The sequence below is a fragment of the Hyla sarda genome, chromosome 4 (genome assembly GCF_029499605.1).
Source record: "Hyla sarda isolate aHylSar1 chromosome 4, aHylSar1.hap1, whole genome shotgun sequence".
Lineage (NCBI taxonomy): Eukaryota > Metazoa > Chordata > Amphibia > Anura > Hylidae > Hyla > Hyla sarda.
Window position 1 is genome coordinate 299,482,715 of NC_079192.1, and position 144,179 is coordinate 299,626,893.

General features: G+C 43.4%; 3 protein-coding genes across 6 annotated transcripts; 2 read left to right on the forward strand and 1 right to left on the reverse strand.

Moving 5' to 3' along the window:
* Positions 1-18,972: 18,972 nt before the first annotated feature.
* On the forward strand, positions 18,973-25,056 carry HIGD2A (HIG1 hypoxia inducible domain family member 2A). Its single transcript, XM_056574705.1, has 2 exons — positions 18,973-19,195; positions 23,833-25,056. Exons 1-2 carry the CDS (start codon positions 19,078-19,080, stop codon positions 24,000-24,002), a joined length of 288 nt encoding a protein of 95 aa, XP_056430680.1. The 5' UTR covers positions 18,973-19,077; the 3' UTR covers positions 24,003-25,056.
* A 13,554-nt stretch (positions 25,057-38,610) lies between these two features.
* Positions 38,611-76,337, reverse strand: CLTB (clathrin light chain B). 3 transcript variants are annotated; one of them, XM_056574700.1, is made up of 6 exons: positions 75,983-76,334; positions 52,381-52,430; positions 50,375-50,492; positions 46,206-46,317; positions 40,663-40,716; positions 38,611-39,175 (listed from the first exon to the last, which is right to left on the reverse strand). In XM_056574700.1, the coding sequence occupies exons 1-6, from the start codon at positions 76,164-76,166 to the stop codon at positions 39,004-39,006; spliced, it is 690 nt and encodes a 229-aa protein (XP_056430675.1). In that variant the 5' UTR covers positions 76,167-76,334; the 3' UTR covers positions 38,611-39,003. The 3 variants fall into 3 exon arrangements, with proteins under 3 accessions (XP_056430675.1, XP_056430676.1, XP_056430677.1); XM_056574701.1 differs by lacking the exon at positions 40,663-40,716 and having other exon boundaries at positions 75,983-76,337; XM_056574702.1 differs by lacking the exons at positions 52,381-52,430; positions 75,983-76,334 and adding an exon at positions 50,801-50,928.
* FAF2 (Fas associated factor family member 2) lies at positions 55,857-119,511 on the forward strand. 2 transcript variants are annotated; one of them, XM_056574696.1, is made up of 11 exons: positions 55,857-55,934; positions 108,919-108,987; positions 109,099-109,233; positions 109,312-109,388; positions 109,466-109,604; positions 111,046-111,131; positions 111,202-111,293; positions 111,785-111,962; positions 114,649-114,820; positions 118,136-118,279; positions 118,400-119,511. In XM_056574696.1, exons 1-11 carry the CDS (start codon positions 55,878-55,880, stop codon positions 118,580-118,582), a joined length of 1,332 nt encoding a protein of 443 aa, XP_056430671.1. In that variant the 5' UTR covers positions 55,857-55,877; the 3' UTR covers positions 118,583-119,511. The 2 variants fall into 2 exon arrangements, with proteins under 2 accessions (XP_056430671.1, XP_056430670.1); XM_056574695.1 differs by lacking the exon at positions 55,857-55,934 and adding an exon at positions 100,573-100,717 and having other exon boundaries at positions 118,400-119,510.
* The last annotated feature ends 24,668 nt before the right edge of the window (positions 119,512-144,179 follow it).

A 144,179-nucleotide genomic window follows, 5' to 3' on the forward strand; every position in this document is an offset into this window, starting at 1 on the left:
GGCTGTATATCCATATAGAACACAATATTAGGTAGGTGGTTAATGTTACAACTAACCAGTGTATATACAAATATAAAATATTTTATATAAAATAAAGGGAACGCTTAAACAACACAATGTAACACCAAGTCAATCACACTTCTGTGAAATCACACTGTCCACTCAGGAAGCAACACTGATTGACAATCAATTTCACATGCTATTGTGCAAATGGAACAGACAACAAGTGGAAATGATAGGCAATTAGCAAGACACCCAATAAAGGAGTGGTTCTGCAGGTGGTGAACACAGACCACTTCTCAGTTCCTATGCTTCCTGGCTGATGTTTTGGTCACTTTTTAATGCTGGCGGTGCTTTCACTCTAGTGGTAGCATGAGAAGGTAGAATAGCCTTACTGTCATTAGGTATCAAGATGAGATCTTCAGACCCCTTGTGAGACCATATGCTGGTGCGGTTGGCCCTGGGTTCCTCCTAATGCAAGACAATGCTAGACCTCATGTGGCTGGAGTGTGTCAGCAGTTCCTGCAAGAGGAAGACATTGATGCTATGGACTGGCCCGCCCGTTCCCCAGACCTGAATCCGCTTGAGCACATCTGGGACATCATGTTTTGCTCCTTCCACCAACGCCACGTTACAACACAGACTGTCCAGGAGTTGGCCGATGTTTTAGTCCAGGTCTGGGAGGACATCCCTTAGGAGACCATCCGCCACCTTTATCAGGAGCATACCCAGGCATTGTGGGGGGAGGCATGAGGAGGCCACACACACTACTGAGCCTCATTTTGACTTGTTTATGGACATTACATCAAAGTTGGATCAGCCTGTAGTGTGGTTTTCCACTTTGATTTTGAGTGTGACTCCATATCCAGACCTCCATGGGTTGATAAATTTGATTTCCATTGATATTTTTTGTGTGATTTTGTTGTCAGCACATTCAACTATGTAAAGACAAAAGTATTTCATACGGTTAGTTCATTCATTCAGATCTAGGATGTGCTATCTTAGTGTTCCCTTTATTTTTTTGAGCAGTGTACTAAGCATAATGGAAAAACATTAAGGGTTCTGGAAAATCACATTTTAAATATGTTTACAATTTGAATTAGAATGTCACTGGGTGCAGCGCTGAAGACCTTTTTGGATCAGATGCAAGTCTGGTAAGTTATTTTACCTTTTTCAGAGTATGACCTTTTATGGATTTGATCAAAGTACCTATGTACAGTTATGCAATAGGTCAGGTAAGGAAGTATGAGTACTATCTGCTATCTGCAACTGACAGCTATTGCCAAGTTAGGCTAGGTTTCCACACAGGTTTTTTTCCTGTTGTTTTTTGTAAAACTGCCACCGCAGTTTTTGAGCCAAAGTCAGATGTAGATCCATGAGGAGGGAGCAATATACGTCCTTCCTTTATATTTCCCATTCCATTTGAATACACAGCTGGCTTTGGCTCAGAACTGCAGTGGCAGTTTTTTTTTATTTTTTAAAACACCAGTAAAAAACCTGTGTGGAAACTTAGCCTTAAATAGATTCATGCAATACATATGCATTTCATTGATTTTTATAAGCAACAAATTGATTGCTTATACAACAATGTTTTTAAAAATATTTAAAAAAAAACAAAAATGTAAATCACTCCCTTTTGCCATTTTTTTTTTTTTTTAAATATCTGAAGGAATAAAAACCTTGAACATATTTGGCATCACTGCATGCAAAATTGACTGAACTATTAAAGTATGATGTAATCCCAATGGGTGAACATTGTAAACAAAAAATATACCCAGAGCCAGAATTGCTGATTTTTGGTCATAGCGCATATCAGCAAACATGGGATAAAAAGCAATCAAAAAGTCACAATGCACAGATTTATTTATATATATTTTTTAAAGTAGTAAAAATTTAAACTAATTTGCAAATTGAGTGGGCGAGGATCTTCTGGGGGACATATCTCAGGACCTACTGAACATACTTACGTAAGTGCCCACTTGTTGGACTCCTGTTCACACACATTATAACCCAGTGTATTGGGTTTAGTGTGGGTGAACAGGCTGACAGTTTTCCCTAAAATTTCGGTAAAAAAAAGTATGGGGAACTGCATTTCATTCTATTTATTAAAAATCTTTTCCTGTTATTTTTCCCCCTGTTTACCATTTCCAGCTAATTTCCATTTCCTAATAGTGAGTGTGGTTTAAAATTTGTTTACAATCCGAGTGACTTATTGAATTGTTCACCCTGTTTTTGGTGTCTTTTAATGCTGTGATTTTTCACTTTCAAAAAAGAGGCTAAATAAATGAAAACTGGCAAAATGTCACAATATGTATGAATGCATTTATGCATAAGTTGAAAAAAAGAATAGAAATTTACTATGAAAAGACTAAAAAAGAGGGAAACAGTACATGAGGCACAGTATCTATGATACTAACTTGATTTAATTAGCCTATGTTAAAGCAGCAACGTTTCAATTCTACAATAGAATTATTTTCAAGCAGAGTGATACACAGCGTAGGAGGGCCTTATATGTCCAGACAAGTGATTACAAAACTCACAGTGCAGAGGTGCCAATCTTCATCCAAATTACAATCTTCATATAAATATATCAAAAAAGTGTGCAAAACGTTACATCTCAAACATCAATACAATCCAATACATAGAATAGTGTCAGGTACTTTTTAAACCCAGATTTATCAAAGAATGTCTACGGTAGAGCTATTTTCCCATGTTTATTTGTGTGGGGGGTTTGACTAGCGTGCATTTTATTTATCAAGAAGGTGCAGCAGGATGATGAATTTTGCGCAGCTCTACTGTGGTGGGAAAAGCTCTACCACATACACTTTTTCTAGACGCTTGTGAGGGAAGTAGACACTTTCCTGGGTCCTGACTTTGGCAGGTTAGGTGTTTTACTTACTTTCACAGAGCTGCCTGGACATTTTTACTTGCATTTTAGATGCTACAAGCAAATTTGATAGCGGTGTCTAAGGGGTTAAAGCTGGGCATCACCGTGATCGGTGATGTCTGGCATTAGATATGGTTTGTGGTGGCAGATAGCGGTCAGGTCCAACCAGCTATGACCCGCGCTCAGCTCCTGAGCGCGTGTCATAGAAGGGGAGTGGGGCGCTGTCGTCCACAAGAGATTAAAGGGTGAATTGTGGAAGGTAGAAATTATTCTCACGCCTACTGGTAGGTGGTGTAGCTTTGCGCCTAAAAAAGTACCTTTGCGCACAAAATAGCGACTTTTGACAAAAGTTGCAAATGATAAATACGTGATCACTGCATGGTCAAAAAGAAAAAAAGTTCTACGGGTCGTCAAAAAGAGTGAAACTGTCTATATCAAAAGACACATTAAAAGTCTCAAAATATGCTGCTTTCGCCTGAACTGCTCCAAAACATAGACAAAAAAATGCTCTAAAAGCAATGATAAATCTCATCCATAGTGTACATAATAAAAAAGCGTGACTTAATAGAGTAATACTTGAAAATATCACTGATTCCATGTAATTGATAATAAAATCACTATGGACTTTACAAATTAAAAACTCAATGAAGAGTGGAAATACACATACCTGATCCAGGACCATTATACATGGTGCTGCTAGCGTGGACTAGATAAACTGCGCCTGCGTGAGCAAGCACCTCTTATGACTATACCTATCACATGTTAAGTTGCTTGGCAACGGAGGACGCCACCCACATACAGCGATCCAACAGACCCGCAGCTGAAATTGCGGCAGTCTCCGGATAGGAGCAAACAGACAGGATCCCAGCAGCGAACTTCAATATAAATAATACTTATGTATGGCATACCGGATAAGGGACAGCACCTAAGCCGACACAAAGGAAGCAGAACCAAATAAGGGAATACAGCAAAATCCCAATTAAACTAATACATAAAAATCTACTGGTAATAGTATAAAACGCAACCAAAGCACTTGATAATGTGAATATGACCCTATCATACGGGGTATTACCAGATACTCTTAGCTAGTGAATGGCACACACCCAAAGCCTATCAGAAAAAGGTTGCATACCACTATGGGTACCATTCATCCATGGGCAGTAATGGTCCAAATGCATATTCAGCCTTATCAATCAGCCTGAAACCCTAATTGTCTGGTTTTCCCCACAGTAACCAATCACAGCTCAGCTTTCTTATCTTAATAAGCTCTTGTAAAGTGAAGGTTGAGCTGTGAATGTTTGCTATGGGAAAAAACAGACAATTAGGGTTTTAGGCTGATTGATAAATCTGGGCCACTGTGTACAACTGAGAGAAACCAAAGTACCCACAGCAAGCACAAGACTCTGGAACATCCTGACCTCACATCCAGCACTCCCATATGAGAAAATTCTAAAACTACATAATGTAGCAAAGTGAATCTAAACATCAATTGAAAAATGAGCATTGAAGACTAAAACCTAATGCAACTCTTTTATCTTTACTTAAAGGAGTACTCCAGCACCAACTATTTCTCCTCTGTTGTGCCCGGGCTGAAAAAAAAGAAAAAAAGAAAATAAACTTTAACTCCCTTTCCTGCGTTCCCCCGGAGCTGATCGGTCCTCCAGTCCCATCTCCACCCTTCTTCCTGTGCACGGATCATCACATGGTGCTCAATCTATCACCAGCCGAGGTGGGACATCACTGCACCCGGTGATAGGCTTAGCACAGTGTGACGATCCGTGCACAGGAAGAAGGGTGGAGACGGGACTGGAGGACCGATCAGCTGTAGCAGAGCTCCGGGGGAATGTAGGAAGGTGAGTGAAAGTTTATATAAAAAAAAAAATTTCAGCCAGGGCACAACGGAGGAGGAATAGTCATCGCTAGAGTACTCCTTTAAGGTAGGCTCAAACATACAGTATGTCAAACAATTATGTGTCAAATGTATCCATAGACTTTAAAAATAGTAATAAAGATGTTCCCACTGTACAAAGATAGATTTTTATTATATCAATGTATGTGTTCTTTATCTGTTGTTCCACAGGAGCAGGTGGCTCTGGATGAAAATGGTGTTCTTACAAGCCAGATTCTCGCCATGAAACAGCTGCTGGTAAAAATAAACACATTACACCGTACATTTACGGTATATTATCATACTTTTCATACTGACATTCTAAAAAGAAATATTTTGATATGTCAAAGAGTGTTCAGACCAGTAGAACGAGTCAGGAGAAGTGTTTGCTTAGCTCTGTGTCAGGTGACCAGGATGGACTCATAATGTTAGTCTATGGGACCATCCGGCTCACATAGAAACAGAGCGGGGAGAGAAGTTTGCAGCAGCAGGCCAGTCGGGGTCTGAACATTCAGACCTCAATTGATAAATTGGAAAAAAATGTATATAATAGCTGGTACACTTCAGTTGTGATTATATGATTTATTAGCATTTGCTTCAGTTTTGGAGATCCAAATAGTATTTGCTAATGTGTCTTGTGTATGAATGTCAGTTTATAAATACTAAAATACTTGGGAATATAAACATGAATTATAATTCATTATAATAAATCATTCATTCTTTTTACAGACAAGTCATGTTCTCATGCCTATAAATGAAGCTGTATGTGCATTCGTGGTAAGTACTTTCCTTTCTCTACTTGTGCTATGAGTGACTGCGCTGATACTTTCACATGGCTGCTTGTACTGCAGTGCCACTTGTGTGTCTAAGTGAAAGCGAAACAAGAGACAAAGGGGAGAATTAAACAAACATTAACCTGGCGTAAAAAAAATGTCTGACTTTTACCGGGTATACATCACGATTGCCATTAGAAAAAGTAGGCAGAGCCTGGAGTAAATGGGGTATGCTCACGGCATCCTGCCAAATTTACAAAAAATACGCTATGTCAAAGCTTGTGTAGATTTCAAAGCTTGGTTCTGGAACAGCTACTAGCATGCCGGTATGCAAAACTAAGTAAAGTGTTTCTGTCATTTAAAACAACTTTCGACATATCGACCAGCTTAAATCTACTGTATATCGCTCTTTCAAAGACAACATAGCTATAAGACATTTGTACAATCATACCATATAAACAGCAAATATTTTCCGATATTCACGATTTTGGATGTTATCAGTATCGGCAATTACCTTGACCCGGACCGCTCCCCCCCACCCCCACCGCACCGAACCCCACCCCCCACCGCACAGCACCCCCCACCGCACCACCCCAGCCAGAGACCGCCGCCGCCACTGCCCCATTGCCTCCCCCCCATCCCCGGTTTTATAATTACCTGTTCCCGGGGCCCGGGGTCCACGCTACTTGTGGCTCCTGTGGCATCCTGAGCTGTCACTGGTTGGACTAAGGACTGGCAGGGTGAGAGAAGCGGGCAGCGGCGGTCTCTGGCCAGAGGATAGGCAGGGGGGGCAGCGGCGGTGGTTGGACTAGGGAGGACCCCACGACAGGCAGGGGGAGAGAAGCGGGCGGTGGCAGTCTCTGGGCCCGCAGAAGTAGCCGATAATTTATACCGGAATATCGGTATAAGTTATCGGCTATCGGCCTTAAAGTCCACAGATTATCGGTATCGGCCCTAAGAAATCAATATCGGTTGATCCGTATAACCCAGTAATATTACTAATAAAATGACTATGCAAGGGACAAATATTATTGTCAGACCGTGACCACATATTACCACCACATAGTGTCTGCAGCTGAATCCAGTGGCAGTGGATGGTACACATGTGGATTTTGCTGCAGACTTGCCATGCAAATCTGTGGTGGATCTGCAATGGCAATATATGCCATGTGAACCTGTTACTGTCTCATCTGCCCTTAGTACTAGGGATCGACCGATTATCGGTTTGGCCAATATTATCGTCCAATATTCACAATTTTCTAAGTTATCGGTATCGGCAATTACCTTGCTGATAATGCGGGCGCTTTAAATCAATGAACTGCAGCGGCTTTTGCGGGGCCAGAGACCGCCGCCACCACCCGCTTCTTTCCCCCTGCCTGTCTTGGGGTCCTGAGTTCAACCACCGCCGCTGCCCGATTGCCTCTCCCTGCCTATCCTCTAGCCAGAGACCGCCGCTGCCCCATTTCCTCCTCCATCCCCGGTTTTATAATTACCTGTTCCCGGGGTCTGCGCTACTTCTGGCTCCGGCGGCGCAATGACGAGTGACGTCCTCAACACGATGTCACCGTCAGTGGCCCGGCGCACAGTGACAGCTCAGGACGCCGCCAGAGCCAGAAGTAGCGTGGACCCTGGGAACAGGTAATTATAAAGCCAGGGATGGGGGAGGCAATGGGGCAGCAGCGGTGGTTGGACTCAGGACCCCAGGACAGGCAGGGGGAGAGAAGCGGGTGGCGGCAGTGGTCTCTGGCCCCGCAAAGCTGCTGCAGTTCATTGATTTAAAGCGCCCGCTTTAAAGGGGTTATCCAGGAAAAACCTTTTTTTTATATATATATATATCAACTGGTTCCAGACAGTTAAACAGTTTTGTAAATTAAAGGAGTAGTCCAGTGGTGAACCCAGTGGTGAACAACTTATCCCCTATCCTAAGGATAGAGGATAAGTTTGAGATCGCAGGGGGTCCGACCGCTGGGGCCCCTGCGATCTCCTGTACGGAGCCCCGACAGCCCACGGGGAGGGGGCGTGTCGACCTCCGCACGAAGTGGCGGCCAACACGCCCCCTCAATACAACTCTATGGCAGAGCCGAAGCGCTGCCTTTGGCAATCTCCAGCTCTGCCATAGAGATGTATTGAGGGGGCGTGTCGGCCGCCTACGTGTTGGCCTCCTACAGAGAGATCGCAGGGGGCCCCAGCGGTCGGACCCCCCCGCGATCTCAAACTTATCCCCTATCCTTAGGATAGGGAATAAGTTTTTCACCACTGGACTACCCCTTTAATTCTATTAAAAAATCTTAATCCTTTCAGTACTTATGAGCTGCTGAATTTGAGTTGTTCTTTTCTGTGTAAGTACTCTCTGATGACACGTGTCTCGGGAACTGCCCATTTTAGAAGCAAATCCCCATAGCAAACCTCTTCTACTCTGTGCAGTTCCAGAGACAAGCAGAGATGTCAGCAGAGAGCACTGTTGCCAGACAGAAAACAACAACTCAACTTCAGCAGCTGATAATTATTGAAAGGATTAAAATTTTTAATAGAAGTAATTTACAAATCTGTTTAACTTTCTGGAGCCAGTTGATATAAAAAAAGTTTTTTCTTGGAATACCCCTTTGAATCATTGATCTGCAGCGGCTTCTGCGGGGCCAGAAACAGTTTAGTAGGGTGCACACACACCCTCATTTTACCAAGGATATTTGGGGGGGGGGGGAGAATTAAAATGCATGGAATATCGGTATAAGTTATCGGCTATCGGCCTGAAAGTTCACAGGTTATTGGTATCGGCTCTAAAAAAATCTATATTGGTTGATCCCTACTTAGTACTCTACTTTGTGTATTTTGCACACTGGCACCACATACTGCACTTCAGAAATAATGCTGTCATAACTATAGTTATCCCACAAAAAGTGAAAGACTATACCCCTGAAAACATTAAAGGGGTACTCCGCCAAAAAACATCTTATCCCCTATCCAAAGGCATGGCACCCCAGTCGTCCGTGCACGGAGCGAACTCCGCTCTGTGCCGGATGACTGGTGACTACAGCCGCCTGCATTATCCCTGCACTGGGACACCTTAGGCAGCCTGTGGCTAAGAGAATGGCATTGTAGGAAGCCTATGGCTCCCAGCTCTGCCATAGGTTTCAACTGTATGTGAGGATGCAGTTACAATAGAAAGTAGAATGCCAATTCAAGGTATTAAAGTTGGGGTGCTGACATGGTAACCAACTTGGAAGCATTGGTTGGATGTAGTGTGGGTGGAGTCAGAACAAGAGCGCATAACTGACCACAACTATTTAGATGGGGCCTACCATACCATGTTGTCTACGGACTGTAGACTTAACGTTTATTGGAATATAGAATTACAAGTATTAGGTCAATAAAATCTTCTTTTCAAATTATCAAGTGTAATGGTAAAGGCTAATATTATAATACATTTTTACTTAGATTTATAGTGCCTGTTATTTGTAAATATGGGTTATCCATTTAATGTAGTTTTAATAATAATAATGTATTTATCTTTTTCAGGATTTAATTGAAAAATCTTCAGATTTTATTATACAGAGTAGTAAAGGGGAAGTTCAAGGACACAAACGAACTACTCGAGACCTTTTAAGTCTTGTAGGTGGACTAGGAGGGACTCTTGATGGCATAGGAGGACTGTTAAGCCTTCTTGGGTTAGTTGGTAAATTGGCAAAGGTACTTGAGCCTGTTATCGTACTGGTAGGGTCTTTATTAGATGGGCTAAGTGGAGTTACAGGAATTCTTGGTGGTGTAACAGGAGGATTGCTAGGAGGTGGTCAAAAACAGGGAGATTTGTTAGGAGGCTTACTTGGAGGAGTGGGAGGTACCCTGGGTGGACTGACAGGAGGACTTGGTGGACTTACAGGAGGTCTCACAGGTGGACTCTTAGGTGGGGGCAATGGAGGTTCCAATTTACTTGGAGGATTACTTGGACGTTAGAAAAGGTAAGATATGTACATGTATATGCATATTTACACGCATGCATCTTGCCTAATCTGCAGAGCCCATATGTATGTCCATGTGCAAATGTACTTTTGAATGGTACATGATGATTACATGTAACATGATACACCCAAGCAGATCAGAAATGTATGGTTATATATATTTATTACTACAATATATTTAAAATAGCATATATTGCAATTCTGCCATCTTAATTACACTTAGTTTACTGTTTTATGTATATAGCTCCAAAGCAGAACTATGTGTCTCAATGACAGCTAACTACAAATACCTCTGTGTAGTCTAATCCCATAGTCTTACTCCTTTTCATCTTTGCCCTTCTTCCTCCTAACATACAGTTAATTCGATAGCAAGAAGTATATGAAAGAGAGTTTGTAGTCTGTAACCATAGATACACATAGGTCTATATCATACCAAAACTGTTTTATTTTCTATTTGCAATAGAGCCATAATGATCCATTTCCTTGTATGTCCATTAACTACAAACTCTTTTGTTACACTATTTAGAAAAGTTGATAACATCATTTTTACAGCCTTTTTACCATTTCTGGAAACGCTCTGAGCTTGACAACCACCATGGCGACTGTTAGGGTATGTTCACACGGTAGGAAAACGTGCAGAATGTCCGCACATGTGACTAACCTGTGGGCTCTAGGACCGCTTGGAAATGCTTTCATAGGTGGAAATATATTTCCTTGCAGACTCCACAGAAATATTAGACTTGACTATTCTTTCTGTGGAAGTTGAATTTGAATTTCCACCCCATTCTGCCCTTTGAACAGTACCGCTGAATCCTATTGAAATCAATGGGACTCTGCGGAGGCGGAATGTCCATGTGGAATATTCCTTGGGGACATTCCACCAAATTCTTGCCCATGTGAACATCCCCTCATACCTTCAAAGATTTCTGTGATTCTTCACTATTACATGTTGTCAGTAAATACTACTGCAGAGCTATTGCTGCCATCGCTTCATTGCCATGTTTATATTTTCAATACAGGAAGAAAGCAAGATACATTGTGGATGAACATTTCCTTTACACGCTTACTGTTTCTATATGTAGCTTAGTGCATTTTTTTAGTGCTTTTGCAATAAAAGGCTCAATAAATAAAATCAGCACTTGACATTTTCATTATCTTTCTGAGAACCGTACAGTGAAATGAACCTATATTTTATGGGCAGACTGTGTCTGTGGCTTATCCACTAATAAGGTTTGTTTTATATTCTATTCATATTAAGCTGCTGTATAGTCGTATACTTCTGGAAACATACATATTTTGGGCATGTATGCAACTAATTATGTTCATTGCATCTGAAATAAAAACTATTAACCCCTTCATGAACTGGTGAATTTTGATTTCTGTCTCACGTTTATTTCCTCCTTACCTTCTAAGACCCATAACCTTTTATTTTTTAACTGACAATGTTGTTACAGGGCTTATTTATAGGGCTTATGTTTTGTGAGACAAGTTGTACTTTTCATTTGCACATTTTATTTTATCATATAATGCAGGGGTTCTCAACCGCTTGTACGCCACCGGTTGTGCGGGGGTACGCAATGCGCCGACAAATACCGGCCATGCATTGAGGCAGCTCTCACTAAAGTATCTGAGAATGGCTGCTGCTACTTTACGGGAGCTGCGTGGTTGCTGGGGAGATGTGTGATGTCACCTGACGTCGCACGGAGGTGCCGCACTGCGCAGGAGGACGTCACCCTTCTGTTACGGCGCCGAACGGGACTACGGGAACGGGACTCTGGGAGCAGTACCCGAACAAGCTGGGTAATGTAAAAAAAAAAGTAAAAAGTGTATGGGAGGGAGAGGGGGATGTAATATATATATATATATATATATATATATATATTTATATATATTAATTAGCCCAGGGGGATCAGAGAGGGGATGGGTGGAGGGGGAGAAATAATGGCACAAGGGCATTAAGATGGAGGGAGAGAGAGGGATAATGGCAAAAGGGGATCGGAGGGAGGGGGAATTATGGCACAGGAGGATCCCCTTGTGCCATTATTCCCCCCTCCCTCTGATCCCCTTTTGCAATTATCACTCCCCCCCCCTATCTTAATCCCCTTATGACATTATTTCCCTCTCTCTATCTCTCTGATCCCCTTTTGCCATTACCCCCCCCCCTCCATCTTAATCCCCTTTTGCCATAATTCCCCCTCCCTCTGATCCCCTTTTGCCATATCGGAGGAGGGGGAATAATGGCACAAGGGGATTAAGATGGAGGGCAGAATAATGGCAAAAGGGGATAAAGATGGAGAGGGGAATAATGGGACAAGGGGATTAAGATGGAGGGCAGAATAATGGCACAAGGGGATAAAGATGGAGGGGGGAATAATGGCACAAGGGGTTTAAGATGGAGATGGAATAATGGCACAAGGGGATGAAGATGGAGGGGGGAATAATAGCACAACGGGATCAGATGGAGGGGAGAATAATGGAGGGGGGAATAATGGCATAGGGGATTAAGATGGAGGGGAGAATAATGGCACAAGGGGATAAAGATGGAGGGCAGAATAATGGCACAAGGGGATAAAGATGGAGGGGGGAATAATGGCACAAGGGGATAAAGATGGAGGGGGGCATAATGGCACAAGGGGTTTAAGATGGAGATGGAATAATGGCACAAGGGGATGAAGATGGAGGGGGGAATAATAGCACAACGGGATCAGATGGAGGGGGGAATAATGGCACAAGGGGATTAAAATGGAGGGGATAATAATGGCACAAGGGGATTAAGATGGAGGGGGGGAATAATGGCATAGGGGATTAAGATGGAGGGGAGAATAATAGCACTAGGGGATAAAGATGGAGGGGGGAATAATGGCACAAGGGGATGAAGATGGAGAGGGGAATAATGGCACAACGGGATAAAGATGGAGGGGAGAATAATGGCACAAGGGGATGAAGATGGAGGGGGAATAATGGCACAATGGGATAAAGATGGAGGGGAGAATAATGGCACAAGTGGATGAAGATGGAGGGGAGAATAATGGCACAAGGGGATTAAGATGGAGGGGAGAATAATGGCACAAGGGGATTAAGATGGAGGGGAGAATAATGGCACAAGTGGATGAAGATGGAGGGGAGAATAATGGCACAAGGGGATTAAGATGGAGGGGAGAATAATGGCACAAGGGGATTAAGATGGAGGGGAGAATAATGGCACAAGGGGATTAAGATGGAGGGGGGGAATAATGGCACAATGGGATAAAGATGGAGGAGAGAATAATGGCACAAGGGGATGAAGATGGAGGGGAGAATAATGGCACAAGGGGATAAAGATAGAGGGGGGAATAATGGCACAAGGGGATTAAAATGGAGGGGGAACAATGGCACAAGGGGATTAAGATGGAGGGGAGAATAAGGGCACAAGGGGATTAAGATGGAGGGGAGAATAATGGCACAAGGGGATTAAGATGGAGGGGGCAATAATAGCACAAGGGGATTAAGATGGAGGGGGGAATAATAGCACAAGGGGCTTAAAATGGAGGGGAGAATAATAGCACAAGGGGATTAGGATGGAGGGGGAATAATAACACAAGGGGATAAAGATGTAGGGGAGAATAATGGCACAAGGGGATTAAGATGAAGGGGGGAGAATAATGGCACAAGGGGATTAAGATGAAGGGGGGAGAATAATGGCACAAGGGGATTAAGTATCGTATTAGTATAAAGGTAAGCACACGCCTTTTGTCCGCGGGTACCCCTCGTGTGTAAGTTCCGCGCAAATTTACACACGTGGGGTACCAGCGGACATACTTTCAGCCTTTGGGGGTACAGTCACCAAAAAGGTTGAGAACCACTGATATAATGTATTATGAAGCCAGAAAAAAAATTGTGGACATGCGCACTTTTGTGGAGCAATCTATTTTTTGGAGTATATAATACTGTAAAACTGGCATGCAAACTTTCTTCTATGGGTGAGTATGATTTCAATTATACCAAACTTGGATAATTTATGTTTTGTTTTATGATAAAAAATAAAATTAAACTTGAAAAAAACCTGTTCATTGCTGTGTTCTGACCCCTATAACTTTTTTTTTCCACCTATAGAGCTGTTTTAGGGTTAGTTTTTTGTAACAAGAGCTGTACTTTTTACCAGTACCACTGGTAAATACTGTAGTTCTGGCTTTTTGATCACTTTTAATTAAATTTTTTCTTGGATGTGATGTGAACAAAAATCAGCAACTTTGATATTTGGAATTTTTTTTTTGCATTTACGCCCTTGACTGTGCAGGATCAGGAATGTAATTATTTAATTAGATTGGACAATTTCACACACATGGTGATACCAAATATCTTTTGTTTTTTGTTATCTATTTTACAGTGTATTATTTGAAAATATTAACATTTTATTGGGGGGGTGTTCTATAAAAACTTTTTTTTTTACTCTTTTTTATATGATAGGCTAGGCATGCTGGGGTTGTATTTTTGCAACAGCTGGAGACACACTGTTTGGAAAACATTGGTCTAGTGCTATATCACAGCTCTGCTCATCACTTGAATGGATTAAACTGCAGTATAAGACACAGCCCCTGGGTGACTATGACAGTGTCTCTTCATTCTAATGATTATGGGTATAATAGATTTAAAATCCCAGGAATCCCCTCTACAGGGTTTTTTCTAAATAATATAAAATAAAGAAAAATACCTTCATGTGTCTGAATTGTTACTATTGATACCACCATAGATAAGTAGTAGTAGGGCTGGGCAGTATGACCAAATATGTGTATTACAGTATTTTTGTAACTTATGGCGGTTCAACGGTGTATTACGGTATTCCCCCCCCCCCCCAAAAAAAAAAAAAAATTAATTATCAGCCCAGCGCTGCGCTGTCCCCATTGGGGTAAATACTCACACATCACCCGCAAGCGCTGCCCTCCTTGTCCCCCTGTTTGTTGCGGGCCGCCAGCGCTGACACTCTATACTGTACGCTGTGTCCCTATGCCGGGGCTGCAGAAGGTAAACAAAATAAACTGTAATGCCCGTTCCTACGTAGGCCTTATGCTCTTCCTGGGGACGGGAACGTCGGAGAGCCGTCAGCCTATCACCGGCCGCAGCGATAATCCGTCTGGGCCGGTGATAGGCTGAGCCCACTGTCATGTGAGAAGCCAGCCGGCTTCTTACATGACAGTGGGCTCAACCTATCACCAGCCGAGGCAGAACATCGCTGCGGCCGGTGATAGGCTGACGGCTGTCCAACGTTCCCGTCCCTAGGAAGCAGGACCGGACCGACAGGGAAGGTGAGTTAAAGGTTATTTTATTTATCTTTTGCAGCCCGGGCATAGGGATACAGCGTACAGTATAGAGTGTCAGCGCTGGCGGCCCGCAACAAACAGGAGGGCGAGGAGGGCAACGCTTGATGGTGATATGTGAGTATTTACCCCGATGGGGACTGGGCTGATAATTAATTGGGGGGGTGGAGGGGTCAGAACAACGCTCGCGAGTCACATATGATTAGTTCCCCGATGTGAGGACAGCGCAGCGCTGGGCTGATAATTCATTAATTCTCGAGGGGGAGGGGCCAAACCAGTATTGCGGTATGGGGAAAAGTTCATATCGTGCAGGACAAAAATTTCGGTATTCGGTATGAATCGGTATACCACCCAGCCCTAAGTAGTAGTTATTTTTTATTTTTACTTTCCTATCCAGCTCTGTGCTGGACATTTATTTTAATGCTGCCAGGGCTGGCCAATAGGAAAAACTACAGCTCCCATAATCCCTTGCTTTTTTCTCATATATTGCTTTTATTTACAGCTGTCTTAATGATGCTGGTGATAAAGAAGGATAGATACATTTAGGTCTTTATATGGCTGGATCGGAGGATCATTTGTGCAACAATGAAACATTATCATTGTTGACCTAGATATGTGGCTGATAATCATGATTGTGGCATCTAAAATGTAATAAAACGAATCCTGGCTGCTCAGTTGGGTTGATCTGAACCACCGTGGTGTCTCGATCAGTGGAAAGGACGGCAGGAGGGCCCTTATCTGTCTCTTCACCGTTCGATCAGCGTTACAATGCTTCAGTCAGCCGTGGCAAGCTGGAGCAATGGAGTGCCGATAACACTGATCAATGCTGTTCTATGGAGCAGCATTGATCAGTATATGCAATCAGTCTCCTGTGGGAACTAAACAAATAGTCTAAAAATATTTATAATAAATGTGATTTAACCCCTTCCCTAATAAAAGTTTGAATCACCCCTCTTGTCTCATTAAAAAAAATGATGTAAACAAAAATAATCATAAACATATGTGGTATCCACTCAAGCGTTAATGTCCAAACTATAAAAATACTGTTACGCCGAGCGCTCCGGGTCCCCGCTCCTCCCCGGAGCGCTCGCTTCTCTCTCGCTACCGCAGCGCTCCGGGCAGCTCCACTGACCCGGTGCGCTGCGATACCGTCTCCAGCCGGGATGCGATTCGCGATGCGGGTGGCGCCCGCTCGCGATGCGCATCCCGGCTCCCGTACCTGACTCGCTCTCCGTCTGTCCTGTCCCGGCGCGCGCGGCCCCGCTCCCTAGGGCGCGCGCGCGCCGGGTCTCTGCGATTTAAAGGGCCACTGCGCCGCTGATTGGCGCAGTGGTTCCAATTAGTGTGTTCACCTGTGCACTCCCTATTTATACCTCACTTCCCCTTCACTCCCTCGCCGGATCTTGTTGCCATTGTGCCAGTGAAAGCGTTTCCTTGTGTGTTCCTAGCCTGTGTTCCAGACCTCCTGCCGTTGCCCCCGACTACGATCCTTGCTGCCTGCCCCGACCTTCTGCTACGTCCGACCTTGCTTCTGTCTACTCCCTTGTACCGCGCCTATCTTCAGCAGTCAGAGAGGTTGAGCCGTTGCTAGTGGATACGACCTGGTCACTACCGCCGCAGCAAGACCATCCCGCTTTGCGGCGGGCTCTGGTGAAAACCAGTAGTGACTTAGAACCGATCCACTAGCACGGTCCACGCCAATCCCTCTCTGGCACAGAGGATCCACTACCTGCCAGCCGGCATCGTGACAAATACAACATTTATTAAACAGTCAATGGCGTAAAAAATTGTGTATTTTTGTTCAATGAGAAAAAAAGTCCAATCAAAACACTAATTATACAGATAAAAAGATCACAGCGCAAAAAATGAGCCCTCACACATCCCGTATACGGAAAAATGAAAAACGTTATAGGGGTTGAAAGAGGACAATTTAAAACATACAAATTTTTGTACAAAAAATTATATTTTTTTAAAAGAAGTAAAACAAAAGCAAACCTAAATAATAAACGTATGCACCTACAGAATAAAGAGTCATGTCATTTTCACCGTACAGTGCACTGCGTAGAACGGAAGCCCCCAAAAAGTTACAAAATGGCTTTTAGTTTTTGTTATGTTTTTTCAATTTCAACCTTAAAAAATATATCTTTTTTTTGTTTCGCCATAGATTTTGTGGTGAAATGATTGAGTAAAATTGGTGTCGCAGAAAATAAGCCCCATATGGATCTGTAGGTGGAAAACTGAAAGTTGTGATTTTATAAGCCATGATTTCTATAAAAAGGAAATAATATTTTCTTATGGAGTATATTAGAAAGGTTAATGTTTTGCCAATATTACAACATATAAATGTGTTTGATTCTGACAGTGCCCATAAAAATACGTGTGTCGCTAAACACGCCATGATAAATCTCCCCCTGCTGACTTTATTTTAAAATGTATTGGAGAATGCCCGCAGTGGCGGGGAGCCGTGCAGTACTTGTGCGTTGGCAGCCGCAAGTACTGCACGGCTCCCCGCCACTGCAAGCGCGCACATGGAAATACAGTCAGGACCACCGCCCTGAATACTGTTTCTATTGACTCCACAGAGTTGCAATACTGTCTATGAGACCGCAACTGTATCGGCGGTCTCATATTATGATTTGCCCCTTCTTTCATGACATCTATTAGTGAAATTTGTCGGATGAGTGTACAAGTGCACAGAACTGTATATAGCCCCTGATGAGGTCACCGTCAGTTGACTGAAACGCGTTGGTCAGGGCATTGTACATATGACACCATATTGATCCAGGCTGTGATAATCACAGTGTGAATAGGGTCATTGTGTGGTGGATTCTAGACAGTTTGACTTGTATCTTAACTGTGTGTATCATTTACGTCTTTTTTTGGCACTGGGATCAGCACCAGCATCCCTGGCCAATTACCAGTATTTCTGCACTTACTATATATGTGTCTTAGCTGCATAACTATTAAAAGTTAAGTTTTAAAAGGGCACCGTCATGAACTTTTTTTTTCATATGTTGTAGTACATATGTACTACAACATATCTCTAATACATTTTCATTATTTTTTTTTATTATTATTAAAATGCTTTAATTAACGTTTGAAAACCGGCCACTAGGGTTCTCCCCCCTAGTGGCCGGCTGCAGGCTGACGTGACGTTAGGCCTGAATTCGGACTGATGCCGGCCGGGCATCGGTCCTAATTCATTCAGCCTGCGCTCGCTCCCTGCCTGTCAATCAGACAGGCAGGGAGCGAGCGCATTGGCTCCCTGGCCAGCTGGCCACTCCTCCTGCACATGACGCCGCGGCTTCTGCCCCTGCACGCTGGACTATCTGGCAGTATGTATGGATCTATTTTAGGGGAGAGCGGGGGTTGGGGGAGAGCGGGGTTGGGGGAGAGCGGGGTTCGGCATTTTAAACATGGGGGGGGGGGGATCGGGGAACAGATGGAGGGAACGGGGTAGCACCGCGCCCATGGCCCTAACTAATTGTTTTCTGCACAGGGTGCCTCCAGCTGTTTCAACACTACAACTCCCAGCTTGCCCTGACAGCCAATAGATGTCAGGGCAAGCTGGGAGTTGTAGTGGTGAAACAGCTGGGGGCACCCTGTGCAGAAAACAATTAGTTAGGGCCATGGGCGCGGCGCTACCCCGTTCCCTCCGTCGGTTCCCTGATCCCCCCCATGTTTATAGATGTTTATATAGATGAACTAAGGGCGGAAGTCGCCCTTCCCAGCAGGCATCAGTGACGTGGTGCCTGCTGGGCAATTCAGCCTGGTAGTGAGCACGCTTTCAGGCAGACAAAAAGTCATTTTTAACATAGTAAAAAAAAAAAAAATTAAAGCAGGGAGGGGGTTAGGAATAGATGGGTAATAGGCAGGGATGGAAAAAAATAAAAGGATGGTGGGAGCTACCCTTTAAGTCACTCCCCCTTTCCTTACATTAGTTATTTAATTGGGAGTATTCTCCATTTGTGTTGGTAGACACTGATAACCTCTACTAGTCACTATATTCATGGTCTGCTTAGGAAAGTAAAGGAATATACTTACAGCAGCCGCATCGCTCTATACTACCGCGAAACGACACTAGGTGGCGCAGCCATTCGCTTTCCAGGCAGGAGAGCTACACTTTGCCTTCCGACTTTCCGTAGAGCTCACGTGATACTCGGAGCCCATGTGATCGGAAGTGTCATTTTTGTCGCCGCTGTGATTGGGCGGCCTGCGGCAGTTTCCGATTGGTCGTTCAGTGGATGTTTGGGAGCGTGCCCTTGACTGTGAGTGAAACATGGCGCAGCCTCAGCCCCCGGTGATAGAAGGGTTCGTGCCCACTCCCTATATTGGGAAAGAAGAGTTCTCTACCAAGTTCGCCAGAAAAGTTCGGGAGAACCCTTTCGTGCCATTAGGTGAGTGGGGAGCAGATCTGATCTGGGGGACTCTTTCAATGGAATGTTCTCCCCCCTCCCTGTAAATGGACTGCTCCATTGTAATATTTATACACATCCATGCTGCTGGCATGTATCCGGATCCTGCCATCTAGATGGTAAGTTCTATAAAAACTCCATAGCAGAAATCTCCAACCAGTAGTTGAAAAACTACAACTCCCAGCATGGCCACAGCTAGGAAATAGCTGTACTACACATTCTTGCGGCCACGGTTGGCTGAATAATGTCAGAGGGCATGCTGGGAGTTGTAGTTTTGCAACCACATGTGGATCACCTGTATAGGGTACCTGCCAACTTTTTGAGTTGAGGCATCATATGGGGGGAGACTTATCAAGACTTGTGCAGTTTCCCATAGCAACCAATTAGCATACTAAAAGCCTCTAAAAAAATAAGCCTTCTGATTGGTCGCAATGGGCAACTTCTCCACTTTTCCTCTGCACAGGTTTTGATAAATCTCCCCCATGGAATGTATACAGAGGTATTCGAGGAACATTATCAAGGCCAAAAATAAACACTGACCCCCCCAAACCCATATAGCAGTGGTGTCCAACCTGCGGACCTCCAGATGTTGCAAAACTACAACTCCCAGCATGCCCGGACAGCCGTTGGCTGTCCGGGCATGTTGGGAATTGTAGTTTCGCAACATCTGGAGGTCCGCAGGTTGGACACCACTGCCATATAGTTATAAGGGTGCCTCCTGCTGTTGCAAAACTACAACACCCAGCATGCCCAGACAGCCAAAGGCCCCTGGTTGGGAAACAGTTCTCTGTTAGTGCAGACTCCCTAAATTATTATACACCCCAGACCAATTGGGTGTCAGCACCCCAACGATACCCCTGCGTGGGGGACCCTGGGATCAGACAGAGACTAACTGGAGCTGTGGGGGGACTGGGGCAAGGTATGGCTTATATAGTAAATTTGAGTAGCCGTATTAGTCCAGTGATGCAGATGCAAATCAAGAAATGTTGCAGTATCTTGTAATACCTTTTTTATTGGACTAACAGCATTGTACGGTCTCTGCAAAATGCTGTTAGTCCAATAAAAAAAGGTATTACAAGATACTGCAACATTCTTTTTGTCTTATGATTTGCATTTAATATATATATAAATATATATATACACACACACACATACAAAAGCTATGTATACTCCCTAAGGACCAGGCCAATTTTATTTTTGCGTTTTTCGTTTTTTCCTCCTCGCCTTCTAAATTCCATAACTCTTATATTTCCATCTACAGACCCATATAAGGGCTTGTTTTTTGCGTGACCAATTGTACTTTGTAATGAAACCTCTAATTTTACTATAAAATGTACGGCGAACCCAAAGAATTTTTTTTTTTTTTTTTAGGGAGGAAATTTAAATGAAAACCACAATTTTGCACACTTTGGAGGGTTTCGTTTTCACACTGTACACTTTACGGAAAAAATGACGTGTTCTTTATTCTGTGGGTCAATACGATTAAAATGATACCCATGGCTAGATACTTTGAGATTTTTGCACCGCTTAAATAAATCTCAAACTTTTTGTACAGAATCAGTAATAAAAAATCGCCCTATTTTGACCAACTATAACTTTAAAATTTTTCCGTATATGGGGTGGTATGAGGGCTCCCGTCATGTGATACCACATTTGCATATCTAAAACATTTATATAACTTTTTATAAAAAAAAAAAAAAAAAAGACTTTTTGAATAAAATGTGACAAAAAAGCATAATGCGTTTTAATTTTTTTGACTTTTTTTATGTTTATGCCGTTCACCGTACAAGATCATTAACATTATATTTTTATAGTTCTAACATTTAACCACGCGGTGATACCAAATATGTTTATTAAAAAAAAAAACAATTTTACGCTTTTTGGGGAAAAAGGGACATTTTTCGTTATTATTGGGTGAGGAGACCTCTGGCCGCCATTACAGATAATCGGATCCCCGCGGCAGCGCTGCGGACAATCCGATCATCTATTTTACCATGCGCATTGCCGCAAAAGCCGTGATCTGTATTGATCACGGCACCTGATGGGTTAATGGCGGACATAAGCACGATCGTGGATGTCCGCCATTACCGGCAGGTCCCCGGCTGCTGACAACAGCCGGGACCTGCATTGTATGATGCGAGCACAGCTCTGATGCTCGCGGTCATACACAGGAGGTAAATGTACTTCCTGGTGCGCAAAGTACCGCTGCACTTGGATGTATACTTACGTCCGTGGTCGTTAAGGTACATAAGTGAGTACACCCCTCACTTTTTTTGTAAATATTTTTATTTTCATGTGACAACAATAAAGAAATGACCCTCTGCTACAATGTAAAGTAGTGAGTGCACAGCCTGTATAACAGTGTTTAACTGTTCAGAACGCTGGAGCCGGAAGCTTGTGACATCATAGCCCCGCCCCCTCATGAAATCACACCCCGCCCCAACAATGCAAGTCTATGGGAGGGGGTGTGACAGCCGTAACGCCCCCTCCCATAGACTTGCATTGAGGGAGCGGGGTGTGACATCATGAGGGTGCAGGGCTATGACGTCACGAGCTGCTGGCTCCAGCGTTCGGAACAGTTTGTTCCAAACGCTTGGCAGCGGAGTACCCCTTTAATGTTCCAAAATAAATCCACACACAGCTATTAATGAGTACACCCCTATGTGGAAATGTCCAAATTGGGCACAATTAGCCATTTTACCTCCCCAGAGTCATGTGACTCATTGGTGTTATAAGGTCCCAGGTGTGAATGGGAAGCAGGTGTTTTATTTTTAAATTTGGTGTTATCGCTCTCACACTAATATTGGTCACTGGAAGTTGAACATGGCACCTCATGGCAATGAACTCTCTGAGAATCTGAAAATAAAGAATTGTTGCTCTAAATAAAGATGGCCAAGGCTATAAAAACATTGCCAAGACCCTGAAACTGAGCTGCAGCACGGTGGACAAGACCATACAGTGGTTTCGCAGGACAGGTTCCACTCAGAACAGGACTCGCCAAAGAAACAGGTTGACCAAAGAAATTAAGTGCATCTATATCCAAAGGGAAATAATGTATGCGTGCTGCCAGAATTGCTGCAGAGGTTGTAGGGTTGAGGGCTTAGCCCGTCAGTTCAGACCATATGTCATACACTTCATGGCTGTCGTCCCAGAAGGAAACAGATGAAGCACAAGAAAGGCTGCAAACAGTTTGCTGAAGACAAGCAGACTAAGAACATGGATTACTGGAACCATGTGCTGTGGTCCAATGAGACCAAGATAAACTTTTTTTGGTTCAGATATCAAGTGTGTGTGGCGGTAACCAGGTGAGAAGTACAAAGACAAGTGTGCCTCGTCTACACTCAAGCATGGTGGGGGGGGGGTCATGATCTGGGGCTGCATGAATGCTGTTGGCACTTGGGAGATCAGGGCGATACAATTCATTGAGGGAACCATAAATGCCAACATGTTCTGTGACATATTGAAGAAGAGCATTATCCTTCCCTTCATAGATTGGACCGCAGTATTCCAACATGATAATGACCTGAGCACACCTCCAAGACGACCATGTTTTTATAAAGATGCTGAGGGTGAAGGTGATAGACTGGCCAAGCATGTCTCCTAAACCCTATTGAGCATCTGTGGGGCATCCTCAAACAGAAGGTGAGAGCACAAGGTCTCTACACATCATCCAGCTCTGTGATGTCATCATAGAGGAGCAGAAGACTCCAGTGGCAACCTGTGAAACTCTGGTGAACTCCTTGTCCAAGAGGCTTCAGGCAGTGCTTGAAAAAATGGTGGCCACAATCACAATTCTGTAGGTCTTTTAATCCAATCTCCCAATTTTCACAGCTTTAGCATTGATGTGGATTTGGATGTGTGTTTTCCTATGAATAGCTCCCATAATGGAATACAAGAGAAGAATTGTTATTCACAAAAGCTATGTGAGGTGTTTCTGTTAAAGGGTACCTCTCATCAAAAAAACTTTTAGCATGTTACTAAAAAATATGCTTCTTTCTATTTAATTTTCCACTTTGAAGAAATGACCACTAGGGGTCTCCCTACCAGTCCTGGCAGCAAGCATTTCAGACTCATGCTGGAGTCCTAAACACTACGAGCTGTCGGTCTGCTTTGTTCACAAAGGAGAACACTCAGAGCTGCCAGCCTGCTTTGTTCACAGCCTGTTTGGCTGTGAACAAAGCAGGCTGGCAGCTCTGAGTGTTTAGGACTCCAGCATGAGTTAGAAATGCTTGCTGACAGGACTGATCGGGAAAAATACAATAGAAAGAAGCATATTTTTCATTAACATGCTATTGGAAAGTTATTCAACATTCATTAATCTAAAATATATCAAAAGTTTATTTGATGAGAGGTACGCTTTAACTGTTTTACTGTATGTATATATATTTAAAAAAAAACAGCTTTTTATATATAATATACATGTACTTATATAAAAGACATGAATGTCTGATAGGTGGAGGCCCTCAGAGGTATTTTGACCCATATTCTACAATAAAAGTTGGCCTTGCACTCTCTATTATCCTCTGTTGGAGTTCTGGGAAATGCTGAACATGTTGAATACATACCTACTAGGTATAGACTATTCTAACTGGATTTCACTTTCTCTCCCCATCCTCTAGGATGCCTCGCCACTGCAGGTGTTTTGACATATGGGCTCATCGCTTTCAAGCAGGGTAAAACCAGACAATCCCAGTTGCTGATGCGGGCACGTATTCTTGCTCAAGGATTCACAGTTGCAGCCATTATGGGTGGTGTTGTCATCGCAGCCTTTAAGCCACGTCAACAATAAAGCAGAGATGAGGAGAGATTGGGGAGACCTTGCGGCGATCCAAAGGACTTCACTCTACATCACTGGTTCATGAGAAATAAATGTCTTTTGTATAGAAATTGTCATTGTAGTGGCTACATGTATATAGACAGCTGTAAACAACATTTCTAATGGAGACTATTGTATGGATTATAATCTCTTAAGGAGTTGTGTTACATATAAACCATGGTTTAGAAATGTGAGGTCTCCCTAATACAGTTTATGACCTTCAAGGGTATGTACTCACAAAATCTTTGTTCAGTGATTTTATAATGGTTTATTTTCTTTACTGCACTACACCAAAGATGGATGTTCTTTCCAGAATGTCACGTGGGCGGCTTACACTGAAATTTCCTCACTTCTTCAGAGCCACAGTTAAGATGTCAGTGCTTTTAAGTGGAATAGTTAAAGGGGTACTCTGCTGCTCAGCATTTGGAATGAACTGTTCCAAACGCTGAAGCCGGCGCCGGGAGCTCGTGATGTCATATCCCTGCCCCCTCATGATGTCACGCCCCCTCCCATAGACTTGCATTGAGGGTGTGGTGCGTGACGTCATGAGGGGGCGGGACTATGACGTCACGAGCTCCTTGCATCGGCTCCAGCGTTCGGAACACCCCTTTTAAGTATATGTCGGGGAAATAAGTCAAAACCTAAGACCAACAGATCACATCTCTTAACAAACTCACCAGAGGATTGCACGTTGCAGTGTACAGTAAAGGCTGCATAACACAACTCCAACCCTTATATAACATCTGTTTCTAGTCTGTGTACCCGTAACTGTGTTTACAAATGCAGTCTTACTAGCCCCACCTCTAAATATGTACGGTTGTATTATCAAAAATCCAATGCACAAGGATTGAGATAAATGATACACTGTCAGCACTGTATTAGGATATAAAACTGTCAAATTACCAAAAACCCATTTGTTTTGTGGACATGTAATCCTCTACGCTGCCATGTCTTCTCAATACTTCCTGTTCCTTAGCAGTTGCTTAGTACTACAATTCCCAGAATAAATTGCTTCTCTTCAGCTCTTCATCACAGTCCTCCTATCCTGCCTCCTCCTCTCTCATAGCACTGCAGTTTCCTTATCATAATCTGTTCAGAAGGCTTCGGGTGCATTGAGAATTTCTTGTAGCTCTACTAAATGATTTTTAAGGGGTATTCCAGGATTTTTTTATTTGACTATGCTACAGGGGCTGTAAAGTTAGTGTTGTGCATAATATAGTGTCTGTACCTGTGTGTGACGGTTTTCTCACAATTCTTATGTGATTTTCATCCCAATATTTATTTTTAACAGCATACAAAATTTCCCAGCTTGCAATGCCGACCGCTGTCAGCTGATGACAGGGAGCCTGTCTGCTTTAATGGGTGGAGAGAGCAATCTGCAAGTAATGCAACAGCTGGAGGCACTCTGATTAAAGACAACAGGTCTGCAGCTCATTTATGTTTCAATGGGTGGGGTGGCTGATGTGTGGGAAGGAGGAAAATGGTATCATGGGATTTGTAGGCAAACAAGAAAACTGAAAACAGGAAATACCAGTTCGCAAAAAGCTAGCCGCAGTGTTCTGGTAATCTCACAGCATAGCCATTTAGCCCAAGACAAGCGCAGATCCTTCCTAATCATGTCCATTACTGTCTGCCGGGTACGTACTAAAATCACCTTATGGTGGATAACCCCTTTAAGTGTAACTACAGAGGCTTATGACAAATGACTGTAGCTAGGAGTTTCTAAATTACATGCATTATGAATTTAGTTTTAAATAGCTGACTGGAGCAGCCATTGCCACTGCTCCAAGCCACCATAATGATGCTATAGGTCTCCTAGGCAACCATACCAGTGCGAGACACAGCGCCATAGAATGTATGGCTCTGCAATTAGTAACAATGCTGCATGTATTCCTTATCTGCGCCTTTACCTGTAGCAATTTCCAGGTATATTGCCTCGAGTTTTTCATCCGTTGCTTTATCTTCCTTTGCCTGCTGATCCCTGATGGAGACAAAGTTCTCCTGAAACGCATTGGATACAGTCTTGCTGCCCTTAACCAGCACTTCTTGTGACCTCACAAGTAGATCGGAATGGCTTGGAGCAACACACGGTGTGTGGCAATACAGGGGGAGGAGACCCCACGCGCTGTGCCACTCCCTCGAACCCCCCCAGATTTCTTTGAAAACTCTAGCAACACTGAAACTGTACAACGGTGGAAGTCAGGTAATGGAAGTCAGGTAATGACCATGCTACATATGCTTTCATGTAGCAATCCAGACCAGGGCGTTCCCCAGTGACAGGCTTATTGTAACTGCATAGACATGGCAGGAGACACTGTGGAAGCCAAAATAGGGTTTCTTATAAGGCATAAATATCTGGACTATTAAAACATTATAGACTTACCATAAACTCGGGGAGATTTATCAAAACCTGTGCAGTGAAAAAGTTGGCCATAACAACCATTTAGATCGCTTCTTTAAATTTTCAGAGACCTTTTTTTCTTAAAAGAAGCTATCTGATTGGTTGCTATGGCCAACTGGTCCAGGTTTTGGTAAATCTCCCTCGGTAATCTTACCAGAAGGAGATTTCATCAACAAGTGGATTCATTGGTGCTGATTGTGTTTTCATATGATTCTTTTTATGCTTGCATCTGTGTGTGGTTTGTGTTTTTTAAGAGGATTTTTTTATTTCATCAATTATATTCTGTTTTATCAAAAACTGTCTCACATATATTTTATCGGTCTTATTAGAACTAAATTTTAAGGAATAAAATATTAGCTTAGTCCTGTTTTTCTCATCAGTTTGCAGCAGACTGGAGGGGGTTATCATAGGCTGTTTCCATTGATCAGCTTACCAATGGTTAATATCCTTAAAGGGGTATTCCAGCAAAAAAACTTTTTTTTATATATCATCTGGCTCCAGAAAGTTAAACAGATTTGTAAATTAGTAAGTTTGACGAAGAAAAAAGAAGTCGCACTCACCACCAGAGGCAGTATACAAAGTCTTGTCCTTTATTCACACCGGCAGAGTGGAATAATAAAATATGGTCACACACGCGGGGAGTGAGAGCAGCCGCTCTCGAGATGCGGGGGGCACACCACCAACGGCAACTAGTTTCGCATCACAGGCTTGACGCTTCTTCTGGCCAATAAGGTGTACGCCTACCTGTTCAGGTGGGTAAGTATTTATGCAACTTACAATGGGGGGAGGGCGTGGTGACCGTAACACATAACAAAATTGTGAGACAGAAAAAACCACGAACCATTATAAAATCATGACATAACATAAACAATACTTAAAACAATACCACCTAGAAAAGGTAGTTGATTCACAGAAAGGCTGACAGATCTTGTTTGTCATTCATCCCCGTGGGTCCCATGGCTTTCAACCTGATAATCCAAAACGCCTCCCGATGTAAAAGGAAGGAGTGTTTATCAATGCCCACGGGAACGAGTTCTATTCTTTCGGTTTCGGCAAAATGGAGTCCCTCGCTGGCACCGCCATGACAATCATTCATATGAGCGATGAAGCGAGGGGACCCCTTGCCCGATCGTAAAGAATAGAGGTGCTCTCTCACACGTGCATTCAATTTGCGCTTGGTTTTGCCCCTCCACGTAGCCAGGAAGGTCCGCTTTAAGGTCACAGCAGCATTATCCATCCCATACATTGAGGCTGATATATTGGATTAGCATTGCCTGGTGCTGTATCTGTTCTTGCAAACTTCACAGATTTGTAAATTGCTTCTATTAAAAAATCTTAATCCTTTCAGTACTTATGAGCTTCTGAAGTTAAGGTTGTTCTTTTCAGTCTAAGTGCTCTCTGATGACACGTTTCTCGGGAAACGCCCAGTTTAGAAGCAAATCCCCATAGCAAACCTCTTCTTAACTGGGCGGTTCCCAAGACGTGTCATCAGAGAGCACTTAGACAGAAAAGAACAACCTTAACTTCAGAAGCTCATAAGTACTGAAAGGATTAAGATATTTTAATAGAAGTAATTTATAAATCTGTTTAACTTTCTGGAGCCAGATGATATATAAAAAAAAAAAGTTTTTTTCCTGGATAACCCCTTTAAATAAAATAAGAGGCCCCAGTGTCCTTTTTAGAATACGTAGCTTACTGGGAATAGCCAACATATTTTTCCACTCTATCGCGGATGTACCATTGTATGTTAAAGGGGTACTCCGGTGAAAACCTTTTTTTTTTCTTTTAAATCAACTGGTGGCAGAAATTTAAACATATTTGTAAATTACTTCTATTAAAAAATCTTAATCCTTCCTGTACTTATTAGCTGCTGAATACAACAGAGGAAATTCTTTTCTTTTTGGAATGCTCTCTGATGACCTCACGACCACAGTTCTCTCTGCTGATGTTATTATAATAATAACACTTTATTTATAGTTGTCCTTAGTGGGATTTGAACCCAAGTCCCCAGCACTGCAAGGCAGCAGTGCTAACCACTGAGCCACCATGCTGCCCTTAGCATACATCGGCTATGCATCTGCTATGCATGGTTGCTAAAAATGGACAGAGATGTCAGCAGAGAGCACTGTGCTCGTGATGTCATCAGTGTTCCAAAAAGAAAGGAATTTCCTCTGTAGCATTCAGCAGCTAATAAGTACTGGAAGGATTAAGATTTTTTTAATAGAAGTAATTTACAAACATGTTTAATTTTCTGCCACCAGTTGAGTTAAAAGAAAAAAGGTTTTCACCGGAGTACCCTTTTAATGTCTGGGTTTCCATTTGGCAGATTTTTGTCTAAAAGTTCTTCATTTATTTTTCTATTCTTTTTCATTACACTTATGGCTTTGGCTCAAAATCTGCAGTCCAAAATACTACGAAGTGGAAATTTAGCCTAAATCTACTTACTTTTCCTGCTGTTTTCCTATGTGTGCATCACTTGTATTACCCCTCAATTGTTCAAAAAGGTACAGGCAAAATTCAATTCAAAGTCTAAACTCATGAAAAGAGACATTTACATGGCTATTAATTTATATATATATATATATATATATATATATATACACACACACACACACATCTATATAGATTTACTGTCTAGACCTGTGGCCAATCCTAAAAAAAAATTGCTTAGCATGCTCTGGTCACACACCTTTTTACAATTACTTGATACGTCTTCCCATTCCTAAAACATGTCGGTTTATAGTTTGTGGGCCTGAACTTAATTTTAATAATGGGAGGGAATAGCAGGTGATGGGTTGTATTGTACAGTCAGGGGATTGTATTAAAGATGTGTCAACTACCACACAAAGCCGTAGTCGACTTGCCCCCCTCCATGCATCTCTATGGGAGAGCCAGAGATACACAAGCTCTCTCCTAGAGTTGCATGATGGCGTTACGTTACAACCTGAGCGATACAAACCCATTGTTCTGAACAAGCTTGTTGGGGGGGGGGGGTCCCAGCAGTCGGACCAGCCACAATCAGACCTCTTATCCCCTATCCTTTGGATAGGGGATAGGATGTCCAGGGGCGGGGTACCCCTTTTAATAAAGTTCCTTACACAATAAAACATTTATGATGAGGGCCAATGTCTCATTTACTTCCTGGCTCATTCTATTTTGCCTTACGGCATTTCTATTTTTTCTATTAAAAACATTTGATGGGAAAAGAAACTAGATCAGTTTTGGTGACTTTTTGTGAAGACTATGGTCAGCCTGAGTCTGAAGGTGGGGTTGACCGTTCAGACCATCTGGGAGGGGCCACATGTTTTGCAGGCATGTAGTTGACCTAATTGGATTGGAGCTGGTTGGTTAGGGTTTTGAGGGTAGCCTTCCCAGGAGGGTCTGTGTACAATGCATTAGGACAGTCTTCAGACCCTTTCACTTTTTTCCCATTTTGTTATGTTGCAGCATTTTGCTAAGATAAAAAAGTCCCAATTTGCACTCCATAATGAGAATTTGAAATATATTAAATATATATTAAAATAAAAAAGCTAAAATTTCACATGGACATAAGTGATCAGACCCTTTTCTATGGCACTTGAAATTTAGCTAAGAGGCCTCCTATTTCTCTTGAAAATTGTTACATAGTTGATAAGGTTAAAAAAAAGACCATAGTTCATCAAGTTCAACCTATATCCCCATTGTGTCCCCTTACCCTTACAAGGCTGATGTCAATTGCCCCATAAAAGAGGAAAAAATTCCTTTGGGAGTCTAAATATGGCAAACAGAAAAAATCCCTGGATCAACGTTCTGTGCCTTTTAAATCTAGGATCCATAACCTGTAATATTATTATTCTCTGGAGAAATGTATCCAGGCCCCTTTTAAACTCGTTTATTGAGTCCACCATAACCACTTTATCTGGTTGAGTTCCATAGTCTCACTGCTCTTACAGTAAAGATCTGTCTGTGCTGGTGTAGAAACCACCTTTCCTCTAGACGTAGAGGATGCCCCCTTTTGTTATAGATACAGTCATGGGTATATATAGATCATGGGAGAGATCTCTGTACTTCCCTCTGATGTACTTATATATAGTTATTAGGTTGCCCCTAACCCTAATTCTGATAATATTTCTGGGTACTGTAGTCCTCCCATTCCCCATATTACTCTGGTTGCCCGTCTTTGAACCCTCTCCAGCTCCACTATATCTTTCTTGTACACTGGTGCCCAGTACTGTACATAGTATTCTATGTGTGGTCTGACTAATGATTTGTACAGCGGTAGAATTATTACCTTGTCGTGGGCATCTATGCCCCTATTGATGCACCCCATGATTTTACCTTACAATGTGTAAACATCCAGGCTTTTGCACAAAATAGGCTTTGGTAGAGTTATCCACGTTTGTCTTTCTAATGCTTATCTAATAAGGAACTGAGCCTTTGTAGAGGATGTGTATCTGACCTTTTTCCCTTTTCCCATCACAAAAAATGGCCTTTAGGAGCAGGTTTGTGGTTACTGCTCATGGAGAACATGCAAGGTACATCTGCTCCCTCTTCAGCTCAGTCTTGCTCCAATGTGAAGAAGGCTGCAAACAAGGAACACCCCATTGCCATAAAAGGTCATGCTTTCCAAATCCCACAACCCCTTTAGTCCTCTGGGGTCACTTCTGGTGAAACTTTTGAGACAATAAGGTTTGCGAAATGTGTTTGGTCACTGAGGTTTGGTTCATTTAATGCTTTATGTACCTTCTATGTTGTACTTATTATTTGTTATACACTTTTCTACTGCACTTTACATTTTATGTAGTTGGGTATATCCACATGGGCACTCTCTGTGTGCTTTATATATTTTTTTTACTTATGTGAGCTTTATCCCAATTTTGTTTGAAGGCTTCTTTCCTCACTTTGTATTATTATTTCAGTCAACGTGTATATCAGGGCATACAGATGTATTTTTCCCAAAGCCTCCTATCCTTAGTCATCCTCTCTCTTTTTTCTTTGTATAAGCTTTTTTTTATATATATTTTTGTATGTTTACAAGTCATAATTAAATTCTCAATTTTATGCTGTTGTCCTATAGTGTGTCGTTTTTGTAGGTGTACATTAATTTTTACACTTGACAGTATCTATATTGGAATTTCACGTCTTTCTTTTGGTTAATTTATCCTCCAGTAGTCAACACCATGCACCTTAGCCGATGCAAAATCTCTTTGAATAGCACAGGAACATCACTCGAGGTGTACATTATGTTTTACAGCAGCTGGAGAACTATTTAACACACAATGCAGCTGCTGAATAACCCCTTATTTTTTGATTGCATTACAGTTGGGGGCATTCACACCACTTTCTGTTCACACATTGCAAGTATATATCAGTAACCTCCCTAAAAGGTATGTTGACTAACTGTGGCATACTCCAAGGGAGCCCATTGAGTTTAAAGGGCTATTCCAGGAATTTTTATTTTTATTTGACTATGCTACAGGGGCTGTAAAGTTAGTGTAGTTCATAATATAGTGTCTGTACCTGTGTGTGACGGTTTTCTCGCAATTCTTATGTGATTTTTTCCCAATATTTATTTTTAACAATATACAAAATTACTCAGGTTTCGGGATTTCCCAGGTTGCAGTGCGCAGAGATGTGACATCACAGCTGTAGGCACCCTGATTAGAAAACACTGATCTTTTGAGCTGATTTGTGCTGCGTGAGGTTGCTGATGTGTGGGAGGGAGGAATGTAACTTCACACTTACAAACATGGAACTATGGGTTGTGTAGTTTAAGAGACCAAACTCCAACAGGAAATACCAGGTCACAAAAAGATAGCCTGGCGGGTATGTACTACAATAATTATTTGGCAGAGGGGGAGAGAAGCAGCGCTCGCGGGTGACATACGGTACGATTAGTCCCCCAATGTGGGGTGCAGCGCTGGGCTGATAAACCAGGGGGGTGGACTTTGGGGGGCAAAGTATGTTGTTCAATGTACATACCGTAAATACATTTTGTGACTAAAATTAATATAAGACCCGGTCTTATTTTCGGAGAAACACGGTAGTGACTTTGTGAAATCCGTTTCCCGAATGTATACTTTTTCTGTGTGGGACTTAAAGGTGTTGCTTGCCGTCCTTTTGAGTCTGCACAGGGAAAGTTTACATTGGGAAGTTTAGTGAATGTCGTCACTATTAATCTATATTATTTCTGCTAAGTCAATGGGCATGTTGTGGTATACATCAGCAAACTTTTTTGACAGGTTGCCAATGTATACCTGCGACATGTGCACAAAATGTGGTGTGAATGGGCTGGAAAAGGAGAAGGTATATCCTGCAAAATCTGTGCCTAGTGCCCACAAAGAACCACTGCTCGCTGTATAATTATCAGGTTCTGACATCACAGAGATGAATATAAGTTTTATATATCTTTTAGGTTATGTGTGTATACCATCTAGGGCACAGACCAGATAACCAGACATATTATTTTGATATTGTACTAACTCTGTAACCGTTTCCTCCATTGTTTCAACACATAACTGACAAACAAGAAAGAAACAACAGCAATAACCGCTGCAGCTACATAATTTATTCCAATAAAAAGATCTATTATGTAAAATAGTGTCCACACAAATATTCTCCTTTAACCTATGTTTAGACATAAATAAGTTAACACATAGAATAATACTCAGTGTTATTAGGTATATATTCAAAATACTGTGTATATTTTAATATGTATTTTTTCCTTTAGGACTTGAATCACATCTGCAATTTCTGGTACAGATTTGTGGAGTCCAAAAAACCTAGAAATATATTGTAAAGGCTTCGGGGGAATTAACAGTTTTTTTTCAAATCTCTTTTCAAGCTTGCACTTTCTCCTTTATGCCAGTTTCAATTATGCAAAATTCATCAAATTGTCCTGCGATGCAAAATAATTTTGCGGTTTCGTTGTATATAATAAATTGAGCTAAAACCCCACTATACTTAAAGGGGTACTGCGGTGCTTACACATCTTATCCCCTATCCAAAGGATAGGGGATAAGATGCCTGATCACGGGAGTCCCGCAGCTGGGTACCCCCGGGATCATGCACGCGGCACCCCGTTAGTAATCAGTCCCCGGAGCGCGTTCGCTCCGGGTCTGATTACGCTCGACCGCAGAGCCGGCTGCGTGTGATGTCACGCCTCCGCCCCCGTGTGACGTCACGCTCCGCCCCTCAATGCAAGCCTACGGGAGGGGGCGTGATACCTATATCAAAGCCTTTGGCAGAGGAGGTGCAAAGGTGACTAAAATAGAAATGTTAAATATTTTTGAGAAAAATAAAGCTTCTGCAAAAAATTTGACGTGCAAACCTTAAAGGGGTACTCCAGTGGAATTTTTTTTTATCAACTGGTGCCAGAAAGTTAAACAGACTTGTAAATTAATTCTATTAAGAATATTTACCCTTCCAGTACTTATTAGCAGCTGTTTGCTACAGAGGAAATTATTTTCTTTTTCGTCTTATCCACAGTGCTCCCTGCTGACACCTGATGTCCTTATCAGGAAGTGTCCAGAGCAGGATCAAATCCCCATAGCAAACCTACAACTCTGGACAGTTCCTGACATGGACAGAGGTGTCGGCAGAAAGCACTGTGGACAAGACAAAAAAGAAATTTAAAAAAGAAAAGAATTTCCTCTGTAGAAAACAGCTGCTAATAAGTACTGAAAGGATTAAGATTTTTAAATAGAAGTAATTTACAAATCTTTTTAATTTTCTGGCACCAGTTCATTAAAAAAAAAAAGTTTTCCACCCCTTTTAAAGGGATTATCCAGGAATAAGAAAACAATGATTTCTTTCTAAAACAGCACCACATCTGTTCTCAGGTTGGATGTGGTATTGCAGCTCAGTTCTATTACAGTGAATGCAGACAAGAAGCAATATCACACACAACCTGAGGACAGGTGTGTTGCTCTTTTTGGAAGAAATTAGCTCTGCCTGTTATCAGTGGATAACCCCTTTAATATATTGTCCCCTTAGGATGAAGAGAAGAGGTGTTTTGTAAAAAAAACAACAGTGTTTTTAGGCCAAAAACCCTGCAGCCAGATGTTAGCGGGGAGTGAATAGAGACATATATAACGCCATACCAACATGGCTTTTTTTGGGAGCATTTTTCACCCTTCGGCTATGTTTGAAAGGCGGAATCTCTGAGCGGATTCCGCTTGGAAATTCCGCACCAGCAGAGTCCCATTGATTTCAATGGGACAATGCTGCACTGTGCACACAGCTACATTTTTTCCGCAGATGTTTCTCACTCGGAAATCCTGATTCTGGTGTCCGCAGAAGGAATAGACATGATTATTCTTCCTGCAGATTCCACTCAGAAATGCATTGCTGTCTATGATACGGTGCATTTCTGAGCTGTCCTAGTGCCCCCTGCTACATTCAAATGTGCGCAATGTTCGCTCGAGCAAAAAAAAAAAAAAAGAGGGGCAGGTTTTTTTTTTGTGTTTTTCCAGCCCTTATATTTCTCCTTTAGGCCAGGACTTCACTGCAACTTTTTGTAGTGCTACAAGATTGATATAAACTAATAAACTGTTGAAAGACATCTGTATTAAAGGGGTATTCTGGGTAAACTAACTCTAAACTATACCGTGCCCCCAGGTTAAGCTTTCTGTTCAAGTCTTGATGACGTTGGTGTCCAGGCCATTCCGCTATCCTTTGCGCTTGAGACAGCAGATAATGTCAGGGGGCTTGACTCTTTCTTGTCTTTCCTGACAAGCCAGTCCCCTGATGACGTGTGTGGTCCATCTGTACGCAACGTTCCCTGCATCCCCGCATTCTGCAGATTGCTGAGATCACGTGACCTTGGCACGTCAGGATGTACAGATGGGCTGGCTTGTCAGGAAAGACAACAAATAGCCAAGCCCCCTGACATCATCAGCTGTCTTGCAAAGGATCGGGAAAGGACAACAGTCATCAAGACTTAAAATAGTCTTGTTAAAATCAGTCTTGTTAAAATCAGTCTTGTAGTGCTACAAAAAGTCACAGTGTAGCCCTGGTATTATTTTTGATTCACTTCAGGCTGTGGCTCAAAAAAAAAAAAGGCGCAGAAAACAGCATGATTTTACCTCTATGCAGGTTGTATGGCAAATCATTCTTTACATATGACTGCCGAAATGGGGGTTTACTTGCATTTAAAACTTAGTAAATATGGAGGTACTCAGAGAAAGTGTTTTGCTATAGACCATTAGAACATGAAGGCTGAGACCACTGACTAAGGGCTTGTCCTCATTGCAGACATTCAGCAGAATCCGCTCGCAGCTGGTGCAGCAAATATCGAAAGCGCTAGGACCGTGCGGATGGGCGCAGTCTCATATACGGCAATGCAGTCCAGCAGAATTACTACTAAAGAACGAACATGTTCATTCCTTAGGCGGACGTCTATTCTGCTGGCTGAATTCCACTGCGGAAAGTCCACAGTATGCACAGAATAGCAGAATCCCTTTGTAAACAATAGGACTCTGCTGCAAGCGGAATTCTGCAGCCAAATTCCGACGGCTGAATGTCGAGCCCTTACATTTAGGGGTCAAGTTTTAAATACATTGTGAGGAATTTATGAAAGGTATCCCAAAAAAAATATCTTTGCCTATAGCAACCAATGCTAAACTACAACCCCCAACATTCCCAGACAGCCTTTGGCTGTCTGGGAATGATGGGGGTTGTAGTTTAGCATTGGTTGCTATGCGCAAAGATTTTTTTTGGGATACTTTTCATAAATTCCTCACAGCTCAGCTTTTATTTTACCAGAGCACAGTAGCTGCTATGGGCAACTAAGTTTTTGTTTTAGACCCTTGACAAATTCCTCCCATTCTAGCAATGGGTTCTCACCATCATAGGCTATACTTGTAAAAAGAGGATCATCCAGCGCAAGGTGTGCAGGTAAAATCTTGCTTTTATTAGAATATTCCAACAGAAATCACATACAGAGGGTAGTGTCGGACGTGTTTCGCACCTAGGTGCTTAATCGTAGACTGACAACCTACGATTAAGCGCCTATGTGCGAAACACGTCCAACACTACCCTCTGTATGTGATTTCTATTGGAATATTCTAATAAAATCAAGATTTTACCTGCACACCTTGTGCTGGACGATCCTCATTTTACAAGTGTGTGCAACAAGCCGAGGGCGGGACCGGCGCGTCCCTGCGCAGGTGATACAGAAATTGTTTGGGAGAGAGAGCGGTACAAACACTGTGCATTATTATTTAGGCTATACTTCTAAACTGAGGAGAACTAGAAGAGGGCTACAACACATTGGGCAGCAGAGAAAGATGTCCATGTCACAGATCTTTCTTGAAGGAATAATGTAATAGCACAATGTATGGGCCGTCAAATCCATTAAAACATTTAAGACTCGGAAGCAGACACAGAAGGTGCAGAAATGAGGATTTTTTTACCACTGTTTTTCTTTGAAGCAGTTCTACATGAGAACGACAGGTAATTGCCCTGACTGTTTTAATCCTAAAGATGCCAGTTCCGCCGGCTTCCTGCTAAGCTATAGAGATCTAAAGCATGGCAACATGGCATGGAGAGGCAGTCTCCTATACAGAAGATAAATCTTTCTGGTAACACTTCAGTTCATGTAATTTCATGTACTTAAAGGGGTATTCCGGTGGAAAACTTTTTTTTTTTTTTTAAATCAACTGGTGCCAGAAAGTTAAACAGATTTGTAAATTACTTCTATTAAAAAATAATCCTATTAATCCTTCTAGTACTTATTAGCTGCTGAATAATACAGAGGAAATTATTTTCTTTTTGGAACACAGAACTCTCTGCTGGGTCACGAGTACAGAGCTCTCTGCTGACCTCTCTGTCCATTTTAAGAACTGTACAGAGTAGGAGAAAATCCCCATAGCAAACATATCCTGCTCTGGACAGTTCCTAAAATGGACAGAGATGTCAGCAGAGAGCATTGTGCTTGTGATGTCAGAAGAGAACTCTGTGTTCCAAAAAGAATATAATTTCCTCTGTAGTATTCAGCAGCTAATAAGTACTGGAAGGATTAAGATTTTTTTAATAGAAGTCATTTACAAATCTGTTTAACTTTCTGGCACCAGTTTATTAAAAAAATAAAAAAATGTTTTCCACCGGAGTACCCCTTTAAAGGGAACCTTTCACACTAAATAAGCACTAGAATGTGCAGGCATCAAATTATAAAGCAGGAGAAGCTAAGCAGACGGATATCTAGCCCTGTGTGAAAATAATTAAATATTACTTAATTTATCTGTATCTATCTGTGTTGAACCACCCACTTGACTACTGTAGGATCACCAACTTGACTACGTAGCCCAGAATGAGCAGAGATTTTCATGATAACTAAATAAACAACATGTTTTTCTGGAACTTTTACCATAAAGCTATATATTAATTTGCCCAGCTCCTCCTGCTGCCTGCAAATAGGACCGTAATTTCACTGTGACACGTTCCCTTTAAATGGTGTAGCCTCAGACAGGTTGCGAAGAAACCGGAAGTACTGCAGCCTAAAGAATACACTAGTTTGTTAGGCACAAATATCTATATCATAGCAATTATTTTGTATCAGTACTGCATTAGGCTTAGGTTTGCCTGTCACATGTTTCAAATACTTTTTCTAGGATAATGGGTATAGGCAGAAGATGATGATGGTGCAGCTAAAGGGGTTATCCAGCATATAAGAAATGTCTTGGAACCTATAAAAATAGAAAGATAACAAAAAAACCTTAGAGCCAAAATTCTGTCCCCCTGTTGCCAGTATCCCACCATTATGTCATGCAATGTTAATGCCTTATCCAATGGCAGCTGTGTGATAAACGTCACTATATTACTGTGGCCCAATCATAAATTATGCGAGGGGATCAGTGGGAGGCGCAAAGAAAAGAAAACAGACACAGTATATTAAATGACATCCCAGACAACCCCTATAAAGGCTATATACACTTTTGCAACCATGTATCACTGATAAACCTGCTTGGACTACCTGCAAAGGTGTTTGATTTTTATTTTTTTCTTTAATTGAAAATGGTTGCAGAAATGGACACATCCTTTAACATTCATATTTAAGCTGCTGAAAAGTAGTAGTTTCCGATATGACAAAATAAGTTGTTTAGCGAAAGGTTGTGTCTTGTGTGAATTTTTTTTCATTAGTATTGTGCATAGATTTATTTTACCCCAAATCATGGGGAAGTACATTACATTGTGACCCCATCTGTTTAAGAGTTTAATGTGCAATCTCCTTGCAAACAGGCTTTTCATTTCCAGAACACCTTATGTAAAATATACGAGCAAGCATTGATAAAAGCCAGACACACACACTGACAGAAAAAACACATTAATTCCCCCAAGCAAAAGCTCACAGCTGCCGCATGCTCCCGGTAACACAGCCTCAATGTACCAAACATTAACCTAGTAGAGTAACTGGATGAAGTCGGATCTGGTATTTAGATTGCATTTACAGTTCATCTGAAGGATGTACAGGGGAGAGTATCGGGGTCTGGATCTTGTTAACATTAAGGGGGTAAGTGAATGGGCCTCAGACCTGCAAGGATGGAATCTTTGGTGTGAAGCAAGTAGGTGAGAAGGGGAGGTTGTAGGACAAATCTAGCGAGACAGCGGTGTCTGTTTCAAGGAGATAAGTACTGATCTCAGGCGGGACACATCTTTAGACTGCTTGCTGCTCTTGGGATTGAAATCACAAAGGCGGGCAACACGCTCCCATTCAGACCCGGTGTCTTCATCCTTGGTCTCTGACACCAATGCTTCATCTGAAGCCCTTGATAGAGAAAATAACAAATGTTCGTCATTCATATGTCATTCATTTACACTAAGCCATATCATGTGCAGCCTATTCATAGGACCAAGGCCTTGTTCACATGACCGTACAGTTTGGGAGATTTACAGAGCCATAATACACCTATAGAAGTCTACTGTACTCAGTATGCCTCCTACTTCATACATGGATGGCATACTCCATTGGATGTCATTATGTAAATTCATTTATTCTACCCTTGAAGCATATATCAGTAATATGGTGCTGCATCCTGCAGGCCCCCAGTGTGCCTACAACCCCTATATAGGCTCTGGGCATGACCACTTTAATAGCATTAGCTAAATTTAGCTCAAAAAGCCCATTTTCAAACATCCCAGTAGGGAATTCTGAAATAGAGCAAAGTCTGGAGTAGAGACAAGCTAAAAAACACCTGATGTGGCACTGTCAGAGAATCAAAACATGCTGCTGGATTTCCCAATACATCACATATGATCACAGACATAACAGGGACCTCCCTTTAAAGGGGTACTCCGCCCCTAGACATCTTATCCCCTATCCAAAGGGATAGGATAAGATGTTTGATTGCGGGGGTCCCGCTGCTTGGGACCCCTGCGATCTCCCTGCTGCACCCGTCACAGCCACGCCCCCTCAATACAAGCCTATGGGAGGGGGCGTGAACGTGACTTTACCCTGCAACGCCAGTCATCAGTCAGGAAGCAAAGTTCCCGGGACCCCCGTGATCAGACATCTTATCCCTTACCCTTCCTTGTTCCTCAGCATTCAGTTTTTATATTCAAAACATACATTTAAACATTGAGGACATTTAAAGGGGTACTCCGCCCCTAGACATCTTATCCCCTATGCAAAGGATAGGGGATAAGATGTCAGATCGCCACGGTGCCGCTGCTGGGGAGCCCTGGGATCCCCGCTGCGGCACCGCGCTCTCATTACAGCACAGAGCGAGTTCGCTCTGTGCGTAATGACGGGCGATACGGGGGACGGAGCAGCGTGACGTCATGGCTCCGCCCCTCGTGACATCACGGCCCGTCCCCTCAATGCAAGTCTATGGGAGGGGGCCTGACGACCGCCACGCCCCCTCCCATAGACTTGTATTGAAAGGGGCAGGCCGTGACGTCACAAGGGGCGGAGCCGTGAGGTAACGATGCTCCGGCCCCTGTACTGCCCATCATTACGTGCATTACGAACTCGCTCTGTGCTGTAATGAGAGCGCGGTGCCGCAGCGGGGGTCCCCAGCAGCGGGACCGCGGCGATCTGACATCTTATCCCCTATCCTTTGGATAGGGGATAAGATGTCTAGGGGTGGAGTACCCCTTTAAAGCTAATAAATAGCTTCATCCTAATAGGTCACTGCATACATAAATTCTATCTATACATATATGGTAAGTACACATTGGTATATATCCTATTGTCATCTTCTCAATGAGAGTTTTTTACAAACAAAAAAACTGAATAAGACAAGCTTAACATACACGTAACCAATGACTTCAGCATTAGGCTGCTGGTAAAATGCTTTGTCCGCAATCCTGGGTTAGTAGCATAAAAAGAGATAAAGAGAAAGAGAAGATAAATTGGAAATGAAGAAGAAAGTTAATAAATTACAGCGTAAATAGGTAGTTAGTGAAAAAAAATACATGGGAAAAACATGAGGATTTGGTGCTTGTTTCAGGATCTTCAGTACTGTCCTAAATGAAGTGGCATCAAGATGCCTATGGGTGCTGGTTGAGTTTTCCTGTAAGCAGTGAACACATTAGGTTGCTACCTTTTCTACATTGTGAGTTGTTGTTTTGTTTTTTTCTTCAAAATTTGCTATAAAGTCAACCACTGCCCTTTAGTGATATTGCGCTGCAGCGGATCCTGGAAAACACTCTTTTCGCCATGTTGTCCCAAAGATAAAAATATGCAGGAAGTACTTTACAGAACCAGAATTCTGGAAATTAGTAAAGCAAATAAGCTCTAGGAGACCTCTCACATACTGTCTACTTTTGCATTGCATAAAGTATACATTGGTATATGCTTTAAATGTAAATATTAACATAAAAATCTACGGGAAAAGTAAGAAATAGGAAATACTGCAGACTCACAGCCTTGTAGCAATCTTACACAAAACTCAGGTGATAACTTCCTGCGAATTCTTTTCCTAGGAGAGGGGTAGGGAACAGCTAATGGCCGTACTACATGGCCCAGGATGCTTAGTAGAGAAGACCGATCTTGTAGATTGCCACTTGTTACAAACAATAAACACCACGTGTAATAATTACAGACAGATTTTCTCCTCACTTTCTAAAAGCCAAAACTCTTCTATGGTTGCCCCAATAAACATTATAATATTTTTGTATCATATGGGTGTGCACTGTCTATGGTCCGTTCTTTTATGGTTTGCACCCAATAACACTCCGCTGAACACAGATGTCCTGCTGACAAGACCATCATTGAATGTATGCTTTAATAATGCCCTTTTCTGACCCCTATATCTTATATATTTTACACTAAGGCTAGGATTCCACTTGGTTTTTTGTGCTGCGTTTTTTTGGATTAAAAAAACGCCTGAAAAAATGCCAGTGCAATGTCCTGCGTCTGGCATTTTTTCTGGTGTTTTTTCATTTGTGTGGAAATTGCATTTTTGGCACCTTTTGGGGTTTTTTTTTTGGTACCCAAAATTTGTTGGGTACCAGAAAAAAAAGAAGGATGCTGCAGTGATGGAAAACATTTTTATTAAATGAAATGTATATATATTATAACAACATTTTTATAATTTTTTAATAAAGTGTGTGTTTTACTTTTTTTTTCTCTATTTCTTTACATTTTTTAGGTAGTACTACTACTCCCAGCATGGAACAGACTGTTCCATGCTGGGAGCAGTAGTACCTGTAGTAATAGACATATCGCCCCGGGTCTCAATCCTGACACCCGATGCGATCGTCCATAATATAGCAGAGATGTGCCTGTATACATCACTCACATCTCTGCACTATACTCCGGCCAGTGATGCAAATAGAACATCATATTTCCCAACCAGAGTGGTGATTGGCCGGATGGTTGCAGCCAATCACAGCTCTGAGGGAAACATCAATAAGTGAGTGGCCGGAGTATAGCGCAGAGATGTGGGCGATGTATACAGTCGCTCCATCTCTGCTATAGACAGGACGATCGCAGCGGATGACAGTAGTGATACCCACTGTCATCTGTCCTTAACTGCAAGTACTACTACTCTCAACATGGAGCACACTCTGCTCCATGCTGGGAGCTGTAGTATCTGCATTAATAGACAGATCGCAGCGAGTGCAACTTCTGACACTCGCTGCGATCTGTCTATTAATGCAGGTACTACAGCTCCCAGCATTGAGCAGAGTGTACTTCATGTTGGGAGTAGGAGTACCTGCAGATAAGTAAAGATCACAGCGGGTATCACTCCTGACACCCGCTGTGATGCTCCTGTATAATGTATGGATGTAGCGGCCGGCGCTCTCCTATGGTCCCCTGCACGCCGTATATATACACATTCCTATTTCCCATAGAGAGTTTGTTGGGCTGGAACCATCTGGCCAATCACAGCTCTCTGCTGGAAATATGAATAGGTGTATATATATATATATATATATATATATATATATATACATACATATATATATATATATATATATGTCAGTGCAGGGGACCATAGAAGAGCGGCTGACCGCATCTATACAATATACAGGAGGATCGCAACGGGCGATCAGTCAATTAGTACAGGTACTACTACTCCCATCATGGAACAGTGTGTTCCATGCTGGGAGTAGTAGTACTACCTAAAAAAAATGTAAAAAAGAAGAAAATAAAGTGAAAAAAACACACACACTACATTTTTTAGGTCCCTGCCCGCCCACATAAATTGATCCCTGTTTAAAAATTTATAAAAATGTTGTAATAAAAAACATACATTTCGTTAGATACAATTTTTTCCTTCACTACTGTATCTTTTTTATTTTTTTTAATGGTACCCTACGAAATGTTATTAAAAAAGATATCTCCATCACTTTTTTGGATCGCTTAAGTCCAAAAAAGAAAAAAAAACACCTGCAAAAAAGCCAAAGTTAAAACCCACATATCATTTTTCTTGGCGTTTTTTCACTCCCATAGACTTCTATGGGAGAAAAACGCCACGATTTTGACAAAAAATACGCCAGTGGCTCAACATGCTGTGATTACCAACGATTTCAAAAACGCAAGAAAAGAGTGAAAATACGCCAAAAGGATTAAAAAATACGCCAAAGTGAAAAACGCCAAGTGTAATAAGAATTTTGCGATTTCTTATTGATTTACAGCTAACATCTGGCCACAGCATTTTTTGGCAGAAAAAACGCCATGCGGCGTTTTTCTTGGCGTTTTCACAAAAAAAAAAAAAAGTGGAATCCTAGCCTCATACTTTATTTTTTTTTTTTTTACTTGGGGGCTAATTTTTTTACTGTTTAAAATGAAGTTTGGATTTTTTGGATCATTTTTATTTCAATTCTGTCTGGCCTCTGGTAATGGAAAAAGGGGAATGATTTAAATGATTTTATGGGGGGGGGGAGACTTGTATGAGCAATCGCTCGATTGCTTATCAGTGTAATACTATAGTGTTACAATGATCATCTGATCAGCACTCTATTGCTATAGTCTGCAGTAGTTCAGTAACAGCAACCGTGGAGGCCTAGTATAGGCCTCAGGCTTTTATGACAGCTGCTCCATACACCCTTATCATCACCATGACGTACCAGGAAGTCATGGTGTGTTAAGGAGTTAATAGTAACAGTTGTTAAGGAGGCTGTTGGCAATCTATCCCTGGTGCGGGTGTTGTAATACTACATTGCCTGTCCTCATTGGAGTTTAATAATTAACCCAAATTGAGGTCTATTACACACTTTTTCAAGGACCCTAATACAAGAAAAAAAAAAACATTTCAAATCATATTATACAGGTATATGTGAGTACAGTCAGTTTCTGATAGCAATTACCTACAGACAAAAAATCCACAATGTATCTTATCAATAGATCACATATTATTGGTAGGAAAGCTATACGTTTCTAGCCATATATTCAGTGTCATTACAAGACATGTGTAGCCTTGTAGCATTTACGTTTTTGTAGAAAACTGTACAATGTAGGTTAAGTGTAATGAAAAAAAAATACTACTGTCAGCTACTGCCACCTAAAAGGCTTTACTGGTTTTATTTATTTTATTATAAACCAAAATAATTTAATTACAACAAAATCCTCAGAAATAAAGGCAGAAAAAACAAACCAGGCCTAGACAACATGACTGCATAGTTCTGTGAAGTGGTGATACTCAGATACCAAGTACGTCAGACCCTTATAATCGCAGCAACATGCAATCTTTAGTTATATAGACACTTTTTGTCTGAGCACAACTATCACTGTGTGTACAGTCAGCTAAATTAAACAGCTTCTTATTATCTGATACTATTTCAATTGGTTGAGTGGGAGCCATACTTCCCTTGTGCTTCTAAAAGAGGAAATGGGAGCTGGGGTAGGACTTGGGGTAGGTATCATTTTTTTCTGTCCCCCGAAATCTATTCATTTTTTAAACCACTGGAATAACCCTTTAATGTCACATACAGTAGTCCCTCAAGTTACAATATTAATTGGTTCCAGGATGACCATTGTATGTTGAAACCATTGTATGTTGAGACCATAACTCTATGGAAGCCTGGTAATTGGTTCTGAAGCCATCAAAATGTCATCCGAAAATAGGAAAAAGTGAGGATTAAAGAAAAATAAGTAGATAACTAATATAGATAAAGCAAATCCTTACATATCAAAGTAAGAAAGATCTGCTGGGAGCTGTAAATCATTGTCTTTGTCAGTGTTTCCCAAGCAGAGAGCCTCCAGCTGTTGCAAAACTACAACTCCCAGCATGCCCGGACAGCCTTTGGCTGTCCGGGCATGCTGGGAGTTGTAGTTTTGCAACAGCTGGGGCCACCCTGCTTGGGAAACACTGGTCTATGTAGAGGACAGGAGCTTCTTCAGGGTGCTATACAGTACAGGCAATGTCCTAAAAAAGTAATGGAGTCGCCCTCACCTGGTGTCCAAAGGAGCAGCTAAACCTGGTACAGGTAAAGTGTACAGAACATGTAATACTTCCCTGTACTGTAGGGGGCGCTACCAGACACCAGTCAGTGCATACGCTTCAGTAATACACAGATTTTACCAGTGAATGCCCATTCTGATTGGTCAGTTCTTCCGGCCATTGACACGTTTCACAGATCTGGACTGTCTGTACATTGTATGTGGAGTCTGGTTTCAACTTACGATGGTCCAGAAAAGACCATTGTATGTTGAAACTATTGTATGTTGAGACCATTGTAAGTTGAGGGATCACTGTATTTGAATAAGCATTAGGATCCAGAATTCTGTGGGGGGGTTTTTGCAACAAATTTACATTTGAATACATTTTGCACAGTATGAATACAGTGTGTATTTGAAGTAAAAACAGTGAGATTTCACATCAGTTCTGGTTAAGAATATACGTGAAAAAATCTGTCTTAATTTTTGAGAAATACAGCATCTAAATGAATCATGGAGAACAGTATAGAATAAAAGTCATTGACACTATTGAAATACTACCTATTTTGGATTAAAAAGAAAATAAAACACTGTCCAGCCATACAAAAGGAGTATGAATCACCTTTAAAGGGGTGCACCAAAAATCTTAATCCTTCCAGTACTTATCCGCTGCTTTATACTACAGAGAAAGTTGAGTTGTTCTTTTCTGTCTGACCACAGTGCTCTCTGCTGACACCTCTGTCCATGTCAGGAACTGTCCAGAGCAGGAGAGGTTTGCTAAGGGGATTTGCTCCTACTCTGGACAGTTCCTGAAATAGACAGAGGTGTCAGCAGAAAGCACTGTGGTCAGACTGAAAACTCGACTTCCTCTGTAGTATACAGCAGCTGATAAGTACTGGAAGGATTAAACATTTTTAATATCGTTTTTAATATATTATTTAGTATAGTTGGATAAATTGATGCCACTGACCTGTTTGTAACCTTATTCTTTTCGGTTTGCTCACTCTGACGTTGGTACCACTCTTCTAGGTCTTTCTTGGCCTTCTCTCTCCATTCCTGTTCTGTTACCTTGGCAGCTGCATCTGTAAAAAAAAAAAAAAAAGAAAAGAAAACATTCACAAAAGGCTAAAATAAAGGGTGTGGCAGAGATATATATTGGAATCACAGTGAGACACTAACACATAGCTTTTATTTAGTTTCCACTAAAACCAGAACAGAAAATAAAAATAAAAAAACACCCAAATCAATGTGGTTGCTCATAACCCAAAAATATTATGATAATACTTGGACCAACAGTCCTGACATAATAAAGGTAATGCCGATATAGAAATGATAAATCTAAAACAGCAACGTGTGCTTGTTCCAATTGCTCCAACCAATCTGGAGACTTACCAAATCAATGAGTACAAGATAGGTAACTAGAAGGTGAGGATGGGGGGAATGGGGAAGGTGGAACTGGGGGGAGGACCTAGGGAGCAATAGGCCTCTACCTGCTGACCCTATATCTCAGGTCCCTGATGCTACCCCTATTCCTAGGCGGTGTTGACGTCCTTATAAGGACAACCCCGCTCTGGAACCTACCCCTGACGGCCTACGCTCACCCTGGTTACATCACGGTGATGAGGCTAGCTGTCCCACTAGATATCACTGTCTAGATAAAAGGATAGGAGAAATTAAAATTGGCCTATGGTCTCAATAATTAATAATAGGGTTTCTCTGGATGCATCTAGTGAAAAAGCTGGAACTGATGGTACCATATACATGTGACTCACTTATTACGTATATAGGATGAGGTCTACCTATATATGTCCATAAAATGGATGGATGACAAAGTACGTCTTTGTACTGATGCACAAAGACTAGTCAATAGCAATTGATCTTATTTAGCTCTTTACTACAGAGAAGGTGGGATAGAGAATATACATTTATGCTGATAAACAACAATAATATGTTCAGCATACAAGAACTATAAGAACAATATAAGCATGCACGTATATGGACAAATAATAATGAAACCTGTGAAACATCACAATAAACATGTGGACTCAATTGCAAACATGCACGTGCACCTATAGACAGTAGAATGTGTGTTTCTGCTGATATACAAACACACCAGCCAATAACAATGATAGTGCTAAGCTTAATAGCACTCAACAAATTCCATATTTTCTCTGTGTGATGGCGACCAGATTACCTGGCAGCACTATCACTATCAGCCATCCTCTCATCATGAAGCCATCATTTGCCCCCCAGCGCCCATTGGGGCGGGAAACACGTTGGGACACCTTTGATTGTCCATACTTACCAAACTTTGGGTCAAGCTATGTACCACAAGCTATATCTTAAATTCTGTGACCACTTATAGGTCTATCCCCATTGTCCATTGTCCTATGTGCTTACTGTAGGTCTCACCATTGTTACTACTTGCGCTCCGGCCGCGCATGGCGGCCGTGAGCGCACGGTCTCTGCTCCCGGCGGGGGCCGGGATTCGCATCGCGGGACGCGCCCACATGCGAGTCCCGGCCCATTGCTTACCTCACTCCCCTGCTGCCTCCTGCTCTGTGTCACAGCACCAGCGCGCGTGTCCCCGTCTCCTAGGGCGTGCGCGCGCTGGTGCTCTGAGATTTAAAGGGCCAGTACGCCCGTAATTGTATGCACCTGTACAGCACATTATAAAGTTGTTGCACCTCCCACACCCCCCTGCCGGATCTTCAGTGCCATTTGCCTGAGAGCGTACCCTATTGCTTGTTTGCCATACCCGTGTACCCAGACCTTTGCGCTACGTTTACTGACTACGAACCTTTGCCGCCTGCCTTGACCTTCTGCTACGTTGACTACGCCTCCTGTACCTCGTCTTGCCCGGTTACCTGTGTGGTCGAGCCGTATTGGGGGTAGCGACCTGGGTGTCGCCTGCCGCAGCAAATCCATCCTGCTTTGCGGCGGGCTCTGGTGAAGACCAGCGGCACCTTAGACTCCTCTCTCCGATACGGTCCGAGTCATCTGCCACACAGGTAGAGGATCCACATCTTGTTCCAGACCGCCCACATCCAGGTGCGTGACAACCATTATGAGATCATACATGCATACTTGTCAATATATCATTGTGACAATGTTCATATGATGAGTGCATTATTGGAACTTACTAACACAGAGAGAGAATTAATGGAATTTGTTGAGTGCTATTAAGCTTAGCACTATCATTGTTATTGGCTGGTGTGTTTGTATATCAGCAGAAACACACATTCTACTGTCTATAGGTGCACGTGCATGTTTGCAATTGAGTCCACATGTTTATTGTGATGTTTCACAGGTTTCATCATTATTTGTCCATATACGTGCATGCTTATATTGTTCTTATAGTTCTTGTATGCTGAACATATTATTGTTGTTTATCAGCATAAATGTATATTCTCTATCCCACCTTCTCTGTAGTAAAGAGCTAAATAAGATCAATTGCTATTGACTAGTCTTTGTGCATCAGTACAAAGACGTACTTTGTCATCCATCCATTTTATGGACATATATAGGTAGACCTCATCCTATATACGTAATAAGTGAGTCACATGTATATGGTACCATCAGTTCCAGCTTTTTCACTAGATGCATCCAGAGAAACCCTATTATTAATTATTGAGACCATAGGCCAATTTTTCCTTCTCCTATCCTTTTATCTAGACAGTGATATCTAGTGGGACAGCTAGCCTCATCACCGTGATGTAACCAGGGTGAGCGTAGGCCGTCAGGGGTAGGTTGGAGAACGGGGCCGTCCTTATAAGGACGTCAACTCCGCCTAGGAATAGGGGTAGCATCATGGACCTGAGATATAGGGTCAGCAGATAGAGGCCGTACATCCATAGGCCTATTGCTCCCTAGGTCCTCCCCCCAGTTCCACCTTCCCCATTCCCCCCATCCTCACCTTCTAGTTACCTATCTTGTACTCATTGATTTGGTAAGTCTCCAGATTGGTTGGAGCAATTGGAACAAGCACAAGTTGCTCTTTTTGATTTATCATTTCTATATCGGCATTACCTTTATTATGTCAGGACCGTTGGTCCAAGTATAATCATAATAATTTTTGGTTATGAGCAACCACATTGATTTGGATGTTTTTTTATTTATTTTCTATTCTGGTTTTAGTGGAAACTAAATAAAAGCTATGTGTTAGTGTCTCTCTGTGATTCCAGGTTGGTTGACACTACAGGTTTATTTGTTTTTCTGTGATTACATTTAGTGATATATATTGGGTTTAAGTTATTGGTTGCATGAAAACATAAACCTATTACAGTGCCTATTGTTTGTGTTGAAGGGGTTTTCAGAAGTTTTTTTTATTAATGGCTTAACGTCCGGATAGGCCATCAATATCTGATGCCCCCAGCCCAGACAATTAAAAAGTGAAGGGAACCTGGAGCAGACAGCTCCATACATTGTGTAGTGGCCAAGGTGTGTTACTACAGCTCAGCTCACATTTACTTCAATGGGCAAACAACTGATCAGTGAGGGTGCTGAGTGTCGAACCCCTACTGATAAGCCTTGTGTTAAAGGGGCACTACGGTGGAAAACATTTTTTTTTTTATCAACTGGTGCCAGAAAATTAAACAGATTTGTAAATGACTTCTATTAAAAAAAGTTTTATCCTTCCAGTACTTATTAGTGGCTGTATATTATTCTTTTTGGATTTCTTTTTTTTTTTTTTTTTTCTGTCCACAGTGCTCTCTGCTGACACCTCTGTCCATATCAGGAACTGTCCAGAGCAGCATAGGTTTGCTATGAAGATTTGCTCCTACTCTAAACAGTTCCTGATATGGACAGAGGTATCAGCAGAGAGCACCGTGGACAGAAAAAAAAAAAAAAAAAAGAAATCCAAAAAGAAAAGAACTTTGTCTGTAGTATAAAGCAGCTAATAAGCAATGAAAGGATAAAGGTTTTTTTAATAGAAGTAATTTACAAATCTGTTTGCCAAAACTTTCTGGTACCAGTTAATAAAAAAAAAAATAATAATAATAATGTTTTCCACAGGAATATCCCTTTAAAATAAAGTCCTGGAAACCCAGTTAAGAATAAGTCTCGATGTTTCCCTGCTCACAAAAAACATTATCAATTTTGTATGCACTATAGATGTAACGCTAGCTTAAAACATACCCAACTCCTCCAGTCGCACCTTCTGTTCTTCTCTCCATTTACGAAGACTTTCAGGTTCCTGGGTTAGTCTATCAGCTTGGGCTATAGCCGCATACCCATCATTGACTCCACTAGACTCCTATAAGACATAAGCTATTGATGCGATACCCATGCTACATTTTATAGATCAATATGCAGCAAAATGTTAATTGTTTGACAAAGTCGTCATATTAAATAGATAGGTGTTGCCTAATAAACATAAGACACACACAACAAAAAATACATATTCATTTATACCAGTGTTTCCCAAGCAGGGTGCCTCCAGCTGTTGCAAAACTACAACTCCCAGCATGCCCGGACAGCCTTCGGCTGTCCGGGCATGCTGGGAGTTGTAGTTTTGCAACAGCTGGAGGCACCCTGCTTGGGAAACACTGATATAGACTGTACCTTTACAGCAAGAGCCCATTGTCTTGCAAAAATTGCAAACTCTTGAGCCTCTATCATAGCTTGGGAGGTGGTAAGGATGTAATAGAGCAGACATATTCTACACATCATTTACTGCATGAACTATTATGACATCACTCAACATTTCATCGCTGACATCATGACTGACAACAAGCAAAACAGATCTATGTCATCCAGGGCTGTGGAGATGAAGTCAGTAGAAAGTTACAGACTTAAATAAAAATATAAAACAACATTATTGGGGTTAATTTATTATTCCTGGCATCAATGTGGCAAAACTGCACAATTTTTTTTCCCAAAAGAGCAAACTCCCACTTTGTGCAAGAATTGGGCGCGAAACCAGAGCTTGCCCAAAAAATGTGTATGCAATTTTGTGTTTTGGGCTGGAGGAAGGGAATCATAAATTCCCCCATATGTTATTAATATTGTATACTTAATTTTTTAAATGTATAGCTTGTTAAAGGGGTACTGCTCCCCTAGACATCTTATCCCTTATCCAAAGGATAGGGGATAAGATGTCTGATTGTGGGGGACCCACTGCTGGGGACCCCCGCGATCTCACCTGCGGCCCCCCAGACATCCAGTGCACGGAGCAAACTTTCACTTTAGAAGCGGCGGTCAGCTTTGACCGCCGCTTCTAAAGGGTTAATACCGCACATCGCCGCGATCGGCGATGTGTGGTATTAGCCGTGGGTCCCGGCCGTTGATTAGCGCCGGGACCGACGCGATATGATGCGGGATCGCGGCGCGATCCCGCTTCATATCGCGGGAGCCGGCGCAGGACGTAAATATACGTCCTGCGTCGTTAAAGGGGTACTCCGGTGGAAAAAAAATGTTTTTTCTTTTAAATCAACTGGTGCCAGAAAGTTAAACATATTTGTAAATTACTTCTATTAAAAAATCTTAATCCTTCCAGTACTTATTAGCTGTTGAATGCTACAGAGGAAATTCCTTTCTTTTTGGAACACTGATGACATCACGAGCACAGTGCTCTCAGCTGACATCTCTGTCCATTTTAGCAACCGTGCATAGCAGATGTATGCTAAGGGCAGCATGGTGGCTTAGTGGTTAGCACTGCTGCCTTGCAGTGCTGGGGCCTTGGGTCCAAATCCCACTAAGGACAACAATAAATAAAGACTTATTATTATTATTATAATAATAACGTCAGCAGAGATCAGTGTGTTCGTGATGTCATCAGAGAGCATTCCAAAAAGAAAAGAATTTCCTCTGTAGTATTCAGCAGCTAATAAATACAGGAAGGATTAAGATTTTTTAATAGAAGTAATTTACAAATATGTTTAACTTTCTGGCACCAGTTGATTTAAAAAAGAAAAAAAAAATTGTTTTTCCACCGGAGTACCCCTTTAAGCTGGCCTATGAAAGCCAGCCTCAGTTAGTCATTCGGTTTTTCTTTTACTGCATCATGGCATACAGAATACATCAGTGGCAGAGAGGGTTCTTTTGTATCTAACAGCTCCACATGAAATAAGCAAATCGGGACAATAATGAGACAGTGTAAATAGGCCTGTAGCCTCACCACAGATTACAAAGGTTATCCTTACCTGGCCTAAGTCTCCATTAACCGGAGTGGTCACTAGGTCATCGAATCCGCCTGCAAAAGAAAACATATTCCTTCCTGGTTAGGATAAGTCAGCACTGATAAAAACAGACATCTTATTAACTACCGTCTGATGACAAACGCCTAATACTTGGGGTACATTTCAGCATATTTGTGATTCATGGGGGCAGATTCATCAAACATTCTGCAAAAGAATGGTGGAGCAGTTGTCTATAGCAACCTTTATAAAAATGAATACTGGAATCTGATTGGTTGCTATGTATAATTTCTCCATTGTTGCTTTGCATAAGGTTTGATAAATCTGCCCCCATGTCTCTTCTATTTAATCTTTATAAAAACCTAAAGTATACCCAGCAGAGGTAAGAGGGAAAATGCATAGCCAGGTGTAACGTTTTCCTAATTTACTCTGTTGGTGTCTATTCACCTTTTTGGTAAAAAGCATAAAACACAGGATAACTGTAAATATATCTACGGAAACGTACACTAATAAATAACATGGACTCCTTCTTATGAACGACAGAAAATTGTGTATTCAGTCATTATGTATCCATTTATGTATTCAGTCATTACTGTCAACATTGTCCCCCATCTCCCCTCTGTGACAATCCTTACCGTCCTTGTCATGACTGCCGAGGCCGCTGATTGGCTGCGGTGGTCATATGACAATTTCTGCTCATGTAACCCTGGAGAGCCGACCACAGAAAAACGGGGACCAGCACGGGAATGGAGGTAGAGGTAAGTAAAACATTTTTTTAGATACAGCTGTAAAGCTGAACAACCCCTATTGGAAAGAGCTGACAAAAACTTAGGCACCACCATAAAATTCTTAGTCGCCATGGTGACCTGGGATTTGTCAAGTTGTGTTATAGACTGGTCCTAGGAACATAACAGTGAGTTTTACTTGTCTCCCTGGACTTTAGTGTCCAGATATTAATCCTATAAAGCATCACTTGAAAGGAGGGGGTAGAACAGGCTGTTAAAAGCATATCAGGGCCTTATACTACCATCAACTGCAAGAAGCTATCCAGTCCACATGGACCAATATTCGTCTCAACACCTGGTAGAACCTCACATCAAAATGCTTTGGTTCTGAAGGCTAAGGGTCTATTCACACGGCGGAATTTCTGCTTGCGTCTGCAGAATTCCACCTCAAATTAAAGGGGTACTCCCATGGAAAACTTTTTTTTTTTTTTTTAAATCAATTGGTGCCAGAAAGTTATACAGATTTGTAATTTACTTCTATTAAAAAAATCTTAATCCGTCCAGTACTTTTTAGGGGCTATATACTACAGAGGAAATGCTTTCCTTTTTAGATTTCTCTGAAATCATGACCACAGTGCTCTCTGCTGACCTCTGCTGTCCATTTTAGGAACTGTCCAGAGCAGCATATGTTTGCTATGGGGATTTTCTCCTGCTCTGGACAGTTCCTAAAATGGACAGCAGAGGTCAGTAGAGAGCACTCTGGTCATGACATCAGAGAAATCTAAAAAGTAAAGCATTTCCTCTGTAGTATACAGCCTCTAAAAAGTACTGGAAGGATTAAGATTTTTTAATAGAAGTCATTTGCAAATCTGTTTAACTTTCTGGCACCAGTTTATTTAAAAAAAAAAAGTTTTCCATGGGAGTACCCCTTTAATGTCTATAGACTTCTATGGGATTCCGTACTACCATTCACACTTCTGAAATTCTGCTTGCGGAATTCCGCAAACAGAATTTAAGAAGAGTGAATGGGAATGTGGAATCCCATAGAAGTCTATTGCCATTAAATTGAGGCGAAATTCGGCCGTGTGAATAGACCCTTAAGGAGATCCAACAAGCTACTAGATGGGGTAATCTAAATATCAAAGCTGGGAGAAAAAGTGCCCTTGCAACCGATCAGAATTCACCATTCAATTTTTATACTGACTGGAAAAGTTGTTGGGTAATATTTCATAAATTTTGCAAAGAAAATTGAACAGTTGCTCGTGGCAACCAATGACAATTAGGTTGCTTTTATAGCTTTCAAAGACTGACAAATTAAAGCTGGTTAGTTGCTAGGGACAACCGCTGCATGGCTATCTAGATATGGTCAGCTTTAGTGTAAATGTGCACAGACCAATACAAAATGGCTATAAAAATACAGCAACACATGCAATTTAAATAAAAGCCCAGTGTTTACATAGTGCCCTGTAGTGTGAAAATCTCAGCTAGATCATTTGAATAAATGACTAGATATGTTTGTCCTATAATAAAGGCCTATACACCTAAAGAGGGTTTTCAATACTTACCTCCCCCAAAGCTGCAGCTGTCATATCTTGGAGTCAGCACTACTGGGCTGTTCTTGTTTCTTCCGGTGGCACCCCACTTCCCTGGTCTGCTCTGTGACTGGCTAAGCCGACATCACCAGAAGCAGCAAGAACACAGGAGCAAGGTTGAGAAATATGACAAATGCAGCGCCAGAGGACCGGGTAATGTAAGTATTAGGGGTGTGAATCGCCAAGAATTTGGCGATTCGATTCGAATCGCGATACCAGTGTGGCGATTCGATATATCCCGATATATTGCGATACCGTCTAGGTGACGATACATCGCGATATATCGCCCACCTGGGAGCATTCATAGATCCCAATAGACGCCGCTGTCAGCTTTGACAGCGGCGATCTAGTACTCCGGTGCTCACTTTTCTCATGTTATCCCGTCCGGGCTGCAAAATAAAATAAAACGCACTTTATCTTACCTGCCAACGAGCCCGCGGAGCTCCGGTACAGTCCGGTACAGGTGTTCGGTCCCCGGGCTGTATTCTTCTTACTTCCTGTTAGTCCGGCACGTCACATGGAGCTTCAGCCTATCACCAGCGGAGGCGGGACATCGCTGCGGCCAGTGATAGGCTGAAGCTCCATGTGACGTGCCAGACTAACAGGAAGTAAGAAGAATACAGCCCGGGGACCGAACACCTGTACCGGAGCTCCGGGGGCTCGTTGGCAGGTAAGATAAAGTGCGTTTTATTAAAAATTCCACATCCCTAAAAGAATCGATTCAAAAATATTTTGAATCGATTCTGTATCGGCAAATGAAAAATCGCGATTATCGCGAGAATCGATTTTTTCTTACATCCCTAGTAAGTATGTTGCCATTTCTTTGTTTTATTGCACAGGGACTTAGAGTTAACTTTATAGCGTTACTGTTGTTAGAAACAACTTTTTTCCATTTAATACTTCCTTAAAAACTAAGCATTTTCCTAATATACTTCATTAAAAAATGTTATTGCTAAAGATGTGAAATAAATGTTTAAAAACATGGCCACTAGGGGTCTCTGTCTCTTTAATTTTGAAAACGAACTCTCATATCTTGGGCTCTTTGGTCCTGGTTACTAAGAAAAGGACCGAAATTCTGAAGGGAGGGGGAGTGGGGGTTTGGTTTTCTCTCTCCTCTGCTCACTCAGTACTGTGTATAATCCAGCTTTCAACTGTGTGAGGAGAACACCTGTGAGATCCAGACAAGATGCAGACAGCTCGCAGCCTCTTCAGGAGAAGCATGTACAGAGACCAGCAATACAAGGTGCTAAAACTATGATTTATATGCAAAATGGTTTTTCTTTGGTCATTTTATGAACATGTTTTTTGTGTATGTGCACCATTTAGGTTCACATGGCTGCTTTAGTGTTATAAAAAGCATGTACTTTTGTCACAAAGCTGTGAAAATGTAAAAATGTTTGTGCAGACCTCATGACAGGGGAGAGGGGGAGGGAGGAGCTCATCATACTCTAAGGAAAACGCCCCCAGCGTGTGAGTTGAATTCAGAAAGACCCATTTCAGTAATACACAGATCAAATGATATTTTACATATTAACACATGCATATTATTATGCATACAGGTCTTAGGGCACATTACTACACTAAGCATTCTCTTTTTTTTCTTGTTTTTTTTTCTCTAATGACAGTAACGTTAAAGGATGAGTTTACATCTGCATCACCATTTGCGGTTGTTCTTCCATCACAGTAGCATCAAACGAGAATGATGAAGTGCTGGATCCATTTCACCGTGTTGACACACCTCATTGACTTTCACTGAGTTTCCTCAAAAACATTTCTGAGAAATATGTGAACAGGGCCTCACAGGGAACGTCATTGTCATCATGTTTAAAACAACTCATCCAGGGCTATACGTGCAGTTCTCTTTAATAGTGTAGATGCACCGATATGCATTAATAAACCGGGTTCCCTCAGCTCCGTTGAACCATACTGCCAGGCTGAATAGGTTTTCTCTAACAATGCTATAATAGAATAGCTTGTGTCAGCATCATCACGAGGACTTACTGTTCAGCAAGCTCATATTGAGAATACAGTCCCTAACACTACAGCTGGCAGCACCCCCTCCTGCAACAATAGAAAGGGTTGTTGGGATTAGAGGCTATAAGCAACATAACCCTTTGTCATCAGTCATGGTGTATTTACTGTGGACTGTTCAAGATAACAAAAGGCCTATTTAACCGGGTGAAATACAGGTTAAATGACAGCAAGCAGAGATCCTAAATTGATACAGAATGTATATCATGAGACAAAGAATAACCTGTTTGCTGAAACCATAATAACCCATTATTTTAAGGTTATAGACCTTCGAAAAGCAAGCTTTTTATTTTTGCTTTTGCAAAACATTATACCCATAGGTATTTATTAATACATTCAGAGTGTACCCTACTCTTTTTTTACCGGTCTTTTTTCCTTCTAACTTTTTGCTTAGCTGCGTGTAATTTATCATCTGTGTCTACCTTAGATAATGAATTACCCGCGGCTGTGCACGTTTGTTTGTTTTGCGCAGGGTAGAGAGGTTTTGTACGTGTGCTTCTGGTATGCGTACTTGTGCTTAGAAATCGGGGTTAGCGCAATATTTTGCGACTTATTATACAAATGTCGCATATGATAAATAAGGGTGCAGTGCATGTCTAAATCAGAAAACGGTGTACTGCTACGCAAAACGCTAGGAAACTCCTATTCAAAAAGTTGCATATAAGTCGCTAAATTTACATAACTGCGACATTCAAGCGCCAAGGATAGACGGAAAAAAAGTCTATATTGAATGATAAATGTCCCCCAATGTATGCAGCATATCTGATTCTCCCCTGCAGAATGCCTTGTATCTTCTCTCTTTCTCCAGCCTGTGTGAGCTGTCCTCCAAGGTTTATCTTCCTCATGACCACTATTTGAGCTGGTATGTAACTCCCTCTCCCATCTTGCTTCTATCTCAAACAGAGAGCAGAAAGCACCTCTGACAGATTTATAATATTTTTTCTATGAGTAGCATTTAAATGTTTGTTTTTTGTCCATATAATGCATCCTCAATATTACTAGTCCTACAGCACAATGGCCGACATTTACCATTGTCTTTAGACTGTTTTTTGTATCTACAAAAGGTGCAAGCAGGATTTATTTGCGCCTTGTTTGTGCCTTTTGGTTTACACATTTCTGCTGATTTTGAGTTGCAATCCACTGATTTTGGCAATACACGATTTATGAACTGCACCATTTTGTGAAAAGGCGCAAAAAAGATGCAAAGCCACTGAAAAGGCTCTAAAACTACACCAGCCCAGACTTAGCTTTTTGGTGTATGTGAAGAGAGAAATTTCAGAAAATGTGACCTGCACAAAATGTATCAAATGCTCTGTGACCATTTAATACATGTGGTGTTCCTACACATTATCAGCACACAAAAAAGGTATAAAAAAATGCTTCACTTACACCTACAATCATAAATGCTTGCCATTGTGTATCATTTCAGCACAGCTCATCTACATGTTTAATTACTGTAACTTGGCCTTGTGATCACAGTCAGACTTATAGAAAATCTATGGCCGGCATTTATCATTGTAGGTGTAAGTGAAGCATTTATCATTGTAGGTGTAAGTGAAGCATTTTTCTACACCTTTTTTGTCTGCTGGTAAAGTGTAGGAGAACCAAATTCATTAAATGGTCACAGAGCATTTGATACATTTTGTGCAGGTCACATTTTATGAAATTTCATTCTTCACATACACCAAAAAGCTAAGCTAAGTCTGGGCTGGTGTAGTTTTACAAACTTTTCAGTGGCTTTGTGCCTTTTTTTACGCCTTTTCACAAAGTTTGTAAAACCTTTCCATAACATGTGTATTGCCAAAATCGGTGGATTACAACTCAAAATCTGTAGAAATGTATAAACCAAAAGGCGCAAAAAAGGCGCAAATAAACATATAAAAGGAAGGACTTATACTTCTCCTCCCTTATGGATCCACTTCTGACTTTGGCTCAAAAACTGCAGTGGCAGTATTCCAAAAACTGCCAGAAAAAAAACAAGTGGAAACTTAGCCTAAAGGGAACCAGTCATCAGTATCATTGTATTGATTACAGTTAGGGCTGTACGATATGGGGAAAATGTGCGATTGCAATCATGGAGCTATATATTGCTTATGGAGGAAAAAATTGGGGTTTCGATATGCAATTGCTATATAATAAACAAATGGTGAATTCCCTCCTATTTAATGTCCAATCCCCCTATTTCGTATAGCCAACTCCCCCAATTTCATGTTCATCGACTGAATATAAAATGCAGGGTATTGGCTATGAAATGGGTAGAAAAGTGCTTAATTTCTCCTCCGCATTTCATGTGCCTGGTATAGTATAGTATAGTCTGCACACTCTCCTGGCCTGGCATAGTGTAGTCTGCACACTCTACGGAATTGTTACGTTGCTCTATTGTGCAGACGCATGGGAGGGAGCACTGGGAGTAAGCGACTTCCCTTAAAGGGGTTATCCAGGAAAATACTTTTATATATATATATATATATATATATATATATATATATATATATATATAGCAGCAAAGAAGATAGTCCGGCACAGAACTGTAGTATGCAGGTAAAAACTCAGAACTTTATTTCAGCATAACGCAGTACACAGAAGCCTTCTGTGTACTGCGTTATGCTGAAATAAAGTTCTGAGTTTTTACCTGCATACTACAGTTCTGTGCCGGACTATCTTCTTTGCTGCTAATTGTGTGAGCCGGAGGCGGTACCGGCGTGTCCGAGCACGGACTTAGGAGCAGCTGCAGGTGTGGTGAGCGGCAATCCATTGTTGTGCATATATATATATATATATATATATATATATAAAAATCAACTGGCTCCAGAAAATTAAACAGATTTGTAAATTATTTCTATTAAAAAATCTTAATCCTTTCAGTACTTATGAGCTTCTGAAGTTAAGGTTGTTCTTTTCTGTCTAAGTGCTCTCTGATGACACCTGTCTCGGGAACCGCCCAGTTTAGAAGAGGTTTGCTATGGGGATTTGCTTCTAAACTGGGTGGTTCTCGAGACACGTGTCATCAGAGAGCACTTAAACAGAAAAGTTTAAAGATTAACCTTAACTTCAGAAGCTCAAGATGACAAAGCTGGGGACGGCTTGCTGAAAGAGTTCTGCTGTAGCGTGCCAGGGGGGCTGCTAAGAGTATTGAAGTTCTGCATGGTAGCAGGTGTAGACAGTGGTGGCATCCTGTTCATTGCCATGGGCGCGGTACTGCTAAAGAAATTTTGATTGGGATTCATTGGCCCCATACTGAAGCCAGAAGGTTGGACCCCTGTGTTAGAGTTAAGCCCAGAGTTAACTACAACCTTAACTTCAGAAGCTCATAAGTACTGAAAGGATTAAGATTTTTTAACAGAAGTAATTTACAAATCTGTTTAACTTTCTGGAGCCAGTTGATATATAAAAAAAAGTTTTTTCCTGGAATACCCCTTTAAGGACCAGGAAGGGGAGGGGGTTTCATTTTCTTCCTCCTTGCCTTCTAATAGCCATAACACTTTTAATTTCTCCCCTACAGACCAATAAGAGGCTTGTTTTGTGCGCCAGGGGTACTCCGGTGGAAATTTTATTTTATCTTTTTTAAATCAACCGGTGCCAGAAAGTTAAACAGATTTGTAAATGACTTTTATTAAAACATCATTACCCTTCCAGTACTTTTTAGCGGCTATATGCTACTGAGGAAATTCTTTTCTTTTTGAATTTCTTTTTGTCTTGTCCACAGTGCTCTCTGCTGACACCTCTGCTCTCTGTCCGTGTCAGGAACTGTCCAAAGCAGCATAGGTTTGCAATGGGGATTTTCTCCTCCTCTGGAAAGTTCCTGATACGGCCATCAGGTGTCAGCAGAGAGCACTGTGGACAAGACAAAAAAGAGAAAAAATAAAAGAATTTCCTCTGTAGCATACAGCTGCTAAAAAGTACTGGAAAGGTAAAGATTTTTTAATAGACGTAATTTACAAATCTGTTTAACTTTCTGGCACCAGTTGATTACATTTTTTTTTTCCACCAGAGTACCCCTTTAAAATTGTCCTCTTCTGATCCCTACAACTCTTATTTTTTCATTTATGGGACTGTATGAGGGCTCATTTTTTGCGCTGTGATCTGTAGTTTTTATCGGTACCATTTTTGTTTTGATGGGACTTTTTGATCACTTATAATTTTTATATTGGTATATGAAGGGACCAAAAATTTACAATCCTGCTGTTTGGTATTTTTTTTACGTTAATAAAATGTTATATTTTAATAGTTTAGACATTTACAGATGCGGCAATACTATGTATGTTTATTTTTGTTTACATTATTTTATTTAAAAATGGGGGAAAGGGGGGGGGGAGTGAGTTAAACTTTTATTAGGCGAGGGGCTCATTCACATTATTTCCTTTTCTTTTTACACTTTTTTTTTTTACCTTTTTTTTGTCCCCATTGGGCAGTGTTTTCTAAATAGTGTGTCTCCAGTTGTAGTTTTGCAACAGCTGGAGTCACACTGTTTGGAAAACACTGCTATGGGGGCAACTACTCGTAATCTTGTGATTGCAGACACTGATCAATGCTGTGCCATAGGAGCCTATAGCACAACACTGATCAGTGCTATCAGTGCTCCATTACTACAGGCTGCCTGCATTTTTTGAGTGCCGAACGGACGAGAAGGAGGCAGGTAGGGACCCTTCGCCCGTCCTCTAAGCTGATCGGGTGTCACGATCAACTCCACTGAGCAACCAGCACTTATTTTCAGCATATTAGACACTGCAATCAACTTTGATCGGGACATCTAAAGGGTTAATGATGGGCATCGCCCGGATCGGTAATGTCCGGCATTAACCACTATGAAGCAAGCTCAGTTCCTGCGCTAGCTTCATAGACCCTCCGCACGGCTGCGCCGTATACATATGGCAGCCAGTTGTGTCAGGATTAACACCTCCTCCCAGGGCTAGGAACTGCTGGGAGGAGAAACAGTGGCCGCACAATGGAGGGACCAGAGCATGCTGCAGTGTTGCACGGGAGCCGAGGCTACAGGCTCAGCAGTGGCTCAGCTGTCTCTATGGGATAAAGATATAAAGTAGTTATACACCTGCCCTGAGGCTGTGTTCACATTTGTGTTTTTTTCTGCATTTTTTTGTGATATTTTCAAATAGGCAGGAAAATGCCATGATTTTACTGCAACTGCACAAATCACAATTAAATCTCATCCGTTTTACAAAGTGTAGAAAAGCACAGCAAAAACATGGTCAAAACATGGTTAAAAAAAAAGCTACAATACTATGGTAAAATGCAACATATCAAAATACCATGAAAACTTCAAATCTTCACAAAATTCTTAATTGTTATAGGTCAAATCCCTTTTCCCTTATGGCAATATTTTCTAAAAAAAACACTTTAAGGCATGATGTGAACTGACATCAACCCTCTTATGAGTCTCCAATGCTGGCTGCTGGAGTCTAACCAGGTAATTAGATTCCCAGGTGATCACCCGGTCCACACCCAGATGATCCATGAGAAATGTAGGCAGCATTATGTCATAGAAAGACGAGCCGAGAGAAGTGTGTGCTTAGCTCTCCCAGCTCTGTCCCCTGACCTGGACAGGTGACGCCACGCCCCTTCCCATAGACTTGCATTGAGGGGGCGTGGTGTGACATCACAAGGGGCGTGGCCGACCCCCGCAGCATGCACACAGCGTTAGGAACTAAATGTTCCAAACACTGGCCTGGGGAGTACCTCTTTATGTCTACGGGGCTGTCCAGGTCTCATGGATACAGAGCGGGAGGAGGAGCGCATGGCAGCACGGCTCTCTCTACGCTTGTTCTTCTCCCCTGTCGGGGCCTGAACCTTCACACCCTGTCCAATAAAAACTTTTTGCGGAAAAAAAATAAAATAATTTTCATTAAGTGCCAAGTACACTTTCTAGAAAAGGGAACATGACTAAGGGTGCATGCACTCCACGTTTTTGCTATACAGTTCCCGTATACGGTTTCAAGTTAAAAACCGTATGGAACTGTATAGAAAACTGTATGCATTGACTTAAAGGAGTATTCCAGCGCAAACTAACTTATCCCCTATCCAAAGGATAGGGGATAAGTTATAGATCGCGGGGGGTCCGAGCGCTGGGGCCCCCCGGGATCTCCTGGACGGGGCCGCTTTAGTCTGCAGGAAGTGAAGTTTCATCCCCAGCAGAAAGCTGCGGCAGACACTCCCCCTCCATGTATCTCTGGGGTACATGGAGGGGGCGTGTCGGCCGCCGTGTCATGCGGGGACGGAACGCCCCCTTTCCAGCATACTGCTGCGGCCCCATCCAGGAGGTCTCGGGGGGCCCCAGCGCTCGGACCCCCTGCAATCTATAACTTATCCCCTATCCTTTGGATTTTTGTCCGTTTTTTTACCTGTACCCCAAACTGTAGTCTGCCACATTTTTTGGTTCGGGTGAAAAACTGTATTAAACCGTATACGTTTCATATATACGTATACGAGTCAATGGGAACCGTACAGAACTGTATGTGCCTACGGTTCCATCTGGTTTTCACCATATGGTTTTTGACTTTGCACAGTTTCTTTTCTTGGAATTTCAATCAAACAAGTGAAACTTTATTTAAAATGGATTGAAAAGTTAAAAACGTATACGTTTTTTATCTGAAAAAATGGATGCAACTGGACTTCATTTTTCAAACCGTATACAGTTTTCAACCGTATACGGGTTCAAATTTGTACACCTATTTTGATACAGTTTAGTCAGGTTTTGAGGAATCCGTATTTCATCAAAAACCTGATATGGGAACTGTATTGCAAAAATGTGGTGTGCATGCACCCTAAGAGGAATAGTAAAATGTGGTCTTGGTTTATGTTGTCTAAATTTAAGACAGAATTAACCCCCCCCCCCCCCCCCCACCAACTGTATATAAAGTATACAACCCTAAAAAAGTCCATATCCTCAACATACAAATTGATTTACTGCTTCCAGCAGCTCTTCCTGCCTTTTTTTAATATAAGGCCCTGCTTTTTCGGTATTAGTTGCTTATATGTCCTAGGCATCTCTTCTGCTCTATTTACACTGTACGTTTACCATATGTGCTGGGAAAGCACCTGGCATGAAGATCAAACATATTCATAGGCCCCAATGTCTGACAGAAACAAAAATCGTGTCATTTTGGCTTTTATTCAAGCAGTGTGTGCCAGGGTTTCAGTTTATTTGCTGTATGGGGAAAAAAATCTAAGAATTTGGATCATTTAAAGCAAAAGAACGCCATAAACCCTGGGCACATAAATACTCAGAGAGGGAACTACAATGATAAAGAGCAGTTGGTTAGTCATCTTACAATCTAGGTGTGTATACTACTGCATGAATGGCCACCTCCCTTCCCTATGATTATAAACATGTTTTATAGCATTCCTTCAACTCACCCCTCCCTGCTAAGGTCTACACTAGAGAAGAGCGAATTTACAGTAATTCGATTCGCCACGAACTTCTTGGCTCGGCAGTTGATGACTTATCCTGCATAAATGAGTTCAGCTTTCAGGTGCTCCGGTGGGCTGGAAAAGGTGGATGCAGTCCTAGCACGTAAAATCTGAACTAATTTATGCACGCTAAAGTCATCAACTGCCGAGCCGAGAAGTTCATGACGAATTGAATTACTGTAAATTTGCTCATCTCTAGTCTACACCACTGTTTCCCAACCAGGGTGCCCCCAGCTGTTGCAAAGCTACAACTTCCAGCATGCCTGGACAGTCTTTGGCTTGGAGTTAAAGCTTTGCAACAACTGAAGCCACCCTGGTTGGGAAACACTGGTCTACACAATCACACAAGATTTCATTCTCTGCTGCCACATTTACCAGCTTACAGTGTCCAATATGAGAGCTGCAGGTGATGAAGAAAAGGGAATCTGTTTTACATGGTAGTAGGTTACATATATACAGCTCTGCTCACAATTGTCAACAGGGGGGAGCCTGGCCGCAGACTGGAATGGCTGTGCGAGACTGAGCTCTCCCGCCACCCACTCCTGTAGCGCTATTTATATCCTCTTCAACACCCCTGTAATGGGCAAAATTGGTCGCTACCAAACTGGTGATCCAGCTGAAACATCTAAATCGCACATAAACCAGGCTGACGTGTCTAAATTCTTCGCTAAAAGGATCGACCTCTTCCCGGTTGGGTCTTCCAAGATGGCGCCTGATCCAGCCTCGCGGTACAACTCGGAGGAACGTCAGCTCTTACCCCAGCCTTCCTAAAGTCGTTTTTGAAGAAGGCCTTGACCCAAGCACTGAAGCCGGTCCGGGCGAACCTCGCCGGAATCAAGACAGAGGTACAGGCTATTGCTTTTCGCACAGAGGTGCTAGAAACAGCATGTACTGAGCTTACATCTCACTAGGCTGCATTAGCCACTAGGAAGGAGCAGATGGAAATCCATATAAACAACACTCTTACCCTAATTGAAGACCAAGAGAATATAAGCAGAAGAAAGAATGTGTGGTTCAAAGGACTGCCCAAATCATGGGCAAACAACGCGCTTCCCAAGAAGGCACAGGAGATCTTTGCGGGTCTCTTCGGCTCTGAGCGCGCTGCTACCATCGTCATTGAGCGCATACAGGCAATTGGTTTTCGCACATAGGTGCTAGAAACGGCATTTACTGAGCTTACATCTCACTCGGCTGCATTAGCCACTAGAACGGAGCAGATGGAAATCCATATAAACAACGCTCTTACCCTAATAGAAGGCCAAGAGAATAGAAGCAGAAGAAAGAATGTGCAGTTCAAAGGACTGCCCGAATCATGGGCGAACAACGCGCTCCCCAAGAAGGCACAGGAGATCTTTGCAGGTCTCCTAGGCCCTGAGCGCGCTGCTACCATCATCATTGAGCGCATACATAGAGCTCTCTGACCGAAACCTAAGCTAAATGAACCTCCAAGAGACATTATTTGTGGTCTACTTTCCTACGTGGACACGTGGAGCAGAGACTGATCCACTATGGCAGGGATGAAATATCCCTCTATCAAGACATTGCCCCTAGAACCCTAATGAAGAGACGCATCATGTGCCCATTGCTGGAAAAGCTCAGAGACAAAGGCCTCCCATATGCATGGCTCTTCCCTTTCGGCCTGTCGGTTCTTAAGGGAGGTAAGCACATTGTTATAAACATGCTTGCTGACCTGGAAGTAGCATGGTCCACAATGGGATCGCTCTGATTGAAGTACCCTCATGGCTGCTGGTCTAGGACCATGCCCCTCTCCTGTCGCTGCCACATCTGGAAGAGTGGAGACAAGTGTCCCGCTCCCGTGTATCGAAGCCTAAGAAGACCCGGTGAAAGCTCTTCCTCCGGTCCGCTAAACCCATTTGCCTGTTATTGAGGCTAATCCTCTCTACCTGGTTCCACTGTAGAGCGGCGCTTTCTGCCTATATGCCCGCACCACTGTTATTGTTTGGTTACTCTGGAAGGACGGTTGGACTTTCATGTGAAGTCAATGACACAAGGTCTGGTGAGTCCCATCTACTGTGACATGTTCAAAATTCTACCCTAGACCTGCACCTCGGGACATTGCATGCTGTATCCATATTGATCCTGTAGCCTCCTCTCTCCCCCCCCCCCCTCCACTCATTTCAAGAAGTCATTAGAGAAGGTCCATTACACCTTTCCTTCCAATGACTCCCTTACCAACTATGTCCATCCCTCATCCCTACCCCTTCAGCCCCCCCTCTCTCCCTCCACCATCCTCTCCCGTGGACACCTCCGGGATCAGCATCCCCCTTGCCATTATGTCATGTCATCACTCACTCTCATCACCTAATCGTAATTTTTTGTAAAAATGTCATGATTTTTTGCATTGTAAAAAAAAAACTACAAATGATATCGGCTTACTTTTACTATGTACATGAAGGACAACTTGTGACAAAAAAACAATGTCAGAATTATCGTGATTGGCAAAACGTTACCAGAGTTATTCTCTAATAAAGACAGACATCCCCGATTTGAAAAAACAGGCCTGGGCTTTCAGGGGCGTACAGGTTTATTTGTATTGGTCCTTAAGGGGTTAAACATGGCAAAGTACCTAAAATGCCTATCAAGCACTTTCCCCAATGGTATCATTACTGTCATGCTACCTCAGTCTCGAAAGGGGTCTCAATTGCCATACACCGTTCCTTGCCTCTCAAGGTCTTACAACAAGACCTGAAGGTGAAGGTGCATGATGACTTGCAACTGTTTGCTGACAGGCCATTTATACAAGAGGGAGATCTTAATGTAACCCTTGACCCTCATTTGGACACCTCCGCTCCAAGAGCTACCATCTCTCAGAGAGCTTTAGCTCGTTTGTGATCTAAACGAACTGACTTATCTCTTATAGATGCCTGGCGACTACAGAATCCTTCTGTCCGAGACTACTCGCATTTCCCTGCTGCCCACAATTCCCATCAGAGGTTGGATTATTTATTTATCCATTCATCTCTGCTGCCCCACCTCATGACCACAGGTATTGACATTATTTCTCTCTCTGACCACGCCCCTGTCCATCTTTTTCTACTCCTCTCCAACGCCCCTCCCAAATCCTGGCGTTGGCACCTGAATTAACACTTTCTGGAAAATTCACAAGCGGTCACTGATATCCAATCACATTTAGATTCTTACTTTACCTTAAATGTGGACTTGGGTCCTTCTACGCCAATCATTTGGGAGGCCCACAAGGCATATACTATAGGGATTTTTATCTCCTGGGGCACGAAATAAAAAAACTCTAGCCAACGGGAGACAGATTCTCTTTTGCAACAAATAGCCTCTCTAGAACGAACCCATAAGTCTTCCCCAACCATAGACACCCAGACAGAGCTCCGCTCTCTTAGAGAGCGACTTCTCTCTCATCTTAACTGTAAATCATCCAAGGCCTACTTACACTTAAGACAGGGCATTTATGCGCATGGCAATAAGGGTGGGAAGCTCATGTCAACACTTCTCAAAAAAGCGAACGCTAAACAACATATCCATGAGGTAAGGGATGCCAGTGGCAACCTTCGCACCTCCACCAAAGATATAACAAGTGCCTCTCAAAAATTCTACTTTAACCTATACAACTTGAATGAGGCCTCTCACCACTCGTCTACAAGTAAGGCTGGGTTCACACCACGTTTTTCAAATACGATTTTCAAATACGATTTTCCGCAAAAAAAAGTATATGACCGTATCCAAAACCGTATGCATAGAGAATGCATTGTAAACCGTATTCCAAATGTTGTGTACGGTTGCATCCGTTTTGCCTTGGATACGGTTTTGCCGATTTTTCAACCGTAGGCAAAAACGCTGACGATCACGTTTTTGCCTCCGGTTGGAAAACCGTATGCGAACCGTATGCGGTTCTTTTAACATTGTTGTCTATGAGAACTGTACACAGAATTTCAGAATACGGTGTTTTTGGAGTTGACACATGCGCAGATTTGAATTTCAATAGAACAATAGTAACTTTATTAAATTGCTGGAAAACTAATTCCAACAAAATAGCAAAACCGTTGGCAAAAACTGATGCAAACGGATAGAACCGTACAGGGAAAAACTGTAAACGTTTTAATTTGGAGTCATACGGTTGTATACGGTTTTTGCCATACGTTTTTTAGCGGAAAACCGTATACGGTAACGTATTTGAAAAACGTGGTGTGAACCCAGCCTAAGCATGATGAGTTGATTGAGCAGTTTCTTAGTGACCTGTCTCTACCTCAACTGGAACAAGACATGTCCACAGAGCTTCTCACCCCTATCCCGCCTGAGGAGGTTAAAGTAGTATTATCTTCTTTTCCCCCGGGAAAAATCCCTGAAGGGCTCCCCTTAATATATTATGAAAAATTTCAGGACACTTTACTATCCCAACTTACGCAATCTGACACTCATCCTCTATCCTTAGGATAGGGGATAAATTTCTCTATCCCGGAGTACTCCTTTAAACCTTTATGTACATGACAAAGTTGTTTACATGAAGTTTGCTGTTAGTATAATGCCAATACTGTATATGAGCCAGCATACAATTAGTCAGGCCACAATAAGACGCTTACATACGCTTACTTATTCTATAGGAATGCATGAAAAAAAGGACGCACAGTCCATATCAAATAAGAGGCACACAGAGGTACACTATGGGCCTAAAGATTTATATGGGTAATGTATACTGATACATAATCTGGTCATGTGAATGGACCCCTTATAAAAAGATACCAAATGCTTAGCACTAAATATAACAATTTATTATGACATCAAAAGACACAAAGTTCTACAATCTTGTTTATATGAAATATACTTGTGTTTACATATATGACCATAATATTACATCTATAGAGGTGAGCACACAGCTTTGGGGTGCGTGCACATGGGGGTTTTTGCTATACAATTCCCGTATACGGTTTCAAGTAAAAAAAACATACGGAACCGTATAGAAAACCGTATGCATTGACTTAACATTCTAAACCATATGTCAAATGCATCATCTGGTTGAATTCCATTTTTGCGTCTTATACGGTTTTGTCTGGTTTCTTACCCGTACCCAAAACCATAGTCTACCACATTTTTTGGTCCGGGTGAAAAACCGTATTAAACTGCATACATTTTTTTTTTCAACATGTGAGTCAATAGGAACTGTACAGAACTGTATGTGCGTACGGTTCCATCCGGTTTGCACAATACGGTTTTTGACTTTGCAGTTTTTTCTCCTGGAATTTCAATCAAACAAGTGAAACTTTATTCAAAATGGAGTGAAAAGTTAAAAATGTATATGTTATTTCTTAAAAAACAGATGCAACCGGACATCATTTTTCAAACGGTTAAAAACCGTATACAGGTTGAAATTTGTACACAGGTTTTGATACAGTTTAACCCAGTTATGAGGAATCCGTTTTTCATCAAAAACCTGATACTGGAACTTTATTGCAAAAACGTTGTGCACCCTTACTTAGTAAAGAATTACAGTATAAGGTTTGGCTCCTACCATTCCATAAGTACTCAGGGCAGTGTTTCCCAACCAGGGTGCCTCCAGCTGTTGCAAAACTACAACTCCCAACATGCCTTCGGCTGTCCGGGCATGCTGGGGGGTTGTAGTTTTGCAATAGCTGGAGGCACCGTGGTTGGGAAACACTGGCAGGGAGTAGTTTTCTACTTGAAGGTAACTTGAAGATTCTTGCACTAGATGCACTTTTCACAGCTGAATGCAAAGATCTTAGCATACGGAAATATTCAGAAGGACTTATAAAGGTCTTGGTGCCAAGTGGATACAGGAATCAGGATGTCATGCTGGCCGTGTGTCCTAGCACCAGCCTTTTTACAAATGAGGTGTGTGCCAGAGCGGGCACACTGCCAGGCTTCTAGTGCTGCGGTGCCTGTAATATGATCTCGGTTAGTTTTCTATGCAGAGAGATCATTACTCCAATGCTACACCTACTGGACCGGTTACATGAGAGTAAGGGTGCATGCACACCACGTTTTTGCTATACAGTTCCCGTATACGGTTTCAAGTTAAAAATTGTATGGTACTGTATAGAAAACCATATGCATTGACTTAACATTGTAAACCGTATGTGAAACGCATCATCCGGTTTTGTCCGTTTTGCATCTTATACGGTTTTGTCCGTTTTTTTTTACCCGTACACAAAACCGTAGTCTACCACGTTTTTTGGTCCAGGTGAAATACTGTATTAAACCGTATACTTTTTTTTTTTTTTTTTACATGGGAGTGCGTACGGTTCCATACGGTTTTCACCATACGGTTTTTGACTTTGCACAGTTTTTTTTCTTGGAATTTCAATCAAACAAGTGAAACTTTCTCAAAATGGAGTGAAAAAACGTATGTTTTTTCTTAAAAAACTGATGCAACCGGACATCATTTTCCAAACCGTATACGGTTTTCAATCGTATATAGGTTAAAATTTGTACACACGTTTTGATACAGTTTAGTCAGGTTTGGAGGAATCCGTTTTTCATCCAAAAACCTGATATTGCAAAAATGTGGTGTGCATGCACCCCAAGGAGGTTTGCATTATTTTGTGACTTGAAATCAATTTCTCCTTTTTCGTCTTTCCTAGTTAGAAGTTTCTGTGACAACCAGCAGGGTTTATTTACTCCAGACCCCACTAGATATACTGTAATGTTTTTCAACCAGTGTGCCTCCAGCTGTTAAAAAACTTTTAAAAAAACTTCAACGTTGGCTGTCCAGGCATGCTGGGAGATGTAGTTCTGCAACTGCTGGTTTGGAAAAAATTTGATACAGAATACAGCAATAAGATTTCCTTTTCTCTATTAAGAAGTCTATGGTATGTAGGTTGAAATACCTCTTTGACAGTATTCTGACATAGACTGTTGGTAGAGACCCCAAAATATGATGTGAATGGGGCAGGATCATGTTCATGTTTCTTAGTTCTAGTCCCCCCCCCCCCCCCCCCAAGTATTGTCATCACCTCTGACCAGTCTTTACAGCCTACATCACCATCTAAATTTCATATACAGATGAATAAGGTGTGTTTACAGCATGCTGTAGTTAATGGCAGAAAAAAGCAGACAGGGAGTGAATACAGCAGGTGCTGCAGATTTACTAACCACAATACAATAGTCTGCCGCGTACGTAAATGTTCTGCAGCAGCTCTGGGTGGGGAACTAGCAGGAGTGCTGTGGGAGGGGAATACGCAGGGTGGAGGGCTGTGATAAAGAGCTGGAAAAAAACAATGCATACTGGGAATTCATGTACTGAGCAATGGAGTACCCTTTAAAGGGGTCATCCCAACATTAAAAGGTGTCCCCTAGGGCAGTATTTCCCAGCCACTGTGCCTCCAGATGTTATTACAAAACTACAACTACAAACTACAACCAGAATTGCACAGGCAAGGCAGGATGTCCGGGCTTTCTGGAAGTTGTAGTTTTGCAACAGCTGGAGGCACACTGGTTGGGAAACAACATTGCACTAGGGGGACAACTGACCCCTGTTATCATGATCAGTGGAGGTCCCATTAGTTAGACCCCCACCTGTCACCTACATAGCCTCTATTCTAGGGATCAGTTTAATCTACAAGCCAATATACAGTGGGGATCAAAAGTTTGGGCACCCCAGGTAAAAATTTGTATTAATGTGCATAAAGAAGCCAAGGAGAGATGGAAAAATCTCCAAAAGGCATCAAATTACAGATTAGACATTCTTATAATATGTCAACAATAGTTAGATTTTATTTCCATCATTTACACTTTCAAAATAACAGAAAACAAAAAAATGGCGTCTGCAAAAGTTTGGGCACCCTGCAGAATTTATAGCATGCACTGCCCCCTTTGCAAAGCTGAGACCTGCCATGTCATGGATTGTTCTCAATCATCATCTGGGGAGACCAGGTGATGTCAATCTCAAAGGTTTTAAATTCCCAGACTCATCTGACCTTGCCCCAACAATCAGCACCATGGGTTCTTCTAAGCAGTTGTCTAGAAATCTGAAACTGAAAATAGTTGACGCTCACAAAGCTGGAGAAGGCTATAAGAAGATAGCAAAACGTTTTCAGATGTCAATATCCTCTGTTCGCAATGTAATTAAGAAATGGCAGTAAACAGAAACAGTGGAAGTTAAAGCAAGATCTGGAAGACCAAGAAAAATATCAGACAGAACAGCTCGCAGGATTGTGAGAAAAACAATTCAAAACCCACCTTTGACTGCACAATCCCTCCAGAAAGATCTGGCAGACACTTGAGTTGTGGTACACTATTCCACTATAAAGAGATACTTGTACAAATGTGGTCTTCATGGAAGAGTCATCAGAAGAAAACCTCTTCTATGTCCTCACCACAAAAATAAGCATTTGAACTTTGCAAATGAACATATAGACAAGCCTGATGCATTTTGGAAACAAGTTCTGTGGACCGATGAGGTTAAAATTGAACTTTTTGGCCGGAATGAGCAAAGGTACGTTTGGAGAAGAAGGGGAACAGAATTTAATGAAAAGCACCTCTGTCCAACTGTTAAGCATGGGGGTGGATCAATCATGCTTTGGGGTTGTATTGCAGCCAGTGGCACAGGGAACATCTCACGAGTAGAAGGAAAAATGGATTCAATAAAATTTCAGCAAATTTTGGATGCTAACTTGATGCTATCTATGAAAAAGCTAAAGTTAAAGAGAGGATGGCTTCTACAAATGGATAATGATCCTAAACACACCTCGAAATCCACGGGGAATTACATCAAGAGGCGTAAACTGAAGGTTTTGCCATGGCCTTCACAATCTCTTGACCTCAACATAATTGAAAATCTATGGATAGACCTTAAAAGAGCAGTGCGTGACAGACAGTCCAGAAATATCAAAGAATTGGAAGACTTTTGTAAGGAAGAATGGGCAAAGATACCTCAAACAAGAATTGAAAGACTGTTGGCTGGCTACAAAAAGCGTTTACAAGCTGTGATACTTGCCAAAAGGGGGCAGTACAAGATATTAACTCTGCAGGGTGCCCAAACTTTTGCAGACACCATTGCTTAGTTTTCTGTTATTTTGAAAGTGTAAATGATGGAAATAAAATCTAACTTTTGTTGACATATTATAAGAATGTCTAATCTGTAATTTGATGCCTTTTGGAGATTTTTCCATCTTTCCTTGGCTTCTTTATGCACATTAATACAAATTTTTACCTGGGGTGCCCAAACTTTTGATCCCTACTGTATGTTGTGGCTAAGGACATGAGATCATTTCCTGATAATAACCAAGGCAGATTCACCATTTAGCAATGTGTTTAGTGGACAGCAGAAGATAAGAGGCTTCCAAACATGCTTCTTTCCTCTCATGACAGTCCTTGACACACCAAAGTCTATCAGGCCCAAATATATTAGGTTTATCATCATTTAAAATAAACACAAGCAGGATGCCCCTGTGGTCACAAGCATTTCCTCTGAGCATGCTCTCCTACAAAGCTACTTTCCAGAGATAGGACAGGAATAAAGGAAACAAGCAAAAGCAGATCTGGTGAAGGGCTGCACCCCATAGTGATAACAGGGATGATCTGGTGAATAGCTGTACACCATAGTGATAACAGGGATGATCTGGTGAAGGGCTGTACACCATAATGATAACAGTGATGATCTAGTGAAGGCCTGGACATCATAGTGATAACAGGGATGATCTAGTGAAGGGCTGTACACCATAGTGATAACAGGGATGATCTGGTGAAGGCCTGCACATCATAGTGATAACAGGGATGATCTGGTGAATGGCTGTACACCATAGTGATAACAGGGATGATCTGGGGAATGGCTGTACACCATAGTGATAACAGGAATGATCTGGTGAAGGGCTGTACACCATAGTGATAACAGGGATAATCTGGTGAAGGGCTGTACACAATAGTGATAACAGGGATGATCTGGTGAAAGGCTGGACATCATAGTGATAACAGGAATGATCTGGTGAAGGGCTGTACACTATAGCTATAACAGGGATGATCTGGTGAAGGGCTGCACACCATAGTGATAACAGGAGTGATCTGGTGAAGGGCTGCACATCATAGTGATAACAGGGATGATCTGGTGAAGGGCTGTACACCATAGTGATAACAGGAATGATCTGGTGAAGGGCTGCACACCATAGTGATAACAGGGATAATCTGGTGAAGGGCTGTACACCATAGTGATAACAGGGATGATCTGGTGAAAGGCTGGACATCATAGTGATAACAGGAATGATCTGGTGAAGGGCTGTACACTATAGCTATAACAGGGATGATCTGGTGAAGGGCTGCACACCATAGTGATAACAGGAGTGATCTGGTGAAGGGCTGCACATCATAGTGATAACAGGAATGATCTGGTGAAGGGCTGCACACCATAGTGATAACAGGAGTGATCTGGTGAAGGGCTGCACACCATAGTGATAACAGGAGTGATCTGGTGAAGGGCTGTACATCATAGTGATAACAGGGATGATCTGGTGAAGGGCTGCACACCATAGTGATAACAGGAGTGATCTGGTGAAGGGCTGTACACCATAGTGTTAACAGGGATGATCTGGTGAAGGGCTGTACACCATAGTGATAACAGGGATAATCTGGTGAAGGGCTGCAAATCATAGTGATAACAGGGATGATCTGGTGAAGGGCTGTACACCATAGTGATAACAGGGATGATCTGGTGAAGGGCTGTACACCATAGTGATAACAGGGATAATCTGGTGAAGGGCTGCACACCATAGTGATAACAGGAGTGATCTGGTGAAGGGCTGCAAACCATAGTGATAACAGGGATGATCTGGTGAAGGGCTGCACACCATAGTGATAACAGGGATGATCTGGTGAAGGGCTGCAAACCATAGTGATAACAGGAGTGATCTGGTGAAGGGCTGTACACCATAGTGATAACAGGGATGATCTGGTGAAGGGCTGCACACCATAGTGATAACAGGAGTGATCTGGTGAAGGGCTGTACACCATAGTGATAACAGGGATGATCTGGTGAAGGGCTGCAAATCATAGTGATAACAGGGATGATCTGGTGAAGGGCTGCACACCATAGTGATAACAGGGATGATCTGGTGAAGGGCTGCAAACCATAGTGATAACAGGAGTGATCTGGTGAAGGGCTGTACACCATAGTGATAACAGGGATGATCTGGTGAAGGGCTGCACACCATAGTGATAACAGGAGTGATCTGGTGAAGGGATGTACACCATAGTGATAACAGGGATGATCTGGTGAAGGGCTGCAAATCATAGTGATAACAGGGATGATCTGGTGAAGGGCTGAACACCATAGTGATAACAGGGATGATCTGGTGAAGGGCTGCACACCATAGTGATAACAGGGATGATCTGGTGAAGGGCTGCACACCATAGTGATAACAGGGATGATCTGGTGAAGGGCTGCACACCATAGTGATAATAGGAGTGATCTGGTGAAGGGCTGCACACCATAGTGATAACAGGGATAATCTGGTGAAGGGCTGCACACCATAGTGATAACAGGAGTGATCTGGTGAAGGGCTGCACACCATAGTGATAACAGGAGTGATCTGGTGAAGGGCTGCACATCATAGTGATAGTCACCATAGTGAGAATTCACTATGCTGCGGAGAGTACATTGCCTTCCCTTAGCTTGTGCACGGGTAGCCATGCCCAGTGCCACCTGAGCTGCAGAACAGGTGCCCAGGAATACTGAACCCGGAGCTAAGGATAAACGTAGCAGCAGCAGCAGCCATGGTTCCTGTGCTACCAGTGCCCAGCATGGCCAGCCTGCACCTGCTGCCTCATCTACTGGATGACCTTGACGATGTGTCTACTGGTGAAGTGCAAGCTCTGCGGACAAGAGCGTCCATTCCTCACCTCCATCTGACTGCTCCATAGAGGACGCCTGGCTGCCCACCAGTACTGCCCCGAAGCCTTCGTCATTCTCTATACCAGCTATTTCGCTCTCTTGCTGGGCCAGGAAAGCAGCGGCTGGATCCTCTTCGGTCTCTGCTGCAGCCCCGCTCTCAGATGACGAGAAGAAACCGAAATCGTCAGACATCTTGGCTTGCTTTCAGCGGCGGGGTGTGTGACCTTATGACCAGGGAGCTCAGAGATCAGGGCAGATCCTAACAGGAGGTACAAGCCATTCCCAGCGTACAATGAACAGCACCCAGCCCTATGCCTGCTGCTCCACTCTAGAGGCAGGACCAAGGCGGTGACATCAGAGCGGCGAGGCTGCACTACACACAACTCGCCACCAGGTGCCGCTGTTCTCCCCTGTCACCAGCAGCAGTAGCAGACCCCTCACCCGGAACCTCGCAAGTGACATCCTAGCTGTGTCATGTTCACCAGTTCCCTGTCCACGACTATACACGTAGGAAGAAGCAGCGTGTGTCATCCAGGCTGTTTGTTATTATTATTATTGTTAGATTAATCCCTGACAATAGAATGATGAGTACAAGGTGTTGGATGCTGGGATCACCAGTGATCAGATGATGGTGTCCACTGACTGATGGGGCTGTACACAGACTGATGGGGGCGTCACCAGTGATCAGATGGGGTATACACTGACTGATGGGGGTGTCACCAGTGATCAGATGGGGTATACACTGACTGATGGGGGCGTCACCAGTGATCAGATGGGGTATACACTGACTGATGGGGGCATCACCACTGATCAGATGGGGGTGTACACTGACTGATAGGGTGTCACCAGTGATCAGATGGGGTATACACTGACTGATAGGGTGTCACCAGTGATCAGATGGGGTATACACTGACTGAAGAGGGTGTACACTGACTGAATGGGGTGTCACCAGTGATCAGATGGGGTATACACTGACTGATGGGGTGTCACCAGTGATCAGATGGGGTATACACTGACTGATGGGGTGTCACCAGTGATCAGATGGGGTATACACTGACTGATGGGGTGTCACCAGTGATTAGATGGGGGTGTACACTAACTGATGGGGTGTCACCAGTGATTAGATGGGGTATACACTGACTGATGGGGGTGTCACCAGTGATCAGATGGGGGTGTACACTGACTGAAGAGGGTGTACACTGACTGATGGGGTGTCACCAGTGATTAGATGGGGTATACACTGACTGATGGGGTGTCACCAGTGATTAGATGGGGTATACACTGACTGATGGGGTGTCTCCAGTGATCAGATGGGGTATACACTGACTTATTGGGTGTCACCAGTTATTAGATGGGGTTGTACACTGACTGAAGAGGGTGTACACTGACTGATGGGGTGTCACTAGTGATTAGATGGGGGTGTACACTGACTGATGGGGGTGTCACCAGTGATCAGATGGGGTATACACTGACTGATGGGGTGTCACCAGTGATCAGATGGGGTATACACTGACTGATGGGGTGTCACCAGTGATTAGATGGGGGTGTACACTAACTGATGGGGTGTCACCAGTGATTAGATGGGGTATACACTGACTGATGGGGGTGTCACCAGTGATCAGATGGGGGTGTACACTGACTGAAGAGGGTGTACACTGACTGATGGGGTGTCACCAGTGATTAGATGGGGTATACACTGACTGATGGGGTGTCACCAGTGATTAGATGGGGTATACACTGACTGATGGGGTGTCTCCAGTGATCAGATGGGGTATACACTGACTTATTGGGTGTCACCAGTGATTAGATGGGGTTGTACACTGACTGAAGAGGGTGTACACTAACTGATGGGGTGTCACTAGTGATTAGATGGGGGTGTACACTGACTGATGGGGGTGTCACCAGTGATCAGATGGGGTATACACTGACTGATGGGGTGTCACCAGTGATCAGATGGGGTATACACTGACTGATGGGGTGTCACCAGTGATCAGATGGGGTATACACTGACTGATGGGGTGCCACCAGTGATTAGATGGGGGTGTACACTAACTGATGGGGTGTCACCAGTGATTAGATGGGGTATACACTGACTGATGGGGGTGTCACCAGTGATCAGATGGGGGTGTACACTGACTGAAGAGGGTGTACACTGACTGATGGGGTGTCACCAGTGATTAGATGGGGTATACACTGACTGATGGGGTGTCACCAGTGATTAGATGGGGTATACACTGACTGATGGGGTGTCACCAGTGATCAGATGGGGTATACACTGACTTATTGGGTGTCACCAGTGATTAGATGGGGTTGTACACTGACTGAAGAGGGTGTACACTGACTGATGGGGTGTCACCAGTGATTAGATGGGGGTATACACTGACTGAAGAGGGTGTACACTGACTGATGGGGGTGTCACCAGTGATCAGATGGGGGTGTACACTGAATGAAGAGGGTGTACACTGACTGATGGGGTGTCACCAGTGATTAGATGGGGTATACACTGACTGATGGGGGTGTCACCAGTGATCAGATGGGGGTGTACACTGACTGAAGAGGGTGTACACTGATTGATGGGGTGTCACCAGTGATCAGATGGGGTATACACTGACTGATGGGGGTGTCAACAGTGATCAGATGGGGTATACACTGACTGATGGGGGTGTCAACAGTGATCAGATGGGATATACACTGACTGATGAGGGTGTCACCAGTGATCAGATGGGGGTGTACACTGACTGAAGAGGGTGTACATTGACTGATGGGGTGTCACCAGTGATCAGATGGGGTATACACTGACTGATGTGGGTGTCACCAGTGATCAGATGGAGTATACACTGACTGATGGGGTGTCACCAGTGATCAGATGGGGGTGTACACTGACTGAAGAGGGTGTACACTGACTGATGGGGTGTCACCAGTGATTAGATGGGGGTGTACACTGACTGAAGAGGGTGTACACTGACTGATGGGGTGTCACCAGTGATTAGATGGGGTATACACTGACTGATGGGATTGTCACCAGTGATCAGATGGGGGTGTACACTGACTGAAGAGGGTGTACACTGACTGATGGGGTGTCACCAGTGATCAGATGGGGGTGTACACTGACTGAAGAGGGTGTACACTGACTGATGGGGTGTTACCAGTGATTAGATGGGGGTGTACACTGACTGATGGGGGTGTCACCAGTGATCAGATGGGGTATACACTGACTGATGGGGTGTCACCAGTGATCAGATGGGGTATACACTGACTGATGGGGTGTACACTGACTGAAGAGGGTGTACACTGACTGATGGGGTGTTACCAGTGATTAGATGGGGGTATACACTGACTGATGGGGGTGTCACCAGTGATCAGATGGGGTATACACTGACTGATGGGGTGTCACCAGTGATCAGATGGGGGTGTACACTGACTGAAGAGGGTGTACACTGATTGATGGGGTGTCACCAGTGATCAGATGGGGTATACACTGACTGATGGGGTTGTCACCAGTGATCAAATGGGGGTGTACACTGACTGAAGAGGGTGTACACTGATTGATGGGGTGTCACCAGTGATCAGATGGGGTATACACTGACTGATGGGGGTGCACCAGTGATCAGATGGAGTATACACTGACTGATTGGGGTGTCACCAGTGATCAGATGGGGGTGTACACTGACTGAAGAGGGTGTACACTGACTGATGGGGTGTCACCAGTGATTAGATGGGGGTGTACACTGACTGAAGAGGGTGTACGCTTACTGATGGGGTGTCACCAGTGATAAGATGGGGTATACACTGACTGATGGGGGTGTCACCAGTGATCAGATGGGGGTGTACACTGACTGATGAGGTGTCACCAGTGATCAGTTGGGGGTGTCCCTTGACAACTGAGTATAAGGTGTTGGATGCTGGGATCACCAGTGATCAGATGGGGGTGTACACTGACTGAAGAGGGTGTACACTGATTGATGGGGTGTCACCAGTGATCAGATGGGGTATACACTGACTGATGAGGGTGTCACCAGTGATCAGATGGAGTATACACTGACTGATGGGGGTGTCACCAGTGATCAGATGGGGTATACACTGACTGATGAGGGTGTCACCAGTGATCAGATGGGGGTGTACACTGACTGAAGAGGGTGTACACTGACTGATGGGAGTGTCACCAGTGATCAGATGGGGTATACACTGACTGATGGGAGTGTCACCAGTGATCAGATGGGGTATACACTGACTGATGGGGTGTCACCAGTGATTAGATGGGGGTGTACACTGACTGATGGGGGTGTCACCAGTGATCAGATGGGGTATACACTGACTGATGGGGTGTCACCAGTGATCAGATGGGGTATACACTGACTGATGAGGGTGTCACCAGTGATCAGATGGAGTATACACTGACTGATTGGGGTGTCACCAGTGATCAGATGGGGGTGTACACTGACTGAAGAGGGTGTACACTGATTGATGGGGTGTCACCAGTGATCAGATGGGGTATACACTGACTGATGAGGGTGTCACCAGTGATCAGATGGAGTATACACTGACTGATTGGGGTGTCACCAGTGATCAGATGGGGGTGTACACTGACTGAAGAGGGTGTACACTGACTGATGGGGTGTCACCAGTGATTAGATGGGGGTGTACACTGACTGAAGAGGGTGTACACTTACTGATGGGGTGTCACCAGTGATTATATGGGGTATACACTGACTTATGGGGGTGTCACCAGTGATCAGATGGGGGTGTACACTGACCTGAGACGGTGTACACTGACTGATGGGGTGTCACCAGTGATCAGTTGGGGGTGTCCCTTGACAACTGAGTATAAGGTGTTGGATGCTGGGATCACCAGTGATCAGATGGGGGTGTCAACTGACTGATGGGGGTGTACGCTTATAATGGACTAAGTACAAGGTGTTGGTTGCTGGGATTATCATGGAACACATTGGGGTGTCAACTGACTGATGTTGTGACCAGTGACAATAGACTGAGAACAAGGTGTTATCTGCAGAGATCACCAGTGATCACATTGGGGTGTCCACTGACTGATGGAGGTGACCACTTGCAACAGACTGAGAACAAGGTGTTGGCTGCTGAGATCACCAGTGATCACACTGAGGTGTCCACTGACTGATGGGGGTGTACGCTAATAATAGACTAAGTACAAGGTGTTGGCTGCTGGGATTACCATGGAACACATTGGAGTGTCAACTGACTGATGGAGGTGACCACTGATAATAGACTGAGAACAAGGTTTTGGCAGCTGAGATCCCCAGTGATCACACTGAGATGTCCACTGACTGATGAGGGTGTACGCTAACAATAGACTAAGTACAAGGTGTTGGCTGCTGGGATTACCAGTGATCGGATGAGGGTGTCCACTGACTGTACACCATAGTGATAACAGGGATAATCTGGTGAAGGGCTGTACACAATAGTGATAACAGGGATGATCTGGTGAAAGGCTGGACATCATAGTGATAACAGGAATGATCTGGTGAAGGGCTGTACACTATAGCTATAACAGGGATGATCTGGTGAAGGGCTGCACACCATAGTGATAACAGGAGTGATCTGGTGAAGGGCTGCACATCATAGTGATAACAGGGATGATCTGGTGAAGGGCTGTACACCATAGTGATAACAGGAATGATCTGGTGAAGGGCTGCACACCATAGTGATAACAGGGATAATCTGGTGAAGGGCTGTACACCATAGTGATAACAGGGATGATCTGGTGAAAGGCTGGACATCATAGTGATAACAGGAATGATCTGGTGAAGGGCTGTACACTATAGCTATAACAGGGATGATCTGGTGAAGGGCTGCACACCATAGTGATAACAGGAGTGATCTGGTGAAGGGCTGCACATCATAGTGATAACAGGAATGATCTGGTGAAGGGCTGCACACCATAGTGATAACAGGAGTGATCTGGTGAAGGGCTGCACACCATAGTGATAACAGGAGTGATCTGGTGAAGGGCTGTACATCATAGTGATAACAGGGATGATCTGGTGAAGGGCTGCACACCATAGTGATAACAGGAGTGATCTGGTGAAGGGCTGTACACCATAGTGTTAACAGGGATGATCTGGTGAAGGGCTGTACACCATAGTGATAACAGGGATAATCTGGTGAAGGGCTGCAAATCATAGTGATAACAGGGATGATCTGGTGAAGGGCTGTACACCATAGTGATAACAGGGATGATCTGGTGAAGGGCTGTACACCATAGTGATAACAGGGATAATCTGGTGAAGGGCTGCACACCATAGTGATAACAGGAGTGATCTGGTGAAGGGCTGCAAACCATAGTGATAACAGGGATGATCTGGTGAAGGGCTGCACACCATAGTGATAACAGGGATGATCTGGTGAAGGGCTGCAAACCATAGTGATAACAGGAGTGATCTGGTGAAGGGCTGTACACCATAGTGATAACAGGGATGATCTGGTGAAGGGCTGCACACCATAGTGATAACAGGAGTGATCTGGTGAAGGGCTGTACACCATAGTGATAACAGGGATGATCTGGTGAAGGGCTGCAAATCATAGTGATAACAGGGATGATCTGGTGAAGGGCTGCACACCATAGTGATAACAGGGATGATCTGGTGAAGGGCTGCAAACCATAGTGATAACAGGAGTGATCTGGTGAAGGGCTGTACACCATAGTGATAACAGGGATGATCTGGTGAAGGGCTGCACACCATAGTGATAACAGGAGTGATCTGGTGAAGGGATGTACACCATAGTGATAACAGGGATGATCTGGTGAAGGGCTGCAAATCATAGTGATAACAGGGATGATCTGGTGAAGGGCTGAACACCATAGTGATAACAGGGATGATCTGGTGAAGGGCTGCACACCATAGTGATAACAGGGATGATCTGGTGAAGGGCTGCACACCATAGTGATAACAGGGATGATCTGGTGAAGGGCTGCACACCATAGTGATAATAGGAGTGATCTGGTGAAGGGCTGCACACCATAGTGATAACAGGGATAATCTGGTGAAGGGCTGCACACCATAGTGATAACAGGAGTGATCTGGTGAAGGGCTGCACACCATAGTGATAACAGGAGTGATCTGGTGAAGGGCTGCACATCATAGTGATAGTCACCATAGTGAGAATTCACTATGCTGCGGAGAGTACATTGCCTTCCCTTAGCTTGTGCACGGGTAGCCATGCCCAGTGCCACCTGAGCTGCAGAACAGGTGCCCAGGAATACTGAACCCGGAGCTAAGGATAAACGTAGCAGCAGCAGCAGCCATGGTTCCTGTGCTACCAGTGCCCAGCATGGCCAGCCTGCACCTGCTGCCTCATCTACTGGATGACCTTGACGATGTGTCTACTGGTGAAGTGCAAGCTCTGCGGACAAGAGCGTCCATTCCTCACCTCCATCTGACTGCTCCATAGAGGACGCCTGGCTGCCCACCAGTACTGCCCCGAAGCCTTCGTCATTCTCTATACCAGCTATTTCGCTCTCTTGCTGGGCCAGGAAAGCAGCGGCTGGATCCTCTTCGGTCTCTGCTGCAGCCCCGCTCTCAGATGACGAGAAGAAACCGAAATCGTCAGACATCTTGGCTTGCTTTCAGCGGCGGGGTGTGTGACCTTATGACCAGGGAGCTCAGAGATCAGGGCAGATCCTAACAGGAGGTACAAGCCATTCCCAGCGTACAATGAACAGCACCCAGCCCTATGCCTGCTGCTCCACTCTAGAGGCAGGACCAAGGCGGTGACATCAGAGCGGCGAGGCTGCACTACACACAACTCGCCACCAGGTGCCGCTGTTCTCCCCTGTCACCAGCAGCAGTAGCAGACCCCTCACCCGGAACCTCGCAAGTGACATCCTAGCTGTGTCATGTTCACCAGTTCCCTGTCCACGACTATACACGTAGGAAGAAGCAGCGTGTGTCATCCAGGCTGTTTGTTATTATTATTATTGTTAGATTAATCCCTGACAATAGAATGATGAGTACAAGGTGTTGGATGCTGGGATCACCAGTGATCAGATGATGGTGTCCACTGACTGATGGGGCTGTACACAGACTGATGGGGGCGTCACCAGTGATCAGATGGGGTATACACTGACTGATGGGGGTGTCACCAGTGATCAGATGGGGTATACACTGACTGATGGGGGCGTCACCAGTGATCAGATGGGGTATACACTGACTGATGGGGGCATCACCACTGATCAGATGGGGGTGTACACTGACTGATAGGGTGTCACCAGTGATCAGATGGGGTATACACTGACTGATAGGGTGTCACCAGTGATCAGATGGGGTATACACTGACTGAAGAGGGTGTACACTGACTGAATGGGGTGTCACCAGTGATCAGATGGGGTATACACTGACTGATGGGGTGTCACCAGTGATCAGATGGGGTATACACTGACTGATGGGGTGTCACCAGTGATCAGATGGGGTATACACTGACTGATGGGGTGTCACCAGTGATTAGATGGGGGTGTACACTAACTGATGGGGTGTCACCAGTGATTAGATGGGGTATACACTGACTGATGGGGGTGTCACCAGTGATCAGATGGGGGTGTACACTGACTGAAGAGGGTGTACACTGACTGATGGGGTGTCACCAGTGATTAGATGGGGTATACACTGACTGATGGGGTGTCACCAGTGATTAGATGGGGTATACACTGACTGATGGGGTGTCTCCAGTGATCAGATGGGGTATACACTGACTTATTGGGTGTCACCAGTTATTAGATGGGGTTGTACACTGACTGAAGAGGGTGTACACTGACTGATGGGGTGTCACTAGTGATTAGATGGGGGTGTACACTGACTGATGGGGGTGTCACCAGTGATCAGATGGGGTATACACTGACTGATGGGGTGTCACCAGTGATCAGATGGGGTATACACTGACTGATGGGGTGTCACCAGTGATTAGATGGGGGTGTACACTAACTGATGGGGTGTCACCAGTGATTAGATGGGGTATACACTGACTGATGGGGGTGTCACCAGTGATCAGATGGGGGTGTACACTGACTGAAGAGGGTGTACACTGACTGATGGGGTGTCACCAGTGATTAGATGGGGTATACACTGACTGATGGGGTGTCACCAGTGATTAGATGGGGTATACACTGACTGATGGGGTGTCTCCAGTGATCAGATGGGGTATACACTGACTTATTGGGTGTCACCAGTGATTAGATGGGGTTGTACACTGACTGAAGAGGGTGTACACTAACTGATGGGGTGTCACTAGTGATTAGATGGGGGTGTACACTGACTGATGGGGGTGTCACCAGTGATCAGATGGGGTATACACTGACTGATGGGGTGTCACCAGTGATCAGATGGGGTATACACTGACTGATGGGGTGTCACCAGTGATCAGATGGGGTATACACTGACTGATGGGGTGCCACCAGTGATTAGATGGGGGTGTACACTAACTGATGGGGTGTCACCAGTGATTAGATGGGGTATACACTGACTGATGGGGGTGTCACCAGTGATCAGATGGGGGTGTACACTGACTGAAGAGGGTGTACACTGACTGATGGGGTGTCACCAGTGATTAGATGGGGTATACACTGACTGATGGGGTGTCACCAGTGATTAGATGGGGTATACACTGACTGATGGGGTGTCACCAGTGATCAGATGGGGTATACACTGACTTATTGGGTGTCACCAGTGATTAGATGGGGTTGTACACTGACTGAAGAGGGTGTACACTGACTGATGGGGTGTCACCAGTGATTAGATGGGGGTATACACTGACTGAAGAGGGTGTACACTGACTGATGGGGGTGTCACCAGTGATCAGATGGGGGTGTACACTGAATGAAGAGGGTGTACACTGACTGATGGGGTGTCACCAGTGATTAGATGGGGTATACACTGACTGATGGGGGTGTCACCAGTGATCAGATGGGGGTGTACACTGACTGAAGAGGGTGTACACTGATTGATGGGGTGTCACCAGTGATCAGATGGGGTATACACTGACTGATGGGGGTGTCAACAGTGATCAGATGGGGTATACACTGACTGATGGGGGTGTCAACAGTGATCAGATGGGATATACACTGACTGATGAGGGTGTCACCAGTGATCAGATGGGGGTGTACACTGACTGAAGAGGGTGTACATTGACTGATGGGGTGTCACCAGTGATCAGATGGGGTATACACTGACTGATGTGGGTGTCACCAGTGATCAGATGGAGTATACACTGACTGATGGGGTGTCACCAGTGATCAGATGGGGGTGTACACTGACTGAAGAGGGTGTACACTGACTGATGGGGTGTCACCAGTGATTAGATGGGGGTGTACACTGACTGAAGAGGGTGTACACTGACTGATGGGGTGTCACCAGTGATTAGATGGGGTATACACTGACTGATGGGATTGTCACCAGTGATCAGATGGGGGTGTACACTGACTGAAGAGGGTGTACACTGACTGATGGGGTGTCACCAGTGATCAGATGGGGGTGTACACTGACTGAAGAGGGTGTACACTGACTGATGGGGTGTTACCAGTGATTAGATGGGGGTGTACACTGACTGATGGGGGTGTCACCAGTGATCAGATGGGGTATACACTGACTGATGGGGTGTCACCAGTGATCAGATGGGGTATACACTGACTGATGGGGTGTACACTGACTGAAGAGGGTGTACACTGACTGATGGGGTGTTACCAGTGATTAGATGGGGGTATACACTGACTGATGGGGGTGTCACCAGTGATCAGATGGGGTATACACTGACTGATGGGGTGTCACCAGTGATCAGATGGGGGTGTACACTGACTGAAGAGGGTGTACACTGATTGATGGGGTGTCACCAGTGATCAGATGGGGTATACACTGACTGATGGGGTTGTCACCAGTGATCAAATGGGGGTGTACACTGACTGAAGAGGGTGTACACTGATTGATGGGGTGTCACCAGTGATCAGATGGGGTATACACTGACTGATGGGGGTGCACCAGTGATCAGATGGAGTATACACTGACTGATTGGGGTGTCACCAGTGATCAGATGGGGGTGTACACTGACTGAAGAGGGTGTACACTGACTGATGGGGTGTCACCAGTGATTAGATGGGGGTGTACACTGACTGAAGAGGGTGTACGCTTACTGATGGGGTGTCACCAGTGATAAGATGGGGTATACACTGACTGATGGGGGTGTCACCAGTGATCAGATGGGGGTGTACACTGACTGATGAGGTGTCACCAGTGATCAGTTGGGGGTGTCCCTTGACAACTGAGTATAAGGTGTTGGATGCTGGGATCACCAGTGATCAGATGGGGGTGTACACTGACTGAAGAGGGTGTACACTGATTGATGGGGTGTCACCAGTGATCAGATGGGGTATACACTGACTGATGAGGGTGTCACCAGTGATCAGATGGAGTATACACTGACTGATGGGGGTGTCACCAGTGATCAGATGGGGTATACACTGACTGATGAGGGTGTCACCAGTGATCAGATGGGGGTGTACACTGACTGAAGAGGGTGTACACTGACTGATGGGAGTGTCACCAGTGATCAGATGGGGTATACACTGACTGATGGGAGTGTCACCAGTGATCAGATGGGGTATACACTGACTGATGGGGTGTCACCAGTGATTAGATGGGGGTGTACACTGACTGATGGGGGTGTCACCAGTGATCAGATGGGGTATACACTGACTGATGGGGTGTCACCAGTGATCAGATGGGGTATACACTGACTGATGAGGGTGTCACCAGTGATCAGATGGAGTATACACTGACTGATTGGGGTGTCACCAGTGATCAGATGGGGGTGTACACTGACTGAAGAGGGTGTACACTGATTGATGGGGTGTCACCAGTGATCAGATGGGGTATACACTGACTGATGAGGGTGTCACCAGTGATCAGATGGAGTATACACTGACTGATTGGGGTGTCACCAGTGATCAGATGGGGGTGTACACTGACTGAAGAGGGTGTACACTGACTGATGGGGTGTCACCAGTGATTAGATGGGGGTGTACACTGACTGAAGAGGGTGTACACTTACTGATGGGGTGTCACCAGTGATTATATGGGGTATACACTGACTTATGGGGGTGTCACCAGTGATCAGATGGGGGTGTACACTGACCTGAGACGGTGTACACTGACTGATGGGGTGTCACCAGTGATCAGTTGGGGGTGTCCCTTGACAACTGAGTATAAGGTGTTGGATGCTGGGATCACCAGTGATCAGATGGGGGTGTCAACTGACTGATGGGGGTGTACGCTTATAATGGACTAAGTACAAGGTGTTGGTTGCTGGGATTATCATGGAACACATTGGGGTGTCAACTGACTGATGTTGTGACCAGTGACAATAGACTGAGAACAAGGTGTTATCTGCAGAGATCACCAGTGATCACATTGGGGTGTCCACTGACTGATGGAGGTGACCACTTGCAACAGACTGAGAACAAGGTGTTGGCTGCTGAGATCACCAGTGATCACACTGAGGTGTCCACTGACTGATGGGGGTGTACGCTAATAATAGACTAAGTACAAGGTGTTGGCTGCTGGGATTACCATGGAACACATTGGAGTGTCAACTGACTGATGGAGGTGACCACTGATAATAGACTGAGAACAAGGTTTTGGCAGCTGAGATCCCCAGTGATCACACTGAGATGTCCACTGACTGATGAGGGTGTACGCTAACAATAGACTAAGTACAAGGTGTTGGCTGCTGGGATTACCAGTGATCGGATGAGGGTGTCCACTGACTGATAGGGGGTGTACGCTAATAATGGACTAAGTACAATCTGCTGAGATTACCATGGAACACATTGGGGTGTCAACTGATTGATGGAGGTGACCACTGACAATAGACTGAGAACAAGGTGTTGGCTGCTGAGATCACCAGTGATCACACTGAGGTGTCCACTGACTGATGGGGGTGTACACTGACAATAGACTGAGTACAAGGTTTTGGCTGCTGAGATCACCAGTGATCACACTGAGATGTCCACTGACTGATGGGGGTGTATGCTAACAATAGACTAAGTACAAGGTGTTGGCTGCTGGGATCACCAGTGATCAGATGGGGGAATCCACTGGTGGGGATGTACGCTAGCAATAGACAAGGTGTTGGCTGCTGGGAACATCAGCATAGATGAGTACCCCAAATGAAGACGAAATTCCTTTATTACAAGGTTAATGCTATAAATGCACAAGGCTGTGTTCGAACAATTCATTTAAATAGCAGGACATGAGCGGGGGGAAATTTTTTTAAATAGACACTAGCCAGAAACCAGATGGACCCCATAAAAGGTCAATGGGATCTGTCAGGATCCAGTGGTGCCCGTTATGCAACAGACAGTGTGGCTGAGGTTTTTTGTCAGTAACTGACTTTGTGATGGAGCTCCTGAATGGAGTCTGACGCAGTTGTGCACTTAGTCTTAGCTCACCATGCTACACAAGTCAATACCATTTATGGAAACTGTGAAATAGAGAATCTGCAGTTAACATGGGAGAACAGTCAACAAATCTGCATGTTCCAGTGGCGCTAGGACCGAACTGAAATGCACCGTCTCCATAGGGGACAATGCGTTTCCAATCAGAATCCGCAGAAACAATGAACAGATTCATCGTTTTTGCGGATGCAGTAATTGCAATTTCCGTGGATTTTTCCAGCTTTGTAAGGGCACATTCACGCTACCATGCAGCAGCCTCCCATTGTTCTCAATGGGATTCTGCTATATAATTCAAGCTGTGGAAATTCCGGACCCCAGACTCTGTCAAAAGAATGAACATGCTAACTCTTTCGACGAAAGTCGCTCTGAAATGCATTGCCGTCTGATGAGATGGCGCAGTGGTTCTAATGGCGGCTTGTTTTGCCAACGCCCACTCCAGATGTAATCTCCACCAGAAATATCTCCAGGCGGAGAGTCCGTAGTGTGAATAAGCCCTAAGAGTTTTTCATGAATTATATTTTAATAAGGAAAGATTATAAATAAATTGAATTAACTATTTAATATCAGACTAATTATGACTGTATAATGAAAGTGAAGCAACTTTTTATTATACTACGTTGAAAAATTCTAAGATCCTTGGCAGCTAGGCTGAAACCTAGAAATGTAATACATCTCAGAGTCTAAGCAATCATTAATCAGCTAAATACATCAAAAGCCAAATGTCTATTCTGTCCTGATTCTACATTGTTATCAGTACAGGCCAGGAGTCCAGACTGTTCAGCTAGAGGACGGCATGTACAGCTGTGAGAAGAACTAGTTCTATAGGGGCTTTCTGCTTCTGGATATAGACAAGAATCCTCCTATTCACTGAAAAATAGAGAAATTGGAATCTTTCAGTTACAGTTATAATAAAACTAGACTAAGCATCATTTTTAGGGTTCCTCATAGGATATATCTTTGTATGATTAACAGAGGCTTGATGTGCTTGTATTAAAGTAACACCGTTACCACCTCTCCCTTGCCCTGCTCTACTGTGGCTGCAAGGTAACACTATCCACTCTCCTGCCTTTGTCATGCTGTATCCGCAGGCACTTCTGGGGCTGCCCCAAAATTCTTTGTGCACAAACAGAGCTTGTGCAAATTTTTTTGCGCAATTTTGAACTCTGCACTGGTGCAAGGAATGATAAACTCCCCCAACATGTGTCCAACATGTTTATTTACAACTGGAAAGTCCATTAATGCCTTCATGTCCTGTGGATGCATTGTACAAGCTGATCACTTTTTTTTTATTTTACAAAGGAGAATATTAATACATTTTAATGTGTATTTAAAGGGAATCAGTCATCAGTATCACTTGCACTAACCTGTTGTACAGTCTTGTAGTGCAGGTAAGGCTACTTTCACACTACAATTCCGCCCCTTGAAAACAGCCGTTAAGTTCTTTTTTTTTACAAGACATCCTAGACATATTATCCCCTGACCAAAGGATAAGGGATAAGATGTCTGATCGCGGGGGTCCCGTCATTGGGGACCCCAGCAATCTCTCCTGCAGCACCAACTTGTCATCAGCTGCATGGAGCGAAGATGGCTCCGTGTGTGATGACTCATAATACAGGGGCTGGAGTATTGTGACATCATGGCCCTGCCCCCTCATGATGTCACACCCCACCCCCCTCAATGCAAGCCTATGGGAGGGGCTGTGGCGGCCACCACACCCCCTCCTGATGACAAGTGGGTGCTCCAGGAGAGATTGCGGGGGTCCTCAGAGGTGGGACCCCCGCGATCAGACATCTTATCCCCTATACTTTGGATAGGGGATAAGATGTCTAGGGGAGGAGTACCACTTTTAACGGCCGTTATCTGGACGGGGCACAACAGGTCCCGATGGATCCCATTATAGCTGTTGTTTTTTAGCAGGAGTAGCGGGAGAAAAAGACAGCGCTTGCAGTATTCTTTCTCCCGCTATTCTCCCCGAGTTCCCAGTCAGCCGTCACACTGCCGTGTCATAACGGCAGTGTGAAAGGGGCCTTACACAGATGACAATGATATCTAGTCCTTGATCCGTTTCACCGCAATCACAGTTCTTTGGTACATGCTAATGACCTGCTTGGGAGCGTTCCCGATCTACCCATGCATGGTGACATCCGTCTAGCATCTTCCTGTTATGCCCCTTGTGCTGAGCCTCTGCAGAGTGGAACTCCATTCTGCAGCATAGGAGGTCCAGCACAGAGGAGGAAGCATTATTGGAAAGAAAGATTATTAGTCTCCCCTTCCAGAGATGACATCGGGAACCCCGAAAAACCCTCAGTCACATTCTTTTCTCAGCAATGTTATCCTGCCCTGACTTGCTACTGTAGCTGCTGCCACCATACTATAGCCAGGAGAAATGTTTTTTTATTTTATATCTGGCAATTCTTTTTTTCTTCTGATATCTGGCAATTCTTTTCCTAAAGAAACTTACAAAAAGAATTGTAAGTGCCTTTTTTTAAATAAATAAATAATGAAAAAGCCTAGAAAGCCTAACGTGTCCCTTAAAAAAACGTAACTTAAAATTAAACCATAAATCTGATCACATTCTCACAGCAGGATATCTATTAAAGGGGTACTCCCATGGAAAACTTTTTTTTTTTTAAATCAACTGGTGCCAGAAAGTTAAACAGATTTGTAAATCACTTCTATTAAAAAATCTTAATCCTTCCAGTACTTTTTAGGGGCTGTATACTAAAGAGAAATCCAAAAAAGAAATTAATTTCCTCTGATGTCATGACCACAGTGCTCTCTGCTGACCTCTGTTGTCCATTTTAGGAACTGTCCAGAGCAGCATATGTTTGCTATGGGGATTTTCTCCTGCTCTGGACAGTTCCTAAAATGGACAGCAGAGTGAAATACACTGCAGATATGCTCTGTGTGACCCTGCCATGAATCTATCTTCTGGCAAAACTTTGTAGCCCGAGACTTGCCTAAGAATACAGACATTGGGATACGGATTTGTCTGTAGTCTATAGGACACATAAACATTTTTGTCACATATTTTATTTTACGCAAGTAGCGGCTGTGATTTGCCAAAAAAGGAAGTTTTTGCCAATTACAGGTGAATATCCGTGAATGAAATAAAATATGTCACTAGATTTTACGATATGTGAACTTAGCCAAAGAATGCAGCATTCTAAAAGGTGACATTTTGTTTGGTTTTCAAATCTAGTGTATCTGTTATCTGGTAATCTTCAAGGGGTGATCTTTTCAAATGGGTGGTCTTTGGAGAGATTTCACTGTAGTTTACATTTAATGTCACTATATAAGCACCACATACTCTGCAGACCTAATTTAAGTGACTACAGCACAGTTACCTCCAGACATCCAGTACCTACTGGTGATGTCTTCTTAATGGTTCTTCCCTTTAATAGTACTATCATGCTGTTTCTCTCCTGTTTTGGCTATGCTGTTGCCCCTGGTGTCCTCATAACTATAGTTACCCCCAGAAAAGTTTCCACTCTTGTGCCCAGCATTGTAGCAATGCCTTATTAGTACCCCCAAACATATTAGTAGAACCACCTTAGTGCCCCTCTTTGTATTCGCACACATCATCTACACAGTAACCATGCCTTTACACAGTAATAGTGCATCTTACTCTTCCTACACGTTAATAGTGTCCCTGACACACACAGTAAATGTCTTAGTGCTTCTCATGCAGTTAAAGTAAAAAAAAAAATCACATAAAAAATAAAAAGCCACTTTCCTCTGCTAGCCAACCAGCCATTCTATGCCAATAGCCAATACCAACTAAGGTGTGTCCTTGATGGGCATAGAACGAGCCCATGCTCATGCTACCCTTCTACCTTTTCCCCGGACATCGAGAAAAAACGTGGTTTCCTGACAAATAGGAACACTCTGCTGCAGGAGACAGCTAAATTATACTGTTTAGGTTCCAATAAACAGCAAAACACCAATCTATAAAGGAATGTAAGTCCTAATGCCCATACAGCTCTGCAAAAAAAGAAAAAGGATATGGCACTATGTTTTGTAAAAATGCGCCAGTTGTGGGTATGCTGTGGTTATACAGTCACCAGAAAAAGAAAGTATATCCTTAGAAGGTCTTAGAATAGAACCTCAGATGAACAATAACACACAGCAGATTCCATCTTAGCATTATTTATTTAAATGGGCACTGTCAAATTCAAAAACTTTTTATATGTTGTACATTTTATAGAAATCATGATTTATATATTTAAAAAAAAAAAAACACTTAGAGTCCTCATATCATCCAGAACATAATCCTGACCGTCTGCAGTATCATCTTTATGATGGACAGGCTAGGACAATATCTGTAACTGAGGGTGGGGATAGCTCCTGTACTGTCTCTCAAACGCCTGTTTGAAAATAGAGAGGAGGGGGTTACAGAACAGGCTGCAGTGATTTGATGAAGTGAAGTGACCCAGCACAGCACAGCAGAATTAGGGAGGAAGTGAATACATGGTAAGTGAAGGCAAGAGACAGATACGCCCCCTCCAGAGCACAGGATGAAAAACTCAGTGAGCACTAAAAAGAAGGTATTTGTGAGAGAAATATAGGTGCTATACAATGATGTACACGATCAGGATTAGGTATGAACTATAGAATATATAGAATTCAAAGAGGGTGTACGTTTTTTTTTTCTAATAACTGTACATCAGCATATCTTACTTTTGGTATCCTAATGCATACACAGGCATATTGCACTGTAAGAAATTTTTAAAAATGATTTCTCTAAAAACATACCGAGGCTTACCTCTTACTTAGTCCCCATAGCCTCTTGTATTGCTGCTCCCGGTCTCCGCCATGCTCCACTTCATGGTGCTGGGTTTGGCATGAGACACTGATACTCAGCCAGTCACTGGCTTGACAAAGCTTGACCTACACTTGTTTTCATGTGCTGAGACATAAGTATTATTTTTCATGTACTTGCTGCTGGAATACACTTAAAAGAGCACTGACTGCAAACTGGAGCATTTTTCTTTTTCTATATATGTCTTAGAGACAAGTCAAAAGATTTCATCGGTTGGATTGCCCTATCACTGTCCACTCAGATTTCCCCGGGGACTTACCAACTGGGGCTTTCTGGGAGGTACTCAAATTAAAGGGGTATTCCAGGAATTTTTTTATTTGACTATGCTACAGGGGCTGTAAAGTCAGTGTAGTTCATAATATAGTGTAGGGATACCTGTGTGTGACGGTTTTCTCACAATTCTTCTGTGATTTTCACCCCAATATTTATTTTTAACAGCATACAAAATGACTGTTGTCTCGGATTTTTCCCAGCTTGCAATGCGACCGAGACCTGACTCACTAGTCAGCTGATGACAGGGAGCCTGTCTGCTTTAATGGGTGGAGAGATCACTTGGGGGGAGAGAGATCAATCTGCAACTAATGCAACAGCTGTAGGCACCCTGATTGAAAACCACAGGTCTTTTGAATGGATGCAGCTCATTTATCTTTCAATGGGTGATGTGTCTGATGTGTGGGAGGGAGGAAAATGGAATTATGGGATTTGTAGTAAAAAAAAAGAAAACTGAAAAAGGAAATACCAGTTCACAAAAAGCTAGCCACAGTGTTATGGTAATCTCACAACATAGCCATTTAGCCCCAAGACAAGCGCAGATCCTTCCTAAGCATGTCCATTACTGTCTGCCAGGTACATACTAAAATCACCTTATGGTGGATAACCCCTTTAAACCTCTCTGATTCACACCTGTTTTGCTGCTGATAGCCTGAAACCCTTTGCTTCTCTATGCCCTGACGGTACCCCACGATCTAGGGGTTTGTATGAATATACTCACCTGCAACACTTTTATGCGATAGTTAAACGGAGCTATAAATTGCATTGTAACCAATCCGCTTACGACCACCTTTGCGGCATCAGGTTCCTTACCTTACCAATGCTAACATGGTACAACTCAGCTCCTGTTTGTCTTCCTACTTTTCGTAACCATATTGTTTACAGTCTGTGTTCATCTTTGGTGTGCTGAGTTTACCTGGGAGGGCATTCATCACCAATCAGTGTCTGTGGACATAGTTAAAGGGGTATTCCATGAAAAAACATTTATATATAATATATATATATATATATATATATATATATATATATATATATACAGTGCTCTCTGCTGACACCTCTGCTTGTCTCAGGAACTGTCTGAAGCATTAGAGGTTTGCTATGGGGATTTTCTCCTACTCTGGACAGCTCCTGAGACAAGCAGAGGTGTCAGCAGAGAGAACTGTTGTCAGACAGAAAAGAACAACTCAACTTCAGCAGCTGATATCTACTGGAAGGATTAAGATTTTTTAATAGAAGTCATTTACAAATCTGTTTAACTTTCTTGAGCCTTTTGATATATATATATATATATCTGTATAAAGTTTTTTCCTGGAATACCCCTTTAAGTATGACTATGATGTTGGCATGGTTGATACAATTTAAAAATATTTCCTTGAAGTGGCATGATTTTTCTTGTTATGAGAGTCTATCTATTTTGCTCTCTGTTTAGCCTTGTGAATAGCCTGTGTTCATCTGACATCTAAAGTACGGGCTACTATACAACTACATTTTTCCATTGGGCAGACATGTTTCATTAGTGGTGTCTAACACATTTATTGTCACTAATTCCATATGCCACTGTGTTTTGTATTTATATTGCTATTCCATCTGTATGCCTAACATCTGCTAATATAAGCTATGTATGTTACTAATACATCCACAACCTACACTAACAGTACGCACATTTGACACACTTGACAATTATCATCTGATGACCGCTTGTCTATAATATGGTTCTTGTTAGCCCCCATTTTTTGACAATTATTATTGTTGTCATTCCTTTACTATGTGTAGCTAACCATTATTGAAAAGATCAGTGCCTGCATTATCAGTGCTTGATTATCTCCTTGTTCCCTGATGAACCAGTAATACTGATCGGTTGAAACGCGTTGGATAAGGGAGTTAAGCTTTATTTTTTTGTTTTTGCTGGATTTATCTTTTTTTGAATCAACAATATTGTGCTTATTCCCCAGCCCATTCCACACCTTCAATTAGGTAGGAATGGTTTTATTTAGGTAGGGTGAATATTATATTGTTTAAATTAGGGCCTGTCACCTGTACCCGTTTCCCGTCCTCACTGTATATATTACTGGTGTTCTCTTACTACTGCAGACTATTTCTATTTGTATTTTCATGTTATTTTGTTCCATTTATAAGTAAAAGTTATGTTTTATATTACCTAATGCCTCATTGGTATTTTTTCTATGTTGTGACAGTGGAACATAGCCAAAATACTGCATGCAGTGGTTTTTTTTTCGTGTAGCTGTTTAAACGATGGAGGCCCCACACCTAGAATAATTCCTTTTCTAGTGATGTCGCAACACATTTTTATGCTAGAAAGGTTTCCACTGATGATATTTTGTGGATTTTTTTTTTTTTTTTAATGATGCCTGGGTGTGGCTGTAGATGTGAGTGGTATAAGTGAACTAGAGTTTTTAAGGTTTTTAGTGGATACATAGATTTTTTTTTTGTTTAACACGTGAACTTTCATACTCTTTTTGAAAAAATGAAATACAGTGGTCCCTTGATTCCAATGTATGTTTAAACCATATCTCCATGGTACTGTAGGGAGGCTCTATAGGCTCTATCAGACATCCAGTCATTACATGCACTTCAGTAATACAGGGGTTTTACCAGTGAAATGCCCATACTGATTAGTCAGTTCTTCCAGCCATTGACACATTTCGCACATCTGGACTGTCTGTAGCATTGTATGTTGAGTCTGGTTTCAATAGTCCAGGAAAGACTATTGTATGTTGAAAATATTGTAACCTGAGTCCATTGTAAGTTGAGGGATCACTGTACTGCAAAGTTGTGTGAAGGTGGACTTTTCCATTCTTCAGGTTGTCTGCTTTTAAGAAGAAAGTATGAACTTCAAATGGTAGGTGGACTGTAGAGTGGGTACAGTAGGTGTCACTTCAAAGGGTAGGTATAGTGCATGGTGGGTACAATAGGTGTCACTTCAAAGATTTTGTATATTGCATAGTGGGTAAAGTAAGTAGCACTTTAAGGGTAGATATAGTGCATAGTGGGTACAGTAGTGGTCACTTCAAAGGGTACGTATAGTCCATAGTGAGTAGAGTAAGTGGCACTTCAGAGGGTAGGTATAGTGCATAGTGGGTAAAGTAGATGGCACTTCAAAGGGGAGGTATAGTGCATAGTGGGTAAAGTAGATGGCACTTCAAAGGGGAGGTATAGTGCATAGTGGGTATAGTAGGTGGCAATTTAAAGGGGAGGTATAGTGCATAGTGGGTAAAATAGGTGCCACTTCAAAGGTTTTGTATAGTGCATAGTGGGTAAAGTAAGTAGCACTTTAAGGGTAGATATAGTGCATAGTGGGTACAGTAGTGGTCACTTCAAAGGGTATGTATAGTCCATAGTGGGTAGAGTAAGTGGCACTTCAAAGGGGAGGTATAGTGCATAGTGGGTAAAGTAGATGACACTTCAAAGGGGAGGTATAGTGCATATTGGGTAAAGTAGATGGCACTTCAAAGGGGAGGTATAGTGCATAGTGGGTAAAGTAGATGGCACTTCAAAGGGTAGGTATAGTGCATAGTGGGTAAAGTAGATGGCACTTCAAAGGGGAGGTATAGTGCATAGTGGGTAAAGTAGATGGCACTTCAAAGGGGAGGTATAGTGCATAGTGGGTAAAGTAGATGGCACTTCAAAGGGGAGGTATAGTGCATAGTGGGTAAAGTAGATGGCACTTCAAAGGGTAGGTATAGTGCATAGTGGGTAAAGTAGATGGCACTTCAAAGGGGAGGTATAGTGCATAGTGGGTAAAGTAGATGGCGCTTCAAAGGGGAGGTATAGTGCATAGTGGGTAAAGTAGATGGCACTTCAAAGGGGAGGTATAGTGCATAGTGGGTAAAGTAGATGGCGCTTCAAAGGGGAGGTATAGTGCATAGTGGGTAAAGTAGATGGCACTTCAAAGGGGAGGTATAGTGCATAGTGGGTAAAGTAGATGGCACTTCAAAGGGTAGGTATAGTGCATAGTGGGTAAAGTAGATGGCACTTCAAAGGGGAGGTATAGTGCATAGTGGGTAAAGTAGATGGCACTTCAAAGGGGAGGTATAGTGCATAGTGGTTAAAGTAGATGGCACTTCAAAGGGGAGGTATAGTGCATAGTGGGTAAAGTAGATGGCACTTCAAAGGGTAGGTATAGTGCATAGTGGGTAAAGTAGATGGCACTTCAAACGGTAGGTATAGTGCATAGTGGGTAAAGTAGATGAAACTTCAAAGGGGAGGTATAGTGCATAGTGGGTAAAGTAGATGGCACTTCAAAGGGGAGGTATAGTGCATAGTGGTTAAAGTAGATGCCACTTCAAAGGGGAGGTATAGTGCATAGTGGGTAAAGTAGATGGCACTTCAAAGTTGAGGTATAGTGCATAGTGGGTAAAGTAGATGGCACTTCAAAGGGGAGGTATAGTGCATAGTGGGTATAGTAGGTGGCAATTTAAAGGGTAGGTATAGTGCATAGTGGGTAAAATAGGTGCCACTTCAAAGGTTTTGTATAGTGCATAGTGGGTAAAGTAAGTAGCACTTTAAGGGTAGATATAGTGCATAGTGGGTACAGTAGTGGTCACTTCAAAGGGTATGTATAGTCCATAGTGGGTAGAGTAAGTGGCACTTCAAAGGGGAGGTATAGTGCATAGTGGGTAAAGTAGATGACACTTCAAAGGGGAGGTATAGTGCATATTGGGTAAAGTAGATGGCACTTCAAAGGGGAGGTATAGTGCATAGTGGGTAAAGTAGATGGCACTTCAAAGGGTAGGTATAGTGCATAGTGGGTAAAGTAGATGGCACTTCAAAGGGGAGGTATAGTGCATAGTGGGTAAAGTAGATGCCACTTCAAAGGGGAGGTATAGTGCATAGTGGGTAAAGTAGATGGCGCTTCAAAGGGGAGGTATAGTGCATAGTGGGTAAAGTAGATGGCACTTCAAAGGGGAGGTATAGTGCATAGTGGGTAAAGTAGATGGCACTTCAAAGGGTAGGTATAGTGCATAGTGGGTAAAGTAGATGGCACTTCAAAGGGGAGGTATAGTGCATAGTGGGTAAAGTAGATGGCACTTCAAAGGGGAGGTATAGTGCATAGTGGGTAAAGTAGATGGCACTTCAAACGGTAGGTATAGTGCATAGTGGGTAAAGTAGATGGCACTTCAAAGGGGAGGTATAGTGCATAGTGGGTAAAGTAGATGGCACTTCAAAGGGGAGGTATAGTGCATAGTGGGTAAAGTAGATGGCGCTTCAAAGGGGAGGTATAGTGCATAGTGGGTAAAGTAGATGGCACTTGAAATGTTTTGCATAGTGCATAGTGGGTAAAGTAAGTAGCACTTTAAGGGTAGATATAGTGCATAGTGGGTACAGTGGTCACTTAAAAGGGGAGGTATAGTGCATAGTGGGTAAAGTAGATGGCCCTTCAAAGGGGAGGTATAGTGCATAGTGGGTAAAGTAGATGGCACTTGAAATGTTTTGCATAGTGCATAGTGGGTAAAGTAAGTAGCACTTTAAGGGTAGATATAGTGCATAGTGGGTACAGTGGTCACTTAAAAGGGTATGTATAGTAGATAGTGGGTAGAGTAAGTGGTCACTTATAGTGCATAGTGGGTACAGAACAGTAGGTGTCACTTCAAAGGGTATGTATAGTAGATATTGGGTAGAGTAAGTGGCACTTCAAAGGGTAGATATATTGCATAGTGGGTACAGTAGTGGTCACTTCAAAGGGTAGATATATTGCATAGTGGGTACAGTAGTGGTCACTTCAAAGGGTACGTATAGTCCATAGTGGGTAGAGTAAGTGGCACTTCAGAGGGTAGGTATAGTGCATAATGGGTCCAGTAGGTGTCACTTCAAAGGTTTGGTATAGTGCACAGTATCTGGCAATGTGGTAATGGACAACTAACCCCACAGTCGGGTAACAACAGATGACATGTCAGTAATTACTCTCCAGTCTCTTCAATATACGAAATGGCTGATAACAGGGAGCAGTGCCGTCTATTTCACTACACTCACCCTGAATTGCCCATAACCGGGAGTAAGATGGCCGCCGCACGGCGGAACTCCATCCCAGGGTGCCCACGAATTCCGCTCGTCACTTCCGGTGAATGGGAGTGACGGGTCAGAAGGCGGAGGGGGAAGATGGCGGCGCCGGAGGAGCGGGAGTTGAGCCAGGAGCAGACCGAGAAGCTGCTGCAGTTCCAGGTAGACGGCTGTAGGATAGGCCCGGAGTGGGGACCTGTAGGGTCTGACATGTTCGGTGCCGGAGGGTTGAGCTCGCGGTGCCCGCAGCAGGCCCGGCCTGGATTGTATGAAGTCGGGAGGGATGAGTTGGAGAAGGAGACAGTGTTGGATGAACGGGCAGAGCCATCGAGGCGGGAGGGCTGTGATACCGGTACTGTGTAATGCCGCTGACTGTAAAGACCACCAGAGAGGTGTGCTGCCCCCAAGAGGACGTGTATGTACGGCCAGCTATGAGAGGACAATATGCTTCACCAGCCCCGGGACAGCCAGGGTATCATACAGCTGTTCCTATGGCTGCACACTACTTTCCTAGACTCCTGAATGGCAGATGTGCATAGTTATTGGTGGAGGTGGCGCATTCCAGACTCACTGAACTGAGGTCAGTGACAGATCCTGTGTACCTTCAGCTGTTGCAAAACTACAACTCCCAGCATGCCCGGACAACCGTTGGCTGTCCGGGCAAGCTGGGAGTTGTAGTTTTGCAACAGCTGAAGGTCCACAATTTGGAGACCACTGTCCCAAGAGGAGATCTACTACTGATCGCTAGCTGTGTGCAGGGACCAGTAAAGGCCGTGTTAACACTTAGAGGCCTGCTCAGTCATTGTCAGCCATATTTCTAGCTGACAGTATAATAAAGGACCTTGGGGTGTTGTAAAATCTAAAAAGACAGTCCTGGCCCTTGCTGTTCCCATGGCTCCTGGTCACTGCTGCTCTTGGCTTCTGTGAAGTGTCTTCCCTGTACACATGCCCATTAAGCCAGTCACTGGCATCCGGAGGGGGCACAACGGGCAACAATGGGTCCCAACAGATCCCATTTACTAATATGGGGTCCATCGGGCGCCGTTGTTTTTTGACGGGAGTAGCGGTAGAAAAAGACGTTGCATTATATATATTTTTTCCCGCTATTCTCCCCGTGTTTCCTGATGTCTGTCGCACTGCCGGGATATGAGTATGAAAGAAGCCTTAGATGTGTTCTGCTGTATGGGCCCACAGTGGGGCATGTCACTCGTTGATGGTAAAAAATATTGGGGGGGGGTAGGTAATCTTTGTTGCCCATAGCAACCAGTCACAGTTCAGACGTATATGAAACGCATCAGATGGTGACCATGATTGATGAAATAAAAGGAAAAGTTTTATTCAGACTATCTACTGCCAGCCATCTTGTTCTTTTACTTTGGAAATACAGCTCGTGAAATAAGTATTGAAGACGCCACTATTTTTCTCACTAAATATATTTCCAAAATTTTCACTCGATGTTGGTAACAACCCAAGTAATCCATACATACAAAAGAACCAAAACAGATCACAGAAATTGTGTTATGTAATAATGTGGAACGACACAGGGAAAAAGCATTAAACACACTTACTGATATTTACTTTTACATTAATACTTTGTACAAACACCTTTGTTGGTAATGACAGGTTAAAGACTCCTCCTGTATGGAGAAACTAGTCACATGCATTGCTCTGATGTGATTTTGGTCCATTCTTCGGCACAAACTCCTCAAATCTTGAAGGTTCTGTGGGCCTCTTCTATGGAGCATGCTCTTCAGTTATTTCCATAGATTTTTAATGGGATATAAGTCAGGTTATTCTAGCAGCTTTATTTTCTTTGAAACCATTTAAAGGAAAACGGTCACCTGTTCACCCGCACTATAACCCAATACACAGGGTTATAGTGCGGGTGAACAGGAGACCAATGCGGGGTCTCGGACTGCTATACCTACCTGCAGTCCGGTGCCCCGATACTCCGAAGGTCCCCCTTCTTCTAGCGCTCACTTGCGCTTTGAGGCGGACCCGCCAGCTAGATTAAAATATTCATAAGCACCGACTTGCGCACTGTGGCGGGTAAATTATTCGTAAGCGCCGGTCCAGTGAGTGCTCAGTAGGCACGAGCACTCACGTGACCGGCGCTTATGAATATTTAAATCTATCCGGCAGGCCTGCCTCAAAGAGCTCCTTCGGAGGATCAGGGCTCCAGACTGCAGGTAGGTATAGCACTCAGAATCGGTCTCCTGTTTACCCGCACTATAACCTGGTGTTTCGGGTTATAGTGCAGGGGAACTGCTGACTGTTTTCCTTTTAAGAGCTTCCTTGGCTGTGTGTTTAGGATCATTGTCTCTCTGAAATGTCCCCTTCTTTCATATTAATTCCTTCAATTATGTGAATTTTGCTGAAAAGCAGTCCCACACCATGATGTTCCCATCTCCAAACGTCACTGTTGGTATTAAGTTTTTAGGGTGATGTGCAGTGCCATTTCTCCTCCAAACATGGGGGGAGATTTATCAAAACTTGTGCAAAGGAAAAGTTGCCCAATTGCCCATAGCAACCAATCAGAATGCTTCTTTCACTTTGCAGAGACCTTGTTAAAAGTGAAAGAAGCAATCTGATTGGTTGCTATGGGCAACTGGGCAACCTTTCCTTTGCACAGGTTTTGATAAATCTCCCCCATGGTGTGTATTATGATCTCCAAACAGTTCCATGTTGCTCACACTATATTCGCCCAGTATTTCAATGGCTTTTCCAAATGTCGTGCACCAAACTAATGTAGTTCATTAGTAGGGACTAAACCAGCTGATATTAATTTTCACTGACAAGTGGCTTGATAGCTTTTTAATTACACATTGATTCCAGCTGTTGTCTTTGCTTTCCATGCCTTTTTTGCACCCCCCTTTCTTCATGTGTTCAATACTTTCTCCGTGTCATTTGACATTATTACACAGGAGTAGTGCTGTGAAAAATAACTTATCCCCTATCCAAAGGATAGGGAATAAGTTATAGATTACAGGATCCCAACTGTTGGGACCCCCTCGATCTCCTGAACGGGGCCCCGGCAGTGTGCTGTAAGCAGCTGTTCCGTCCCCCGCAGGAAACCGTGGCCGACACGCCCCCTCCAAGTATCTCTATGGGGTATATGGAGGGGGCGTGTCGGCTGCCGCTCAGTGCAGGGGTCGGCAAGCCCCCTCCTATCAGACTGCCGGAGACCCATTAAGGAGATCCCAGTGCTCTGACCCGCTGCAATCCATAACTTCTCCCCCTATCCTTTTGGATAGGGGATAAGTTATCTTTCACTACACCCTGTACCAAATTATTATGCAAATTATATTTTCTCATTTACCCAAATATTTGATGTAAATAAGTCAGCATACTTCTCATGTTATCAACTATTAAGAGTACAATTCAAATTTTATTGAACAAACCTCCTAATAACAGTATTTTTTAAAACATAAAAAACTTACAATGCACTGTTCCAAATTATTACGCACAGTAAGTTTCAAAACACTTTATAGGTTGTAAAGAACTGAAAATTGTCATTTGTTGTGTTTGCAGCATATTTACTGAAATTAACAACTATTGTAATCAAACTTATAACAACATTTTAACTTTTTAAACATTTTAACAGGTCACGTTACATTTTAACATAGGACCCCTTATTTGATAGCAGCTTCACAAGTCTTGCATCCATTGAACTTGTGAGTTTTTGGACAGTTTCTGCTTGAATTTGTTTGCAAGATGTCAGAATAGCCTCCCAGAGCTGCTGTTTGGATGTAAACTGCCTCCCACCCTCAGATTTTTTTTGCTTGAGGATGCTCCAAAGGTTCTCAATAGGATTGAGGTCAGGGGAGGATGGAGGCCACACCATGGCTTTCTCTCCTTTAAACCCCATAGAGGTATTCTTTGCAGCATGAGATGGTGCATTGTCATGCATGAATATGATTTTATAACGGAAAGCATAGTTCTTCCTTCTGTACAGGGAAGAAAGTGGTCAGTCATAAACTCCACATACTTTGCAGAGGTCATCTTTACACCTTCGGGGACCCTAAAGGGGCCGACCAGCTCTCTTCCCATGATTCCGGACCAAAACATGATTCCGCCACCGCCTTGCTGACATCGCAGCCTTGTTGGAACAGGGTGGCCATCCACTACTCCATTCATCTGGACCATTCAGGGTTGAATGGCACTCATCAGTGAACATGACTGTTTGAAAATTAGTCTTTATGTATTTTTCTGCCCAATGCAGCCGTTTCTGCTTGTGAGCATTGGATAGTGGTGGCCGAATAGAAGGTTTATGCACAGTTGCAAGACTCTGGAGGACTCTACACCTTGATGTCCCTGTGACTCCAGAGGCACCAGCAGCTTCAAATATCTGTTTGCTGCTATGTAATGGTATTTTAGCAGCTGCTCTCTTGATCTGATGCATGTATCTGGCAGAAATCTTCCTCAATGTGCCTTTATCTGCACGAACCCGTCTGTGCTCTGAATCAGCCACAAATCTCTTAATAGTGCGATGATCACGCTTAAGTTTCCATGAAATATCTAATGTTTCATACCGCGTCCAAGGCATTGAACTATTTCACTCTTTTCGGCAGTAGAGAGAACCTTTTTCTTCCCCATATTGCTTGAAAATGGTGTCTGCTTAATAATGTGGAACACCAACCTTTATTAGTTTTTTCCTTAAATTGGGCTCACCTGGCAATCTAATTATCACAGGTGTCTGAGATTGTTTTCAGAGATCAAAAGAGCCCTGAGACACAATGCCATCCATGAGCTATACTGAAAAACTAAATATTTAAGCTTTGTGACACTTAAATAGAATTTGCATAATAATTTGGAACAGGGTGTACAGTACTCCTTTCATTTCTGAGCTTTTTTATTTTTTTGTGTGTGAAAACTTCATTTCAATAGCACCTTTTGGAAATATATATATAGTGAGAAAAATGGTTCAATATTTATTTCACCGTCTGTAGTTGGCTGAAGTTTCCCAGGTGTCTGTGCACAGAGCTGGAACGTTTATTTTTAAATCACAGCTCAGCTTTTATTTTACCAGAACAATATGAAAGCAGAGTTGCGATTGGTTGCTATTGAGGCAACAAAGAAAATCTTGCTATAATAAAGTGCAATAAATTCCCCCATTGTTTTTTTTTACCGTGGTCCTTTGTATAGTAAACCTTACTATATATGTAGATTACAAATGGTATGCTAGAACAAAAACAATTGGGTAAGACTTAGTAGAGGGAGAGAGCCTAGGCAGTGTACATGTAAGCTAAGCGTGTCTTCATTCTCCAGAGGATCTGCAATTTCTGTGAAAGGTAAATCAAGGCTTCCCCCTCAGCTTTTTTTCACTATTGTAAAGACAGTGCATCAGTACCCTTTCTCCTGCCCCCACATGTCATTTATGGTAGTGAACTAAAAAAAAATCAGTCCCAGCACAGTGCCAGCTGGTTCAGTACATGGTGATGGCGTAGCAGGGAGGAGTAGGTGCTGGACTGTAATTGGCTTGAAAACTGCGGGAAAGGAAGAACCTGATGCGAATCCTGCTGACAAACAGATCAGCTCTGAACCAACCAAAAACCACAAATATTGCCCCCTGAGGAAGCTTATGGTAGTGAAACATATTTTGGGGTTATTATATGTCTGGTAAGACTTATTTCACGAATTCTGGGACTTTTATTTATGCTGCTATGATGTTCACCAATGCTGCTATAGATGCTCCTTTACAATATTTATATGCTGCTATAGTATCTGTTTACCACATTTTATATACGGTACATTGAGTGCAATATTTGTGCACCCCATATTATTTATTTATTTAAGCTGCTATTTCGTGTGTTTACAACTTTTATATGCTGCTATAGTGTCTGCTTACTTTATTATGCATACATAGAGTGCAATACTCTGGCATAGCACGGACGATATATTAGCTCTTTTATAATTTATCGCATCTTACCACGTCATATAAATCATAGAAGTAGTTACTGGTGACATATAATTTTACTTGTTTTTTTTTTATAAATAAAAGTGTGAATTATTCAATAAAGATTATATAACTTTGGATTATTGTCATTTACAAATCTGTTTAACTTTCTGGAGCTAGTTGATATGAAAAAATTTTTTTCCACTGGAATACCCCTTTAAGCCAAAGAGCAAGATAGTTCTGATTGGCACCACCACAAACTCAAGGGTAGTGCAGGACACTTTTCAGCAGCTCCAGGTGCTCAATGTAAAAAAATAGTCTCTTTAAAAGCCGTTACAAATATAAAAAGCCAATGGCACTCAGTCCAGCTTTAAACTACACTGCTCAAAAAAATAAAGGGAACACTAAGATAACACATCCTAGATCTGAATGAATGAACTAATTGTATGAAATACTTTCATCTTTACATAGTTGAATGCGCTGACAACAAAATCACACAAAAATTATCAATGGAAATTCAAATTTATCAACCCATGGAGGTCTGGATATGGAGTCACACTCAAAATCACAGTGGAAAACCATACTACAGGATGATCCAACTTTGATGTAATGTCCTTAAAACAAGTCAAAATGAGGCTGATATGACCTCCCTGCAATGCCTGGGCATGCTCCTGATGAGATGGGGATGGTCTCCTGAGGGATGTCCTCCCAGACCTGGACTAAAGCATCCGTCAACTCCTGGAAAGTCTGTGGTGCAACGTGGCATTGGTGGATGGAGCGAGATATGATGTCCCAGATGTGCTCAATCGGATTCAGGTCTGGGGAACGAGCTGTCCAGTCCATAGCATCAATGCCTTCCTCTTGCAGGAACTGCTGACACACTCCAGCCACATGAGGTCTAGTATTGTCTTGTATTAGGAGGAACCCAGGGCCAACCACACCAGCATATGGTCTCGCAAGGGGTCTGAGGATCTCATCTCGATACCTAATGGCAGTCAGGCTACCTCTGGCAAGCACATGGAGGGCTGTGCGACCCCCAAAGAAATGTCACCCCACACCATTACTGACCCACCGCCAAACCGGTCATTCTGGGGGATGTTGCAGGCAGCAGAACGTTCTCCATGGTGTCTCCAGACTCTGTCACGTCTGTCACGTGCTCAGTGTGAACCTGCTTTCATCTGTGAAGAACACAGGGCACCAGTGGCGAATTTGGCAATCTTGATGTTCTCTGGCAAATGCCAAATGTCCTGCACGGTGTTGGGCTGTAAGCACAACCCCCACCTGTGGACGTCGGGCCCTCATACCACCCTCATGGAGTCTGTTTCTGACTGTTTGAGTGGATACATGCACATTTGTGGCCTGCTGGAGGTTATTTTGCAGGGCTCTGGCAGTGCTCCTCCTTGCACAAAGGCAAAGGTAGCGGTCCTGCTGCTGGATTGATGCCCTCCTATAGCCTCCTCCACGTCTCCTGATGTACTGGCCTGCCTCCTGGTAGCGCCTCCATGCTCTGGATACTACGCTGACAGACACAGCAAACCTTCTTGTCACAGCTCGCATTGATGTGCCATCCTGGATGAGCTGCACTACCTGAGCCATTTATGTGGGTTGTAGACTCCGTCTCATGCTACCACTAGAGTGAAAGCACCGCCAGCATTCAAAAGTGACCAAGACATCAGCCAGGAAGCATAGGAACTGAGAAGTGGTCTGTGGTCACCACCTGCAAAATCACTCCTTTATTGGGGGTGTCTTGCTAATTGCCTATCATTTTTTAAAGCTGGGTTCATCCTGTTAAGAATTATGGAGGCCATGGTGCTCCTGGGTACTTTCAGAGCAGCAGAAATGTTTTCTGTACCCTCCTCTACACCTGTGTCCCGACACAATACTGTCTTTGAGCTCTACAGGTAGTTCTTTTCCCTTCATAGTTTAGTTTTTGCTTAGGTGACTCCAATAAAGGTGTGAAAACATCTCAGCGATGATCAAGGGAAATAGGAGGCTCCCAGAGATAAATATCAAGCGTCATAGGAAAGGGTTTGAATTTTTTTCTATGCAAAATTTTATTTTTTCATTAAGTTTCCTAAAATCTCTAAAATTCTGTTTTCACCTTGTCATTAATGGGCTATTTATTACAGAATTGCATTGTAGGTAGATGTGCACTTTATCCTCTATACCAGTGGTCTTCAACCTGCGGACCTCCAGGTGTTTCAAAACTACAACTCCCAGCATGCCCGGACAGCCATCGGCTGTCCGGGCATGCTGGGAGTTGTAGTTTTGAAACATCTGGAGGTCCGCAGGTTGAAGACCACTGCTTTATAGAGTACAAATATACCCCAGATTTTGACGGTGACTTTGACACCATGGAGGGTATATGATGGATGCAACCTGATTTCAGACTTAATCTATTTTAGGTCAGTACGGTATATCTATTTACTGTATATTAGTAAAATTCTTCCATGTATTTTTTGTGCAGGACTTGACAGGAATAGAATCAATGGACCAATGTCGTCAAACCTTACAACAGCACAACTGGAATATAGAGGTAAGTAGGAGCTAGTTGGTGATGGCAGTAGACACATCTTCACACATTGGTAGCCTTTTATTTCTGTCTTTGTTTCATCATTTACTGCAGTGTCCTTTTCTTTATATTTAGGCAGCTGTTCAAGATAGACTGAATGAACAGGAAGGAGTCCCCAGCGTCTTTAATCCTGCACCCAGCCGGCCACTGCAAGTGAATACTGCAGACCACAGAGTGTATAGTTATGTGGTGTCCAGGCCACAACCAAGGGTAAGCTTAGAACACCTCCTTACAACTTCATAAGGTTTGTCTCCTTCTGTCCATGTAACACAGTCTTCTCTTGTTTAGGGGCTTCTAGGATGGGGTTATTACCTGATCATGCTCCCTTTCCGGATCACATACTATACACTGCTTGATATATTTAGGTAAGGCCTTGATGATATTCTGTCGCTTATTCTTGTAGATTCAGAAACTTTTGCACAACTCTTCATCTTGCTTTTAGGTTTGCCATCCGTTTTATCCGACCAGATCCACGCAGTAGAGTCACTGACCCAGTTGGGGACATAGTCTCCTTTATACAGATGTTTGAAGAAAAGTACGGCAGAACACACCCTGTGTTTTACCAGGGGACCTATAGCCAGGTAACATACATGGTTACATCCTTTACAGCTATATTTCTAAATGCTAAAACATGCTTGGCATATTAGCAAACACCATTCTTATGAATACCTGTCTAAAGCACACCTAAAGTTATAGAAAACGGGGTGTTCTTGGACCTCCTGGGCAAGCTTCCTAGCACTAGATAGTTAAAGGGGTACTCCGCTGCTCAGCGTTTGGAACAAACTGTTCTGAACACTGGAGCTGGCGCCGGGAGCTTGCAACCTCATAGACATCATGCCCCGCCCCCTCAATGCAAGTCTTTGGAAGGGGGCGTGACGGCTGTCACAAGCTCCGGCTCCAGCATTCGGAACAGCCACCACGCCCCTTTCCATAGACTTGCATTGAGGTGGCGGGGCGTGATGTCATGAGGGGGCAGGTCTATGAGGTCGCAAGCTCCTGGCGCCGGCTCCAGTGTTCGGAACAGTTTGTTCCAAACACTGAGCAGCGGAGTACCCCTTTAAGTACATAAAACATGGTCCCAAAAGGATCAGTGCACAGCGCTTCCTCCCCTGGATACAAGTAATGTCTGAGCCTGATGAAGAATTCCCTCTGAATTTGAAACTCCTTGCTGTTTTGACCTAGAAAGGCTTATACCATCTGACACTGCTTTTAAAGGGGTACTCCGGTGGATATTTTTTTTTATTTATTTATTTTTTTAAATGAACTAGTTCCAGAAAGTTAAACAGATTTGTAAAATACTTCTATTAAAAAAAATCATCCTTTCAGTACTTTTTATCAGCTGTATGCTACAGAGGAAATTCTTTACTTTTTGAATTTCTTTTTTGTCTTGTCCACAGTGCTCTCTGCTGACACCTCTGTCCGTGTCAGGAACTGTACAGCGTAGCATAGTTTTGCTTTGAGGATTTTCTCCTGCTCTGGACAGTTCCTGATACGGGCATCAGGTGTCCGCAGAGAGCACGGTGGACAAGACAAAAAAGAAATTCAAAAAGAAAAGAATTTTCTCTGTAGCATACAGCTGCTAAAATGTACTGGAAGGATTAAGATTTTTTAATAGAAGTCATTTACAAATCTGTTTAACTTTCTGGCACCAGTTCATTAAAAAAAAAAAAAACGTTTTCCACTGGAGTACCCCTTTAACATTACTTATATCCATGGGAGGAAGCCTTGCATACTTGTCTTTTTCAAAGCATTTTTTATGTGTTCGACTGTGTAGTTTCTTCCCCGGACCGCTTTGGATACCCGAGTTGACCAGACAGCTGATGATCACGGCTGCATGTTTTCTTATCTCTCAGGATAGCCCCTAGTACTGTTATTCTCTCTGTAATAGCAGGGAATGTAATGCCAGTATTGCTGTTCGTGGTGACAGACTAACTTAATTCTGTTATCTGTAGAATCCATTATTCATGGACTGTAGTGGCCAATGTGATCGCTGCTTTATTTTTAGCTTTTTCTCTCTTTCAGGCACTTAATGATGCTAAACAGGAGCTGCGCTTCTTATTAGTTTATCTACATGGGGAAGATCACCAGGATTCTGATGAGTTTTGCAGGTGAGTACTACACTCTGTTCCATATATGCATTATCTAAGGACATTTATAGTTAGGATTGCTTTTCTATAGGAACACGCTCTGCACAACAGAAGTCACCCAGTTTGTCAATAGCAGAATGCTATTTTGGGCTTGCTCCACCAACAAGCCAGAGGGATTCAGAGGTGAGTTTTATACCTTTTTATATCAATGTGGATGGAATACAATGTGTAATGTCATACTATTAAAGGGGTATTCCAGGCAAAAACTTTTTTATATATGTCAACTGGCTCCAGAAAGTTAAACAGATTTGTAAATTACTTCTATTAAAAAATCTTAATCCTTTCAGTACTTATGAGCTTCTGAAGTTAAGGTTGTTCTTTTCTGTCTAAATCCTCTCTGATGACACGTGTCTCGGGAAACGCCCAGTTTAGAAGAGGTTTGCTATGGGGATTTGCTTCTAAACTGGGCGTTTCCCGAGACAGGTGTCATCAGAGAGGATTTAGACAGAAAAGAACAACCTTAACTTCAGAAGCTCATAAGTATTGAAAGGATTAAGATTTTTTTAATAGAAGTAATTTACAAATCTGTTTGTTTAACTTTCTGGAGCCAGTTGATATATATAAAAAAGTTTTTTCCTGTAATACCCCTTTAAGAATATTGTCTGCTGTTTCAGTTTCCCAGGCTCTGCGTGAGAACACTTATCCGTTTCTTGCCATGATAATGCTAAAGGACCGCAGGATGACTGTTGTTGGTAGGCTGGAAGGGTTAATCCAGCCACAGGACTTAATAAATCAACTGACATTCATAATGGAGGCCAACCAGACGTACTTGGTGTCTGAGAGACTGGAACGGTGAGTTACAGAAAGGAGATCTTTCCTAGTGTTCCTAAGCAAGAACTGGCCTATATTCCATAAACCAGACACCTTTCTGTTTACATCTCAATAGACAGGTTTAAAAGAGCAGCTATAAAATACACCAGACTTATTAGTTGAGGGGGCACATTATACGGGTACAAAATATTAGAGCAAAGTAAGCCAGCCAAAAGGTGGAGAGGAAGGAGAGTATGTCTGGCGAGAAGTACCGCATCTATCCCACAGCATGTGCCACTTTAGTTCTGTACCATCTAATTTCACAACAGTATTAATAATTCTGCTAATCTGTTGATGTCATAGTAACATGTTTTGTAATTTAGTGATATGACTTCAAATCATTTCTTGTGTAGTATTTTTTGTGTCCTTGGTATTATAGTAAGCCTTCTGTAATCCAACGCTGTTAGACTGCCCCAATGCCAGAATAGAGGATTTGGTACAATATTATGCAAATGTATTTACTACAATGTTTTATCCTGACAGCTAGAGATGAGCGAACTTACAGTAAATTCGATTCGTCACGAACTTCTCGGCTCGGCAGTTGATGACTTTTCCTGCATAAATTAGTTCAGCTTTCAGGTGCTCCGGTGGGCTGGAAAAGGTGGATACAGTCCTAGGAGACTCTTTCTTAGGACTGTATCTACCTTTTCCAGCCCACCGGAGCACCGGAAAGCTGAACTAATTTATGCAGGAAAAGTCAGCAACCGCCGAGCTGAGAAGTTCGTGACGAATCGAATTTACTGTAAGTTCGCTCATCTCTACTGACAGCCTTCTAGAATTAGTTACCGTATGTACTTTGGTTGAATGATGATTTGTCCTTATTGTAACACCAATAACAAAATGTGCTTTCAGTAGATCACATGATTACCTAAGAGCTTTTGACTGTTGAAACTGTGTAGGGCAGTGGTCTCCAACCTGCGGACCTCCAGATGTTGCAAAACTACAACTCCCAGCATGCCCGGACAGCCAACGGCTGTCCGGGCATGCTGGGAGTTGTAGTTTTGCAACATCTGGAGGTCCGCAGGTTGGAGACCACTGGTGTAGGGCATGCTGGGAGCTGTAGTCTAGCAACAGCTGTAGAGTTTTGACATATTGACAAAGCGTAACATAGGTGATGCCAACACATGCATGTCAGCAGCTGCAAGATTTTCACTGAAAGGCAATGTAGAAATGAAGTCCTGTACATAGGAATGCTGCAGAATGTGCTTATGGACCTGTGTAATAGAGCTGGAGAAATTAGGACTAAAACAGTCAATAAGCATTTATTGTTAAGTAAATGTTATACATTTATAGAAGTATAATAAAGCAACTAGCTAATATGTTATTTGCCATACTTCAGATTTTTCATTATTAGTTCTGCTCTCTCACTTAGCTGTGAGGTGCTGTAACACTCTCTGAAAACATAGCTCCTTCCTTCCAGGCCATTAATGTGAAGAAAGAGCTCATATCACTGCTCATAAGATTTTCAGACAGCAGGAAGCCTTTCTCAGATAATACAGCAGTGAGCTTGTTCTGACTGAAACTACTGTGACTAAGAAAGGCTTCCTGCTCTGTTAAAATCTAATAAAATTTAAAAATCTTAATCCTTCCAGTACTTGTCAGCTGCTTTATGCTCCAGAGGAAGGTTATCTCTAGTCTGACCACACTGCTCTCTGCTGACCCCTCTTTCCATGTCAGGAACTGTTTGGAGCTGGAAAGGTTTGCTACAGGGATTTGCCCCTGCTCTGGACAGTTCCATGGACAGAGGTGTCAGCATAGAGCACTGTGGTCAGATAGGAAAAAACTACACAACTTCCCCTGGAGCATACAGCAGCTAAGTACTGAAAGATTTTTTAAATAGCAAATGTCATTATAGTTTTTGACACCATTGGTTGTTCTTCGCTGGACAACCTTTTTTAAAAGTTCCAATTTGTTTCAGTTTTATTTAAAACGTTTTTTGCATCTCTGGAAAAGGGGTGTGGTTTGCTTGCAAAACTGTGCATTCATGTTTAGGTGCAACATTTTGGCCTAAATCATGTAATTCGATTAGGGAGAAAGTTTAAGGGAGTAGTCCAATATCAGAAAATGTATCCTCTATCCACTGAGACTCCCTGCGATCTCTAACCCGCTGCCCCAGCTCTCCCCATAGATCCAGTATGTCGACCACTGCACAAAGCTGTGGCTGATATGCCCCTCCAGGCGGGAGATAGGGGATATTTTTGTTTATACTAGATAACTCCTTTTAATGAGCGAATATATATATATATATATATATATATATATATATATATATATATATATAATATATACCTTTTATTTTTTTATGGTCTACTCACCCACTACCTGTTTCCTACCCTGTGGCAAGAGAGGGTGCAAAAGCACATTCTGTGGTGTCCAGTTGTATCCTATGCTCCCAGCAGCCTGTTGTAGTGAAGAGGGGGCCAGCACACATCTGCATCTCCTCTCTACAACTATTGTGAGTCTGGCAAGATGGTATGTGCTGGACGCCCTCTTCACTACACATGCTGCCATGGACCTCAGTGATAATCACTCGATAGATATACATTGTGTAAAAATAAGTATATAAGTAAATCCGCCCCAGCTTGTCTTGTGATGTTAACTGAAATGGGCATTTAAAAACATACCAGGACGTTGGCTTACATAGTTTGGACCCTTGTGTGATTTCCAGGGAGGAGAGGAACCAGACACAGGTTCTGAGACAACAGCAGGATGAGGCATATTTGGCATCTCTGCGAGCTGACCAAGAGAAGGAGCGTAAGAAAAGAGAAAAACAGGAGCAGAAGAGAAGAGAGGAGGAGGAAGCACAACTTCGACTGCAGGCAGAAGAGAGGAAGAAAAGGGTGAGTATCAACTCAAAGCCAGTGACCCTAACCATATCTGTTAGTAGATGGGTGCTCTTTAAAGGGTCATTGAAATTTAAATTAAAGTTGTGATAGTTGGGGTGTAAGAGCTCAAACTCTCATCAATTGCTAGAATAATAGGGCTGCATAATCTGTCTCAGCAATCTTACTGTTTCTGCAAAAGTGTCATAGCATGGGTATGCATGCCTACCTGTAGACTTGGATTGTCTTCAAATCTGTCAAATGTTACGTTCTGACATGAAGGTAAAAATATACTGATTCAGAAATGTAATTGTATTAAAGGGAAGCTGACAGCAGGATCACCGGCACTCACCTGAATATGCAGGTAGATAGTGTGGATGATGCTGATTTTAACACTACTTAGCAGGTGAAAATCTGTGCAGCCGTTCTGAATATATTCATCTTGTTGTTCGTATGGTATTTTACTTTTTATCTGCACTGGAGGCGGCTGCTACTGCATGTGCAAAGCTTTCTACCACCTATTCCAGCCAATGGCCCGGCACTCTTTGGCTGATAACCCAACCCCCTTCATGGACATGCTGAGGAAGAGGAGTGAATATTTATGGAGGGGGTGGAGTTATCAGCCAGAGCAGGCAGGAGAAAGCATTGCACATACACAGCAGCCGCCTTCATTGTAGTATTATCAACAAGATTAAAGGAGTACTCCAGGATAAGAAAACTTATCCCCTATCCTAAGGATAGGGGATGAGTTTCAGATCGCGGGGGGTCCGACCGCTGGGGCCCCCGTGATCTCCTGTACGGGGCTCTCGGCTCTTTGCCGAAATAGCTTGTTTCGACCGCCGCATGATACGGCGTCCGACACGCCCCCTCAATACATTTCTATTGCAGAGGCGGAGGTTGCTGATTGCAGCGCTCCGGCTCTCCCATAGAGATGTATTGAGGGGTGGTGTCTGCTGCCGCATCATGCAGTGGTCGGACACAGCCCCTGGCCGCTGACTGTCGGGGCCCCGTACAGGAGATCGCGGGGGGCCCCTGCGGTCGGACCCCCTGCGATCTGAAACGTATCCCCTATCATTAGGATAGGGGATAAGTTTCCTTATCCCGGAGTACTCCTTTAATATCCCCTGAACAGCTGCACTGATTTTCACCTAGTAGGAAGTGTTAGCAACAGGGTCACTTGTACTATCTACCTGTATATTTAGGTTAAAGGGGGTGGGGGGTGACCCTGCTGTCAGTTTCCCTTTTAATCCTCATGGCCATATAAAGCAAATAACAAATAAGGAAAATGTTGAATTTGAGCATTTGCATAATGATACATAACTACAATTATATGGTTAACAAAGGACGTGTAATATGCCATTTCACATCTTGCTAACAGGCTGGAAAAGTGTGATGTGTTACAGTAGTTTTATTATTTTTTTTCCAGTGGTCCCTTAACCCCTTAAAGGGGTATTCCGGGCAAAAACATTTTATCCCCTATCCAAAGGATAGGGGATAAGATGTCTGATCGCGGGGGGTCCGCCGCTGGGACCCCCCCGCGATCTCCTTGCAGCACCCGCATTCTATGCGGGAGCTGTTTCTCCAGTTTCGGAAACTTCCAGGACTGGGGATGTGACGTCACGCCACGCCCCCTCCATTCATGTCTATGGGAGGGGGCGTAATGTGAATTACTTTTATTTAAAAATCTTAACCCTTCCAGTACTTATCAGCTGCTGTATATTCCACTGGAAGTTCTTTTCTTTTTGAATTTTCTTTGTCTGACCACAGTGCTCTCTTTTGACACCTCTGTCCGGAGCAGGATAGGTTTCCTAAAATGGACAGAGGTGTCAGCAGAAAGCACTGTGGTCAGACAAAAAGGAAAATCAAAAAGAAAAGAACTTTCTCTGTAGTATACAGCAGCTGATAAGTACTGGAAGGATTAAGATTTTTAAATAGAAATAATTTACAAATCTGTTTAACTTTTTGGCACCAGTTGATAAAAAAAAAGTTTTTCAGTGGAGTACCCCTTTAAGGACAATTTTATTTTTGCAGTTTCATTTCCTCATCGCCTTCTAAAAATCATAACTTTTATATTTTCATCCACAGACTAGTATGAGGGCTGATGTTTTGCGCGACCAGTTTCCTTAGTAATGACATCACTCATTTTGTCAAAAAATGTATGGCGCAACCAAAAAAAATACTATTTGTGTGGGCAAATTGAAAAGAAAACCGCAATTTAGCAAATTTTTTAAGGTTTCGTTTTCACGCCGTACAATTTACGGTAAATATGACATGTTTTCTTTATTCTGTGGGTCATTATGATTAAAATCATACCCATGTTATATGCTTTTCTATTATTGTACCGCTTGTATTGTAACTAAATTAGTACGTTTAAAACCACTCTAACTTTTTCATTTTTCCATATAAGCGGCGGTATGCACCGTGATCTGTACTTTTTTTTATTGATACCATATTTGCGTATATAAAACTTTAACAAATTTTTTATACATGTTTTGGGGGGAATATGATGTTACAAAAAAGCAGCAATTTTGGACTTTTTTTCTTTTTTACGTTTATGCCATTCACTGTACGGGATCATTAACATTATATTCTGATTGCGGCGATACAATGTTTTTTTTTTTTCCCTTTTTGGGGGTAAAATGGGGAAAAAGGGACAGTTATAAAAAAAAATTTGGGGGAGGGGATTTTTCTATTTTTATTTATTTTTTCATTTACACTTTTATAGTCCCCATAGGGGACTATTTATACCGATCAGTTGATTGCTAATACTGTTCAGTGATATGCCCATCGCATAGCACTTATCAGTATTATTGGTGATCTTCTGAGCTGCTCGATCTCAGACCAGAACAGAAGACCCCTGGAGATGGCCGGAGGCAGGTGAGGGGACCTCCGTCCACCATTATGGATGATCGGATCCCAGCGGCAGCGATGCGGGTGATCTGATCATCCATTTTTCTGACTGCACTGCCGCAGATGCCGTGATCTGTATTGACCACGGCATCTGAGGGGTTAATGGCGGACATAAGCACGATCGCTCATGTCCGCCATTGCCGGCGGGTCCCTGGCTGATGGCAGCCGGGACCTGCAGTGCATGACGTGAGCACCACCCCGGTGCTTGCGGTCATGTACAGGATGTAAATTACGTACAATTACGTCCTGCATCGGTAAGGGGTTAAAAGGCTAGCTTTAAATATACTGTATACAGCTGCAAGCTGCCCCTGGGATATTTCACATAACAGAATAGGTTCTTTTATATATGAAGCATTGTAATATGTGAAAAAGCCCTCATTCAACTGCAGCAGTTTGACCTAATTCTTTTACCTTTTTCACCAGAACCTTCAAGAAGAAAAGGAACGCAGGTCTGAGTGTCTGCCTGCAGAACCCGAGCCGGACCACCCTGACAGTATAAGAATACTTTTCAAGATGCCAAATGACACCAGAGTGGAGCGAAGGTTCCTCTTCACACAATCCCTTTCAGTAAGTTTCCATATCTAATAAAACCACTAATATTTTTCTACTGCTTAATCTTTACATTGGTGTAAAGAAGTAAATCATGGTTTTCCAAGTATTAAAGGGTCTTATTTCCTTTTGTTTCAGGTGATTCATGATTTCCTTTTCTCCTTGAAAGAGACCCCTGAACATTTCCAGATAGTGGTGAATTTCCCCCGAAGGGTGTTGCCGTGCCTTCCCACGGAGGAAGTCCCTGTGCCTCCCACCCTTCAAGAGGCTGGACTTAGTCGATCAGAGCTTCTCTTTGTACAGGATCTCACGGACGAATGATAAATATCTATTTTTATTTTCCCCATGGATATTTAGGAAAGAAGGAAATTGGAAAAAAAATAATAAAACACATAAAAAATGAAGGTAGGGAGGAATGAGAAATTAAAATTCTCATTAAAACATTATTATTTTTATTAAATATCTGCTGCTACTGACTTTGGATCTTGGCATCTTTGCCCAGGTAAGGGTGGGAGGTAGCATGTAGCAGTGAATTGTTTTTTCCCCATTGGAAGGGGACGAAGGCCAGATGACTGGGAACCTAAGAATGCAGGGAGATGTTACAGGGTTCCTTTTGGGGGTTTCCCAAGTGACAAACTTTTTCACTTGCAGGAGAGGTCTGCAGAGCATGGCCTTGCATTCTTCTCCACTCCGGCAATGGAAGAACCATCTCTACAAAGGTGGCATCCACACCAGTCCCTCTGACAGGTCTTGTGGGGTCACACGTGTTGTCATTTTGTTTGAGGAACAAGAGGAAAGCATTTTCCTCACTGTATAAAGATTTTTTTTTATTTTTATTTACCCTTTCTTCCTTCATTGCTTTTTAAAAGACCAAAGGAGAGAGATCGGCAGCTGTCTCTGACCCACGGATTTTCAGTGGATCCAAGTTTTGAATAGTATGTGTAAGGGATTTGGCTTTGAGCTTGAAGGGGTCATGGTAATTGCCAAGCCCCTGTAGTGTAATAAAGGCAATATATAGCGACTGGTCTCCCTGCTTAGATGCCTTCCTGTCACTAGCATACTGTATGTTCCAGCTGGTCTATATTCCAGATTATAATTTATTCCAGATATAAATTAAAAACATTTTAGAATTTCTCTGTGTGTTAACTGTTTGTTAAATACCAGTGGGCCCAGTGACAACCAGTTCATGTGATCTTCATCTCAAAGCATGTTCCAGCACATTAAAATACATGTTGTGGTTTTTATTTTAGCTTTTGTTACTGTAACTGGTATTTCCAAGTATTTTTGTTATCTTTAGGATGTAAATTTGCACAAAGACATAACACACATTTTTCGTTAATCTCAAGAGGACGCAGTCAAGATGGCGGCTTGAGCTTCTCACCTGCTCCAGTGATCTTGTTCTCTCTTCTTCCTCCTGGCAGAGCAGACCTTTAAAGGGGTATTCCAGTGATAACTTTTTTTTTTTTTTTATCAACTGGTGCCAAAAAGTTAGATTTGTAAATTACTTCTATATAAAAATTGTAATCCTTCCAGTACTTATCCACTGCTGTATGCTGCAGAAGAAGTTGAGTTGTTTTCTGTCTGACCACAGTTCTATCTGCTGACACCTCTGTCCATGACAGGAACTGTCCAGAGCAGGATAGATTTGCTATGGGGATTTGTTCTTGCACTGGACAGTTCCTGACAGAGACAGAGGTGTCAGACAGAAAAGAACTACACAACTTTTTCTGTAGTATACAGCAGCTAAGTACAGAAAGGCTTAAGATCGTATATAGAAGTAATTGACAAATCTTTACAAAAAAAAAATGTTTTCTACCGGAGTACACCTTCAAAGGAAACCTGTCATCACTTTTCATTCCTTCTAAACCACAAGGAATCAGGGCGGGCCCCAGCAGCTTCTCCTTTCTTCACTTGCCTTAATTCATAGGTCTCTTCCTGTTAGACTACGTTCACACCTCAGAATGTCCGCATGGAAAATCTCTGCGGACATTCCGCAGGCTTCGGGTGCCAGCATAACATGCCAGTGCTAGGACCGCATGGGAATATGCTGTTATATAGACGGCTATGCATTCCATGCGGAGTCCGCAGAAAGAATGGACAGGTACATTTTCTTCTGCGGACACTGAAATCAACATCTGGTGCGGAAATTCTGCTGTGTGCAAAGCGCAACAGAATCCCATTGAATATACAGAAATTCCGAGTTGTGAACATAGCCTCAGAGATCTATCACTCAAGGCAGAAGCAACTGGGGCCCACCCCCATGGCACATGATTCAGGCAGCATGAAAGTAAAAACACACATGACTGACTCCCTTTGAAAGGGTCTTATCCAAGAGTGCACTGTTTCTAGAGTGCTCTATAACACGTGCCTCATGAATGTCAACCTGGCTGTTTAACTCCCTTAGAAAACACAATGAATAAATGCAGGCTCCCTGTAACCCATAGCATTAGCTATTGTGAATGTTATCTGTACACTGGTGTCACCTTTCACTGTACGGCTCCACATTGTCTACTGTGATAAATGGGATGATGATCCTGCTGGAAAGTGATCTTTGAAGAACACAAAGTCTCAACTTATTATCAGCCCTAGTGGCTAGAATTAAAACTGCAAGATTTCAGGATTATCTTCTAGTACTGTGTAGATAGAATTTGTACTCCCTGGTGCCCATTTCACCAGTTTTATTTTATTTTTGTTTTACTTTCTTGCTACCGCCTTTTCCTGAGATAATATGAATTGTACCATTTAGTTACCTACCAACTCTTTTCCCTGAATAGTCAGATGAGAGGGGGACTTTATTGGAAGATAGGGTGTTAATTTTAGGCCCAGAGAGTTTCATAATCCAAGCCCCCATTTGCAATAAAGTTTCCACCCATTTGACCATCCAGTACATGTAGTAGCAGATAAGTAAAGACATTGTTGGAATCAGGGCACCAGATGCTGCTTAACATTATAATTTTTTTTTTTTTGCACAGATCACAGGCCTCCTTTAAAATGTGGCCAATGAAAACTTCAATGTCTCTCACACAGAAAAAGTGCTCAAAGCTGTGTCACAAAAAAAAAAAAAAAAAAATTATAATGTTGTCAGTCTTTGATATCCATAAATGCAAAGTAAGATAGCTACCACTAATATACTATATGGTGTAAGACTTTTCAGGAAATAAATATTTGCACATCTCCCGTGTGTAGAAAAACACCAATTTATCTGTGTAGATCCAGATCTTTGTACCCCTGTTTGCCTGGATGTACGCCATGTGTACTTCCCCCACATTTATCAAAGAGGTAAACGTGCCTCAAAAATAGCTAAGAGGTTAGATGTGTGTGGTCCCGCTTGGCGTGAGATTGCACAATGTTAGTGTTTCTACAAAATCCAATGTCACAGTTGCAAACCATGCCGCACTACATTGTTTTCATGAAAAAAAATGTAGTGACGTTTCACCCATAAACCCATTCATGACATGGGGCGTAAATGAACATTCTTGTTCTGCTCCCAATGTATGAACCATGTTTAGAAGCTGGGCGCACTTCAAACCCTGTGGGTACCGGTTGCTAGGATCAATGGCTAATGCCAGACATTGATGATCAAACCAGTGCCTTGCACTAACCCTTTAGACATTGAAATCAAACTTGATCATGGCATCTAAAACAGGTAAAAAAAAAAAAAAAAACACTCCAGGCTAGCTCAGGGAGCTGGTCGGTACCACATCGGCAAAATTGAGAGTAGCTGAGCTGAGAGGACAAGCGGAGGGTCCCTACTTGTACTTCAGGCAGCCTGTAGTTATGAGGGCTGTAACACTGATCAATACTATGCTATGGCACACCATTGTTCAGTGAATGCAATCTTTTGATTGCATGTATTAGTTCTCTGTGGACTAAAAAAATTGTGAATAAAATGTAAAATATATAAGGTAATAAATTAAAGATTGAATCACCACCCTTTCCCATTTTTCAAATAATATAATGAAAACAAAAATAAACATATTAATTAAACCGCGCAGTCAATGGTGTATACACTTTTTCAAACAAACAGTTGTAAAACAAAACCTATAAAAACTGGGTATCGTTTTAAGCCTAAAGAATAAAAATAATGTTTACCAAAAAGTGCACTGTGTAGAATCGGAAACCCATAAAGTTAGGAAAATGGCAGGAAAAAACGAAAGTGCAAAAATGAAAACGCCTGTTGTCCTTAAGAAATTCAACAAAAATTTGTAGCAGAAATCCTGATTCAATTCTTTCTGCAGAATCTACTTAGAAATGCTTTGCTGTCTATGGAGCACACATTTCCGAGCATATTGTGCATGTTCTGCTGGCGCCTGTTAATGTAACGCCGTGTGAATGTAGCCTTAAATGTTCATGAAAATGACTACACACGGGCCCCCCCTCTATGAATATCCAAAATATTTGACAGGGAGTCCCCTATAAGATGTGTAATACAGTAGAATCTCCCAATAGTGGACACCTACAGGGAATAAAAAAGTGTCCACTATTGGGAAAAAAGGCTCAAAAATCTTTTAAAATGACCAAATACTGTACTCACTCCAGAGTGTAATTACTTATACAACATGATAAAAAGCAATATTACAATAGAATCTCCCAGTTCAGTTAAATTACCCCTTATCAACCCCCTGTACTATTTCATCCCCTTTATACCCTGTGCCACTTTATTCCCCCTGTGCCTTATGCTGAATCATTACCCCCCCCCCCGTGCCACATCATTTTCTGTTGGTCCCCTGTGCCATTTCATTCCCCTTTATTACCCTCTGTGCAAATTCATCACCCCCCTTTTTATCGCCCCCCTGTGCCATTTCATACCCCTTGTGCCACATCACTTTTTCCCTTTCCTCCTCCACCTTTTGTTCTTACTTGGCCAGCAGGCTCAGGTGCAGGGGCTCTTAGTGGGATTGACATTCTCCTAAGGTCCTCTGTGCTGCACTTACTAAGAGCAGCAGCTGTGGGCACTGACGAGTTATGTCAGGAGCTTCACTCGTCAGTGCAGCCACCACTGCTCACAGCCTCTCAGTGAGTGCAGATCAGAGGACAGGTGTGATAAAGGGAGAAAGAGATGGCACAAGGGGGGGGTGATAAATTTGTATAAAGGGGAGGGGAGATGAGGATCAAGGGGAAATTATGTGGCACAGGGGGTTAAAAAAAAAAAAAAGAGGGATATGATTTGGCATGGGGTGAATGATGTGGTCAGCGGACATACAGAAGCAGGAGACCACTGTAAGCAGCAGTCTTCTGCTTCTGTGCTGGGGCTGCTGCAGGGAGGTGCAGCAGGGGGTCGGGGCTCCCTGGGAGCCTGGGCCCCTTACTGTGGTATTGGCTGTACCATCCTGACTGCACCCTGTGTACAAGGTAGGGCCGGCACATTGTCCCCTATTGGGTGTGGCTGCGTCCAATATTTGGAGTTTCCCCCTATTCGGAGGGTGCAAATACATTGTCTTATGGGACTCTTCTAGGGTATTAAAAAATGTTTGCTATTGGGAGGTGTCCCCTATTGAGAGGTGTCTGCTAATGGGGAGTTTACTTTGTGTGTATATGGGTATGTATATGTGTGATCTGAGGATGGGATATAAGTTCTACCTACAAAAAAGGATATTACCTACAGGACAGAGTTTACCTGGGGGGGGGGGGGGGGGGGGGATTTTGCTACCTAATTATTGGAGAAAAAGACAAAAATACCTTGTTGGAGATTCTAAAAAGTATCTAGGTTGCCACTAGGGATGTGCGGTCTGCAGATATTTCGGAGGTCAGGGGCTGAAGTTAAAATTTTTTTATTTAAATGCACAAATAATTATTCCAGACTGCCCCCCAGTTTCCCCATTAAATGCCCACATAATGATGCCCAGCCCTGCCTAGAAGCCTTTGGGTATGTGAGTGGCAATGCATATAGTATATAAATTGCCGCTCTCCAGGGGCACACGCTGAATTTCCCGGAGACTCACTGCTCACACCCAGACTTCTCTTTCACTTCCCCACCCCACCATCTCTCCGCTGTTTGAGACGGCAAAGGCTATTTCCACATTACGGAATGTCCGCCCCGAGAATCTGAGTGGATATTCCGCAAACTGTAGGCGCCGGCATAAACATGCTGGCGCTAGGACCGCACAGCAATGTGCCGTCTCATAGGCGGCTATGCATTCCATGCGGAGTCTGCAGAAAAAATAAGCAAGTTTGTTCTTTCTGCGGACACGGAAAATTGAATTTCCTGGCCGGAAACATCTGGCACGGAAATTCTGCCATGTACACAGAGCATTAGAATCCCATTGGATTCAACAGGACTGTGCTGCAGCGGAATCTTTGTGCAGAATTCCAATGGAATCCGGCACAGAAGTTCCAATGTGTGAACATGGACTAATACTCCCGGGTCTACAACTATCTTTAGCTCAGTGGTTCGACCTTCCTGGTCAGGACCGTCCCTGGTCTTGGGCTCCGTTTCTGGCTTTACAGAAGACTCTTTTTTTCAGACACAGTGTTCACTCGCTCACTCTCTGCCTCCAGCATTGCGCAAGCACACTGGGGCCATTGGGAGTGGGTGCTTGCTCTGAAGAGTTGCCACCTGCATCTCATCGCTTGCTCTTGTTTTTTTTTCTTTTTTTTCTAAAGTTGTGTGTGTGTGTGTGGAAGGAGCGAACGCTTGCTCTGAGCACTTGCCTCCCGCATGTAAGAATGATTAGGGGCACGGGCGCTGAGGACCAGTGTGTCGATCACATAGCGATCCCAGCGCTGACATACAGGGGATCGGTGTGGCGGCTGCGGGGCATTGCCACGTTTATCTGACTATTATTGCCTGAAGTATAAAGCATTTTTTCAGTCTGGACAAGGCTGCTAGAAAGTATACTTGAATTGTAAATGTAAACACCTTTGTCATCCTGTGATTATTTATGTGGGTAAGAATTCGTGACACTGGGTGCTACTCCACAGCTTCGCTGCTGCAGAATACTTTTCCACTTGTTTTAGAAACTGGTCTGCAGTTTAAGGATCTCCAAGGCTTTCCCACTGCTGTATACACTGTACTCTGCCCACTCGAGTCAGGATCTCTGCCATGACTTTCTCATACACCAGTGTAATCTTTGGTTCCAGTTCACAGTGAACTTTTTTGCACTTCTCCAAGAAATCTGAACACCAAGTTTCCCCTTTGTGTCTTGGGCCACACCTGCCGTTTAAAGGGTTGCAGTCCCTTTAAACTTTGCAAAGGTTGTTTCCATATCATCCTCTGACACCATCTTTTGCAAATTTGCGCCACTCTGTACCACCTCCTGCAACATCTGGTGGTCAGCATACACAGTCCCTATGAATATAACCAACTTTGCTTCCATCAGGCAGTCCACCTCTCTGACAGCCTCTACCTGGGCTGCACTTGTTCTTGCACTCTGTAGCTCTCGGGAGCTTTCTCCTGAGCTGAAACCATTTTCAGAAAAACACTCACTAAGTCATCCATCTTGCAACACTTGAAACACAGCTCAGTCCTTTGCTGTAACACAGTGCAGATCCCTCTGCTGAAGTGGCAGCCACATACTGTCCAAGTCTGTTGCTCCCAGCAACAACTCTTGCCATCTTGCTCCTTGCCAGGTTTATTTACACAGGTGGCAGGATAAAAAACAAAAACACAGGAACCAAAATAAAAGCCTACGCCAACTAACCACTGACTACACCATACAGTCCCTGTCTGCCAACTGGTGGGCTGATCCCTGCCAGTTAAAACACATGTTCCTGCAAACTTGGTCGCTGTTCACACTTTGCAGTATGTACTCCTCAGCTGGTGCATCCAACTGTCCCTTGCACTGGGGAAAGGATGCTATGGACAACAAAGGTAGTTTTTCCTTTAAATAGTTTTCATAAATTTGCCTCTATAATATTTGAGTAAATATGTTTATATTCTAGTTTTTGTCACTTGTGCACAGCTTTACAGTTTGCCCCATGCACTACATCTAATAAACACTTTACACTGACCGAAATATACTGTATGGTAATGATGTGTATATATATATATATATATATATATATATATATATAGTTTGGATTTACTTACCGAAATCTCTTCTTTCCATGAGTCCGTAGGCAGCACAGGCAACATAAGGGTTAACATGATTATTCCTACTACTAGGCAGAAGAAACTAATTAACATGCATAATTAATTAATGAGCAATCAGTCACAGAAACACCCTCAGGGGATAAATATCTCCTAAGAACCATAGAACGCTGTGTTTTGAATGCAGCAATACTATTTATTAAGGGAGGGCCCCTGTGCTGCCTACGGACTCATGGAAAGAAGAGATTTAGGTAAGTAAATCTAAACTTTCCATATCGTCCTACGACAGCACAGGCAACATAAGGGATGAAAAGCAATAATTAACAGGGAGGGTTCTCTGCAGCTACCACTTCAAGCACTTTCCTGCCAAAGGAAACCTCTTTATTGGTGATCACATCCAATTTGTAATGACTGATGAACGTGTTAGGAGTTGACCACGTCGCGGCTCTACATATTTGGTCCCACGAAACCTGAGCCAAGGCTGCCCAAGATGTGGCTGCTGACCTGGTGGAGTGTGCCCTTATTCCTTCTGGAGGAGAAAAACCTTGTGATGAATAAGCCAAAGAAATGGTATCTTTAATCCACCTTGCCAGAGAAGCTTTTGAGGCTTGTCTGCCCTTGTTAGGACCTTGAAACTGGATGAATAGAGAATTTGTCTTCCTGAAATCCTCAACCTGACTGACATAACTCAAGACCGCTCTTTTAACATCCAGCTGATGTAATCTCTGCTGTTCCTGATCTTGAGGATCTTCAAACAAGCTGGGAAGAAAAATTTCCTGATTGATATTCTCTACTGATGGCACTTTCGGAAGAAAAGAAGGATCCGTTCTTAATATCAGACAGTTCTGGGAGACTCATATATGGCTCCCTACAGGACAGGGCCTGGATTTCACCCACACGCTTAGCTGTGGACACCGCCACTAGGAAAACGGTCTTAAATGTCAGCAACTTGATAGAGACAGAGTCCAATGGCTCAAAAGGAGGCTTGGTTAAAGCCTCCAGCACCACTGAAAGATCCCACAAAGCAACCGGTACCTTCACTTGAGGACACAGATTCTTAATGGCCCTGAAAAATCTGCTTACCAACGGACAATTAGAAAATTCACCTTCACAGAGATAGTTGATTGCTGAAAAATGGACCTTGAGGGTATTCCACTTCAATCCCTTCTCAAAACCTTCCTGTAAGAATTTCAGGACATCTTTTAAAGCTGGAGAGTTAATGTTCTTAAGCTTACACCAAGATATGAATTTTTTTGCGACATTGTCATACACCTTGATGGTTGCTGGCCTAAGGGAGGAGAATAAGATATCAACTACCTCATCTGCAAAACCCCTAGATGTTAGGGAAGGCCCGATACTCTCCAGGCTGTTAAACGGTAATTCAGTAGGTTCTGGTGGGCTATCCCCTGCTGAGTCAGTAGGTCTTGTCTGTAGGGAAATTCGAGATATGATCCCCTCGAAAGTTCCCACACGAACTGAAACCAGGCCCTCCTTGGCCAGAAGGGTAAGATCACTTTTGCCGATGCTTGGTCCATTTTTATCTTCCTCAATACTTGAACCACAAGCTGGAGTGGGGGAAACACATAAACAAACCTGTTCTCCCAACTGATTGATAGACCGTCCAGGAAATTCGGCCTGTCTTTCCTGCTGAGAGAGCAGAAGATCGGGACCTTTCTGTTGCTTCTGGTAGCCATGACATCTATGGTTGGCACTCCCAACCTGGCTGTAATCCAGTTGAACGCTTCTGGATGGAGACTCCATTCAGAATGATTTATTTGTGTAGAAGAAACTCCACCACTTACCAGCCATAGAGCCTGGTAAGAGCTTGCCGAAGTTACAGCTGCCGGAGGCACCATGCGCCGCTGCCCGGGCAGCGTCCGCGCAAACCAAGTAAGTGAGAAAGACGTGCCTTTCCTCACCGCGGAGAAAGGAGCAATAAGGGAGCGGGGAGACAGTAAGGGGGTAGCAGCAGCAGCGCTGTCCTCCTGCGCACGTCACTTACCCAAATCGTGCACGTCACTGGCTTCTGTAAGCGGACAATCCAAACCCGCCGTCGCATTACACTGACTCCCGTGAGTTGCGCCTGCCGATGGAAACCACTCTGGAGAGCTGAATAACAGCCTGACAGAGGGAAGCCCGCACCTCCAAACATAAAGTTCTCTCACCCAATGGGAGTGAAGGGTGCTGACAATATCCTACAAACTTCTGCCTATGGAAAGAAACAAAAAAAAAACAGTGTTCTATGGTTCTTAGGAGATATTTATCCCCTGAGGGGGGGTGTTTCCGTGACTGATTGCTCATTATTTAATTACGCATGTTAATTAGTTTTTTTGTTTCTTCTGCCTAGTAGTAGAAATAATCATGTTAACCCTTATGTTGCCTGTGCTGCCGTAGGACAATATGGAAATATATATATATATGTATATATAGACCCAGTCGGGGTGTTTTATCAAAACCTGCGCAGAGGAAAAGTTAAACAGTTGCCAATAGCAACCAATCGGATCGTTTCTGTCATTTCCAAAAATGAAAGAAGCAATTTGGTTGCTATGGCCAACTGTTTAACTTTTTCTCTGCACAGGTTTTGATAAATCTAGAAAAGAGAGAGAGAGTGGTGCAGTTGCCCAACCAGTTCACTTCTTTAATATTACAGGCAACTGCACCCCTGTTACTCTCCACAGGTTTTGACCAATGTGTGTGTATGTACAGTACAATCTCCCAAAAGCAGACACGGGGAATAAAAAAAAAAGTTTCCGCTATTGAGAGATTACCCCTATTGGGAAAAAAGGCTCAAAAATCTTTCTAAATGACCAAATACTGTCCTGTACTCACTCCAGAGTGTAATTACTTATACAACATGATAAAAGGCAATATTACAGTAGAATCTCCCAGTTCAGTTAAATCACCCCTTATCAACCCCCTGTACTATTTCATCCCCCTTTATACCTTATGCCGCTTTATTCCTCATGTGCCTTGTGCCAAATCATCCCCCTTACTCCCTGTGCCACATCATTTCCTCTTGATCCCCCCCTTCCATGCCATTTTATTCCCCCTTTATTATTATTACCCTCTGTGCAAATTCATCACCCCTTTTTTACCACCCCTGTGCCATTTCATCCCCCCCTTACCCCTTGTGCCACATCACTTTGTGTGCTACAACACTCATGACAAAATTTGATATTCAGTATGACATGCAGATTACAGGCATCGCTTTTAGAATCACTGCCGCAGAGTGGCACAATGACAGAGCCTGGAGGTGGCATCAGTATGGGGAGACCATATAGTGGCTGAATGTCACAGCCTGGAGCTGGCAGCAGCATGAGTAGACACTAGGGCTTCACAATCCCTAAGATTAAAAGAAGAATTTTGAAATTTTATTTGAAGATTTAGGGTAGCTAAAGCCACCATAAAAATTTTTTAGACCCAGGTCCAGCAGCATTAGCAAACCATATATTGGCTGAATGACACAGCCTGGAGTTGGCTGAAGCATGAGGAGACAATATAGTATCTGAATGGCACAGCCTGGAGATGGCAGAAGCATGAGGAGACCATTTAAATTTATGATATTTAAATTTAAGATTTTTAAATTGAAATTGAGGGTTTTGAAATTGAACTTTTAACTCCCAAGTTCTAGTGTCCCGGGCCCCGGCGTGTGGGTACAAAGGACCAAATCTAAGAAGGAGTCAGATGGCAGCACAATGACAGAGCCTGGAGGTGGCATCAGTAGGAGGAGCATATCAGCGCTGCCGTGCACTTTGGTACACACCGACAGGCTCAAGGACTGGACCACCTTCTCTTCAACAAAATTGTGCAGGGCTGGTACTGCCTTCTTCACAAAGAAATGACGGCTTTGCACTCTCCACCTCGGTTCGGCACAAGTAATCAGTTCTCTGAAACATGCAGAGTTCACCACTGGAAAAGGGAGGGACTGCAGCACCAGAAACTTAGACAGGAGCACATTCAACTTCTGCTCCGTTGGATGAGTGGGCGCATACTGTTGTCTCTTGCACATGGCTTCGCCGATGGATTGTTGGTGGAATGGCTGAATAAAAGTGGGAGGAGCAGGAGCATATGGAGTGACAGAAGGAGGGTATGACACACAGCTCCCTTCGGCTGAGGTGGTGGAACCTTGGCTGGCTGAAAGAGGGAGCGGTGTGCCACTGGGTGATGCAGAAGGTGGACCACTACATCGGAGCCATGGTTCTCTCAGGCCGCTTTATGGTGGCGCAGCATGAGTTGACGCAGGGCCGTGGTGCCAACATTGTGGACCCTGGCCAAGCTTCACCTTCTGCTGACATATCTTGCATGTGGCTATGTGAACCTCCTCCAGATGCTTGATGAAAAACTGCCACACCGCCGAGTAACTGATTTTCCCACCAAAAGTCTGCACTAATTAACTGCTACTGCCGCCGACTCCAGGAACCCCTGTTCCACTACCTCCCGGAAAGGTAGGCTGCCACGAAGAAGGTGGTCTCCCCCAGGCACAATTGTCTCCAGAATTTCCACTTCTGCTACCATGCTGACTGTCAACCATTCTACCACCTTGCTGGCTCAGCTGCTGCCTCACGGGCAACCTGCAACTCTCTTCTCCTGATGATGATGAAGCCCCTTCTGCACCCGGCTCCCAATTGTGATCGGCTTCATTATCATCAACAAGTGTCTGCACGTCACTGATGTCCTCCTCAGGTTCCACAACAGTGTCTGCTTCAGGACCCTGATCCCTGGCAACACCGCCTCCCATGTAATTCTCCTCATCACTACTTGCCCGCCGAGTGGGGGAAGCGGCAGATTTCTCCCCCACTTCTTGGCTGGGCAGTAGCTGCTGACTGTCCTCTATTAGATCGTCCTCAGTGAATAGTGGAGCTGAACTCAGAGCATAAGATACTTCTGTAGGGGAGGGAACCGCATAGGACAGAGGCAATGGGAGGACAGGGACTACTCCCGGGCCATGCCTAGGGCTGGGCGGTATACCGGTTCATACCGAATACCGAAATTTTTGGGCTGCACGATATGAATTTTAGCCCATATCGCAATACCGGTTGGGCCCCTCCCCCCTTGGGAATGAATTATCAGCCCAGCGCAGCGCTGTCCCCACATCGGGGAACTAATCATATCAGCCCAGCCAGCGGGGTACTACTCACAGATGTCAAGCACTGCCCTCCTCCTCTTTGTTGCGGGCCGACACTGGAACTCTATACTGTACGCCAGTGGTCTCCAACCTGCGGACCTTCAGATGATGCAAAACTACAACTCCCAGCATGCTGGGAGTTGTAGTTTTGCAACAGCTGGAGGTCTGCAGGTTGGAGACCACTGGCGTACGCTGTATCACTATGCCGGCTGCAAAAGATAAAGAAAATAAACTTTTAACTTACCTACGTCAGCCTATCACTAGCCGCAGCGATGTCCCGCCCCGGCCGGTGATAAGCTGAGCCCACTGTCATGTAAGAAGCCGGCTTCTTACATGACAGTGGGCTCAGCCTATCACTGGCAGGGGCGGGACATCGCTCCAGCCGGTGATAGGCTGACGGCTGTCCGACGTTCCAGGGCGTTGGCTGTCCGGGCATGCTGGGAGTTGTAGTTTTGCAACATTTGGAGGTTCGCAGGTTGGAGACCACTGGCGTACAGTATAGAGTTCCAGCGCCGGTGTCGGCATGCAACAAAGAGGAGGAGGGTAGTGCTTGACATCTGTGAGTAGTACCCCGCTGGCTGGGCTGATAATTAATTGGGGGGGAGCAGAACAGCGCAGGCGGGTAACATGATTTGGTGGGGTGGGGGTGGCGAGGGAAATACCGTTATATACTGTGGAACCGCCATAAGTTACAAAAATACTGTGATATACATTTTTGGTCATACCGCCCAGCTCTAGCCATGCCAACTGAGGGTTGTGTCTGAGGAACCCACCGACTGTTGAGTGGGGGTGTCAGATGTCACTTGTGATGACCGTGTTAACCAATCGACGATGGCAGATGGGTTGCTGGTCGAAAAGCAACCGCTAGCTGATACCGGGAGCTCAGGCTTCTCGCTGCGACTTCTGCTGCCTCTCGTCCCTAGTCTACTGCGGCCTCTGCCTGATGAAATTAGGACTCTGCCACTCCTCTGTGCACGTCATGGAACTTCTCTGCCTGATATTCTTAGTGCGTATATGAGGGGAGTACAATACGCTTCACTATACTTAAAACAGTATTTATCTAGAACAGCAGCAGGTTTGCACTTTTTGATGACCTTTCACAGTATCTAGGCCCTTGACAGATTAACAGGTACAAAATACTACACTACTTAGATGTACGTATGTGGTATGCACTGATGAGGGCAGAAAAATGCTCTACAGTACACTTAAAAAAGTATCTGAGTTCAACACCAGCCGGTGAGTACTTTTGCCTGGACTTTCATAGTATGTAGGCCCTTGACAAATTAGCAGGTAAAAAATAGTACACTACTTAGATATAGGTATGTGGTATGCACTTATGAGGGCAGAAAAATGTGCTACAGTATGCCTAAAAACTCTGTAATTTTTGTAAAACACCCGCCGGTGATTACTTTTGTCTGTCCTTTCACAGTATGTAGGCCCTTGACAGATTAACAGGTACAAAATAGTACACTACTTTGATGTACGTATGCGGTATGCACTTATGAGGGCAGAAAAATGAACTACAGTACCCTTAAAATGCAGCAGTACACAACAGTGCTGCAGCCAAAAAAAGCTGTGTACTAGACACAAAATTGCACTCTGTCACAGACTATTAGGAATGGACTGGCATGTATTATACCGTCTACAGACTAGTATAACCAGCAGATGTTTTTTTGTGAAACAAAGACACTGAATTGCGCTGAAAAATTCTTCCTGCCTCCTCTGCTAAGGTTTATGAAGTTGATGCAGCTTGTTGAAATGTATGAGGCAACACACAAGTCTCTGCCCATCTCTGTAATACAATGCTGAAGAAATTGACTGCGAGGTTAATGCCTGCCACTGCAGTAAAAATCCATCAGTGAAAAAAAACAATGTTCTCCGTCCACGAGAACGCTGATGTGACTAGGAGGATGTTAAACGCTGCTGGACTGCGCTTTTCTCTGCTGTAACACACACACACACACATGCTCTACGTCCTATGATCCTTCTGCAGTGTATTGCAATAAAGTAAGGAGCCGGAATTATGGCTGCCGATTATATAGGGCTGTGACATCACAGGGGTGACTGGCTGCTGATAGGCTGCATCCTGCATGTGATTCGCTCATCTCTATTAGGGATTTCAAATAGAAATTTTCAGTATGACTTACTGTTCATGTTTGGTCTGTGGAGGCTGTTGTTCTAGATAACAATTTCATTCTGCTGTGATCTGTGGTGAGTTTTCGGCTTCCTTTAATGGGATACAGGTCTGCCCTTTGGAATTTCAAGTATTGCACTAAGAACCGAAAAAAATCTAACACAGCATGTAAAAGCTTTTTGACCTCTCTGCTATTGGTCAACATTTGTCATTTGTGTCACGAAAAGAATCAGAAATCCCTAAAAAAAAAATATATTTATCTTTTTTTTTTTTACTGCAATTGTGCAATTCATAGTTAAAACAGCTACAATGCAGTAAAGAGCTGTGAAGAATGCAGTAATACTTCAACATGTGAGCACAGTCTAAACACTAAAAAACCTTTTAAAAAAAATCTTCATAAAATGCCCCAATTGTGGTTATAGGTCAAATCACTTTTTTCCTCATGGCAATATTTCTCTATAAAACACACTCTGAATAAGAAAATGCATCAAAACAGCAAATAATGTTAAAGGGGTATTCCAGGCAAAAACTTTTTTTTATATATATCAGCTGGCTGCGGAAAGTGAAACAGATTTGTAAATTACTTCTATTAAAAAATCTTATACTATCTTTAAATAGTTATTAGCTTCTGAAGTTTTCTATCTAACTGCTCAATGATGATGTCACGTCCCGGGAGCTGTGCATGATGGGAGAATATCCCCATAGGAACTGCACAGCTCCCGGGATGTGAGTCATCAGAAAGCAGTTAGACAGAAAAAAAACAACTCAACTTCAGAAGCTAATAATTATTGCAAGGATTAAGATTTTTTAATCAAAGTAATTTACAAATCTGTTAAACTTTCCGGAGCCAGTTGATATATAAAAAAAAGTTTTGGCCTGGAATACCCCTTTAACTGACCCCGAAATTGGGATTTCTGCGGTAGATGTGTCAGTCGCTGAGGTTTTGCCTTGTTACTCTGCTGTCTTGGGATGTCTGAACTTTTCTTCTGGTTTCAGCTTGGAAATTCTGCCCTGTAAACAAGGCCTTAGAGGTGGGAAACTAATGTTAAAGTAATAGTCCATCCAGTTAAGGTAGGACTGCAGAAACCATAGTGCTGTTTAACCCCTTAAGGACATAGGGCGTATCCATAAGCCCCCGTTTCCAAGTCCTTAAGGACCGAGGGCGTATGGATACGCCCTGAGCATTTCCGGCCCCCGCCGCTAGCCGGAGGGGAGCCGGGGCCGGATGCCTGCTGAAATCGTTCAGCAGGCATCCCGGCATATCGCCCAGGGGGGTCATTATGTCCCCCCATGTCGGCGATTGCCGCAGATCGCTGGACAATTCAGTCCAGCGATCTGCGGCGGATTCCGGGTCAATCGGGTCTCCAGTGACCCGATGACCCGGAATTACTGGCTGATCGGGGCCGTCAGAGACGGCCCCGAACAGCCAGAGCCTGCAGGGGTGAGGTGGCACTGGTGCCACCTAACGATCGCCCTGATTCGTCGGCCGGGAACCAATCAGGCCGACCAATCAGGGCGCCTGCTGCGGGTGTCACTCCCGCAACCCGCTCCGCCCCTCTTCCGGAGGACGTGAGCGGGTGCGGGAAGACGACCCCCGGTGCTGGGGACCCCGATCCCCGGCGTCCCTGTTGGGATCGGGGCCCCAGGAGCGACGGTGGCGGCGAGGGACTGACCTGTGCGGCGGCATCGTGGAGCAGCAGCAGGAGGTGAGTGACAGCCTCCTGCTGTTGCTTAGCAACAGCTCCCAGCATGCAAAAAGGGCATGCTGGGAGCTGTAGTTATGCAACAGCTGGAGGCACATTCTTTCTATGGAAAAGTGTACCTTCAGCTGTTGTATAACTACAACTCCCAGCTTGCACAATCAGCTAAAGTGCATGCTGGGAGTTGTAGTGGTGCATCTGGTGGTTGCATAACCAACTCCCAGCATGCCCGTTGGCTGTCGGTGACTGCTGAGAGTTGTAGTTTTGCAACAGCTGAAGGCACACTGAGTTAAGTAGCAAACCGGTGTGTCTCCAGCTGTTGCATAACTACAATCCCCAGCATCCCCAGCCAATGTAGTATGCCTCCGGCTGTTGCATAACTACAAGACCCAGCATGCCCTTCCGCTGTCTGTACATGCTGGGGGTTGTAGCTTTTGCAACAGCTGAAGGCACACTGGTTGCAAAACACTGAGTTTGTTACCAAACTCGGTGTTTCACAACCTGTGTGCCTCCAGCTGTTGCAAAACTACAACTCCCAGCATGCACTGATAGACCGTACATGCTGGGAGTTGTAGTTTTGCAACAGCTGGAGGTATTTCCCCCCCCCCCCCCCCATGTGAACGTACAGGGTACACTCACATGGGCGGAGGATTACAGTAAGTATCCGGCTGCAAGTTTGAGTTGCGGCAAATTTTCTACCGCTGCTCAAACTGCCAGCGAGAAACTACTGTGAACCCCCGCCCATGCGACTGTACCCTAAAAACACTACACTAACACAAAATAAAAAGTAAAAAACACTACATATACACATACCCCTACACAGCCCCCCTCCTCAATAAAAATGAAAGACGTCTGGTACGCCACTGTTTCCAAAACGGAGCCTCCAGCGGTTGCAAAACTACAACTCCCAGCATCCACTGATAGACCGTACATGCTGGGAGTTGTAGTTTTGCAACAGCTGGATGTTCCCCCCCAATGTGAACGTACAGGGTACACTCACATGGGCGGAGGATTACAGTAAGTATCCGGCTGCAAGTTTGAGCTGCGGCAAATTTTCTGCTGCAGCTCAAGCTGCCAGCGAGAAACTACTGTGAACCCCCCGCCCGTGCGACTGTACCCTAAAAACACTACACTAACAGAAAATAAAAAGTAAAAAACACTACATATACACATACCCCTACACAGCCCCCTCCCCTCCCCAATAAAAATGAAAAACGTCTGGTACGCCACTGTTTCCAGAACGGAGCCTCCAGCTGTTGCAAAACAACTACTCCCAGTATTGCCAGACAGCCACTGACTGTTCAGGCATGCTGGGAGTTTTACAACAGCTGGAGGCACCCTGTTTGGGAATCACTGGCGTAGAATACCCCTATGTCCACCCCTATGCAAGTCCCTAATTTAGGCCTCAAATGCACATGGCGCTCTCACTTTGGAGCCCTGTCGTATTTCAAGGCAACAGTTTAGGGTCACATATGGGGTATCGCCGTACTCGGGAGAAATTGGGCTTCAAATTTTGGGGGGGGGGGATTTTCTGCTATTACCCTTTTTAAAAATGTAAAATTTTTGGGAAAACAAGCATTTTAGGTAAAAAAAAAATATTTTTTTACATATACAAAAGTCATGAAACACCTGTGGGGTATAAAGGTTCACTTAACCCCTTGTTACGTTCCCCGAGGGGTCTAGTTTCCAAAATGGTATGCCATGTGTTTTTTTTTTTTGCTGTCCTGGCACCATAGGGGCTTCCGAAATGCGGCATGCCCCCAGAGCAAAATTTGCTTTCAAAAAGCCAAATGTGACTCCTTCTCTTCTGACACCTGTAGTGCGCCAGCAGAGCACTTTTCACCCCCATATGGGGTGTTTTCTGAATCAGGAGAAATTGGGCTTCAAATTTTGGGGGGTGTTTTCTGCTATTACCCTTTTTAAAAATGTAAAATTTTTGGGAAACCAAGCATTTTAGGTAAAAATTTTTTTTATTTTTTTTACATATGCAAAACTCGTGAAACACCTGTAGGGTATTAAGGTTCACTTTACCCCTTGTTATGTTCCCTGAGGGGTCTAGTTTCCAAAATGGTATGCCATGTTTTTTTTTTTTTGCTGTCCTGGCACCATAGGGGCTTCCTAAAGGTGACATGCCCCCCAAAAACCATTTGTCGCTCCTTCCCTTCTGAGCCCTCTACTGCGCCCACTGAACAATTAACATAGACATATGAGATGTGCTTACTGGAGAGAAATTGGGTTTCAAATATAAGTAAAAATTTTCTCCTTTTTATCCCTTGCAAAAATTCAAAAATTGGGTCTACAAGAACATGCGAATGTAAAAAATGAAGATTTTGAATTTTCTCCTTCACTTACTGAATGTCATTTTGAATACTTTGGGGGGTGCAGTTTTTATAATGGGGTCTTTTATGGGGTATTTCTATTATGAAGACCCTTCAAATCAACTTCAAACCTGAACTGGTCCATGAAAAATAGCGAGTTTGAAAATTTTGTGAAAAATTGTAAAATTGCTGCTGAACTTTGAAGCCCTCTGGTGTCTTCCAAAAGTAAAAACTCATAAATTTTATGATGCACACATAAAGTAGACATATTGTATATGTGAACCCCAAAAAAATTATTTTGAATATCCATTTTCCTTACAAGCAGAGAGCTTCAAAGTTAGAAAAATGCTAAATTTTCATTTTTTTCATCAAATTTGGGGATTTTTCACCAAGAAAGGATGCAAGATACCACAAAATGTTACCACTAAGTTAAAGTAGAATATGTCACGAAAAAACAATCTCGGAATCAGAATGATAACTAAAAGCATTCCAGAGTTATTAATGTTTAAAGTGACAGTGGTCAGAATTGCAAAAAATGCTCTGGTCCTTAAGGTGAAAAAGGGCTCGGTCCTTAAGGGGTTAAGGCTAAGTTTGTTTGAGAAAAAAACGCCAGTGCAATTTCTTGTGTCTGATGTTTTTTCTGTCATTTTTACCCTGGAGTGGAAATTGCATTTTTGGCCCCTTTAATGTTTTTTTTTTTCAAAATTTGTGATGAAAACTAAATTTTAATACATTTTTAAACAAGGATCAATTTATGTGAGTGAGTGAGTGAGTGGCCGGCCAGAGTAGAGAGCAGAGATACGAGTGCAGGAGAAAGCTGCTCCGCATCTCAGGGATGAAGGATGATCGCAACGGGTGTCACTCTGACACCCGTTGCGATCATCCTTCATCCCTGAGATGCGGAGCAGCTTTCTCCTGCGCTCGTATCTCTGCTCTCTACTCTGGCCGGCCACTCACTCACTCACATTTTCTCTGCGGGAAATATGAATAGGTGAATATATACGTCCATGCACTGACATATGTATTCACCTATTCATATTTCCCGCAGAGAGCTGTGATTGGCCAGATGGTTCCAGCCAATCACAGCTTCTGCGGGAAATATGAATAGGTGTATATATACGTCAGTGCAGGGGACCATAGAAGAGCAGCCGGCTGCCCGGATCTATACATTATACAGGAGGATCGCAACGGGTGTCAGAAGTGACACGGGCGATCTGTCAATTAGTACAGGTGCTACTACTCCCATCATGGAACAGTGTGTTCCATGCTGGGAGTAGTAGTACTACCTAAAAAATGTAAAAAAAAAAATGCCAAAGTTAAAACCCACATGTCGTTTTTCTTGGTGTTTTTTTACTGCCATAGACTTCTAGGGGAGTAAAACACCATAGGCTCAACATGCTGGGACTTTGCAAAACTGTCAAGGAGCTGAAAAACGCCAAAAAAGAGTGAAAAAACGCCAAAAGGATTTAAAAAAAGCGCTAAACTGAAAAACGCAAGGTGGAAAAAGAATTTTGCAATGTCTCATTGATTTACAGCTAACATCTGGCCGCAGCGTTTTTTGGCTGAAAAAAAACGCCATGCAGAAAAATTGCCATTTTCTTGGCGTTTTTACCCCCAAAAAACAAGTAGAAACTTAGCCTAAAGAAAAATTTTACATAAAGCCACACTAAATTCTTATTCATCTTACACTTCTGTATGGGGATGGGTCTAAGGTAACAGGCAATAATACTTTGATGATAAAAATAAAAAACATGCTGGCTAGGTTCACACTGAATTCTTTCCATTTGACATCTATGTTTTCTACTCTTGAGAGCACAAAATGCAAGAATTTTGTTATAATACTCAAAACTGGCACTCATGCCTTTGCATCACATTTATGATGAGTTTTACACACCTTGTTAACAGTTTTCTGCTAGGTCCGACAAAAGGCATTTGACCATGGTAAACTGGTTGTGGCCTTGGTAAAGGGGATGTCGTTTATTTGTGGTAAGGGCAATGGCTAACTGGAGAAAGGAATACCTGGCCTGAAGTACGTGCTGAAATAGTACCTAAAATGAGATGGTTGAAGTGTGCCCAAACCATCATTGAGGGTAAAACCTATAAAAGAGGGCAAAAAGAAGTCAACAGATGGTAGCCAAAGAATTTATTAAATGCAGTGATTATGAAACCAGTTTATAGAAAGCTTTTGACATCTCAGAAATCCGTTTGGGGATATACCGTGAATAACAAGCTGACTGCCAACATCCCAGCTTTCTAATGACATGACTCGGAAAAAGGTGCTTTGAAGCTGCCAAAGGAGTGCCAATCCGAAAAGAATGACCCGTAATGGATAGCGGATTGATACACAAGCCAATGGCTAATGAGCGAATGTGACTTATGTATTGCGAGGATGATATCGCTTTGACAGGGAATGGAAGCAGAGGGCTAGAATCAGAAGAATCTTTCAATAAAGACAACAAATTATTTAACACTTTAACAGGGCACCAATCATTGGAAGTGCCAAAGAATCTGACCTCTACTGGTGGACTGACCTATATAATCCTACAAAACACTCGCCAATAAATGGTATATGCTACCTATATCAATACATAATTCCTACAAAAGAAAATGGTAGACAGACAAAAATCATGATCAAATATATATTTTATTGAAATAACAAAAGAGAGACATTTAAAACCACATAAAAGGCACAAAACACACAGAACAAAAAGAGAATTCCTACAGGTAAAGTGGCAGAGGCTACTGGGTGGAGGAAGGATAATTTTCCTCCCAGGATGTTCATTATATAATTAAATAAAGTCCAGTGCAAATCGTAAGGACAGATGGCCAATAATCTCACAGGGAAAAAAATTGCAACAAAGCGATCCCGGCAGTAGAAAGATGCTGTAATATATGTAAACTTGCAAATAAGTGCTTGCATCAAGTAACCGGATCTTATTGCACAAACCCTAGGTGGCCCAAAGATATCCGTATCTGTTGACTAAAAAGTCGGAAAGACGTGTATGTAATTACTGACAAAATTAACCATACCCCCTCCTGTAGCCAAAAGAGGTCCCCCCAGAGCTGCACAAGTTACCTGCAGGTCACACAGACAGTTTCCCTAACGTGCGTACTCCCCTCATATACGCACTAAGCGGTCGTGTCTCGACCAGCAACCCATCTGCCGTCATTGATTGGTTAACATGGTCATCCACTTCATCACAAGTGACATCTAATACCCCCAGTCCACAGTCGGTGGGTTCCTCAGACACAACCCTCAGTTGGCATGGCCCGGGAGCAGTCCCTGTCCTCCCATTGCCTCTGTCCTATGCTGTTCCCTCCCCTAAAGAAGTATCATATGCTGTGGGTTCAGCTCCACTATTCAGTGAGGACGATCTAATAGAGGACAGTCAGCAGCCACTGCCCAGCCAAGAAGTGGTGGAGACATCTGCCGCTTCCCCCGCTAGGCGGGCAAGTAGTGATGAGAGGAGTGACGTGGGAGGCGGTGTTGCCAGGGTTCAGGGTCCTGAAGCAGACACTGTTGTGGAACCTGAGGAGGACATCAACGACGTGCAGACATTTGTCTATGATGGTGAAGCCAATCGCAATTGGGAGCCGGGTGCAGAAGGGGTTTCATCATCATCAGGAGAAGAGAGTTGCAGGTTACCCGTGAGGCAGCAGTTGAGCCAGCAAGGTGGTAGCATGGTTGGCAGTCACCACGGTGGCAGAAGTGAAAATTCTGGAGCCAAACGTGCCCGGGGAGACCACATGCTTCGCGGCTGCCTACCTTCCCGGGAGGTAGTGGAACAGGGGTTCCTGGAGACGGCGGCAGTAGCAGTCAATTAGTGTGGACTGTTGGTGGGAAAATCAGCTACTCGGCGGTGTGGCAGTTTTTCATCAAGCATCCGGAGGAGGTTCACATAGCCACATGCAAGATATGTCAGCAGAAGGTGAAGCGTGGCCAGGGTCCCAATGTTGGCACCACGGCCCTGCATCAACATATGCTCCGCCACCATAAAGCACCTGGGAGAACCGTGGCCCCGATGTAGTGGTCCAGCCTGCTGCATCACCCAGTGGCACGCCACTCCCTCTTTCAATAAGGCAAGGCTCCACCACCTCAGCCGAAGGGAGCTGTGTGTCATACCCTCCTTCTGTCGCTCCAGATGCTCCTGCTCCTACTTTTAGTAAGCCATTCTGCCAACAATCCATCGGCAAAGCCATGTCCAAGAGACAAAAGTATGCGCCCACTCATCCAATAGAGCAGAAGCTGAATGTGCTCCTGTCTAAGTTGCTGGTGCTGCAGTCCCTCCCTTTTCAAGTGGTGGACTCTGCACCTTTCAGAGAACTGATGGCTTGAGCTGAGCCGTGGTGGAGAGTGCCAAGTCATCATTTCTTTGCGAAGAAGGCAGTACCAGCACTGCACAATTTTGTGGAAGAGAAGGCAGTCCAGTCCTTGAGCCTGTCAGTGTGTACCAAAGTGCATGGCAGCGCCGATGTCTGGAGCTGTAACTATGGTCAGGGACAATACATGTCCTTTATGGCTCACTGGGTGAATGTGGTTCTCGCACAGCCACAACACCAAATTGGACAGGTCACGCCGCTTCCTCCTCCACGCTCTCAGGCCGTTGGTCCTGTGACAGTGTGCGACTCCGCCTCCTCACCCTCCACCGTGTCCTCAGCCTCCACTGCCCAGACAGTCTCAGTGGCCCTTCAGCATACCATGTGTGCAGGGCCCGTCGGTGTCACACTGTTCTTCACATGGTTTGCCTTGGCGAAAAGAGTCACACAGGGGAAGAACTGCTAAAAGTAATTCATAAAGAAATTGGAGCATGGCTTACTCCACAAAAACTGTAAATGCGAACCATGGTGACTGACAACGGGAAGAACATCTTGCATGCGCTGCAACTGGAAAGGCTGAGCCATGCGCCCTGCATGGTACACATGTTCAATCTTCTTGTGAAGCAGTTCCTGAAGTGTTCCCCCCATTTGCAAGACATCCTACCAATGGGTAGGAAACTTTGCATGCACTTCAGCCACTCGTACACTGCAAATCACATCCTCCTTGAGTGGCAGCGTCAGAACGGTATCTCACAACATAATCTGATTTGTGACGTTGCCACACGTTGGAATTCCACTCTCCATAGGTGGAACCGACTGTAAAAACAGAGAAAAGCCATCGCCGATTTCTTGATGATCCAAGCAGATATGGGGACTCCCCTGTGTAACTTCAATGTGAACCAGTGGCAACTCATACATGACACCTGTTTGCTCAGGCCCTTTGAGGAAGCCACATTATTGGTAAATTGTCAGGATTACGGGGTGAATTACGTCATTCCACTGCTTCATTTCTTACATGTGTTGGAAACTATGGCTGGTCAGGGCACTGGAGACGTGGCGCCTACATCTCACGGCCACATGAGCCCTGTGGGGGCTGAACTGGAGTAGGAGGACACAGTGGAGCACAGTTTAGGTTTCGCCAAATGGGCGTTTTTTCTAGTAATCTGACAGGAGAAGAGGATCAGGAGCAGCCAGAGGAGCTAGAGAGTTATGAGGAAGGAAAGACAGAGGACCCAGACACACCGTGGCAGTATTCAGTGGAGATGGAGGCAGGGAGTCCCTCCGAGTCACTTGCACAAATGGCACAATTCATGCTCACTTGCTTGCGTAGTGACAGCCGAATTGTCACCATTCGGCAGCGGGATGACTTCTGGATCTCCACCTTATTGGACCCTCGCTTCCACCACAAAATAGGGGCCCTTTTTACACCCACTGAGAGGGAGGACAAAGTGACCTACCCTATCAGCGCCATTGTCAATCCTCTCGCAGGTCTGAATCGGGGGGCCCCCTGTGCTCACCCTCCACTGCCAGGGCTGGCGGGGAGGGGAGGGGTGGGCTGGCAGGAGCAGTACCAGCTCCATCAGTAGCAGCCTGAGCCTACAGTCTACACCCACATAGTGAAGTAACTCATCAGGTACACCTGGAGCAGGACCTGAACCAGCAGGTGGTGGCATACCTTGACATGGCAATGCCAACAAACCTTGAAGATCCGCTGGACTTCTGGGCAGCCAAACCTGATTTATGGCCGAAACTAGCAGAGTTTGCCCTGGAAAAGCTGTCCTGCCCGGCCAGTAGTGTGCCATCAGAGCGGTTGTTTAGTCCGGCAGGGGCCATAGTCACCCGAAGGAGAACTCATCTGTTTACGAAAAATGTGGAGAGACTAACCTTTGTGAAGATGAATCAGGCATGGATCAGCCATTATTTCCAACCACCAATGCCTGATGCATCAGAATAGATTGGCCATGGTGCCACCCCAACACTTCACAAATATGGATAGTGGCAAACAGATTTAAAGGGATATTCCAGGAAAACAACTGGCTCCAGAAAGTTAAACAGATTTGTAAATTACTTCTATAAAAAAATCTTAATCTTTCCAATAATTATCAGCTGCTGAAGTTGAGTTGTTCTTTTACGTCTGGCAACAGTGCTCTCTGCTGACATCTCTGCTTGTCTCCGGAACTCGAGTAAAAAAGGATTTGCTATGGGGATTTGCTTCTACTTTGGACAGTTGCCGAGACAGGTGTCATCAGAGAGCACTTAGAAAAGAACATTTTAACTTCAGCAGCTCATGAGTAC

Coding starts and splice junctions, on each gene's coding strand:
- HIGD2A (XM_056574705.1), top strand. CDS start 19,078: ATGGCGCAGCCTCAGCCCCCGGTGATAGAAGGGTTCGTGCCCACTCCC. Junction 19,196..23,832: donor GAACCCTTTCGTGCCATTAG/GTGAGTGGGGAG, acceptor CCCATCCTCTAG/GATGCCTCGCCACTGCAGGT.
- CLTB (XM_056574700.1), bottom strand. CDS start 76,166: ATGTCTGACGATTTCGGTTTCTTCTCGTCATCTGAGAGCGGGGCTGCA. Junction 52,431..75,982: donor TATGGAGCAGTCAGATGGAG/GTGAGGAATGGA, acceptor TTTCTTTTGCAG/GCGGATTCGATGACCTAGTG. Junction 50,493..52,380: donor TTAATGGAGACTTAGGCCAG/GTAAGGATAACC, acceptor TATGTCTTATAG/GAGTCTAGTGGAGTCAATGA.
- FAF2 (XM_056574695.1), top strand. CDS start 100,655: ATGGCGGCGCCGGAGGAGCGGGAGTTGAGCCAGGAGCAGACCGAGAAG. Junction 109,234..109,311: donor TGTCCAGGCCACAACCAAGG/GTAAGCTTAGAA, acceptor TCTCTTGTTTAG/GGGCTTCTAGGATGGGGTTA. Junction 118,280..118,399: donor TCTTCACACAATCCCTTTCA/GTAAGTTTCCAT, acceptor CTTTTGTTTCAG/GTGATTCATGATTTCCTTTT.